The sequence below is a fragment of the Perna viridis genome, chromosome 2, assembly GCF_037379345.1.
Source record: "Perna viridis isolate PV_CMFRI_1.1 ecotype Kerala chromosome 2, ASM3737934v1, whole genome shotgun sequence".
NCBI classification, from domain to species: Eukaryota; Metazoa; Mollusca; class Bivalvia; order Mytilida; family Mytilidae; genus Perna; species Perna viridis.
In genome coordinates this window covers 45242578-45346512 of record NC_142446.1, presented here as the reverse complement: position 1 = coordinate 45346512, position 103935 = coordinate 45242578, and the positions used below count along the sequence as shown (strand labels likewise).

General features: G+C 32.2%; 3 protein-coding genes across 10 annotated transcripts; 2 read left to right on the top strand and 1 right to left on the bottom strand.

The window, feature by feature from the left end:
- Window positions 1-593: 593 nt before the first annotated feature.
- Window positions 594-68619, top strand: LOC148625339 (filamin-C-like). 8 transcript variants are annotated; one of them, XM_088568774.1, is made up of 39 exons: window positions 594-1185; window positions 8459-8648; window positions 10014-10079; window positions 10493-10706; window positions 13372-13471; window positions 13897-14084; window positions 20136-20291; window positions 20780-20908; window positions 22230-22359; window positions 22954-23091; window positions 23646-23819; window positions 25725-25868; window positions 28802-28885; window positions 33644-33784; window positions 36288-36464; window positions 37198-37347; window positions 37804-37884; window positions 38659-38796; window positions 39298-39465; window positions 39672-39821; window positions 42290-42376; window positions 42848-42985; window positions 43675-43848; window positions 44440-44589; window positions 45175-45396; window positions 45945-46118; window positions 46472-46675; window positions 47436-47657; window positions 48525-48704; window positions 57531-57674; window positions 58253-58375; window positions 58951-59097; window positions 59475-59579; window positions 60207-60383; window positions 60973-60987; window positions 63192-63473; window positions 63673-63822; window positions 64213-64380; window positions 66168-68619. In XM_088568774.1, exons 1-39 carry the CDS (start codon window positions 867-869, stop codon window positions 66413-66415), a joined length of 6147 nt encoding a protein of 2048 aa, XP_088424900.1. In that variant the 5' UTR covers window positions 594-866; the 3' UTR covers window positions 66416-68619. The 8 variants fall into 8 exon arrangements, with proteins under 8 accessions (XP_088424900.1, XP_088424901.1, XP_088424905.1 ...); XM_088568777.1 differs by lacking the exon at window positions 594-1185 and adding an exon at window positions 2077-2163; XM_088568776.1 differs by lacking the exon at window positions 594-1185 and adding an exon at window positions 2079-2178.
- A 1902-nt stretch (window positions 68620-70521) lies between these two features.
- On the bottom strand, window positions 70522-81014 carry LOC148625338 (DCN1-like protein 1). The gene is made up of 7 exons (XM_088568773.1): window positions 80986-81014; window positions 80684-80900; window positions 79152-79320; window positions 78432-78562; window positions 77004-77086; window positions 75007-75103; window positions 70522-73970 (listed from the first exon to the last, which is right to left on the bottom strand). Exons 1-7 carry the CDS (start codon window positions 80986-80988, stop codon window positions 73891-73893), a joined length of 780 nt encoding a protein of 259 aa, XP_088424899.1. The 5' UTR covers window positions 80989-81014; the 3' UTR covers window positions 70522-73890.
- Window positions 81015-83998: 2984 nt separating this feature from the next.
- On the top strand, window positions 83999-97799 carry LOC148625337 (DNA replication licensing factor mcm7-like). Its single transcript, XM_088568772.1, has 15 exons — window positions 83999-84132; window positions 86108-86187; window positions 86883-87047; window positions 87366-87496; window positions 87819-87999; window positions 89244-89381; window positions 90373-90477; window positions 91864-91941; window positions 92371-92584; window positions 92950-93033; window positions 94243-94454; window positions 94899-95164; window positions 95509-95677; window positions 96043-96152; window positions 96841-97799. The coding sequence occupies exons 1-15, from the start codon at window positions 84102-84104 to the stop codon at window positions 97046-97048; spliced, it is 2172 nt and encodes a 723-aa protein (XP_088424898.1). The 5' UTR covers window positions 83999-84101; the 3' UTR covers window positions 97049-97799.
- Window positions 97800-103935: the final 6136 nt, after the last annotated feature.

Genomic DNA, 103935 nt, shown 5'->3' with positions numbered 1-103935 from the left:
GTGACTTTGGTGAGTTCCCATGACGCAATTCTCTTGGAGTGCATGGAAGTAAGACGTTGATGTTTTAAGACACTCGTCGTGATAAAATAGGAATAAGAGAATTAGCTCTAAGAATGCATGTAAAATTGAGATACAAGAGTAAAAGAGAAATCTAATATTAAGAATTACACATTGTATTCATTTTTACTGGGACTAATAATACATTATTAGTAATATTTAATCCCAGAGTTTCATTATTACTTAACTCTTCTTCTTCAATGCTTTATTTTCAGCATTGCCTTACCCGTATGTTACCGGAACATTTTTACATTTTGAATGAAAGGCTATCCAGTGGCATATAAAATAACCTTCAATAGGAATGATCATGGTCTGATTGGTCCAACTTCGTCTAATCAATGCTCAAATAGGTAATTAATTAATAATTCAATGATCCGTAGCAACCAATTCCTAACATGGCAATTGCTTCTAGAAACGACAATTAATAATTGATTGTTTTATCAGTATTTTCTTGTTACACCTGTCCATTTGTTGATATTAAAAATCACTCATGTGTTGAAATTATGAATGAAAAGATCTATTTAAAGTTTACCTGCCCACTAGAGGGCGAATTTTAAAAGGTGTATTCTCTCCTTTCCTGCAAACCGGTTTGTGGGCCGGAATATCTGTCGTATTGGAACCAGAATTCCCAGCAAAAACAACACACTGGGAAAAGGACAAGCTGACAGGTGAAACAAACAATTTTCCTTTGAAGTCGTAAGAATTTATTTACTACATTACCTGTCGCTGCAGGTAAAAAACGTAACTATTGTACCGTAGGATAGGTGTGGTTGTTTCATCTTTGTGTATTATTTTGTAAAAGATATAAAATGTCATCTCGAGCCTTAAGCAGAGAAGGCTATGCAGCTATGAGTACCAGAGGAGAGACAGATCGATGGATTTTAATTCAACAAAACACCTTTACAAATTGGGTAAATGAGCAACTGAGGATATACAATAATGAACTTCTTGAGGATCTTCAGACGGATTTTAGTGATGGAGTTAGATTATGCTATTTGGTCGAAGCTCTCCAAGGAAGAAAGATTGGAAGAATCATAAAGAAGCCACACAATCCCCACCAGAATCTGGAAAATGTTACTAAGGCACTGAACGCGATTGCAAACGACAACGTAAGATTAGTGAACATAGGTAAGTTGTTTGGGTTTTTATAATTTATTTCCTTTCACTGTCTATCTTCAAAATATCCCTTACTCGGCAACGTATGAAATTATTTTAACCAGGTTGATTCCTGATGGATGAAATATTGATAAAGGGTCATGTTTTGGATTTTTAGAAGTGGAGGCGTAATGAGAACTCTATGGTTCAATGCATGACTACCTTTCTGTGACTTGTATCTTTGTTCCTCATGGGGGCAACAGTTCAAAGGAGTCATTGAAACATATACCAGACTATATCCCTTATTTGTACCAAAGATATGGATGTTATTATATTACTTTTGTTGATATATCAAGCGATGTTCAGGTGGTTGCGTTACTCAGTTTTGTCAGTCTTATCACAGTGCTTGGCACAGGACTTGCTCCCACTATCAAATATGCAGCCTGACTAGTATATAACACTTGAATATAATTCGTTTTATATACTTGTCGGACTGCTTATTTGATAATGGGAGCAAGCTCCTAGGGTCAGGGAGTATACATTAGATTTGTAATATAAAGCCCCTGGTCTTATTGATCTTAAAAAAAAAACATTAAAAATAAATAAAAAAAAACTTGTTGTTGTCCACCAGAGAGACCCAATCTCATTAAAAAGCAACCAGAACAAACAAAACAAAACAAAACAAAACAAAGGACAAAATGAAATGAAATAATATATATTACAACAAAACAGGTTCTTTACCTGTACTTTATGATAGTAATATAAAGTCCCGGCAACACATAAACATTTTTTTCAAATCCCTCTGTTGGTTCCGGAACACTTCTGAAACCCCCATTTTCCAAAAAAAATATTCAGCCTATAATTAACTCTAACACCGATATCAAGTTATTTTGTATGTTACTTTCCCCAGTCCTTGAATCTCTCCATGGGCCTCTGAGCTTTGAATAGTTTCGGTCCCCAGCAGTGTTTTCTCCCTCAATGGCTGACTGCGATGGGGGATTTAAAATGACAGTTAGTGTTCCCGGTGTACGTCTCTTTAGTAAAACATTTTATTGCTTGGAAAAAATCCCCATTAGCATTTCTAAAGTTCATTTAGTGCATTTTCACTTCTAGTTTGTTGGGCACAGGCACTTTTTTCTGTCAATGACAATGGCCAGTTACTATCAAATAAAGCCAAGGTAACTGTCATCATCATCATCATATCCTCTTTGTGTTATGCACATAAGGCGTCGGCTAGGGTTCTCCATTCAGCTCTGTTTTTTTGCTATCCTTTCCATTTCACTCCTACTGATTCCATTTGCTTTCACTTCCCCCTTTTAACATCCTTCTCCATGTACCCTTTGGTCGTTCCGATTACCTTCTGCCAGCTGCTGTCCGCCCTGTATATTTCCCACTCCTTTTCTTTATTTCTATGTTGGTGTTGCTAATATTTGAGTTTGGTCTGCGAGTTCAATGTTAGATATTCTATCTGTCCATTTAAATATGAATAGACTGGCCACTATATTCTTATTCTATAGTAACAAACCATCAATAGTAATAATTGCCTGTGGTACAGGGATGCAGTTGTCAAGGTCAGGTATTGACATGACATGTATACTGTAGTATAATGCATGTCCATGAGAATCTAACTTCATCCTGCAGTAATCCCAAGGGGTTACTCCACCACAAAATGGGTATTAATGTGCTGATTTGGTGGTCAAAGCAGAACCTGTTCATGACCCTGAAATTTGGAAAATCATACCCTGTCAGTGACATCCATTGTTCAAAAGTAACCCAGTGAATGACTTGATATACATAATTCTAATAGAAGTAACCCCCTGTGATAGTACCTGAAGGTAATAATAGATTATGCATTTTGCTGTTCAATAGGCATAATATCTTTGGCATTTGTGCATTTGGTCTCACTCTCTTCTGCATCGAAATATCAAAAAATGGGTTTCATTGGTTATTCAAAAAGGTGATTTGACTCAATAAATATGCTAGTGGTATATTCTAAACAAGATTTTATGCAAAATATTTTTCTCTCTCCCAATTTAAGAGGTATGCTGGGTCTACCTTCTATGAATCAATGCCCTTTGAAGTACCAGTAGAAATGCTAAGTGTTTTAGAAATTACATAGATGAAATTGAAATTTTAAGTGGTTTTCCTGTATATTTGAGGTTCAGTAAATATATTTCATTTCTTTTCTTTTTTGCCATTTTAACATTTTTAGGATACTTAAAATATAGGTGTTACCAAATAGAAATTTCTAACCAATTACATAATTTTCTGATTTTGATCTATTATAAAAAATGAGGGTGGTAGATAAAACATAGTAACAAATTTGTATATTGATGTTAGGGTGTGAATATGTTATGACTAATGGATGAAATTGAAAACACCTTTATGCAGACATATACCATTGATTTCACGTATACATCCTAAGTCAAACATTTTGTTGAACCTGCCGGCAAATAGTAATGTATATCAATTCTATTGGAGTTGTAGGGTTTCTTTTTTTGAATAACACTGATGTGGGTTTTGAAAGTTACATTGTATTTATAAAATTGTAACTGTTTAGGGTGTTTTAATTTAATACATTTTTGAAAAGCTTTGAAATCACATATAGGCATGCAAATCAAATTATTTTTTAAATTACTAGAATTTAAAATCCTCAAATATCAAGCAACTTTCATTACTCCAAATTGCACATAAAATGGCAATTAAATAGTCAATTTAAACTTTATTGGTTGATATCTGAACCCTTGACATACAAACCCAGTTTAACCTACCATCTGCTGAAAAAACAATTAATAATCAGGTACTAAAATCCCTTCATTATACCACAGACAGCATTATTGGGATCAGTCTCTCTATTTGTTGTATTAAGTGTGTGAAATCCTGTGGCAAAATTGACAATGGCAAATAAAAATTCTTTTTGGCTTTTGCAATATATTGAGCACTTGGATGGCAAGTGATAGTTTAATGACTAGCATTTTAATGATCCTGGACAAGACAGTTTCATTTATTTTTTTACCTACCAAAACATTTCTGCCAAACTGGTACTTTATGTTCACTATAAGGGTGGTACTAAAATTAAGGTGGCTAGTGACATTTTATTTTGGCAAGTTAAAGTGGAAAGTTACTTGCTGATTCAGTGAGAAAAAAAAGGTTTCACACACTGCTACATTGTATATAAAATCCAATTTTAGCCACTGCAAACAAAGTTAGGGTATACTTGTACATGTACAAGAATCTTCTGGTCTATCCATCTGTCCTGATGTTGTACCTTGTACATTCAACTCCCTTCAATGGAATGTAATAAAACTATCCAAAGGTTTGGCATCATATAAAGATGTATATTAAGAGGTGTAACTATTTCCAGATGCTTGTAAGGGAAGGATATCCAATTTAGAAGTTTTGTATGTTTGATATTGTTGTGATGTAGAGTTCTTGTTATAATCAAAACTGTCTTCAATTAATGGTTTCAATTTAAATTTATATCATGGCACACTATGTACAGTACTATCATTTTTCTCCTAAAAGATAAACAAAAAGTTTAAGTGTTTTAATGCATTTTTATTACCTAAGTTTGTAATGAAGTCTACTTGAAAATTTGTCAGTAACTTATTCCTGTCTAAACCAAACTCTTTTTTGGATCTGTTTAGACAGGTGTTAAGGTCATCAAAGTGTCTGATTTAGACGGGTATTCAGTTACCAAAGTGTCTGGTTTAGACAGGTGTTCAGTTTACCAAAGTGTCTGGTTTAGACAGGTGTTCAGTTACCAAAATGTCTGGTTTAGACAGGTGTTCAGTTTATCTAAGTGTGGTTTAGACAGGTGTTCAGTTTACCATAATGTCTGGTTTAGACAGGTGTTCAGTTTACTGAAGTGTCCAGTTTAGACAAGTATTCAGTTTACCAAAGTGTCTGGTTTAGACAGGTGCTCAGTTTACTAAATTGTCTGGTTTAGACAGATGTTCAGATTATTCAGTGTTCAGGTTTGACAAGTTTTCTTGTATTCAGGTTCACACTACATGTAAATTTGTGGAATAGTTTAGAACATGGGCTGTCACGATAAATCACGGCTTTAAACCGCCTTTTGATTAAAGATGAATGAGAGGTGATGATCAGTGAAGCTTTAGTTTAATTGTATTATATTCTTCTATTCAATCATGTGAACAATGTGAGAGTTAGATATTGTATTAAAGTGTCAGAGTTGGGTAAAAATTATAAATACATGTAATCCTTCCTGCATTAAGTAAAACATCGACGCATGGGAAGTGAGGATTGTAGTAAGAGAGACGAAGTAGGGGTTCAAATTTACTTTGAAAGGTCCTGGACCTTTCCAAGTTTTAAATTGATTGCCCATTTGAGGGAAAACCAAAAGTCCTCAATAAGTGTCAATGAAAATGATTGAAGATCCAAGACCTAGGTAAATGTAATGTCAAAAGTCCTAGGTTAGGCTTAAAGATGTAATATGTTTGTTTCCTGATACCCTACCCATGTTTTTGTATCTACCCTAAACATCTTATGGCCATTTTGGCTCAAGCACTGTTAAAATCTAAATTGTATCCCCACTAACTCATATGAAAATGTTTTTAAAAAATAAAACAATTATCCTACTTACCTACCCTATTTTTTTCTTATGGTAGCAGGAAATGAGACTTATTTTTTTTTGGCCTTAGAAATTGAGGATTATAGACCTTGGACCACCACTAATTTTGAATCCCTACTAAATTTTTATAATGTTCATGAGCTGGTATTTTTGACAGCCTGAGGGTAATTTTACAGTGAAATATAGGTGAATACCCGTAAGAGGTTTTGTTCAAAATTAAGTTTACACAAAACTGTTAATTTTTATAATTTGGGGCTCCCTCTTTTGCAACATCCCCTCCCATCAAAGAGTATACATATATAAAAGGAAAATGCATGAAGATGAAAAACTTTTAAGCATGGAACATTGGATATGTATTAGAATGCTAAAGGTGTTGCTCTCTATAAAAAAAATGACAATATAAAAAAACATAACTCCAAAAAGTTCTTTGCTGTGTTATTTTATGACCCCTATATGGGAAAAGTGAAGGTAGATTTTTTTGAAATCCTTTTTGTTAAAAAAATTCATGGACTAAAGAAAATAAAACAGCATTGTTTATTTATACCCCTACTTTGAATGGGGGTAATAGTGATAGGGGTATTGGTCTTTCCATCCATACTTCCTTTCTTCTTTCCTTCCTTTCTTCTGTTATGCAGAGGGGTACCATCTCTTATCCGTTACTCCTCTTACACCACTCCTCCTGCACTACTGAATTGAATTTAATGAAACTTTCACAGAATCTCTATTACATGTTCCAATTGTTCACCTCCTATTTTAGATTTTGAACCAATTCAATTTGGAGGTCAAAAGGTGCACGTTATTAAATGGGGAAGTGGGGGTATAAAGTTTTTCTAGCTTAGTGACTGTGTATAGGAGGGATAGTGGTGTTTATCTTACATGATCAAATGGGATCAATTGATTGCATTTTCAGATACATGTAGCATTATATAAGAACTAAGGACTTAAGCTAACAGTTTGATTGTGATGTTTTATTAATGTAAATGATAGTTTAAACTAAGTAACTATCCATCTGGTCTTTGCATGACTTAGTTAGTCATGGATGAGTCTTTCTATTTCCGATATGATGAGCATGAAGTTAGCAGAAATCCTTTAAAATCCTGAAAACCTTGTCAATTGTTGGGTTCCTACCCACAGTCATGTCAGACCTCATGACAAAAAGAAAGTGTTTAGAATACATTTATTTTAACAGTGTATTGTATAGATTATTGTACTATCATTGTAGTTCCTAGGTGAAAATCAAGAGGTTGGAAATGATTCATCATGAAATAAAAGATATACTATTTTGTTTGGATATTTATACATGTACTTTCATGTTCAGAATTAAGATGGGAGAATGCCTGCTGAAAACAAATTTATGTACTGAAAACTCAGGAATCTTATTGTATTAAGCTACTGTATAAATTACTGATGATAATCTTAAAAAAAGTCAGCTTCATACAACAGCAGACCTTCATTAGGACCAAACTGTTGCTTTTAAGTGCTTTTGAATTCTTCACAAAATTTAGATTTGACTTCAAATGGTAAATTCATGATACTTTTCACCTTTTCCTAAAATTTTAAGATTCTTGAAATTTATGGCAGGTTTATGCAGCATTTAGGATGGGTTTACTTAAGAGTTATTCATAGCCTGGTGAAATGGACATGAGATTGACATGTAGATGTTAACCTAAAAAGATTTAAGTGAGACATCTCCCTCTCTCAATTATTGGCAGATTTGCTGAGGTTATGGTTTCGTGTTCTGTATTATTTGGCAGATTTGCTGAGGTTATGGTTTCGTGTTATGTATTATTTGGCAGATTTGCTGAGGTTATGGTTTCGTGTTATGTATTATTTGGCAGATTTGCTGAGGTTATGGTTTCGTGTTACGTGTTATTGGCAGATTTGCTGAGGTTATGGTTTCGTGTTACGTGTTATTGGCAGATTTGCTGAGGTTATGGTTTCGTGTTACGTGTTATTGTTAGCATTAGACCTTTTTTGAAATTAAATTCAATTTCACTGTGATAATATTTTGTGACATCTCCTCCCTTGATATGACACACAATGTTTCCCTTTATTACAATGAAAGTTCATATCATAGGTTCAAAATCAATTTTTTTTTTTTAAAGAAGTTGTGATTGCAGCTAAAGCTCCTGATTTGTCACGGACATGTAATCGGAAGATTGTTGATTTTTCTATGAAATATTGGCAACCTCCTGCCAAAAGTAGGAGACTTGATACCAATAAATTGATATCTCAACTTGAAGAAAAATTGCCATAACAAATACACCAGGGTATGCATTGCATGTTACGTCTTAGAAACATACATGCAGAAAAATTTCACGGTGCTGCAGTCTCCTATTGGATGTTTAATTATCTTTAATTGCTGAATATATTACCTAAATTCATACACATCTATCCCTAGTCATGGTGGTTGTTGTATTTCTCCTTGTAATTTGTCTGTTTTGTAGATGGATTTTCATGTTCTGGTATGATTGCAGGTTAATTAACTTTTGCAATAGGGCCAAAAAACACCTTACCCTACATTCGTTCTCCACAGTGAAGGCTATAGAAATGAAGTGATTTCTTGTGTTTTTGACTAGCATTATACTGCTTTTGTTATCCCACTTTCCTCGTTTTTCTATTTTCCCCCATAAATGAGACCTTAATTATATAATAAAGATTTTCTAAGATAGTCTTTTGTTAACTCTAACAATGGAAACTTTTTTTTTGCAGGAAGTGATGATATTGTGACTGGTAACCTGAAACTAATCCTTGGTTTGGTATGGCATCTTATACTACGGTACCAGATAGGAAAGACCAAATTTCCTACAAAGAAATTAATGTTGGCTTGGATACAAGCTGTTATACCAGAGTGTGGCATCTCAAACTTTACAACAGATTGGAATGATGGGATAGCTTTACAGTAGGTTTTAGTATTGTAAACTTTGAAGTGTTTGCTGTTTTTTTTTTTATATTTTGGATGTTGCATACATTTTGTATGTTAACTCCTTTTTGTTCCTTGTTCCGTGAAGTAGATTACAAAAATTGAGTCTAGCACTTAACAGCTGAGTCGGTTCATTAGTGTTTCAATTCCCGTAAGTGTATTACGTCAATTTATTATACATGTTTTGATTGATTGTAATAAATGAAAGTATAGCCCAACCCAATTTTCTCCTATGTCATAGAGATGATATTTAAAGTTACAAGTTTGATTTGATTAAAGAGTATCTAGAGCAAAATATTTTTAGTAACACATTTATTTATTAATTTTTTTTTAAACAATGAATGTTCAAGCTTCATTGAAGAACAAGACATTCATTTTAAGAGGCCTGTTTGCATAAAATTTTCAGATTCAAAAGTGTGTGTCCACTGATTTGAATCGGTTCATATGACATGTTAGATCTTTAACATATTGAGCTGGTAAACTTATTGCTCTTTCCCAAGACATAGGTTGAACAGTTAGGAGATGCTTTTTCTGGCATACTGCAATACATGGCCTCTTGATATACTGTATGTAACTTCAATTAGGATTCCTATACTGTGCTTATCAGTTTCATGTATGTGGCATGTCTACATGTACTTCCTGTATACTATTATGACCTGAATTTTCAAATATTTCAGTAAATGCATCATTTTCGGGCAAAATTTTCTTTGCAGCTGCATTTCTTAGATACCCGATATTTGGTGTATCACAATTTGTTTTTTGAAAGAGCAAGATGCAGCTCAGTGTACGCGAAATTGGTTCAGAGTCTACTGGACTGAATGTAAAAGTTTGTACTTTTCTCCTAATTGACCAACTAAAAAAATCAAAAATTTCTGCCAGACCAAAGGCATTCTTACCAGACATTTATTCGGTCCAGCAGTATTTTGTTTTCATTGGCAGCTCAGTGAGCAGTTATATAAAGCTCACGCATCTTGTATGTTATGTTGGTAAAATTGTGTTGTCATGAACAAATATGTGAAAAACTGCTGAGTATTGGTCTAGTATGAGACAGGATCCACTTTTCTTGGCCTAACCTTAATCGTGCTTGTCTTCTTGCATGTAATTACCAGAGATGGATTTGTTTGGCATATGTACCCCCAAAATTGTGAAATGAATTATTTTGCTTGCATAATTTTTTTTCACAAATCTACCCCAAAAATGTTCTTGCATTGCTTTGCTTAACCTTTACTTCTATGTACGCCAATTGTTAACATGACATCATGGATTATCCCTTGATATCTTCCAATGGACATTATATTACAATCAATGTATATATTTATGTTTTATACTTGTCTTCTAATTCAGTGCCCTGATAGATTTCTGTAGACCAGGACTTAGCTCTGACTGGAGACACATGAGCAGGAGTAGTGCGTAAGTTTTGATTCGGAAGTACATTAAAAATTCAACTTATCAAATTTCATGGATTGAGAACTTGGAATATGATATTCATAATCTGTGAACAAAGACTAGACAAAAAAAAAACTGACAAAACACTGTAAATGATACAAATTAATTACAAGAGGACAAACAGTAATTAAAATATAAATGAGCAACCTGGACAACTAAAAACTGGGAGTATGGACCTGGTGCACTGGTAGGGTAAGTGTCATCTGCTTTTCTAGAAACACTAATGAGTTGCATGCTCATACACTTTCAAGAACTGTATGAATTTTGCAAGAAGTGTACTTTAAATGAACTTTCTGTCAGTTTGTTTTGCTTGTGTAATATAATCTCAAATCCTTCTGTTTGTAGAAATTAGACAAATTTCTCATGAATATTTTCAGATTGGATAACTGCCGTAGTGGAATGCAACTAGCTAAAGACAACTTTGACATTCCATTGGTAGTAAGACCAGAAGATTTGACCTCACCCGACCTTGATGAACTGTCAGGGATGACATACCTGTCATACTTTATGAAGATAGATTCACCAGGGTATCATGCAACTCTGAAAATAGTCCAGAACCTTCTACAGTATGGATCCTGTAATAATTTTACTGTGAGTACCTGAAAGATGAATTTGTTGTAGGGATAGTACTAAACCATAAAGTGATTTGGCCAATAACAAGTGACACAACACAAAGAAACTAAAGTACACACAGAACAGAGCAGGAAAAACCCAATTAATTAAACTAAAGAAACTAATAACAATTAACAGATTTCTTATTAAAACCTAGATATGTTTAAAAACAGTGTACGATAAAGTCCTGGTCTCATCACACTTTTCATCATGTTGTATGGCACAGAGTTTTCTTTTTTTCACACAAGTCAATACATTACATGTATTTTTTCTTCTGTTGGAAATGAAATGATAAAGTATTCTCTTTCTTTAGTCACAAGCCTAATCAAATATTTAATTAAAGTCATTTTTTATGCTTTATTGAATCATTGCTATCATGTAAGTGTCAAAGTATAGGTATACACTTGTTATTTGTTAATCACATATGTATCAAAACAAACAGGTCTCTGTCTTTTTTATTATGTGATCAGTGATTTGTTTTTGTTACTATACCTGTAATAAATTACATAATTCTGTGTTGATGTTGAAAAATTATTTGCTAGTTATGTGTATTTCAACAGTTATAGTTAGATTTGTTATGAATTTTTTTTGGTAAACAGCAAATGTGTTCTGTTTGGAGAGAGAAAGTTCCAAGGCAGGAGGTTTTATATCTCCTGGGAGACAAACATTAAAAAATGGTAGACTCTAGAATTTCTTATTGTAGTGGTGGATACAGGGGGGCAGAGGGTCCTTGGCCCCCCTTTAGAAAATTGCAATTTTTAAAAGTTGTTGACAAATTGTTCAGAATGCAGGATTTGAGCTTTAATATTTCAAAATTTTCCAGGAGGGGGATACCCCTAAACCCCCCTAGCAAATTTGGATCACTTTGTGATCCTCACCTGTGATCCTGTCAAAAAAAATTTTTGGGGGGCCCCCCCTTTACCTAAAACTCGGGATCCACCACTGTATGGTATATGAAACGTCTGGAGGCTCCATCTATATTTAACACATATGAGTAAAGGGATGTATGAAGATCTTTTGGTCCATGTGGAATTAATTCTTTTGTTATTAAGAGATGACAGCTGATGAGTACTGAATGTTGAAGATGAAGGCCAATGAGTACTGAATGTTGAAGATAATGGCTGATGAGTACTGAATGTTGTAGATGAAAGCTGATGAGTACTAAATGTTGAAGATGAGGGCTGATGAGTACCGAATGTTGTAGATGAAAGCCAAGGAATACTGAATGTTGTAGATGAAGGCTGATGAGTACCGAATGTTGTAGATGAAAGCTAATGAGTACTGAATGTTGAAGATAAATGCTGATGAGTACTGAATGTTGAAGATAAATGCTGATGAGTATTAAATGTTGAAGATGAAAGCTGATGAGAACTTAATGTTGAAGATAAGGGCTGATGAGTACTGAATGTTGTAGTTGGTTGCCAGGCAATGAGTACTGAATGTTGTTGATGAAGGCCATTGAGGACTGAATGTTGTAGATGAAGGCCAATGAGTACTGAATATTGTAGATGAAGGCCAGTTAGTACTGAATATTGTAGATGAAGGCTGATGAGTACTGAATGTTGTAAATGAAGGCTGATGAGTTCTGAATGTTGTAGATGAAGGCTGATGAGTTCTGAATGTTGTAGATGAAGGCTGAGTTATGAATGTTATAGGTGAGGACTGATGAGCACTGAGTGTTGTAGATGAAGGCTAATGAGTTCTGAATGTTGTAGATGATGGCTGATGAGTACTGTATGTTGTAGATGAAGGTAAATGAGTACTGAATGTTGTAGATGAAAGCAAGTGAGTACTGAATGTTGTAGATGAAGGCCAATGAGAACTGAATGTTGTAGATGAAGGCTGATGAGTACTGTATATTGTAGATGAAGGCAAATGAGTACTGAATGTTGTAGATGAAAGCAGGTGAGTACTGAATGTTGTAGATGAGGGCATATGAGAACTGAATGTTGGAGATGAAGGCCAATGAGTACTGAATGTTGTAGATGAAGGCTGATGAGTACTGTATATTGTAGATGATGGCAAATGAGTACTAAATGTTGTAGATGAAAGCAGGTGAGTACTGAATATTGTAGATGAGGGCATATGAGAACTGAATGTTGTAGATGAAGGCCAATGAGTACTGAATGTTGTAGATGAAGGCCAGTGAGTACTGAATGTTGTAGATGAAGGCTGATGGGTGTTCCAAGTAGGAACCAAATCATGACCAGGAATGAATAAGAATCAACAATTGGTGCCAGCTTAAATCTGTAAAAAAGGATACCAATATGAATACACACAGTTTTTAAACATATATAGGTTTTAATAAGGAAACTATTAATTGTTTTTGTTTCTTTAGTTTAATTAATTGGGGTTGTTCCTGTTTTGTTCTGTGTATTTTTGTTCCTTTGTGTTTTGTCACATGTTGTTTGTCTGTTGTCTTTCTGGTGTTTCAGGTTTTGTTCTGTGTGTATTTTAGTTCCTTTGTGTTGTGTCACTTGTCATTTGTCTGTTGTCTTTCTGGTCTTTCAGGCTTTGTTTTGTCCAAGGATGTCCCCTTGTTTGAACCTTCTACATTTCTTCTTTTTTTTCATAAAGAAGCTGTTGAAAACTATTATGAAATGATTTTAACTAACAGTAACAAAGTTATCTTTTTAATTTTCAGTCCGATTGGCAGGATGGACATCTCTTGTCAAATCTTGTAAAATCTCTGGGAGAAAGTACACCTCCACTTACTGGTTCCAACTCAGAAAATATACAAAAAGGTAAATATACAATTTTTTTTTAACGTTATTATTCCATCTGTTTTAGTTCCAAATTATTTTTACTTGTTTTACCGAAGGACAAATCCTTTCCACTTTAAGGGTTTCCATTTCACTTTACAAGTATTCTTAAAGTTATGTGATATTCCATAGTTTTTTTGGTCTGTCAAAATTTGGAGTGTCTTGAACAATAAATTTGTAGAGAGTATCTTAATAACTTTTTCCTTATATTTTAACGTTTTGCATTGTTTTCTGCTTAAGTTATTTTAAAACTGAATACAGGCTTTAATCTCCGATCTCTCAGAATTAGATAAATGCCCTTTTTGGCTTTTTCAATTTCAGAATTTTCATTTCAAAAGATTAGGGTGGTCTGGTAACTTTATCCGTAAGTACTATATTTATTGTTATTTCTATGTGTATGTTTCCAGGTTTAGAAGCAGCTCAGAGACTTGGAGTAAATCCAATACTCACAGCAAAGGAGATGTGTGATCCTGAAGTAGACCATATTGGTATCATGGCTTATGCTGCTTATTTCAAAAACTTCAAACCAACAAAAACACCTGCTGAACGAGTTGTTTTGTCTTCACCACCAAAGAATGTTTACATTGGGAAGGAGGTATGCATATATTTGTCAGCATATTAATCGCACAGCTAAAATTAAGAAATTTACTCAAGCAACAAAAAATTGAAAATTGATTTTTCTACAAGCAGAAAGATTTTGTTTAATTTGCTTTTAAATAATGATTTCTTAATTTTGGTTTTTAACCATGTAACTTAACTCAGAGCTGTGAAAATGGTTTTAAAAAATGGTGTCTTACAGCGGAAATCTATGGTCTACTATCTGATTGTGATTGACAGTTTACAAGGGGCTCCTAAGAAGGTAGACACAACTCCTATAAATCGTTGGAACATTTGTATTAAGCATTTTACATCAATCTCGTGTAAGCATTAAATTAACTTGGACTGATTTCATTCTGTGTCAAGTGAAAGCTTGAAAGGGTTTGGTGAAATATTGAATATGCTACAAACATATCACTGATTTCAAAAGTTATGTCCCTTACCCTAGGTCTACCTCCTTAAGGAAGACTGAAAAGGGATCATTTGATCATATATTTTCACAGTTCAAATAAATGGTAAATGTATAAAAAATGTCACATAATGTCTATTGCATCCCCCCTAAAAAAGACACATTTCCCATCTTGCACTGAATAATGTTGATATATAAGCACATGCACACTTCACAAGCTTTTATAATAAGTAACTTAGTTTTGAAAATCAACAGAAATGAATGACACAATATCATTAGTATGTACCTAGTATTGAGCATTTATGTGACATTTTATCATATACTCCAAAGATAGCACTTTCTGATTTATTTTTGAATTTAGATTATTTAAGATTATGTAACTGAAGTCAATTTAAAAAGGGAAAGACAGTGATTTATGAAAAAAATATGCATATTCAGGCAGTGGCTACTGGATTATGTATAGTTACACTACATTTCAGGTCAAACCTGTCAGTTCCTCTCCTCACAGTGGGCGACTCTTAGGGTGAAAGTTTGCCATAAATATTGAGTGGTCATGATTGTTCATTTATTCTTTCTTGTGATTGGGTAGTGTTATGTCAATGCAAATGTCAGAACTCTTAGACTTATTTAATGGCTGGATAGATGCTGTTAACTACAGAATTTATGCAGAATTCCCTTACAAAATTTACTTTAGAGATTTTAATTCCCCAATAATTTTATTTTCTTTCATTACAAAGGGAGGAGCACTAATATAGAATGTATGTTAAATGACTGTTGCATAAGAAAATAGTTTTGTCTCCTGCTTTGTACTAAAAATTACATATGCATTTGGCTTTATAGCCTTCCATCCTTCAAACCATACTTAGTTACTATGTAAATTTAGTTTGCCATTGTGCATAATGAAGCTTTAGAGATAAGAAAGACATTTATCAAATTTGAGGTCAGTAAATCTTAGGTTTAACAAAAATAGATTTTTTTCCAACACAGGGATCCTGAACAGGGATCTTTTTATTTTTATACTGACTAATTAGTTGTTATTATCAATAGGAAAAAACTAAAACAACTTGGATTGGTGAAAAAAATATCATACTAATATATATATAAAGTTTAAACCTTTGATTCCTGATATGTCAGCTTGAAGATGGAGCTTTATATTTTTGTTTTTTTATAAGCCCACTGTTGATGAGTGAATGACAAAAATAACCTGATCTGAAGTGTAATGAATCAGTGATAAAGTTTATATAAATTCTAAACTTCATACCAAACTCAAACAAAGATTTTTCTCAAATCCTTTTAACCAATCAGATTGCTTGAAATTGAAAATTTGAGATTTGAGATTTTTTATGAAATGCAACCCTTTGCTTTTTAATGCTATTTCTCAAAAAACTATATTTATTTCTTACACAAAAGAGCAAGTTAATCATTAATTGCAAACCATGTATTCATTTTTCTATCCATATATTTTTATTTGTACTTGGTATATGCTGAAAACAGGTTGTAAGTATCATGTTACGGTGTCTAACTTTTTAACATTGAATTAACATTTAATTGAAATAACATCTGTAGATTCTTGTGAAATTCATTGTTTTTCAAATAAATCCTGACAGAATATATTGATGTAATTTAGATGTAAACAGTTGAGATATTGGTATACTGTATACATTGGAGATATTGGAATACTGTAAACATTGGAAATATTGGTTTGTTTGTTTGTTGGGGTTTAACGTCTGAGCAGCAATATTTCAGCTATATTCAGATGATGAACATGAAATTGATGATAAAATGAACATGAAAGGAGATATTGGTATACTGTATACATTAGAGATATTGGTATACATTGGAGATAATGGTATACTGTAAGCATTGGAGATATTGGTATATGGTATACTGTAAGCATTGGAGATATTGGTATACTGTAAGCATCGGAGATATTGGTATACTGTAAGCATTTGAGATATTGGTATACTGTATACATTAGAGATTTTGGTATACATTGGAGATATTGGTATACTGTAAGCATTGGAGATATTGGTATATGGTATACTGTAAGCATTGGAGATATTGGTATATGGTATACTGTAAGCATTGGAGATATTGGTATACTGTAAGCATCGGAGATATTGGTATACTGTAAGCATTTGAGATATTGGTATACTGTATACATTAGAGATTTTGGTATACATTGGAGATATTGGTATACTGTAAGCATTGGAGATATTGGTATACTGTAAGCATCGGAGATATTGGTATACTGTAAGCATTTGAGATATCGGTATACTGTATACATTAGAGATTTTGGTATACATTGGAGATATTGGTATACTGTAAACATTGGAGATATTGGTATACTGTATACATTGGAGATAATGGTATACTGTATACATTTTTCTTTTAGTTAGTTTTTCTGCTTATTTGTCTAAGTTCAGTAATTAGAATACAGCTTTAAAAAAAATAAAAATTGGTTATAGTCATGTATATTAAATTTTCTAAAATTGAGTTTCTTTCATATATATTCTCTGTGGTTTATTTGAAAAACAGGATTAATACTGATATTAAATGGTAGATGTGTGTAGAAATATAAATTTTATAGAAATATGTACAAAAATTTATCAAGTAGATCAACATCTTGCTTGCTTCTTTTGTCTTTTGTCCCATATATAATAGTTTCTATAGTCTTTTGTTCTGTATAAACTAGCTTCTTTCGTCCAATATGAAGTGGTGTTTCTTCTGTCTGACCTTGAAAGTTAATTGGCTATATTTGCTTCTTTTTGAAAGGCCAAAATGCTTTTAAGTCAAATTGTTTTGCATATTCAGGAATGGTATGACATTATTTCATGACATATTCACAAACAGTGTCACACTATTTTATGGCATATTTATGAACAATATGACATTGTCATAAACAGTATGAATCTGTTTTGTGACATACTCATGAACAGTAGGATATTGTTGTGTTGCATATTCCTGATCAGTATGACACTGTTTCATGAGTAACAAGAAGTCAATCAGTAACAGCTAGAGTATTTTTAAAAATTCATAATAGAAATTCTAATTTCTGTTTTCTGTTTGTAGTTAAATTAGCTTCATTGTCTTGTTTTTTGTCCAAGCCAATACACAGCAAAAAATTTATATAGAACTGGAAATGCTTTTTTAAACACCATCTACTTAGCTGCCTGTATTGATATAGTCACCTCATGAAAGTTGATGATCTTTCCCAGAGCTTATTTTTAATTTGCTTCATTCCACAGTTGTTAGTTTATGTATTGATAGTTAAGGGTTCAATATTTCCAGGTATTATTATGTAGTGTCAGAAATGTAGCATGTTCTAATTAGCTTCATGCTAAGATAAGAACAGTCCCCATTACAACATATTCCAATAAATTTGTATTCATTTTTGCATGTGGTCTGTGAAAACTAATAAACTAGTAACTATTAAACACAGAGTATGGAGTTGAAGGTCAAATATGTACATAAACATGTATTGTATTTTTGCTCTTTTTTAAACTTTTTTCAAGTACACTATAATCTAGTTACACACACATTTCCTCTGTCATTGGGGGATTTACAGATATTTGGCAAGTATTTTTCATGTCTTAAATTGCCTAGCTTAAAATTGGGTACATTTTTCAAGTATTGTAGTTAGCAAAAATCTTGTTTTTCACAATTTGCCCAATTGGTTTAGGCTAAATCAAAAAAAAAAATCTATCTGGATTGTTATGTATGATAGTAGATCATGTAGAAACAAAGTATTATTTGAATTTGGAATTATTTTGGATGTAAGAAAAAAGTAAAAAAAAATATTTATAAAACTTACCCCTACTAAGGGGTTAGTCATGCTATCATGACCAAGTGGGGTTAGTAAGTTTCCATGCCTTTTGTTATCCAAAAAACCCTATCCCTTTGCCATGCTTGCATGACTAACCCTCTTAGTAAGGGTTAGTTTTACAAAAAAATTTTTGGTCATTTTGTAAATTCCCAAATAATTCCATATTCAAATAATATCTTGTTTAGATATTATACATGCAAAACAATAACATTGTGGAAAGACCAGTTAAAAAAAAATTTCATTGAAATGATTTTAATACTGATTAATTTTTTTAATTAAATAAGAGACCTTCTGTATAGAAACCAAGCAGATCCTATGATAAAGGCAGTAAATGGTATATTTTATCTCATTTGTTTTGCTGTTCCAGTGCTGTTTTAATCTCATTATGATGTCAAAGAGAACAGGGATTTTTCTGTATTAAAAGTGGAGACTAATAATTTATTTCTAAAGTTCCCTAACAAACCAGAACAAAGAGTTATTTCCCTTGATTTGAAAGTTTTTAGTGCTTTCTATGCAATTAGTTTCATTCTTGCCATTTCAGTAAATAACAAATCAAGGCATATTTTTTGAAAACCTGAGTATGTGATCTTCAAATGGATAAATATTTGTTTTATACAAAATTTGGCATGTTCCTGTCTGGGTCTTCCATTAACTTCTTAATCTTTCAATACTTGGTAATAAAAAAAATTAGAACCACCTGATTCTGGTAGAATTTATAATTTTCATAAATCATTTGTTTAAGTCATTGAATATGTTTCTTTAAAGACAAAGCAGAGTATTGTGTCTAATAGACTCTTTTGTCGTAAGTTGGTGACTGAGCATGCTCAATATACACTTCCACAAGGTAGGGCTTGGGTAGAACAAAAGAATTTTCCTCGCGGAAGTGTATATTGAGCATGCTCTACGCATGCTCATCGACTACCCCAACACTAGCACAAAAGGGTCTATCAGTATAGCAGAAATTTCAATTTGCTAACAAAAATTTCAATAAGTGATATATAAAGTTCGATTACACATAAACAATTTAAATGGGTATTGAGCCGGAAAAATATATATAAAATTCATCAAGTGAAAATAATAAAAAAAAACATATAAGGTTATTAAATTTAGTTGTATGTAAAGAAGATAAAATTATACAAATAGTATTTCTGTTATAATACAGTTTGCGTGTCACTGAAGATTAGATGGGTGAAATGATTTTGATTGTTTCGTAGAGTGTGTATCTTGTGACGTTTTCATTGACTATATTCAGTTCTTTGCATCATTCATAATTCATGTTTTCTTTGCCTATGTAATTTTGAAACAAATTAAACTTAAAAAAACCGTACCTACAGTGAATAATTTTTGATAACTTTTATGACTTTATTTTGGTTGTACATGATGCCCTATCATAAACTCATAAACATTTGTCTTTTTTTTTTCAGATTAACAATCAAAGCAATTTTTATACAAGCCAAAGGCAACTGAATTCTTATGTTGTAGTGAAAAATTATTCTGTCAATTGCCATAAGGCTGAGATAACAAGACATGGTTTACTTGTTGTTTCTACTCAGCTTAGCAGTTATTTAGTCATTTCAGTTTCATTTGGCTTTGTAAAAAAACTGGTTATATTCAGTATAAGCCTTATATTTTTCATCTTTGGATTAATGGCCTATTGGCGATCCGATCTTAACTTGTAAAACTGGATCTACTCATCAGTGGTCAATTACTCTTTCTTGATCAAGTTTACATTTTCTATTAAATATTCATTCTGTTAAGAATCTTATTGATACCCAATGTGCATGTATTATAGTTAATGTGGATTATGTTTTCAGTCTAACTTCTCAGTTAGAATTGACGACGACAGTGTTTCCCCATCAGATGTTAGAGCTGAGATCAAGGGACCTGATTCCTCCCCGTCAGTGAGATTTAATTGGACTGGCAGTGTTGGTGATGGTCTATTCACCCCAGAGGAGACTGGACTTCACAGGGTAAGAGGTTATCATTGGTTGTATATATAGATATATAACACCAACTATTCACTTATTGATGATAAAATGCCTAAGTATAAATAGTACATGTAGTACATGTAGTAGAATATGCAATGGAGATGAGTTTGATCATCTGTAGCTGAGAATTTTGCTAAATGATAAATGATGTGGTGTAATTGTTTTTCCATTGCTAGAACTCATTTCAGAACTAATATATATATATATACTAATATATTAAAAATGAGATGGTTTGTTACTGTGAAAAAGATATGTTTTTATAAATAATCCTGTAATAGAACAAGACTCCATTGTAAGCTTCAGTTTAGGCTTTATTGAGGCTGAGGTAAGAGTCTGTTTGGAAATATACCCAGTAAATCAGGCTTCAATTTTGATAACCTAAAACTGTTATTTTGTTTAAAAAACAAGTTTCAGTCTTTGCAATATATATTTATTTATTTTATTGATACCACTCTCATTGTTGTTTTCAGTTGAGTGTTTTTTGTAATGAGCAATTAATTCTTGGTTGCCCAGTGACGTTTAAAGCAATGGCAGACAGATCTAGAATCACTTTATCTCCAGTTGATTCATGTCCCGTTGGAGTCATCACAGAATTGAAGGTGAGTGTGACCTTGGATATGGAAGCATGAGAAGACAGATAACTAGTAGACTCTGGCCTCAAACAACTCTTAAAATAAGGAGACAGAAGTATTTAGGATTTTTCTTTGATTTGTATAACCAATACAAAGACTAATTATTCACTTTAATTTAATTCAGCCTAAGGTGTATAATAGTTCATGTGAAGTTAGTATCAGACTTGTTATCCTCCATTATTTTTACAAACCACGACCTTGGAAACTCAAAATTTGGAAGAATTGGGGTTGACTCTCATTCTTCTGGGGCAGACTTGCTAGAATCTGATGATTTACCTGGAATGGCTTACATGTTGTTCCAGGCTGAAAATATGCCGAGTAAGTTGATGAGTCTATGGAAAGAAGTAGAAATATATAAGTTTAATCATTAGTGGACAAAACAAGGCAGGAACACTAAAAAAGACAACAGACAAAGAACCAATCCTGCAATACAAAAAATACAAGTGCTGCATGAGCCTTGCAAAATAACGAGGTTTAAATCAAGTGCTCTGAAAGAATGAGGAGTTCTTGCTCCATGCAAGACAACCACAATGCTACTTTTTGAAGCTCATATTAGATAAAAAAAATGGAAGAACATCTATAGCAGACTGAGGTCTTTCATCATATTGAAAACAGACATTTCATATCTGTAAATGATATCATGGTGTCAACTACATAAATTTCAGTTAAGGATTTAGAATAATTCTAATAATATTTGCTGTATGAAAAATACTCATATCACTTATTATTTTGTTCATTGCTAGTTTAAGATTTTGTTGGATTGAGATTAAAACAACCTATTTTAAAGTATAGTGAAAAAGTTTTTGGTTTTTCCACTTCAACATTTGCATATTGATGTTTAGCCTGAAGTTGTGAATTATTTTTTTCTCTTTGAATAAAATACGGTAGTTAAAAGGTTTAGATTAATAGTCCTGAACTTAAATTTATTACATTAAAAAGTGGTGTTTGTACTTCTGAAAGAATAGTGTAGTTAAATCCTGCATACAGTTTGGAATTTCCACTTATTTTTAGCTCACCTGACCGAAGGCCAAGTGAGCTTATGCCATCACTTTGCGTCCGTTGTCGTCGTCGTCATGAACAAATTTTTAAAAATCTTCTCCTCTGAAACTACTGGACTGACAGGTTTTAAACTTGGCATGATTGTTTCTTAGGGTGTTCTGCACAAAATAACAGATTTTAAACTTATTAAAAAAATCGTTTTCCAATGCTTTTTTGAAATTGTACATCCAGGAAAGAATGCATCATATTAACTTTCTACACTGACACTTACAAAAGATAATGTTATTAGGTGGACTCTACTGGAGCAGGACAAGGTGATGTTAGAGTGGAGGCCCAGTCCCCAGGGGGTAGGGTGCAAAACCTTACAGCTGTTTATAGGCATGGGCAGTATGTCATCAACTTCTCACCTACTGAAGTTGGTAAGTTTAATCATAGCATAGAGCTTTAAAGCTGTTTACAGATGGGTATGGGGAGAGGATATCATAAACGTCTAATCTACTGATGTTGGTAATTATGTCCCCTGCCAACAAAGATGGGGAAACTAATTATTTTCATCCAGCCCCTCAGTCTGGCCTTTAAATTTTGTTAGCACAACTTCTCAAAAACTACTGTACAGAATGTCGTGACACTTTGTAGGTAGTGAGAACACAATATGTAGTTGTTCATATGACCAGGAACTTTTGAATCTGTTGAATTTTGTTTGAGTAATGCTCCTTTAAACCCCAAAAATTTTACAAAATATACCACTCAATCAGATTGTAAGTACAACTCTTTGGAAACTACTAAAAGTTCATGAAACTTTGTAGGTAGTTAGGACACTATAAGAAGTGGTCATACAAACTGGCTTTTTTGATCCACTGAATTTTGTTGGAATAACAATAATGCCCTTATGTTCAAACAAGTTTCAGTAAATTTTCATTTCCCCCTCCCCCTCCATCAATATATTTTAGGAATCCCCAAAGTAACAGCAGATAAATGTATGTAACCTATGATATGCTTTACTTCTGTTTTAGGCGTATGGAACTTATCAGTGTTATATGATGGAGAACACATTAGTGGAAGTCCTTATGATGTTGTAGTTTATGATCCAGCATCTGTCAGAGTATATGGACTGGAAGGGGGATCAGTTGGATCAGATTTGTCATTCCATGGTGAGTATTCTGATTTATTTAGTGGTGAGTTCTGGTACTCCTATTTATTCCTGGAGAGTATTGTCAAATAATCTCATTTTTTCGATGGTTAGTATTCTAATTTCATCTTATTTTAATGTAAGAGACGTATCCTGTGAAATTTTAGCCCCTTCCCCCTTTTTAAAGGAATTTCTGGATCCACAACTAGATTCTATTATATGATTCATTTTACAGGAAGAAGTTTATAATAATAGTAATTGTTATTCACTGAATGATAAGTATTATTCTGTTTTGTACTATTTATACCCTTACACACTTAGTGGCAAGGTTTTATGTCCCTTTGTTTTCATTGGAGGGAAACACAAGACCCAATATCACTTTTTATACCAGAATGTATGGAAACCTCTGTTGTTCAACGTGTTGTTTTAGGTACATAAATTTATTACCCTCTAAAGTCAGAGGGTATAATTATTTATGTCATTTTAGGAAATGTTGAAAAAGAGGACAAAATGAAAAATCAAAAGTTTACAGTATTACGTTCATTTTATTTTAAATATTTTTTATTTCTGTTTTAGCTGATGCGTCAAGTGCAGGAGATGGTGATCTTAAAGTAGCAATATTCCACGAAGGTTCAGCAGTCCCGTCATTTGTCAGTGAAGATAGACCTGGTGTTAATAGGATTAACTTTACCCCACAGGAACCTGGCATCTACAAAGTTCATGTCAGCTATAATGATAATGAGGTCAAAGGTAAGATGTTATTTCACGTCAAAGGTCCTATTTTTGTTTTTTTTTTTACCAATTTACAGTGAGGTGTGAAATATAAATACTATCAACTATGAGTGTTTTTTCTGGTTCCGTAAATTATCTCTAAATTTGAACTTTTAGATGAAAACAAATTCTAAATCAGTCCAACCAAAGAATGATAACAAACTACGAATATTTATACCTACATATAAATGTACTTTCATTGTCAATTAGTAAGAGTTGTGACGTGTAGCCCCAAAAATCCAAACAATGTCGTTATGTTTATAAGTCCCATACCTGCGACTTTCATGTAAAGGGACTTTAGGTTTGCACTCTTTCTATATGTCAGGCAAATCAGTTTTCCACATTTTTTTTCGTCATGCTTGCAGATGTTCAGTTGATTTTTGGTACATTACTTAACCATGACAAGTTACAGATGAAGTTTGAATTTTGTTCTGGTCCGTTGATTTTTTGTTGAGTTATGATCTTTGGAAAATTCATGCAATAATTCAGTTTTTGACACTTTTTTTCGTCATGCTTGCAGTTTTGCAGTAAATAGTCTGTATATTGCTTAACTATGTCAAGTTATAGATGTAGTTTCAAATTGTTTTTTGGTCTGTTTTTTTCTGTTTTGGTCTGTTTTTTTTTGGTTCAGTTAAGGCTCTTGGACTTTTTTCATCACTTGGCGTCCGTTTTTGTTGTCTGTTGTCCGTCATTAACTTATCTTTAGAAATCTTTTACTCTTAAAACCACCGAACCGAATTTGATTAAACTTGGTGACAATCATCCTTGGTATGTCTACTCCCAAAACTGTGGACATTATGGTCCCTTGCCAAAAAAATATAGCTGCTGGGTATCACCATAATTTTTTGATTATATCTCAAAAAACCATAACTGATAGAAGAAATCTGAGACATCATTGTCTCTTTGGTTTGAAAAGATCTATCCTCCCTGAAAATTTTAAGAGAATCAGTTTTACTGATTTTGGAGTTAATACCCTTTTTTATCTTTTTTGGCAGTTTTTGCCTATTATTTAGAAAATGAAAGCAGATTGAGTTTAATGTAAATTGATAAAATGTTCAGTATTTCAATATCTATTTTTGTTGCCGATTTCCGAAAAATCTGTTGACCCTGCTTTGAATTATGACCCTCGACAGTGGCATTTTTTTATGTTTTTATCAGTTTTTGACATTATTTAGAAAATAAAAGCAGATTGATGACTAATGTAAAAAAATATATATGTATGTAAAAGTATGTAAAGATTTATGATTGGTGCAAATTTGGGAAAAATCAGTTGATTGCTTTTAAAAAGATTTTTTTGCACTGTTAGCATGTTATTCAGTTAACATAAGTAGAATGATGATTAATGTTTAAATGTTGAGCATCATGACAAATATCATCTGTGCAAATTTGGTGAAAGGTGTTTGACCATTTTTAGGTTTTGCATGTATTCAACATTTTAAAGCTGTTAAACAAGGTGAGCGATTCAGGCTCTTGGGAGCCTATTGTTTTGTCATGCTAGTAAATGTATGTTTGATATATGGTACATTGTTTACATTGACAAGTTGCAGATGAATTTAGAATTTTGTTTTTTGCAATTTTTTAAAATGATTTGACCCACAGTCAGTGGTAGAGAAAAATATGTGGAGAAACATACATTGTGCATGCAGCTACAATTGTTTCCTTTTGATCAAAATCTATTCATTATGATTTAAAGGTATTTTTATTTCTATTTTTTAATGTTAACATATGATATAAATGTGATAGATTTAGCCTTTAGAGCCTCTTGTTTTGAAAATGATCTTGATCTTGAAACAAATCTAACTTATACTTCCAACTGACAGAACTGTTTCATCCCCATTTCATGAACATTCTTGTACTAATACTTTTATTATATGATGACCGCAGGTTCTCCATACACCATAGAGATATATGGAAGTGGTCGGGCTACAGCCACTGGTGACGGTCTTAGTCTCGTACCTCTCAACAAGACAGCAATATTTAATGTTGATACTCAAGGCTCACAAGGAAAGGTTGATGTTGAAATAACGGGTATGTATATTGATCAAAATATTCTCATATGCTTTTATTACAACATGTTCAAGATAATATCTACAAGAAAAACAGGACAACTGTATCTAATGATCAATGGAAGCTTGGCTGAAAAGCTTGGATCTGAAGAATGAACAGATGTCAATCATTTATATGGAAGATAGATAAGATTTTCTTTATGACTTAAATCAATTTTCAAAAATAAGAGAAAGAAATTTATTTTGCATTTTGAAATTAAGAATGATTTTCTTGAATAGATTCTATTTTATTTTAAAAATTTTGAATATTGATAGCTTAATTTACATGAAAATTATCTTCTTTGGTCACAATTTTATTTATTAAAAAAGAAGACAGATTTTTTTTGTTGAAAAAAATGATTTTTATAAATACATTCTATTTAATTTCAAATTTTATTGTTCTGTATGCATAAAAATGATTACGACTTTATTTGGTTATTAAAAAGAAGAGAGATCATAATTTTTTTTTCTTTTTGAAATTAGAAATGATTTCCATTAAATTATTCAGTTTCATTTCAACATGTTGAGATTTGTAGTTCAGTACGAATGTCTTTGAGAATTTTTAATGCAGCCATGAAAAATTGGATTAATTCTTGAGGAAAGCCATTCTTAATTTAGTTGAACAAAGAAATTCCTATTAAAATGCTGTTTCATATGATTAGATAAATAATTTAATTATTGATCATGTTAAAAATGTCTTATTTCTCATACTGGTATATTGTTATAATATATGGGGTGTAATGACTACTGCCAGAACTTTGGTTGAGCAGCCAAAAGTGTCCCACATGAGAATCATATGAAGGGCAACATATGACTGACATGTGTTTCAGTTTACAAATGATTATTCCATGATAATCCTGTTTAAAAAAAAAATAAAATCATAAGCATATGTTAGCAAACCAATAATTACATTTGAAAAACATATGATAAGCATATGATAGCAAGTCAATAATTACATATGAGAATCATATTATAATCATATGACTGTTATGATAATGATTGTATAATCATTATCGTATAATTATAATATGAATTGAGCAACATACGATTATCATATGTGGCACATTTGGCTGTGTAGAGGTTATTCCCCTGTGTTATGCTGCTGTCATTAACATGTGAATGTATGATGTATATTGTATGTAAATTGCAGATGTGTGTTGCTGGTCAATGGGCATTTTACCATTATTGGGGCATTGGATTCCAACTTGTATATTGTCCGTTGCATTCCCCATTGCTCAAAGTTCCCTAGCATGGCTGTGAAATGGTGTTTAATGCATTATAATACATTGTATTTTTGTAAAAAAATGGTCATTAAAACTTGTTCATGCAATTTTCATTTGTTCACAGTCCAACTTTTAATGATTATTATCATTACATGTATTAGCTCATGATATAGATTTTCTGACTACAGGACACAATATGATACAAAATTTATCTAGCCTATGTTACTTTTTACATGTTAAGGCATCTGACTGCTAAAATGTGCCAAATTTCATTAAAATTGCCTATCTTGTATAAAGTAGGACTTGCTTGATTGATCAAATGTTGATGTCCTGAAATGCATAAAATATTTACCATAACACATTTAGCTACAATCAATCAGTTGAAATTGCAGTGGCCTAATATAGATACATGTATCATAAAATAATGTAAAACGCAAAAGCACAAATAAGACTTAAACAATCTCTACACAATGGGGGACATATTTTGGTAGATGTGTGTTCTTATGCAGACAAACTTAGAATAGTCCATCTTTAGTTTTTTTTTAGAATTTTTGTTGACTTTTTATGGTTTTTTTCTCAAAACTCCAGTCTTCTTTAAGTTAATTAACTCTTTGTTTTCAATTGACTACTTGGCAGGCTCTGATAAAATATTTGAGGAAATTTTCCACTTGGCAATAAAATTTAGGTATTATAGAATAAAATGGTAGTTTTTGGAGAGGGGGTGAAAGTTCATACATATGGTTAATAAATGTTACTGTAGCGCTTAACATAAAACATTTCAAATGCCTCACATCGTCTTTGCTCAATTTAACAATTGCATGTTGAAACGTTAATCCAGCATGAATGAATATCATAACCAAAATTTCCAGAGTATAATCACTTGCGATTCGCATGGAGGAACATCATTAGCGCATATCCCCTGCGGAAAGCATGGATAAATATGTACCTCGGTGATATTTTACGCATGGATGATTATCTTTTGCTCGATCTGTTCTGCACCTATGTGTATTCACTGTAAAGATCTATTTAATGAATTGAGGTAAGTTTTATGCATGGAGGTCTATTTGTTCCATGATAATGTTGCATCATTGGAAAGTTTATATGGAAGACAATAACTCACTTAATCACCTTTTTTTCTTTGGAGTATACCAGTACAATGAATTGCATATATGTGTTTGGAATAAAATAAAACACGAATTTAAATACACAAAAATACCTTGCTTCAGTGGAAAAAGTTGGTGTTGTTTTTATATTACTTTCAGACAGAATTTTCATTTTAAATAGTAAATGAACCAACTTGTACCAACAATTCAAATCAATTTTGAAAAAAATTGTTATGAGAGGTGAGGTTTCTTGAAATTTTCAGTAAATTTTTTAACACAATCACCCTTGTCAAATTTCCCATGATGCAATAGCCATTGCTATATAACTGAAAATTAAAAATAAATAAGTTCAAGTATATCTTCAGCTCTTACTTTTTACAAATATGAATACTTCTCACTAATTAACTTCTTAGTTGTTTGTTTTCGTTATCTGCTCTTTTTAGTTAAATCACTTTTTTGCACTCAGTTAAATTTTCAGCAAAATAAATGTAGTAATCAGTAATGGTCTTTCGTTACCTTGTGGAACATTTTTTCTCTCATTTAAATAAATTTTAGCCTAAGTTTCTTAGAGCCAATTTTCATTTTTTCAGGTCCATCAGGTCAAAGGGTCAATAAGGTAGTGAGGAGAAAGAGTACTGGTATTTATCAAGTGGAATATATACCAACTGAAGTTGGTGAGTGCAATTAATTCTCTATCTAACACAGATCAAAGTGGGCCTATACCATCACTTTGCATCCAACACCATATGTATTTTTCCATTAAGCTTTTACCGATTTTCTTAACTACATGTGTAAAAAAAAATTGACTGATTTGATCAAACAAGAGAATGGTTTTTGTGAGGAAGCTGCGGGTGCTAATAGCTGCTCAAAGTTGCCATTGGGCACATTTCAGTCTATTTTCTACTAAAGATCATTGTTCTAGCTGTGGGGTGGTCAATGAGCATTTGTGGACACTTCCGTGAGGAAAATTTTTTTTCTACCCTAGCCCTACCTCATGGAAATGTTTATTGGGCATGCTTGCAATCATACCACAGGGTCTATTATAGCAATTTGAATGAACTGGTACCACAAATTGCTTGAAATAAATATCTAAGCTTTGTGGCTACCAGAAATATAGTTGACCAAGAATAAGTTCCTCTAGAACTGCATGAGTCAAAAAGCATAAACTTAATAAGATTTGTTTGACAACAGTTACACCAACAAATAATTCAGCATCTGAAATGTTGGCTGCCAGACAAAATTCATTCATGGGAGGAATTAAGCTTCAAGGAAATTAAAGAAGTGTCAGACTTAAAGCATTATGACAAATAGGGAGAAACTTTAATCATTTGATATAGGCTGAAATGTAAACCAGACCAAAAAAAAAACATTTTGCATTGCCCATTTTGCATTGTCTTTGGAGAATACACAAAGGAAGTTTTAATTGGATAGTCAAATGCAAGTCTTCTTGGAACAAAAATAATTGAATTCCATTTCTACCTTTTAAGATTTCAAGTTATTGCCCTTGATCAAACTGTAATGTACTGTGATTAGATAATTTTGCTTAATATGTGTGCATAGATCTAGCAATTGAATTTATTGTCCTTGTGAACACATTTAGAATCAACATTCTGCTGTAGATTTTTTATCAAACTTGATAAAGACCCTTTCCAGTTGAGCCCTACCTCATGGAAGTATATGTTACTCAAGCTCACCAACAGTTTATTCTTAATCATTTCTACAGTTTTTATAGGTCATAGACCAATTGCCAAGGTCACAGGGTCAAATTCTTACATGTGAAGGGATGTTATGATATGTGTTGTCCTTTGTTCAGTTGACAGAATTCACATTAATCAGTAATTGTAGAAACTGACATCTTTACAATAATAGATATATTCAGACAGAAAAAAATTAGGCAGTTTTATCAAGATTTATTTACATTTAATTTTTTGATTATTTTTCTGTTGACAGTAGATGAAACATTGCCTTTGGTGTTTTATATAATAGTATGAATAATAAAGAAAGATTTGTAACCAGATTGATAACAAATTTTATATTGCTTTTATCCTGATTAGTTTTCACCCTCAATAAACTGAACAATGATCACCCGTGAAGCATGAAATTTGGAGGCATAAAAATCTTGGGTAAATAAAACTCATCCAAATAGGTAGATGTTTCCTTAACTGATCACAACTTATATGAACTGTATTACTGTGATCATCTTTATTTATGACCTTTGCCCTGTGTAGCTCATTTCAAGGTGCCCTGTGTTGTGTATGTGTCCTTATTCATTTTAACCCTTCAGTATTATTCAGTTGTATATGATAATGGAGAAGGAGTATATCCCTGTATTTTCTAGTGTTAATGATGATATTTATACCAGTATTGGAAAGAAGTTTTATCAGGAATATCCACGTAAACATTCACAAACTTTGGAAGTTTTACAGCTTTTGGATAGTGTTACTAATGAAACTTATTCAGGTACTTCTGGAGTAATTATAAATGACCTTTACTTAGAAATTATTTAATGTTTTCATTTGAATTGTTGGTCCGTCCGTCTATATGTCTGTCTCAGATGAGTTGTTTTTGTGTATCAAACTGTCATGATGATTTTTTTTCCAGTTCAAACATCACATCATGTCACATATTTTTTTTTCTATTTCTCCTCTGATGTTAAAAGGAAGACCATGATTTAGCAGCATATTTTGAAGGTCTTTAGGTTTAGAATAAGCATGATTTTTTTCTTTTTTCTATAACATTAAATAGTGTTCACCTGAACTAATACTCAGAACTTAGTGTTTGTGATTCTAAATTTAACCCAAGGGTTACCTGAGGATAGTGATAAGTTCTAGATATGGAGAAAGGACCACTGCTTGTTCATTCAAGTGATCCAATTTATGCTTCTGTAAACAAAAAGGTCTACAAGAAACCTCCAGGAAAATTGGGAAAAAGATATGAAGTAATTCAGTTGTTAAATTGGTTTGATGATGAACCTTATTTTGGTAATTATCATAAAGTCTATCCTTTGGTTAAGAGTTAATATTTGGGCCCATTTGTGTTAAATATCACGATTTGTACATCAGACTATCCTCCAAATCAACCTTTTTCCCAATAATTTAAAGGCTTCAGTGCATGAGATAAAAATGTCTTTCAAATGCTCTCTTCTCCTATGATTTTCCACCAAGGTTTGTTGTATGTGGAACCTAAATCTGTGATTAATACATTCATTTGTTACACTTTTCTGTAACAGATTTCTTAGTTTCTGTTTGAGGAAATGCTTAGATATTTGGTATATTTCTTTTACCGTGGGTTCCCTTTCCATGTACCGTACTTATAAACTTCCTGTTTACCGTAAAGTTTGAGTGTGGGTATTCTTGGCATCAAGTAGCCTACAGCATTTTGTTGCTTTGTTTAAAAGCCAAAGTTAATCATGTACTTACATGTATGTTTTTAATTATTTTTTTTTACTACATTGTATTCTTACAGTGTCAGTGGTCTATTTTGAACAAGCTTTCCTCAAGTATCCGGTTTGACCTTTTTCCAAGTTGTTACAAATTATTCAATTGTTTATTGATGCTTTATTATGGTATGCTAAGCATGCTAAGCATAAGAAAAAGTAGTGACAACAAGTAAGTTGGATGAATGGTGTAGTTGATTGGTTCCCTGAGCTAACACATTAAAAAGTTGGCTTAGTCTGTCCAGCTACTTGAAAGCAGGATTATATGGATTCCATTAGATGTTCTTATCCTGAAATGTATAAAACATCTGCAAGTTGACCTTAAACTACAATCAGTCAAACCAGGTTTTTACCCCTGTCTGTTTGTCTGTGTGTAGTTATGCCTGCATGAATACGAATTCGACTTCGAAAACTTTATTTAGATCTGGTACATATAATAACAGACAACATAAGCTCTGGTGAACTTTTAACCAAATGAAAAAGAATGCCTGTCTGCCCATTCTTCTGTTCACATATCTTGTAAGCAAAAATCTTCCTAACCCACTTGATAGATTTTGATGAAATTTTATGAAAAGGCATCCAAATAGCCTATGTAGATTGGTATGCAAGAATTTGAATTGCCTAATGCTTGCAAAGTTAGGTACTGTGAAAGTACATTTATTTGTGGGTACCAATTTTTGTGGATCAGGGAAAAAACACAAGTTTGTGGATTCTTGAATTTCATGGTTTTTGAATTTTCGGTATACACACCAAAGGGAATCTCCTAATCGTTAGGAACCAAATTTCATGGTTTGGTCTACCCACGAAAACCTCGAAAATTGGTACCCCACAAACAATACTACTTTCACAGTAAATAAACTTGATATACAATTATGGCAGCTCAGTGCATGTGATATCATGTTTTATTGAACACTTAAAAGAGATGTGGAAAGAGGCCCATGGCTGAGGTTGATATCTCTTTTAAGTGTTCCATAAAACATGATATTGCATGCACCAAGCTGACATAATTGTTTTATTACATTTCTCTGTCGAAATTTAAGAAATTTCCAACTGAGTCTGATATCTTCATCATGATTTTTAAAACCAATATTTTGGTATGTATTTAATGTAATCAAGTCAAGTATAACCATTTTTTGTTTGTTTTTGTTTTTGGGTGTGCTTTTTTTTAATTGAGCAAAAGGCAAATACTTATTACATATTAATGTCTCCCCCACTTTGGTGGAGAGACATTGTTTTTGGCTTGTCTGTCTGTCCTTGTGTCTGTTTGGCCATCACAAAGGTTGTCAGTGCAACTCCTCTCAAACTACTGAACCAAATTTTACGAAACGTGGTATGTAACAAGAACATCATATGTAGTTGTGCATATTACCAAGAAATTTTGGTCCCCTGATTTTTGTATGAGTTACGCCTCTTTGAACTTAGAAATTTGCCAAAAATCCTCATGAATTACCTTGTCAGTTCAACTCCTCTAAAACTTTTGAACTGAATTTTATGAAAAGTGGTATGTAGCAAGAACTTCATATGTAGTTGTGCGCATTACCAGGAAATTTTGATCTCCAAATTTTTGTAGGAGTTATGCCCCTTTGCACTTAGAAATTTGCTAAAAATCCTCATAAATTATTTCCCCAGCGCAACTCCATTGAAAAAATTATTCAGGTATTGTATAATAATTGTTAAGAGACCTTTGCAATATCCAACAACTATATTATGATATAACTTACCGAAAGAAATTCATACTGAAAATAATCTAAAATTGGGAAACCATTTGTTTACCTGCTTAGCTGTCATTTCTGCTTAGAACAGTGCGGGACAGGGAGAGACATATGATTTTGCATACAACTACAAACTTTTATTGACCAACTGATATTCACCGTGATAATATTGCTATCTAAAACACTTGTATGTGAACGTTAGCCATGCAATATCACTTATGCAGTATTCAAAACGTCAAGTGTGCAAGACAATAACGTCATTCTTGTTTTGTTGATATTTCCAGGTGAACATAAAATAGATGTATACCATGGTGGCGAACCATTACCTAGTGGACCATTTAAAGCCAAAGTATACAGTTCTAATGGTGTTATAGTAACTAACATGCCCCCAGTGTGTATGTATGGAAATCCTGTCAGATTTAATAGTAAGTTATCTCCCCTTGTATCATTTTTTATCCAAAATAGTGTTTGGGCAATTTATTTGAAAACAATATAAGATTGATATTTTTAGGAGATACTGTCGGTTGTTGGAAACTTATTACCAGTACTGATTGTAGTTAATTAGTGCCATTGATTCTTTCTTTTATTTTGGAAAGGCAATGCATCAAAACAAGTTTTATCATCAAGAACTAGTGGTAGTACATGTACATGTATTGACAATCCAATATTATTGATGTGGTAATTCATTAAATAACAGTTCAGCCATTCAGAATAAATATCATTTTGATTCTGACTCAAAAAACTATTAATTAATTATTCTTTAGATTTAGGTTTTATTTTATTTTAGAAAATGAATAAAAAGAATACGTTCCAAAAACTAAAAAAGTCATGCTGTCTTTGCTAAGATAATAAAAGGCAAGAAACAAATTACAAATTCCTTAGTTGTGACTTCAAAATTATGGCTTTACCAATTGCAAATATGATTTTACTCATTTTTAGCTCACCTAGCCATAGACCATGTGAGCTATTGCCATCACTTGGCCCAGGTGGTGGAATGGGGTACCCCTGGTGTGTTACATGCTGGGGTTGTCAGGCTATAATACGGAAAACCTGACCGCAAACCATAGTGGTGCACCGTGTTGGGAAAGATGCCGCGTTCCTCGCACCTTAAAGAACCCTGCTGTGGTATTCGATAGGAGTAGGAACCTTTGCGCTCCGCCACAGGAGGCTAAATTGCCCTACCTTACCCATCCCCCCTTTTTCCAGTGGCAATCAAAATTTGTCGACCCTATTGTCCTTGTGACCCATCCTTTTTTTTTCTTCATTTCATGTTCATTTTATCACCCATTTCATGTTCATTGTCTGAATATAGCTGAAATATAGCTGCTCGGACGTTAAACCCCAACAAACAAACAAACAAGCCATCACTTGGCGTCCATCGTTGTCGTCGTTAACAATTTCTTCACACATCTTCTCCTCTGAAACTACTGAATGGATTTGGATGAAACTTAAGATGGATGCTCCTTTGAGTATCCTGCACAAAATGAATGTTTGCATTTTTGATCTGTTAAAAAACATGGCCATCGTTACTAAAAATAGAACAAAGGGGTCAGACAGCAGATTTCTGCATATATCTCAAAACCGTTATGTTTAACCAAATTCTGACATCGGGTAAAAGTATTTAGCATGATGAGATCTGTCTGTAGTCAAAATTTGGTGAAAATCTGTTGACTCATGTTGGAGTTATTGCTCTTTTTTGATGTTTTTTGCTGTTTTTGATGTTATTACGTTAAAAAATCTTCTCCTCAGAAACTACTCTACAGAATTCAATGACAGTTGGCATTTTTGTTTTATAGGGTGATTGTTTGGATTTTTTATCTGTTAAAAAACATGGCTGCTGTTACTAAAAATAGAACAAAGGGGTCAGACAGCAGATTTCTTCATATATTCCCAAAACGGTTAGGTTTAACCAAACTCTGACAGGGGTAAAAGTATTCAGCATGATGAGATCTATCTGTGGTTAAATTTTGGTGAAAATCTGTTGAGGTCTCACTAACCACTTCTAACGTTTCCATTACTTTACATGTTAAAAAAGTAATTTTCAAAGTTTCACTGTGAATTCCCAGGACAAATGACATTTTAAAGTTGCATACCTTTGCGAAGCTTTGAAAATAAGGCTTTCAAAATCAATATGCTAATGGTACAATGATTGTAGAAATTCTTCACAAAATTTACTTGAATAAATTATACTGAAAATCAACATTTTTACCTTTTTTGCTAACTGACAGCATGGAGGCAAATTACTCACACATGTAAACAAAATTCATACACTTTTGTAATAAATTACGTACATGGTTTTAAAGTACACATTCTCAGCTTTATTTTGACTACTTTTAATCAGAATACACACAAATAATGCACTTACAATGCATAGGTCTAGGTTCAGTGTGTTTTTGGTACTACATAGGGGGGTGGCCATTTGACCCGTAAGTGGTTAGTGAGACCTGACCCATGTTGGAGTTATTGCCCTTTTTGGATGTTTTTTGCTGTTTTTGATGTTATTACTTTAAAAAATCTTATCCTCAGAAACTATTCTGATATTTTTGTTTTATAGGGTAGCCTTAACAAAATGACCGTTTGGATTTTTGATCATGGCTGCTGTTTCTAAAAATAGAACAATGGAGTCAGACAGCAGATTTTTGCATACATCTCCAAATTCGTTAGGTTTAGCTAATAGCTTTCAAATGCTGAAATGATCCTTATTATAAGGCTTACAAAAATCTCTAATGAATCAAATGGAGTCAAAATTGTCCGACAAACTCCTTGTTAGAGTTATTACTTGAAAGGCAAAAATTTAACCAGCTTAATGATTCAGGCTCCTGGGAGCCGCTTGATTAAAATCTATAATATTTCCAAATCCAGATAATACATTCTTTTTTGTCCATTACATAAGTATATTTTAACAAAGACAACTATTTAACTTTCCAGTCAATGCCTCAGAAGCTGGACCTGGCAATATAGAGATTATGGTGAATAGTGGGACCATACCCTGTAATGTACAGAATATTAGTGAAAAGGGAGACCATTACTTTGAAGCATCTTTCATTCCCGAGGGTCCAAAGCAACATGTGGTTGTGATGCAGTTTAATGACAAGGAGGTTATAGGTAAATAGTTTAATTTCAGAAGTAACATGGTTTCTGATTGGATAAAAAAATTTGTTTATGATCTGATAGACCAAATTTTGTAATGAATATGAGGTCATCAAACTTTTTAATTTTTTACTCGTTGAAATTAGGTACTTAAATTGAATTACAAGAAATGACAGATATATTTTTTCTGTCTGTTTGAAATAACCTCAATGTCCGTGGTGCACACTTTAAAGTAATCTGCTGTGTTGTTGTTTTAGTGTGCACCACGTGATTGTCATAGACCTAAAAATACAACAGTCATTCCTTATTGTGAAGCCTTGCACTATTTACCTGTCGAAACTGTGTATGATGTCAAAGTAATGATAATTGCATATTTAAAGATGTAATCATGACTTTGTTATTATTTGAATCATTGATCAGTTTCTGAAATTATAATGAAGAATTCAAGCCAATTTAGGTATTTCTACAAAGTAAAACAAGTTCAGTAGTATAGCCTTTAACGGTGATTATTCAGCTGGGTATCTTCAAAATAGACACACTTTTTGGTTTTAATTGCAAATATGTAAGGTAGTGAGGCTTCCCATATTCAACGTAATTCATGAGCTAAAATATTAGAAATCTTTGGAAATACTTAAATTTAGGAAACTGGTCAAAAACTAATAGGAAATCCCCATTTGTAATGTTTATGCAACATTTGCACACTAGTGTGATGAATCATGTTAAAATGAGCATATTTTTTATATTTCAGGGAGCCCTTGGACTGTAGCTGTAATAGACCCAAATGCTTTTCAGCTCTCAGGAGATGGCCTATATCTTTGTCAAGCAAATCATAAAGCTTCATTTAACATCAGTAATAAAGGGGACATAAATCCATCTCATATGCATATTAAAATTACAGGTATAATGGAGAAAAATGCAATGATACTTGTGACAGAGTTGATGTTAATGGTTTGCATTTTGATGGTAATATGAAAACACACCTGATCCCATACAGAAATATAGATATTTCTTCTTTGTTTATTATTCAGAGATTGCTTTTTTTCAAGGGTTCATCACTGTAGTTTTTTTTCTAGCTGTATGGTTATTGTAAATAAATATTAAAAAATACTTATGTTTGCTTTACTAAAAATAAAAGCAAGTTACCTCCCCTTGTTTGGTTGATTAGTTTGTCTGTTTTGTAGTATTCCTTTGTATTGAATGTTTTTCCCAATTGTTATAAATATGTTATTCTGTTGTTCCAATAAAAGAAGAGGAGGAATCCATAGCCCTTTTGCCCTTAACCAGCAGTCACAATTCATTGTGCAAAAATATGTAATGTTTTGTTCCATGTTTCAACTTACTGTATCATTGACAGCACCTAGTAAGAGGACCGTACCATATAACATAAGGAAGATATCTGGTGGACATACAGTGGAATACATTCCTACAGAAGTTGGTAAGTTACCTGAAAAATTACAAAAAATTTTATAAGATTGAGAAAATGAAATGGAAAAGGATGTTTTGGACCATACACAAAACTGAAAACTAAGGATTTACTTACATTTTCTGTAGTAATGTATGAAAAATACTTAAAAAATCTTAACAAAGTTGGTATTTAAAAAAAACTAAGGAAGTGGTTTGAGATGTATGGTTATCGTTAATGTTTATCCCTTGAAGGGTCTCACAGTTAAGAATAAAATTGGAATTGTAATGTACTAGACAAAAAAAAAAAATATATGAAAAATGAGGAAATGTTGATTTCACTAATTAATGTCTGAACAGTATTTTAAAAATGATTTCTCTAACTATAGATGATGAAATATTGAATTTATGCTCATACCAGTACCATTATACAATATTTGATTAATATTATATTGTAATAAATGTTATTTCAGTTTTATTTAATACAGTTTTCTATCGTATATTATCTCCCTTGTTTTGCCTCAATTTGTAGTATGTAACTTAATTTTGCAGTTACTGACTTCAGTTTTTTTCTTCTTAGATCCATATCAATTAAAAATTTTTAGATGATTTTTTTATGTGTATGCCATTTATTTTCTGTGACATCTTTGATGTATCACTTTTAAAAGCTATATTCTGTTGAAATAGTAAAAGCTGTAGAAGATTGCTCATTAAAAATTGTAACTTGACCAAGACAAGATACAGTGAACCATCCAGCATATAGGTGTACCAAATTACGGCAATAGTTACACAAAGCTTTTTGTTTTAGGTGATCACAAGATTGAGGTTAGGTATGCTGACAGTGAGATTGACGGAAGTCCTTTTACTGCTAAGGCCTATGACACCAGGGCAATTAAAGTATCTAAGTTTGGTGATACAATGGTGGGCCAGTCTGTTCGTTTTACAAGTATGTTACAGATGAATACATTGGTTCTGTGTGTTGGACTAGTACAAAGCTAGGTCTGTTCATTTGATCAGATGTCCTCGTCCTGAAATGCATGAAATATATGTCATAGGACAAATTACCATAATCAATCAAGTTTAGCTTGCAGTATGTGTAATGTATTAAGGACTGAGCATTACTGACATCCTGTATATGTAAAGCAATGAACAATGAATAGCTCAAAATCGTTCTGTCTGAAGAGATGTGTTTCAGAAATGTTCGAACTTGTAACCAGACACACAGCATATGTTATAAGAAGTCTTGTAGTGTGTTATCAAAGTCAAATGATGTACAAGTGCAAATAGGTCCATTCTTCATAACAAATTCTAAAATCATATTTTAGAATAGTTTGTCTCTATTTGGGACCATGCTATTATCTCTTTAGAACACAACAAGAAAATCATCTTGGAAAATTTTTGAAGTTACAATCAGCTTACATTGACACGTTTCTTTTTTCTGTGACAGTTGATGTAACGAATGCTGGAGAAGGTCAGTTAGAAATTATGGTTAACAATGGTAACCTTCCCAACACTGTAGAGATGGAGACTGCTGGGGTATATAAAATAGCTTTTGTACCAGAACAAGCAGGGAAACAGTATGTTGACATCAATTTCAACAGGGAACCATTACCAGGTATCTATAATTTCTTAAGGAATATCAAATTTATAAATTATGAAATTTGAACTTAAAAAAAACTCTACTGTTTAAATGGTTGAATGTAGTTTAATTGCATTTCTAACTTCTTCAATGCCATAATAACAAATTATACAAAAAGATCTCACTTTTCAAGAGTGACAGCAGGTGAACTCTATAACATGTTTTTTTATATTTGTTAACAGATTCTCCTTTCACCTGTATGGCAATGGATGTATCGGGAGCTCTCGTCAGAGGTCTGAAGAGTGAACTTCCTACAGACAAGGCTACTTCCTTCTTCATACAGGCCGATAATGTTGGAACTTTGGAAGATACGGCTAAAGTTGAAATCTTCAGTAAGTTAGCTTGCCTGGTATTACGAATGAGCAAGAAATACTAGAAATTTTCTGTATAGGTGCAGGGAGAAACATATGTCATATTCATGCAAGGATTCATGGTTTGTATACAGGATAGGTTGTTTTATTGAATAAATTAACATTTTTGTCTTCAAAATGTAACTGGGTCTTGATAAGTATCAATGTCCATTCATTTTTTCCTGCTATTATGCAATGCAAGTCTGCATTTCATTCTTTGAATTTCGTTAAATGTAATGGAATTTTAGCCCTTACAATAACCACCCTCATTCAATATTTTGCTCTGCCTAACTTTCTATAGTTCTAATCAATAAATGTAGTTATTTTTTACTAGTTGATTGAATAAATTTATAAAATGTGCAATGCATTTGTTGTAACAAGCAGTGGCAGATCCAGAAATGTCCCTAAAAAGGAGGGGGCACTAACAGGCCTAAGAGGGGTCCACACCACTGATTTTCTATATAATCAACCAAAATGTTCAAGCATAAGACCCCCCTCCCCAACTCTGGGATCTGCCTTTGATAAGGTATTAAGTATAAGTAGTGTTTGTTGCATAGATATTTCAAAATATTTAATTTATATTTGACTAATCCATTTTATAAAGCTGCTTGTTCCAGGTACTGGATATTAACATTCTATTTTTAGAATTTCAGATTGGCTGCATGGGTGTATAGAGTTAATGCATGTCATTCCCCAGAAATCCTGATGGTTTGACAAACCAATTATCTTATAGCTACATGTATCATTATCTCTTAGGAGCCTATATTTGTGATTGTCCTTTTCTTATTGTCAGTCTAAAGGTGGACGGAATAGGACTAGCCTCATATATTTAACACCTTTTTTCTAAGATGTAAAAAATTACTTCTGATTGACTGAAGCTTTTGGCACAACACTGAATAAAAATGATAATGGTGATATAATCTGATTAATCAGGATTCAATCTAACTTAAAAAGAGTGAAAGTCCCAGCCCTAGTGCCACAAAAGTGAAAACAAATTTAAGTCTGAGAATATTCTTAACTCCCATGGTAACGCTGAACAAAGTCTTGGAAATTGATGACGTCACAAACAGTTAAGAATTTTCTAAGGCTTAAGAATTTTTTTAGCTTTTTTTGGCGCTGGGGCCTGGACTTTTTTGCATCCCAATTAAAAGGTTCTCAATAAGAGTAAATGTAACATATGTTAGTATCAGGACCCAGGTAAATGAAATTTCTAATGGTCCTGCATCAGAAATTTAGGCTCCTGAATCTCAGACCAGAGCTAATTTGAACCCCTGTTAGTTATATAATTCAATTCTTATTGCAATCACAACTATATCACCTTAGAGAAAATGATTCCTTAGTTGAACCTTTCATTGCTTGCCAGTCCAAGTTTTTTTTATAGATTTTTATGTGTGGGATTTGTGTGATGACTTGTCTGTCTTGCAATATTGTAGACCAATTTGATTTAATTTGTAGGTTTTCATCCTATTCAACCACTAGACATTTATATAGTTTCAGCCTTTTAAGTCTGTAAAACAATTCCAATAACTTATTTTACATTTGGACCTGTTTTTATGAAAATTGCTCTGTGATTTTTTAGTACCTTTGCATTAACTGGTAAAGAAAACGAGATAAACTTGTTATTAAATTGCTTATGAAAAAAAAATTCTACCAACCACACATCTTTTTGGCAAATCAGGATGATAACCTTATAGTTAAATTTAATTGGCCTTACTCAATCAGCTACTGTACACTTGACCTGACTAGTATAAAAAATATCTAAATTTTTAGGTGGAAGTTCTGCCTTCCAAATCAGACTGTTTGCTAGTTTTAAATTCTTTTTTTTTTAGAAGGCTTTAAACTGAAAGTTTGACCATTATCGTAACTTTTCAGAAAGAAAAATCTTAAAATACAATGTAATATTTATATATTAGTAGTACAATGTATAGAGAATCTGACATATGTTTAACGTCAAGATCCAATACACAATGTCAGGTGACATTTTCAGTAAATAACATGTTTGCATGATTAAAAAAAATATAAAAGGTATGAAATATAAAATTTGCTTGCTTAGTCTGGAGCTCGGCCATTTTAAATGGATTTGCTAGTCTAATGTTTTGCATGAAAGTAGCTCTGGAAGACCTGCATGTGATGGTACCATGAGGAAGCTTGTGTATACCTTACCCAACTGGTGAGTGATTTGTTCCTAAGTAGTTCAGTAGATAGCCTTAAAATGTCAGTTCCCTTGCTTTGCTGTAAAACAATATTTTCAATGTTAAATGAGGAATCTCATTGATTTGGTGATTTATTTCACAGATATTTTAAGAAAGAAACAAACAAAAACCAAAAATAACCAAAGTTTTCTTCATTAAATTGCTCTTGAATGATTAAAAATGTTAAATTCATTATGAGGGCTGAACACCGATTCATTTTGTGCAATTTGAAGTGAAATTACCAAGTATTTTATACAGGTCCCTCAGGGAAGAAGGTACCAGTCCATATGTCACATGACAATGCAGAGAAGGAGCTGTCTGTTGAATTCACTCCTAAGGAAGTAGGTAAGTGTTGTACTTGTAAATTATATGAGATGATCTAAGAAGCAGGCAGGGGAAAATTTTTTTTTAAATCAAAAATAGTGAATTTGTGATTTATGTATGTTCATTAAATGGACTAGCTTAAAAATTGTTTATTAAGTTAATAATTAAAATTCTTTGCATTTTTTGACACCACAAAAACTATTAGGAATTCTTTCAGAATTATAATTCAGATAATATTTTGTTTAAAAAAAATACAAATGCTATATTAACTATCACAAGGCATCATACAAATGTTGGTAGATTTTCTTAGGATCCAAATATTTTGCTGATTTTTCTGAAAGTCACATTACATTAGAGCAGTATTGTTGTTGTTGTAGTTGCATCTCCTGGAAAAACTGGTATAAGAAAGTGCAATCACAGATGAGCATTATACATTATATTATGATAAATTGATCCACCCCAAAACATGACTTATTTACCTAAATTTTTCAGGTATCCATCAAGTCAATTTAACAATAGGTGACCACCATTTCATTGACAGCCCCTATACATTCAAGACATTTGGACCATCAGAGATTGAAGTCACACTGGTTGATAGATGTTTTACAAAGCAGGAATGTACTCTTTATGGTAAGTAACCAAAGTATTAATATTCTCTATATGAAATCCTTCTCCCATTAAAATTGTTGGGAGGTGAAATTACTGTTGGGTTGACAGGAACACCTTTCCCCATTTTTTGAGAACTAAAATCGGCTAGAAATTTTCAGATACCTTGGATAAAGAAGAAAGTATTGGTATCTTTAATATATACTAGGAACATACCCATGGAAATATTGTTACATAAACAGTAAACTTTAACCCCTGCATACCAATACATCATGTAATTTTTTCTAAGATTTGTATTTCCAGGTGCTTTTTAACCTATCCAGGTGCTTCAAGGCACGTTTTTGTAGGACATGATTAAAAGAAAATCACATTTGAGTTTTCTGGAACTTATTAATTATCTAATTGCTTATTATTTCTAACATAAATCGATTTAAAAGGGTCAAATTTTCAGTGTACCCTATCAAGTATACAGACCCTTATAAAAGTTTTATTTGTAGCTTAACAAAAAAAAGTCTAAAGATTTAGTATAGATGCATCTTAAGTAATAGAGTCTATTAAATAGATGGTCCTTGCAAGAAGTTTTCATTGATTTCATTTTTCTAACTAGTACCAATAATTATCAAACTTCGATCAGTTAAAGAATTACTTCTTATTAAGAAAGTTCTACATTTATATCTGAATTAATGACACATTTATTTTTCATTGTACTGTAGTTGATGCTAGTAGAGCGGGTGTAGGGATGCTTCAGGTTGTCATCCTGGCAGATGGCACCACTGTAGAACATGAACTGGTTACCAAGGACAATGGAATGTATGAAATAAAATTTACACCTGAGTTGTCTGCCAGACACAGAGTGCATCTTACTTTCAATGAGGAATATGTACCAGGTACCAAGATCTTATAAGTTGTAGATAATAAGTCCTAAAAATTTCCTTCATATAGGACAATTTACTTGTAAAAATTCCATTGAAAATCATTATACAATTATGGTTGATATATATTTCCTTTGTTTCATGCTTATCAGTGGAAATGCTTATTTATTGCAATCAAAATTCAAAGAGTAATCAAGGGAAGCAAAGTTATAGCGGTAATCAAAAGAATGTAATCCAGGGACAAAGACCAGACATGGAAAACAGACATATACAACAAAGAACATAAAGTAACTAAAATCATACATACAAAGTAACAAAAGTAAATGAGCAACTCGGACTCCACTAAAAACTGGGAGCATGGACCAAGTGCATTGGTAGGGTAAGTGTCCTCTGCTTTTCTAGAAACACCCGCCGAGTTGCTCATAAAAAGTAGGGTTTAAGATTAAAGACTTAGTCAATTAAAAGTTAATATATTTATAGGTACCATTATCTTTCTTTGTAGTAAAGAAAATAACTTGATCGTAATAAAGAAAAGTTGTATTCTTTTCACAAGGTTTAACCCTTTAGTTTTACATTCGTGTAACTGTCTTAAGTTTTTCCCAACAGGAAGTCCATTTTGGATTGAGTGTATCGATGAGACAGAGTATGTATTGGGACAATTTACACAGTATCAGTTTGTATCATGTTACAAAGATTGTGGGTTCACTTTGAAAGGTACCAGTGGTATGGTACAGGAATTCTCGGCTGATATCAGAGGTTAGCAATTAGAGATGCCTATAAAGGTCATGTGTATTTTCTTTTTTTTATATTTGAAGATGGTTGCTATTACAATAAGTCAGTTTAGTGTTAATCAAAATTGTTATACCCCCACTCAACAAGTGGTTGGAACATTGGAATCACCTTGTCTAGTCTGTCCGAAATTTGTCACATTTATCTCAGCTCATAATTTATCAATTGATTTCAATTTTGGGGTGTGTCTTAATAAAGATGGGGCATACATCATAAGTGATTATGTGTGCTGTCAGATATCAACTTCCTGTATCAATGGGACTTTGCCATTTTCCATTATATGGAATAATGGGGTATGCCTAGCATTACAATGCATGCAACTTTATTTTTTTTGACAGCTTTGGTAGACTCATGGTAGTATCTTGCAATTTGTGTGGGAGGTCAAATGATACATAAGACTAAATTATTTGAAGTCACCGCTTTACTGCCAGTGACATGGCACATAAGATATAAAGTGACACTGGTTTTACTCAGTTATCTTTGCACATGGGGTGACATGCCTACTTGTGGGCAGCTGTTTCTCTGAACTAACACATTAAAAATTCATTTCAGGACCATCGGGTAAAGAATATGATGCTAGAGTTAGAGAGAACAATCCTGGCATGTACAGTATTGAGTGGCGCCCTACAGAAGTCGGGGACCATCTAGCTACTATATATCTAGGAGGCCGTGTAGCTCAGGGATTCCCTCAAATCATTAAAGTGTATGATGCAGACAAGGTAGTGGCTACTATACAGAGCTATGGATTTGTTGGAGAGCTTTATGAAGTAGAATGTGAGTGGCATATTTATAGTCTCTTTATTTAAGTAGCTGTCTTTGTAAGAATCATGCAAAATCTGAAAATTTTTTATCTCCTAAGAACACAGGTTATATGAAAACCGAATGTTAATTTCTATTTACTATGACAATTAAAATAAAATATCAAAAATACTTAGGCTTTTCATCCATGAATCACTTTTTGTGTGATTCTTAGCAGGATTACTACTAAAAAGTATTTAAAATAAATACCTCATGAAATAGTTTTTTGTTCTTTCTGTATATATGAATGATGCATACCAAATGAAACTCTTTGAAAATGACAAATAGTCATTGTTCGGTTGGAAAATAAATATCATATGGGCAATTTTTGATATTTGATAATGTAGTGCAAGATCATCATTTCTTTTTTCCTCTAGATAATAAGTGTGAATAATGCCTTTTTTAAAATCATATATAGAAATACTATTTTTGCTGGTAAGGTTCAAAAAATGATATTGGCTGATATGCTAACTGTATTTCCCATCGAAAGCATGTTCAAAATTAAGTAATGACTTTAATTTTAGTTGACCTAAGTGAAGCTGGTGAAGGACAGTTAGAGGTCATAGTTGAATGTGAAGGGGAGACAATTCCAGTATCTATTGAGCAAAAGGAAATAGGAAAATTAACAGCCAGATTTAAACCAGAAATTGGAAACTTTCACTTGATTAAAGCTAGTTTTAATGGAGATGCAGTCCCAGGTAAAGGTTTAGATAATGTTCAAATAATAATATGACTATGTAGTATCATTAATTGCATTATGGGATATTGTAAAGCTTTTAAAGTTTGTATAGTTACCATTAGTCAATTCATATTTCATTTTTTTTAATTTCATAAAATCCTTTTGTGATTCTTTATTGGAAGGACCATATATTCTGAAAATATTTCATTACATCAGCTTTATTTTTATGAAGTATGTGTCTAACTGATTAATAGTAATTTAGAGCTGTCCTAACATTGCAAGTTTTTAATTAAAAATTTTAATTAAAAAAAGTCTTTGTATAAAAATGAACTTACATTAATTAAAATTTTATTCGATTTCTATGATTTTTAGGATCCCCATTTTCAGTAGAAGTGATTGACAGATATGGGTCAAGTCTTGTGAAGCAGACCACTGCACTACAGAGTTCCCAGAATTCCAAGCATGTTACCATGGAGATGGAGCAACACTTGATGATGATTCACCAACCTCAGCTGTTTATGCTTCAGTCCATGCTAATGTACATGGACCCAGCACAGATTGATGTTGTTATAATAGGTTCAAATGGAATCATTTCTATCAGATTAAAAAACTGTACTCAAATTATTTGATATGGAGTGCTATCAATTTAATAAACTGGCTATCAATTTTATATGGAAAAACTTAATTTTTGATTAAATATAATGCCTCATTGTAAAGACTGGTACACAAATATGTCATTATGCATTTATTACCCACAAATATGTATAAAGTTTGTGGTAATACCAGGTTGCATTTTTATGTAGGACAAACCATTTTGATGAAAGGTCTGCTGTTACAGCTAATCTTGTTTGAATTGATTTGGCCTTGGTTACCAAAATTGTGTTAAAAGACAACAGTCAATCTGTTAATTGAACATGCTAAAACCAAAGTCTTGAGTAAATCAGAATTTGTGTTATGAAAGTCCCTTAATATTTGTTTCTCATAATTTTGATTATCTAAAAATTTGCTTTAAAAATTCTTCACTCTAAGAGGAGTTCGGTTTTAACCTGTATTATTTCTATGGTTTCAGGTAGGGCAGATCATCCAAGTTCATAGTGTTATTATGGAAGCATTAAAGATACTTTATCTTGCTTTGATATTTATATACAATCACATTTTTTTGGGTTTATTTCAGCATAATTATGTTTTTAAATTTTCAGTCAAGCTCATCACACCATGACAAAGCTTAATAATATGTATCTGCATACTAAACTGATAAATAAATGAGTGTACTGTACATGTACTTTTGTATATGATTTTAAAGATAATCTGAAATGCTGTTATTTCTTCTCTCTAGCTGAAAATGGAGACAGAATGCCGTCTAGGCTCAATACACAACCAGATGGAACCATGAAGGTAGAATGGACACCCGTTGTAGCTGGCCGTCACCGTGTAGAGATATACTTTGGGGGACAACCTATCCAAGGAAGTCCGTTTTACGTTGATGTATTTGACATTGCCAGTATAAGGGTGTCCAGATTCAGCCAGAGAGGTGTAGGTGAACCTGCCAGTTTTGATGGTAGGTTGTTTGTAACTGCCTATCATAGAGTAGTTACTGTAATTAAATTTTATTTTCACAAATTTAATGATCAGTAATTATTTGCAAAATGTGTATCCTCAAATATGACTCTTAAGCATTTACATATGGTAACTTTCAATATAATGCAAACTTAAATACTCATTAAGTGGTTTGAAAACATTAATTTGCCAAAATACAAATGTAGGTTACCCACAGAAATAAGTACAACTACAAAACCAACATTATACATTTGTCTTTTTTTTGCCAAATTTAGAACAAAGAGTGCATCTTAAAGTTAAATATATTTTGTCTATTGTCTGTGCAAGGACTAAATATGACATACTGTAAATGGGTATAAATTGGCATATTAAGGACCGATAACTCCAAAACAATCTTTCCAGTTAAAAAAAGTTTTGTTCATGTATCTTCTAGAGTTTGTTTATATATTTTAATGGTTTCAAAGTTTTTATTAACATTGTTGTATTCATTTATAAAGGATAGAGGCAATGATCAATAATATTCGAATTCAATTGCAGGTATGACTGTTTGAGTAACGGCTTTTGATTCAATGAGTGCAGTTTACCAAAAATTTTGAATTAAAGCAATCAAAAGTGAACTAAACAAATCTAATGAAATGCATTGTAGATGAACGTTTTTTTCTTGAAAAATCCTTATATAAGTCGAAGTGGATGATAAGTTGAGGATGACACTTTACTGCAAAAAAAATATAGTCTGGAAAATACGGTAATTATCATAGACCAGAAAGCAAAACGTAAATTCATATCGATATCTGCTTTAATCTTTTTTTGTTAATTGTTTTGGTGCTTTTCTCTTGTGTTTTAACAATTTCTCCCATATTATTTATAGTTGACTTGTCCAAGGCTGGTAGACATGATTATGAGATCACAATAAAGGGTCCCTCAGGCAGAAATGTAGACTTCAGCATTACAACAGAGGATAACGATTGGACAAAGAATGTTGCTTACATCCCCAACGAGGGTGGTCCACACCAAATATACATCAGTTATGCTGGTCATGAGTTACCTGGTAAGTAAATATAATTGAACGCTTAAAGAATGGGATCTTTTAGATTTCAGTCCATCTACATTCAAGTAAAGATGTAGAAATACATGCAAAATTTAATGTGTCTGTGAACACTCAAACTTTGACTGTGTTCTATGGATTTGTTCAAACTTGTTGATACTTAGTCTATGGAAATCAATCCTATCCTTAATGCCATAGGTCACTGTTAGTGTGACACATTATGTCTTTTCCCTCACTACCTGTGGGGATTCATTGTTTTTGTACTGTCTCCACTCGTCTGTCTGTCTGTTTGTTTGTCTTTCGTCTTTATATCATAGTTTATTAGTGCAACTCTATGAAAGTACTGAACAGAATTCATGAAACTTGATAGCTAGCAAGGACACCATATGTAGTTGTATATTTTACAGGAAAATTTTGACTCCTGAAAGTCATACCCCATCAATCTTTAAGGAATTGAAAATAGTGAATATTATTAAAGCTCTTAATCTACTTAAAATATTTTTATGTAATTTGGCAGGTAGTTTGGACACTATCTTAGTTTCACTTATATTGAATGGCTAGGGTTATAGATATTTTTCTTATGATAGTAGTTAGTACTACATACATGATTATCAAGGAGTTAATTTTGTGAGTCAAGGCCTGTTTTCTTTTGTTTATCATTGAAATTTAATTACAATAATTACTTAAAATGTTTTTAAACATTTTACTTCAGTCTGAGGGACTAGGTAGACAAAAATGTTTCTGCTAACTTTAACTCTTTAAACAACCTTTTGAAAACATCCTTAAGTATATTTGAGCAAATGATGTACTTACTTACCATATCCCTAAGGATAAATCAAGAATTTTAAGTATATTCAAGGTCAGAGGTCATGTTCACACCTTGCATATGGCATTAACAAAAATATGTTCTAGGTAAAGAATTTTTAACCCTCCTTCAGACTGAAGTGTTTATCTTGCAGAAACATAGCTGCAAAACTTTCACAAGAATAAATTACTGATATATATGGTTCATAAAAAACTGTGCTGTATGGTTGAATTTCATATGATAGATGTGTAGTTGTCTTGTGGGCATTTTGTGTCAAAAATAGTACATTTGTGGTTATAACTGCATTCGAAAAATTTTGTCTGTCTGTCCATCTGTCCAAATTTTGTAGCAATTATCTCAACTCCCAATGCATGGATTGATTTCTTTGGTATGTGGCTTTATGTAAATTGGACATTCGGTGTAAATGATTTTTTTGTCATTTTTCACTGTATGGAACAAGTGGGGTTATATCTAGCATGACAGCATGTGCAGCTTCATATTTTCACAATAATTATTCAGGAACATTTTTATGTGAATCAATGAACCAAATGTCTATAGAATCATTAATCTCATTGTACCATTGATGTGTCAGCCTATCCTTCTAGGGTTTATCTAACATAGCAGTGTAAACACAGAGGTCAACAATTTTCTCAACAATCTACCATGATTACCATTCTATTATAGGCACCTTGTCAAAGTGTAGTACTGGTCTATAAGATGTGAATAAATTTCTCTAAGTTTGAGACCCCAATCTTTGTACATATTTACTCATCTTGATAATCTTTTGAAAATACATGAAAGAATTATTATCCTAATTTGTAAAGTAAATATGGCCATTATCAGGGACTTTTATATTAATCCCTGTAAAGGGTAAATTATTTGATTTGTTATCTTTAAAGTATAAGTTTGACTAAAAATTATTCAGGTATCCATACTCAGTTGTGATTAAAGGAAAATATTGTTGATGTTTCAAGTTATTTACATCCTACAGTTCTGTGTTTTGCCAAAAGTAGTGAAGATGAAACTTAGGTATTGGTTTTTTTTTTATGTAAGTGTTAGCATAAAGATATTATTTTAAAATTGTTTTTAAGTGCACCACTTTTCTGTATCATAATTAAATATTTGTAACAGGGAGCTTAGTTATAATGTTTTGAAATTGTAGTCTCCCTGTTTGTAACATTTTTCTGTTTTGTTTTCTGTTATTGTTAGGGATAATGAAAGCTAAGTTTTGGCAAAATAAACATATAATTAATTGTTTGCAGCTGATTTCCTAATCTGTGTTTTTTTTCTCTTTTTGCTTAATATCTCAGTCATAAAATCATTATTAGGTAAGTTAGGGGCTTTTTATGGATCATTGGTTTGATTAAGAAACCTTTTTCATTTATTTAACATTCTTCATTTTCTCACTGTTGTGAGAGATTTCTTAGACAATTTTCATAAAACAGTTTGAAAAGGTGAAAAAGAAGCAAATTTTTCTCTTCAGGTATATTGGAATTTTTTTAATGAGCCCTTTAAATACTGTACTAAATATCTTACTTGTAGTTTATGAAGTTTGAAAATCTACTTTTAATATTAATCCTGCATGATTTTTGCATGAACTGATAGTTTGTTCAGAATTCATTCAAGCAGACAAAAGTTTGATCAAGTGTTATTTTGTTTGTAAACTTTCAGTACATATTGTACCAAGTCTTGTTATCAATAACATGTAAATATAAATGTTTTGAAAGGGGAAGATAGATTCAAGGTTTGGATATTTTCCATCTTCCAGACATGAAACTTGAACTGTCCATAAAATTCCACCTTAGTATTTGAACTCATGGGTAGAAAAAAAAGAGGTGGCCCTAGTCTCTTTAATTTTCAGGAGGATTCCTTTGTTTTATATAAATATTTTTGCCCTTTGACTCCTGCCTTCTGTGAATCAAGCCTTAGGATCCATTATTTATAGCAAGGTTAGGTACTTCATGGCAAGTGAATATGCAAAATTATATGAAAAGAACTATTGGAAGAGGAAGCCAAATCCATCACTGGGAGGTTCTAATATATGCAATGCAAGGAATGAAGCCTCAGTGTTTTACATATTTTGAAATTGGGAGGACTGCAAAATTTAAATAGGGTAGATAAAATATGATGTAATTCAAGGTCAGACAAATCTGACTACTCGGAAAATAGCATTAATATAAATGTCATTGACATAATGAAGATTGGGAAATTTGTTTGATTTAGTAATGTTTTCTGTGGTGTAATATTTCAAGGCTTAGGTTAATTTTGGTCATAGGTTTTACTCACAGCTTTGTCAACAAAAAGCCTTTCTAATGGACTTGCCTCTTGACTCAAAGCATATTGCAAAAGGGAGTAAAGGGGTGACTTAGTGGGAATGAGCCATATTATTATTGCTTCAATGAGACACAAAACAGGGTCTTAAAACTTATTGATATTCTTATTGTCTTAAACATGAAGTCAGGGTTTGATTCTAACTGTTCTTGCAAGGTAGCTGACAGGACTATTTGATAAAATCATTAGGTAGTCCTCTTATTTTGTGGCCCTGTCCTTAGAAGTAGTATAATTTTCAGGATTTATTTACCAGTAGGTAGGCCAAAAGTCTACTAATTAACATTTCAAGATAGTTCTTTCTCAACTTAGGTAGGCACAAGACAACTGGTCAAATCGAACACTTGAAATACATGGTAGTGAACAGTTAACTACTATTAATCAATTGATTAATCAATCTTCTCCTTGTAAGGACAAAGACTTTATAATTACCATACAAGATAGAGATGTTTAGATTGATTATGTTTAACTAGGGACATACATCTGTCGTGTCTATTGTGTTATTTAGGTGTTTATTCAGTTTAAACCTGAATTAGAAAGCTGTTAAAAACAAATTCAATTAATTCTTTTAAATTGTGTGGAAATCGTAATTGGTCAGCAATAAAGTTAAATACTCTCAGAGGGTATTATGAAATGACCTTTGTCAGGGATCATGCCCTGGGCTGTATACCGATACTCATTAAAATTTTAAACTAGAAGTTAAATCTCGGGATATGAATGTGGGTGTTTTCATATGCAAATTACTTATGCTTCCTCCGACAGGAAGCTTTTAGACCAGTTGTGTCAACTTCTATCAATTTAAAAAAATGTCCATGTATGTGCTTTTAATTTCGAAAGGACAGAAAGGAATTTTTTATTTTTTTAAATAAGATTTGGAGCATTATTCAAGCAATTTGTCATTTCCTGTTACGAATATTTTCTATGAATAATATTACATTTATTCAACACTGAAAATTGATCAACTGTCATTAAACTTTATTAACTCTCCATTGATCCCTGCCACTTGTAAAAGCATCTTTGCATTACATAGCTTTTAAAGGAAATATTGCAACGAGAAGTTTTAAAATAAGTGGCTAGTTGATAGCATATGATTTAAATTGTTCAGCAAATTGACATGGTATAAAGATCAATATACCGATATGTGAGAAATACCAGTATTAGTAGTTTAAATTTACATTGCCGTGGATGTCAATATCACTTTGAGGCTGTGGAACTATTCTTTGGTTTATGAATTATTCAAGTTTAAAAAAAGTGAATGGAGTCAATGAAATGTGGTATTTCTATACACAGATCTGGAATTATATTGCAAAGATGGAGTTAATAAAATGACCTTTCTGAAGTTAATGAAGATTATATTATTTAATGAATTAATTAAGTAAATTATTGTATGATACAATTAGTGTGATAAAACAGGGAGAGTGGTTTGTATATGACTTCTGTGATAGTTGTCTCGTGGAAATTTTTCCTACATCTTTTCTTCACTGTATGCTTTACACTGACTTTGATGGAGATATTTTTTAATGAATGAGAGACATGGAAAATCAACTGGATATGAAAAATAGAAATTTTGAAACTGAATCACAGACAATTGACAATGCCTTTGAAGATATAAATTATAATGGCAGTGAAACATCTTCTACTGTTACGTTAGATACAAGTGACAATCAGACGGTCACTGCAAATGCATCTGAAACTGATGTCACTGAAAAATCCACAAATTTCACAGTTTCTGACATTGGGCCAGTTTCAACTGACATATTGAATGACAATTACAAGTCTGCAAGTAAAAGTTTAGGTTTGCTTGATGAATTGAGATTCGCTATCAAGGATAAGTATATAAATATAGATTCTGATGTGGAATCTCTTATAGAAAATAGTGAGTGTGCAAATGTACCTGTATCAAATGCCAATTCAGAGGAAATTAATGTTCAGGTGGATAAAAGTGAGACTTTACGGAGAGTGGCAGCTGTAGGTGTGGCCATTGTTCCTAAACCAATCTTTTTTAAGACTTCAATCAAACGTGACCCAGGTTCTAAACTTCAAGATGAATTAGTGAAGGAATTGAATTCAGTGTTGAAAAATAGGGATAATGAAAATATAAATGACACACAGGTAGAGGTGAAAAAGACAACATCTTATGAAAAGCCAAAATTAAAGAAACCTAATTCTGTTCAGAAACTTTTTGATAGTGATGTTTTAGCAAACCTTGAGAATCACTTTCTAAATCGAACTTTACAACGAAAAGGTGGAAAGGAACGCTCTAGTGTGAAGGATTTGATAGCTCTTCCTGAAAACCAACATGATGCCTTAAATGACAGTAATTCAACGAGTTGTGCTTCCTCAGTAGTTGACTTGTCATTTGATAATGTAAAACAAAAATGGGTTAAAAAGACAGAATCACAAGAGCCAGTACTAAAAAATACTGATATTGTTCTTGAACTTAAAGCTGAGACTGCTAAAAAAGTTTCAAATTTTGATGTTAATAGCCACAACAGTTTTAGAAGGACAGTTGGTAAAAGGTCTGGCAATCAAAATAATGTATCTAAGAGTTCTAGTGACCAAGTGTATCAATACGGGCTTCGGAATGGTGTCATGTACACAGCTACGGTCAAATCTATAAAAGAGGAGGATAATTTTCAATTTACAGTTATAAGCATCAGTGGTAAGAGAATGGTGTCCCTTGTTCTGTTTTTTTGGGTAAAATTCTTGAAAATTTGTATGCTGTGCAGAACATTGGGTCTGTTAAAGATGACCATATGGTTTTAGATTCTTGCATGATGCATCTTTTCTCAACTAAAACTTTACATTTGTTGAGGTCTTTTGTGAAGCATCGACGTACTGAAAGTTCAGGGTCAAACTTATTTAAATCTAAACTTTTGATAATCTTTAATTCTTTGATATAAAAGATTTAAATATTTAAATATAGAGTTAAAGATTTCTCAAATAACTTCAAGCATATTTTTTAGATTGTAAATGAAAGCTCCAAATATATAATTCATCTTCTTTTGTAGTCCTAGTAAATGATAGTCAGTTATAGTTACCTAGTATCTGGGTTCCTAACTTTCAATGTTACTTGCTTTGGAAATGTTTTGAAATAAGAACTGATTGTTTAAAGAAAAATAAATGTGCAGACTTCAAGGTTTAGTATAAGAATGTCAGACTTATAGAAATAAGACAACCTTCTTCTTGAATAAAATAATAAACCGGCATATATTGACTCCTGAATTTTTTTTTTTACACAGTGCTTGGTTTTAGGGGATACAAATATGTCCTCAATAATTATATATTAAAGAAGTCTAGACTTCATATATAAAGTAAAATGTGAAATGACTTTTTTCCATGGTGGATATCAGTTTTCCCAATTTGATTGATTTGAAATCATATCTTAATTGTTCATTGTGTTGTTTATTGTGTACTAATCTTAATTGAAATCAGTATTTTATTGATTTTGAATTGATTTTTATTATACAAAACTTTACAATAATGGGCATTTGGTTAGGAATGTATTTGTGGTAAACATTTCCCAATATCTGTAGTTTGTAATCGTATTTACATTAAAATGCTTTCAGTTGATATGTGTTTGTGGTAGCATATAGAAGCAGATATGACTTAAACCTGAGTACAAGTTGATTTGAAAATAACCCCCAGACCTTATTGAATGTAGTTATTTTCATCATCAATTCAAATGATATTTCTTTAATACCAGTGGCACATTCTTTTTTTGAGTGGGCTTCCTTTTATTCACTGCTAAGGCTTTTCATGAATATTTTATTTTGAGTTATCTAAGTTTTTTTTTACATGTTGATTTGTTCAGCAATCAGTTATTAACATGCCTTGGTCTGAATTATCCTTGCAAACCGGTTTTCAATAAGTTGAAGTTAGTTGAACTTAATAGTTTTCTGTTGTTGGGAAATTTTTAAAGTTTATGTGTAGGAAGCCTCTCTTTCCTACTTTTTCATTTTACTTTGAACACTGTTTTTTACCATTGGTGCATTTTAAATGCATGCACTTATTGTAAGCCTACAATTAAATTGTCTCTGCAGTTTCATTTTCCAATAGTAAAATTTATCACTTAAATCTCACTGTATGAAGGGTATCACATTTCACTTGAGGTCTTTCAAGTAATGTTGTGGAGTTTCTGATCAATAAGTGACAAGTCTGTTAATGAAACAACTTGATGTGGGTTTTTTTTAAATTTTTTTAATTTTTGATTTTTTTGATTTTGAACTTTTGATGTCTCACTATTCTACTTAAATAAGTTATCTTTGAAGATCAAGAGAGATTTTTTCAAGGTTCATATAACACATAGTTTCAATTTAAAGAATTGAGTTATTGTCATAGTCATAAAAATTTAAAAATAGGTTAGTTCCACACCCATTTATGAATTAAACAGGAAATATTTGTAGCTAAAAAAGTAATTACCAGTAACAGAAAGTGAAAAAATAAGAATGGAGATTAAGTTGCTTGAATGAGGATTCATACTGTCTTTTTTGTCTACTTTTCTAAGGCATTATCAATACAGAAAACCTTCACTATATCTACTAGTAGGTTTTCTGTTTTGTGAGGCATATTCCTCTTCTTTTTTTTTTAATTGAAAATCAATATAGGATTTCATTTCTGAAGGAATTTTTGTAACTTTATCACATCAAAGTCCAAGCCTTTCCTGTGTCTTCTCTTTCTTCAGTTATTAATTATGTCTAGGACATATTGTTTTTGCCCTCTTAATTTCTTTTTGTCTGTCTGTGTGTCATACTTTTATGAAACTTTGTAGGTAGTTAGATCATAGTTGTACTCATTACCAGGAATTTATTATTCACTGAATTTTGTAGCAGTACATGTAATACCCATTTGAATTTTGGAACAGAAGGAGACATTTTTTTTGAAACCAAAAACTAACTTTAATTTAACTTCATATTACCTTTTGCCATTTTTTTTTCTGCCACACCTTAAGCCATACAATTATGATCACTGTTTAATGGGCTGCTATGTGTCATTGAGTTTGGTTATTTATTCTATTCTATTAGCAATTAAAGAGGGTACAACAGAAGTTTTATTCTCCCATCTCCTTCATTAAAATATCTGTTGATTGGTCATCTTACTGACTTGACCTGCCCCAGGACAAAGGAGATGCAGATCTAGATAATTTACAACTTTATTGCCCTATTCTGAACACCTGAAAGAACAGGTAATAGGGGACATCCATATCTGATTTATGTATTCATTTTTGTAAGAATTGAACCAGGTATTTAGTGTGGAAAGTTGGCTTCATCATGATCAGAAAGGGTTTGTTAATTTTTTTTTTATCAAATTTTTAACTAAAAAGAATCTTAAGTTAACATTATGAACCATTTTATACTGGGCTACTGGGTCTCAACAGGATGATTAATCAAGTTTGATTCTCCAAATAGTATCATTTGCTATGCTCAATGTTTTACGTATTTAAAAATATGTAAATTACCGAGGCTTCATTCCTTGCTTTGCATATGGTAGAACCTCTGGGTGATGGATTTAACTTCCTCTTTCGATAGTTTTGGTTATGAGTACTTCTTGTATGCAACTAATATTTTGATTATGATCTTCCTACATATTTAATTTTAATGCTGCTGAAGAGAGGTTACTCCTTGCAACGGGTGTACAGCATATCGATATTTCTTAAAGTTTCAAAATGTTCACATTAAATTTATTTATTTTTCCAGGCTGTCCATACATACAAAACATTGATGATGGAGGATCACCTACAGCTAGTGGTGATGGGCTATTTGCGGGAGAGGAAAATAAAACTGCATCATTTGTTGTGGATGTTGGCAGCAGGAATGGTGACCTAGGAGTTAAAGTTGAAGGTATGGCAAAGATTTTCTTTCTTGAGAGTTATGGTCCAAACTAACTTTTGAGCATATAGAATATATGTCTGTTCATCTGTTTGTTGGTCTGTCCAATACTGCCTGTACGCTGTTATTTGTATTGCAGCCTTTTAATTCAGTGAAAGTGGTGTCTCATCATAAAAAATACCAAAAATTAACATGTACAAATAAAACTTAAGATGTATCAAATAAACTTATTGGTGTACATGTATGATCATTTAGTTTCTAGAAAAAAGACAAAGGTGTTGAAAAAAAATATGTAATGAAGACTTGGATAAAAAATATAGATCCAATAGATTTCAAAATAATCTAGAAAAATAATTGTTCCATGATGAAGGGTAATAACAAAATTACGGAACTGATCAATTCTAGGCAATAGTCAAAAAGAATAGTCAGAAGTCTATATAACAAATGGCAATATCAGGTAAAAAACCCAAAAGTTGGAAACCACCACAATGGTCCTGACCTGGTACAGGCATTTCTAAAATGAATAAAGTAAAACTCTTTAAATGACATCTTGCATTTTCATAAATTTGTGGATGTTTTTTTTTTTCTAGGTCCAAATTCAATTGCCAAAACAACTTTAGAACAACGAGATGGACAATACATTGTATCCTACGTTCCTGTTGAAGTTGGAATCTTTTTTTTGGTTGTAACATGGAATGGCAAAGATATTCCAGGTTTGTACTGCAATATTCTAGAAATTAATAAAAAAATAAATACAAATGATATTGAAATTTGAATTGACATTTCAGAATCAATACAACATTCAAATGCTCATTTAATATTTTTATATGTAGAAAAAAGAACATGGTGAAACACAACAAATGCACCATCATATAACCTTTATAAAAATAGTATATATAGAAATCAGCTTTAATCAGCTTTTCCATTTAGTATGCCTAGATTCAAGATTCTGTTAAGAAAGTTGCAATGTACATAAGAGTATTGCAAGTCTGGATGTAATTTTTTTTTAAGAATTGACCTGATGTGTTACTCAACCCAGTTTTACCATTTATGAGAGGAAAACTGATGGGCATGAAAATTTGAGTTATCTCCCATTTTTTGATACATTGTAATTGAAATGTTACACTATTTTTAGACCTCATTTTCAGCTGTAGATTTTCGTAAAGCTTGAGCAAGAATTGTCTTCTTGAAACATTCAGACTCTCTATAGTATTATATTACAAATTTCTATCTTCAGTTATTTTCAAAATTTTACTGCAAATATAACACAACACTCTTCCCTTTACAGGGAGTCCATTCCACCCTAAGGTGGTTGATCCTAACAAAGTAGTAGTTGTTGGTGGCTGGCAACAGGTTCTGGATTCTAAAGATAGAGTTCATCTTGTAGTAGGTGAACCCAAACAGATTCTCTTTGATGTGTCACAAGCTGGACCAGGTAAATCTATGAACTACCATATTGTGTTTTAATTGAGCTAAGGGAGGTAAAAATACAATTAAATTGAGAATGAGTATGACCACTTTATATTAATTTAATTTTTTATACCAATTCTGCATTGCTTATTACATATTACATAGAACAGATCAGATTAATTAAAGGCTGAGAAAGTAAACCACCTCTATTTACCTTTGCACAGATGTGTACATGATTTTTCCAGATATTAATTTTTTTTTTAATAAAGTCCTTTTGTAAATAACTGGGTTCACATCATATATTACATGTATATCCATAGTTAGTATGGTCATTGTCTTGCTGTATAAACCTTCAGCTATGAGTGGATTGGAGGGTAACACCTACATCTAACTTTATTTCAGGTCACATGTCGGCTGAAGTAACAGGTCCAACATCAAGCCTTCACACCACCATTGACTCTACAGGCAAGGGGAAGATGGCATTGACATTCACTCCAGAACAAGAAGGTATAATTGACTTTTAAGTTGCTTACACTGAAGTCATGGCGGCAGTCGTCAATGATTAGGTTATAAGAGTCCCTTTATATTGACTAATTCATAATACAATTCTACTTAGAAAATGTCTTACATAGAATTGACAATTACAATGATGTAAATTACACCCAGTGAAATAAATTATGATTTTTCATAAGTACAGCAATAAATAACTTTTTTTGTTATTGTTTTTTTTTGGAGGGGGGGAGGGGCAAAATGTCACTATTTTAACTTCATGTCAGTTGATATTCAAGAAATTTTTAATATGCAAAAATCAAAACTTGATTTTTATGTATTAAAAACATTCCATGTAATTTAGTTTTGTACCAATTCCTGTCCAAATAGTAAGAAATTGTTCATAATCAAAATGTTGTTCTGTTTTGAATTATTTAAGTCATGAAGAGCATACCATTCAACATTAATGAGGTCACACTACCAAACCAGGCTATACAAAATAACTTGGTTAACCCCCCCTGGAAATACTGTATTAAAAAATAAAATAATCTTCTATACTAAAAACTGTAGACAAGTTCAGTGCCTAGTAGTGCTCTGAAAACTGCAGCATTTAAATATTGACTCTAAATATATCTTTTTTTTCAGGAAACCATTACATTCATTTACATTGGAGTAAGCTAGCCTTACCAAAATCTCCTCTGCTTGGATATGCCATTGCTTCTCAACAGGACAATAAGGTCATTTTGACTGGGCGGGGACTGAAGGAGGCCACTGTTCGAGAGGAGGCAGAGTTTAATATTGACGGTACACAGGCTGGCCCAGGTTAGAATCCATGTACTATTTAATTACTACTAAAATGTAAAACAATCAGGTGCTATTTAGGGAAAATTTTAAAACAGCTTAATATTTCAATTTCCTACTGAACCATGTAATACTATCAACTCAAAACAATTGCTATCAATACAGATTAGCATACAGTGTTTTTTCATAAAGATAAACAAGCTTCTACACTTGAACTACCAATGTTATTACCAATTTATTGTTGAATTGGGTCTGAGAGACTATAGGATCTCAGTCTCTTTGAGACTGGGGTCTTGTTATTGTAGAATTTGGATTTTTTTTAATAGAGAACTGGGCAATTTGTTGGGTTGGGTTTGGAAGACATAGGTATCTTTAAGGCTCACTTTATGATGGTATAAAAGAAATGTGTGATTCTATAAATCAGACTTATTAATTGTAAAAAAAATTAATCTGACGATCCAAGGAAAACTATAGTATAGAAAAGTGGCATCTCAATGATCATTTTTCCGTATAATTACACCCAGTTGTCACTTACACTTTCTTAGGTTTAACTGAAATAGAAATTGATAATTATGTAAATAAAAACAGTAAAATTCAACCTTTTTTGCAGATGAGTCACAGAATGGTAAATTTAAATAAAATTAATTTGTGATTTGATATCATTTATAGCTCACCTGGCCAAGGACCATATGAGCTATTGCCATCACTAGGCGTCTGTGGTGGTCGTTGTCCTTGGTTGTTGTCCGTCGTTGTTTTTCAAAACTCTTTGCCTTTGACACTAATTGACCAATTAGAACCAAACTCGGTCAAACAATATGGCTGCCATTACTGAATATAGAATGTAGGGATGAGACTGAAGGTTTTGCATATATCTCCAAAACTGTTAAGTTTAGTCAATTCTGACGATGGTAAAATTGTTCATCCTGATGAGATCTATCTATGATACAGTTTTCATTTTCATCTGTTAAGCCATAGTAGAAAAATTGCCCTTTTTTGATGTTTTTTTCCCTATTCTTAATGTTATTTCTTTAGAAAAATCTTCTCCTTTGAAACTGCTTGACCAATTAGAACTAAACTTGGTGTGAATATTCCTTATGGTATTCTGCATAGATGTATTGTGGAGATCTTTGATCTGTGGAAAAACATGGTTGCTGTTACTAAAAATTGAAAATAGAGGTCATTAAGAAGTTTTTCTCATAAATCTCCAAAACCATTAAGTTTCACCAAATTCTTTCAAGTTGGGAAATGATTATTCTATAAGGCCTATAAAATTCTGCATTGGATGAAACTTGTTGGACAATTCCTTGTTAGAGTTATTGCCCTTGAATGGTAAAAAATGATGCTTTTTGACAGTTTCAGTCAATATCTTGAAAACTATAATAGATAGAAAGAAACTTTAAATTGATCAAAATGATCCATATGTTAAGTCCTACCAAAGTCTTCTTTGAGTCAAAATTGCCGGACAACTCCTTGATAGAGTTATTACCCTTGAAAGGCAAAAATTTAATGAGGTGAGTGGTTCAGGCACCTGGGAGCCTCTTGTTTTATTAAACCTTAGGCAAACAAAGTTTGGGAGCTTAAATAATTTTCCCTGCCTGTCAGTCTGTCCATTCATCTGTCTTTCTTACAAGCCCCACTCAAAAACTAACCAACAGATTTTGATGAAATTTAAGAAGGTTAGGTATCGTATGTAAATGCCTTAAAGGAAGATAATCTGTTTAGGGTTTACACATTAAGAACTGGTAAGCACAACACCCTTTTAACTGCTTAATGGATTTTAAGAAAGATTTGGTATCATATGTAGATGTGGGTGAAGAAAAACCAGTAACGTCGGGTCACTACAAGAGAGAATTAGGGATAGACATCATGTAAATCCTCTTGTAGAAGGGGAATTCTCTCATAAATTGCTCATTGTACTGCTAGTTTGAATTTGTCTTTTTAAAATATTGGCCATTTTGATATGGAAAGGAAATGGAGTACCAGCAAACTAAGATACTGTAAACCAATTAATTTCATGGATACTTACAGTGATTTAAGATGTCTATCTGATTTTGTTGTTATTAAATTTTACAATTACCATTACATTTTTATAAAAAAATTTATCAAAACAGACTAAGTAGTTTTGATTTTGTTCACAGTTTTCTTCCTTGCGAAAAAAAATTGGTATTACAGTATTTAGTTTGCTGCTTTTTTCTTCTACAAAGCTAAATTTTACATTATTTGTTTGGCGTGGGTTATAATTTTGGTTTATTCATGGGAGTTTGTAGTTAATTTTTTTCAGATGTAAGATTTGAAGAATTATTAAACATACCTCTGAAGTTTATATCATAATTAAGCGATTTCTTGGGCAAGCAAAATTGAAAAAAACAATAAGGTTGTCAACACAAAATTGTACTGTCTTCAGTAATATGCAACCCATTTAAAAACAAGGACTTAGATTGGCCATTTACCTGTTAATCTTGTTTGTCTTCCCAATGATATAGTTATAACAAAGAGATACACATTTTCCCTTAAGTATATGTTTTGACACGGATAACAAATAGTAACTAACAGTCTACATAATCCTCATTTAAAAGGTTAGTTTAGGGTTTGAAATCAACTGGATGTACTAGCAAGATGCTATTTAAATACATTTTTCTTTAAATGAAGCTTAATAGCTAAATCTTTAATTGTAAGCTAAAGTATCTTTCCCTTCATACATTAGAACCTGCCATTTTGTAAATGTTAATTATTCTGTGAGGGGAATATTTCAGTGAAAATGTTATACCTCTATGTACATATTCTTTTCTCTCCAGAACTATTTTTGATGAAAATGTGATTTTTTTCCAGGTTCACCTGAGGTCACACTCACAGGGGTCAAGGCAGAAATCCCAGTTAAGGTCATTCCAGTTGCACAAGGCAAATATCGCTGTCAGTACATGCCAGTCATTCCTGGAGCATATCTTCTGAACATTACATGGAATAATCGTCAACTCCGTGGATCCCCATACAAAGTAAATGTGATTGGTGCATTCTATCCAAACAAGGTCACTGTTACAGGGGAGGGGCTTACTGGAGGTATTGCTGGAAGGTCATTGAATGTAACCATAGATACCAGAAAGGCAGGTCCTGGTAAGTAAATGCAAAATGTATTATTGTTACAAGTTTGATGATACAATATCATAAGTTCTCTCAAATGATGACTAAATTGCCTACTCAGTTAGATGTTAGTATTTAAAAATATGAGACATAAACTAATATTGTTAAACTGTTATTACTAATAAAAATCTTTTAAATGAAAATGTTAACACTCTTTTTGTTTTTGTTTCAGGGGAGTTAACTGCTTCTTGTATGGGTCCTAACAAAGCAGCGTACTGTGAACTGGAAGATAGCAGAGATGGAACATTTGAGTTAAGAATGAAACCTCAGGAAACTGGTAGACATGTTCTACAGGTTAAATATGGTGGAGAACATGTTCAAGGTAATATGTTGATTGTAATTTCAGCTTTGTATACCCCTGCATGATGAGTCGGTGGTCCTTCTCACAAAAAATCGTAAGTGTAAAATTAGTCATAAGTTATGATGTCATAATAGAGTTAACTATTGTAACGTCACAATTTATGACTAATTTTACTCGTATGACTTTTTGTGAAAAGAGCTGCTGGGGTTGAAAGTGGTCTCAATATCAGCCTGTGTATCTGTTCTTTGTTTATCATAATCTTGATTTATGGCTTCATAGAACGAAAAACTCTTGACCAGATCCTTTCAAACCAGATTTAATACAATTTCCATATCACACTACCTAATATATTGACACTTTCTTCTGAATGTACATGTATCATATCTATAATCTAATGACTATGTCTTACAGGTAGCCCATTTGTTATTAAAGTATCTGCCCCACCAGATGCCAGTAAGGTCAGAGTGACAGGGCCAGGAGTAGAACATGGAATACTTGCCAAGTTCCAGAGTAAATTTATCGTAGAAACCAAAGGTGCTGGAGCTGGACAGCTCACTGTTAGAGTCAGAGGACCAAAAGGTTTGTTGAAATAATTATTAGTTTTAGGTTCTGTATTCTGTCAGTCTGGAAAATAAGTGTTCTGCATTTTTTTGGACATACTTCCAGGTATAAATTTGATAATTTCTTTACCATGATAAGTTACAGATCAAATTCTGATTTTTATCTATAGTTGGTAACAGCATTTGATTGTAAAATTTAATTTACTGTGAAATATTAAGTAGACTTTATAGGGTTTGACTCTCTTAAATAATAAAATAAAATCTGTAAAGCATAGCCTTACCTGTACTTGAATCTATTACCATTAGGCCACAGTTTTTTAATTTGTTGGTTTACGGATCTGCTGACCTGATTTTTCCAGCTAGGAGCAAAAATAATATCGGAATTTCAGTTTTCAAATTATTATTTTTACTGCCACGGACTACAAAAAAAAATTGGCAAGTGCAAAATTGTAACATCTATATTTTAAAATAAAGTTACGAACAATGCCTGCTTCTAGTTCTGTTCATTCAACTTTACATAGTTAAGTCAGTGAGAAGATCAAACAAAAATGGCTGCATAAATTTCACCACTTTAATAAAATCATAAAATCATGTTTAACGGTTTTGGTAGCTTGGGAAACAAGTTTACACTGGTTAGAGATGATAAAATCAAAATTCCTTTAATTGAAAAGAATGGAAACAGTTCCTGTAAATGATTTAAGAGTTTAAAAACCTCATGGGTTTGTTTTCATTCTCAACAGGAAGTAGGTATATAATGGGGAGATAATTGGCAAGAAAATCAAAGCTATGAAGGTGTGTGTGGAAATATGCAAGAGATCTTATAAAACAATTGAGAAAATTCAATTTTAACATAATTTATTGTCTTCTTTTTCTTCCAAAGACCATTTCACCCTCCATTAAATCACAGGATAATTTTAAAGGGAAATTAGCAAAAAAGACAAGTTTCATTGTATTCCAATTAATGACAAATTACTAGTTTTTAATGTGTTTTTTGAAACTGAAAAAAAAAAAACATAAGTAAAATTAATTTGTTTGAAAGTTTAATGTACTCTCTCAGTGTAATTGTTATATGAATGTAGAAGACAAATGTAAAAAAAAGGTTTTTTTTTCTTTCATTTTAATGAAATCTGTCTGCATACTCAATTTTCTGTCCCTGAATTCTTCCTGTACTTTGTAGGTTTGTTTTTCAATACAAAATGTATTGACTCGTCACGAAGTCCTTTTGTAACACAATTTGTTTACATCAAAACATTGCTCAATGATAAACTAAACAGTAAATGTTTTTAAAACCTGGATTTTCACTTTGATTTTAACTTAACTTTTTAGTCACTTTTTACCACCTATATTTTAACCTACTATATCTTACAGTAAGGAAGGCTAAAGATACAAAAAATAGGGAAAATCAGCACTAAAATATTGCACATTGAATTTATTTGACACTTGAAAAATTGGAATGAGAATTTGTGTTTATAAATGATGTGTTGGTACATGTGTATAGTAGATTAGAATCCCACTTCTAAACGGTGTCAGGTAAGATAATGGAATCTTTGAAAATTAAAAAAATTATATAGGGTATATATAGTAGAAATGTATTTCTGGTTCCCATTTTTTTTTCTGACCGACCAACTCGATTCCATCCAGTCAAAACCCTGTAAACCAACAAATTAAAAAATTGTGGCCTTAGTACTGTTTAGTACTGTTGGTATGAACTCATTATCAGACCTACCTCATTTGAATTTTTTTACTTAAAAGATGTAAATCCTTCCGGTACCTGATGTAAATGACGTTCTTACTTTTGTATTACAGGTAGCTTTAGAGTTGAAATGAAACGTGATAGCCAAAGAGACAGGACAATTTTGTGTCAGTACTTTCCCACGGAAGTTGGAGACTATCATATCAGTGTAAAATGGTCCGGTGTTGACGTCCCAGGAAGTCCCTTTGCAGTTCATATTGTTGACACTATGTCAGAGTTAGATGAACTTTTACGTAACTCTTTTTCAGCTGGACGACAACCTACAGCAAGATCATATGAAGAATGGAGAGAACATCTTTAGTGCTGTTTATAGAAATTCTGTAGTTTAATTAATTATTAATCAATGGAGTTAGATCTTTGGAAAGCCTAGTGACTGAAATGAGTTTTATATCTTTTTTTCTTTCATTTTAATTTGTGGTCTTGACATATAAGTCTAATTTGTCTCTGTTAGATAACAAATTGCTCATTAATGTCCAAAAAATAAAAATGCCTTATTTATTTTATTTTGGATTAAACACAAAAGGAAATTGGGGATATAATGTGAGGAATAATTTTGTTATATATTGCAAACACGTTTGAGTACAAGATTTGATATGGTATTCATTGTAACCTTGGCAACATGTTGATCATATTTATTTTCAATTATAACTTGATAATACTCAGAAAAATCCTTTGACAACCAATTGTTAACTAATTCTGCATGTCACATGACAAAATACTTTTTAATACTGTATTTTTTGTAGATTTAGAAAGGGTACTTTACTTCTGTGAAATTTATTGTTACAATTATGTAAATTCAGTGTTAACTCCATATGACATCAATAAATGTAACTGAATCCATATTTTATTTCCATAATAGAACAATTATTTTTTTTTGCACAGGGTATCCTCAGGGAGAAGCAAATGATAAAAATTGTTTGTGCATTGAACAGGGTTAATAGCAGGGTATAGAGTTTGTTTCTGGAATTATGTACTTGGAATCTCAGAAATGTTTCCTATACTAGATGTACACGAAACACATTTTTATTTCCAACATCATTATTATGCACTTTCAATGAACAGTCATTGAATTGGTCGTTTCATCATTTATCAAGTGTACAGTGTACCACAATGTAAATTATTTACTATAAATGCTGTTATTATAACACTTGAGCAAGCTTATAGTAATTGCACCAATAAGAAACTGAAAGGATTTCCAAATGAAAATAATATTTTTTTCCTTTGGGTCTTTGTTATTTCTCCATGAATACATGTTACATCATATGGCTGTACTGCCTTTTTTTTTAACTGACCACAAACACAACACTTTCAGAAGATAAAATTAGGTAACTTAGAAGTTAGTCCACAAAGACAAGAATTGATTATAGAAATTATTCAGTTACAGTTAGTAGCTTAGTTTCAAAGAGTAGAGAAGGTCTACCTTGATGAACTTCCTTGTATTGTTAACTGGACAATTGACCGGAAGATTAAACTTTCTTTAATCAGACCAATATCTATTGAATGATGGAAAGTTTAAATAAGGAAGTTCATCAGGTTATGGTCATTAAATCAAGGTAAGACCAACACTATTTCCTGAAGGTAAATTTGTTAAGATTTATGTTACTGTGAAAGTACTTTAATTCGTGGATACCATTTTTCGTTGATTAGGGAAGAAACATAATTTGGTGGATTCTTGAATTCATGGTTTTTGAGGTTTTCAGTATACACATCAATGGAAATCTAATTGGCAACCAAATTCCTTGGTTTGGCCAACCCACAAAAACCATGAAAATTGATACTCCGGGAACAATAGTACTTTCACAGTAAGTCCTCTTCTACAAATTAAATTGTTTTGAGACACAAACAAGTTCCTTTGAACTATTACTGTAAATATACAGTGTTTTTGTGGTTTTTTTTTTTCAAATATGATTGTCTTGTTATATTTGTACTAATAATTAAGTGTGACAAAAATTGTATTAAGTATTGAAAAATATTTAGAATATAGGCTCTTTATGTGATGAAATAATATATAGCTTATACTAAAAAGATATAGATCTGAAAATATGTATGATGTACTAATTTAATCCTTGTGCCATAAACAAAGATAGTTGGTATAAGAGCTATTTAAGATTTATTACAAATTATATAAAGTATAACTTCAATAGGTTCCTGATTTTCGTGATCACTTTAAGTATGAGTTGGTCCTGAACTTTGTGAATATCAATGTTATTGTTTCATTTCATATAAATTGTCTTCACTTTCTCTCTCTCTCTTGGTTTCATGGCACTGGGATTTGATTATAACTGTATTTTGAATAAGTGCTGTTTGTTATAAAGGTGTGAATGTTTGTCTGAAAGTGTTCTTGTGTTATTTTGTTTTATGTTCTTGTTCCAACGAAATCTATGCATTCCTGTTTAGAAATATGTATACGTGTTGAAATATTATATACAAAAGCAATATTACATTTATGCTATAATATATGATTTAAATATTATAGTCATTAATAAAATAATGACAAAGGTTTAATGTTTTCTTTTTGTTTTAATTTCTGTCTTTGTCCCTGGATTACATTCTTTTGATTACAGCTATAACCTTTGTTCCCTTCATTGCTCTTTAGCATCCCTTAAAATAGGATTTAAAAAATATACAAGTCTAGCAGTGAAAATTCTTGCAATATTTAAAACTGATATAATGAAGTTCCTGATCTTATTTAAAAGCATATGCATATTTCATATTTGCTAAATTAATGGATGAGAGGTCGGAAAAGTGAAGGCCTATTATGATTACATGCTGAACACTTTGCTAAATTTAATAAAGTTGTAGCTGATAGACTTCTTGAGTGGCATCAAAATGTTCATTTGTGAATCTCATTACTGTCGTCAGTCTTGTTCAGTTTAAAAAAATTTGCAAATGTAGCTTCAGAAGTTTCTGATAATTTGTAAGAAGGTTGTATGGCCTCTGGTTTGTTTGTAGAAGTCAATCCATACAGCATTTCTTCCAAGTTTGACTACCAGTACATTTGACTAGATATTTCTAGAGATGAAGGCTTAAGTAGCAGTCTGTGTAAGAATCATGCAAATTTTGTCAAATGTGTTACATCCTAATAAAGGCTAGGCATTTTTATTTTTGTTATTAAGTTGTTTTATGGGTCTTTATGATGATAGAAACAATTATTCATTTTAATCTGTCTGGTCTAATAGTTTCTATTTAATTTAAGTGTCCTTTACAGTTATCTCCCTTAATTTTGAATTCTACAATACATTCCATATAATTTATATCTCCTAAGACCAAGACTTATATGAAAAACCACGTTAGTTTCTGTTTACTAATAACATTTTAAACAAAATATCAAAAATAAAAATAAGTCAGCTTTCCAGCAATGTATCACATTTTGCATGATTCTTAGCTGGAGTGCTACTTATGTTTTCCATATGAGTTTCCAATGGAGTGTCACCACAGTCCAACAAAACACCTCCTGAGAGGCATAGAAAGCAGATTATTTGTGAGGTCACTACTGTTCAAGCCATTTGTTGAGGCCTATCTACTAAGTATATTTCCTGCCAATATTACTTACAATTAGTTGTGATTTTCAAGTAATGTTAAAAAATATTTCAAAATGTTAAAAAAATGAAAATTATCAAAGTACAACAGAATCTGCAATGAGGCCAAGTAAACTTAAATGTTAGATTCTCATCCATCGGTCACAAAAAATATGGGGCAGGTGGAAGGATATATTTTTTATTTCTTACCAAATAATTGCTAGCCAAATTTTATCTATTTGAAGTACAGATATGTTCTAAATCCATAGCCACATCAGTTTCAGAGAACAAACATAATTATAGTCGTCAAGAAATAAAAGATTTGTGTGTTATATTATCTCAATACTAAAAACTGACGCAAAAAAAAGCTGATTTTGAAATTCCTGCCCCTATTTTTTTTTTTATTTCAGTCATTTTTTTTAATGGTGGGAGGGGATGAGAATCTACTATTTATTTTTTATTTGGCCTAAGACTGAAGAAGAGCAATTCATAAGCTGAAGAAAATGTTTTTCCTGACACTATTTTGGCCTCTTACTACTTAATAGCCATAACTCTTTCAGAATAAACAATTTCATAAGGAAACATAAACTAGTACACAAACAATTGTCCTGGAACCAGTAAAATGTTTGTTATTGGCCTGTAATTCCTCCATGATCATGGTCATAACACTAAATCAATTCCAACCTCAACTTAGATGGTATATGGATATATGGTATATATATATATGATATATATGGTATATACATGATATATGGTATATGACACAATTCCATATAGACTACATATTAGTAGTTGAATTTGAAATAAAAATGCTTGCTTCTGGTCAAAAAAAAAAAAACCAATCAAATCCTCCTCTTGTGGTATGGAAATGTATGACAATAAGACATAATAACTAACAAAATTTTCTTTTATTTGCATTAGTCATACTCATAAGGTATGTACCAGTATACATATGTTGGACAAATAAAATAGCAGAAATCTATAACATTCATGAGGATACATACGATATTTAAATAATTTAGGTGGCATCAGATTTATATAGTGAATAAATAAATAAATGCTTCAAATGATGTTGCACTGACAATTATTCACAAAGCATGTGACTATGATCCTTTCATAAAATAAAGTTCCAGTCTTAAAAAAAATAATTGGATACCGTATATCTACTAAATTAAGAAATTCTGAAAATATAAGACAAATTATGACTGATACATGTATCAATTTTGTGACTTAGGTGATATTTATCATAAATCAGACTTTCATCAGTGATTTTCCTTCCATTACAAAATGCATCTTTCCATATTTTGAAAATATCATGATTGAGAATTAAACTATATTGGGGGATTTTCATGTGAACTTGAAAAAAATCCTATAAGTGGATAAAGGCCTGTGCTCAAAGTTAAATGACAAATATCCCATAGTTCTCTTAGATGGGCAGCTAATAACAGTACTGCCTCATTATTTGGATATGTTAAACACTATACTCTGAAAAAAAAATAACTACAGACAGACAGTTGCATAATGTAAATAAATATTTGTGAAATTTTAACAAATAGCAAGTAAATGTAATAACCAACAATCCTAAATAGACTTGCTGACAACTTATGAAATGATCTTGACAGGTAACTTTAACAGAGAAAACAATCGGAATTAAAACAACATTCTATAAAAACTTTCCGCATTCATATAACAGCCTTCTGTTGAAGTTCTTGGCATGGACAAAATTATTGTAGCTACTACAAAATATCACTATCTATAAACCAGCTTTAAATTTAAGGAGTAAGGAACACAACTCATGAAATCAGTAATATGTTTGTATCACATTCAATTTCACCAAAGCCTCTCAAGCTTTCGTTTGAAGCAGAATAAAATGAATCAAAGTTAATTAGATGCTTACATAAACTGAAGTAAAATGCTGAATACAAACATTCCAATGATTTTAAGAGTTGTGTCCCTTACTCTAGGTCTACCTCCTTAAGTACCAATTCATATTAAGTTCAGATACTGCCCATGGTAGAGGTGATTCATGGTATATAAAAATCTACTGAACAACAATCTACATTTGCTATAGTTTCATGTAACCATGGTCATTTTTACAAATAGATTTGTATTTGCAATATGTACCACTAAAACCAACCATATCAAACCAAATAAGGAACAATAACTCTTGTAAAGTGCCAATTTCATACACAATTTATATTTTTTATATCAAGAGTACAAGAACTGAATGATCAACTAAGATTGGTTATGTGAGTAAATGTTTCTGAATAAGATATTGAAGTAATTTTGGTAGGTTTTTGACATGCATGAATCACCTCTTGTCTGTTTTTTTTATAAAGACTGCTACAATAAAACTGAGATCAGTAGAGGCATTTGCTTTGCTTTTTAATTTCATAAACTCATGCTTATCTAACACAAAAATTAAACTAAAGCAATGCTGTCTATTATTGAAAATAATAAATACATGATGTTGATATTTATTACCACTAATAATTAACAGTACATTTGTACTTGTATTGTACAAAGTGTAGAAGAGATAATGTAATAAAGAAAAGGGTACAATTTTTTTCAAATATTTACGAGTTGCTTTATTAAAATGTTTACTATTATGAAGTTAACAATGAAAAATCAAGCCCTGACATTACTTCTGCTTTATAATATTGGACTTTTAAAACAACTAGCTGTTTTGTCCAATAAAACACAGATGGTTAAATTATGATTGGCAGAGTTCTGACTTGCAGTGTTATTTCCCTTGCAAGAGAAGAATTTGTTTAAAAAATCTTGGGTAGTTAAGAAGTATAAAGAAGACTTTTTGCAAAAGTTCTAAGTTAAAAGAAGATTTTTTTTTTACAAACAGGTAATGGGAGATAAATCTTTAGTTAAGATAACTGGAAGTACAATATATGTAAGAAATTGTTCATAAATATTTTATATTACGGTGTAAGTTCTGCCAATATTTGCACATCAAAAAAAAAGTCCCTTCAGTCTACATCAAGGATATTTTAGTTATTAAAGCTAAAAAAGCAATTCTAATGGCATTCTATCTATCTTGAACATTTCTAACTCTGAAATTGTGTCAATAAGGCTTTCAATGTTCAGTTGAAATAGTCTGTACCCAAACAATAAGGGACTATAAACCTGACTGCATTTTATACAAATGCTAAACATACATGTTAATGATGAAGACTTGTTCTTTGGAGTTTATCATCCCATCATTTCATGACAAACACTGCCATAGAGAGAGTAAAAAAATTTCCAAGTGCCAAATTTTTGTTGAGCCCTATGGTCAAGAGTTGCCAAATAGTTCCTAGTTTAAACCATTGATTGGTGTAAAGATTTCTTTTATAACCTGTTTTCAACCCTTAGTTGCTTATTTACTTTTGTTACTTACAGTAAATGTATTAATATTCGCGCCTTCTGTCAAGTGAATATATTCATAGGTATCAATTTTTGTGGCTTCAAAAAATGATTAATGTTCTAACATGCTAAAAATCAATTTCACACGTACTATTTTTCACGGTTTTCTGTCCTCTGCAAAAATAGCAAAAAATAGTACGTTTACATTATTTTGGTTATTTTATGTTCTTTGTTGTGTGTGTCTGTTTTCCATGTCTGGTCTTTGACCCTACATTACTTTCTTTTGGTTTCCACTAGAACCTTGGTTGCCTTGATTACTCTTTTGGACTGAAAAAGCATAGATATACACAGAGAAGATGTTGGTAAGAAAGGTTAGCCTTGGAAAGTAATTTGAAAATAGGAAACTCTTCAGCAAGCAAGGCCGTGTAAACATTCCTGAAAGAATTTTTGCAGAACTATTTTATAGAGCTTGTAGCTACATTACACATTGAAAATTACAAAAGTTATATGGTAGTACTTAAGACATGCATAGCGTCATGAAGACCTAAAAAAAAACGCTGCTTGTTAACATGCTAAGGATCATTTCCCTAACTATAGGTTTTTAAAACCATATGTATTAGTAAATAGAATGCATGTAATTAGATGTAAATACAGAATGTCTTGAATTTTAGTAACATAACTTCTTTGTTGGAAATTAATACTATTAATTAAATAAAATAGGTAGTAAGACTGTTCACCAATGAATGTAAACTCTGAAGAACAAGCCCTCAACAGTAAGCTGAGTTTTCAACAGTCCAAGAACATAAATATTGGTAGCAATAAGATCTTGATCAGAAGCCTGTATAAAAATGTTTTCTCTGAGATGAACAAGGCCTCACAATAATTATTAAGATAACAATTATCAAACAGTTGTGCTCTTAGGTCCTTTGATCAGAGGTCGTGCGTATTCTACAAATTCATCTATTAACACTGGCCAAGCACCTGAAAAATAATATATTAACAAATGACCACATTTTGACACAATAAATTAAATTGAATTTCCAATTAAAAAAGATGACATCTTCAAACATGATTATTTTTCACTGTGAAAGTATGAAAATAAAGAACAGACAAGCAATATTGCCTAGTATAACTCCATATATTGAATGGCAGTTCACTGAATAGGCCCTTTCATGCTAATTTTCTGGGCAGGCTCAGATGGTACTTCCATGAGGTAAATGCTTCACTTTCCCTTAAGTCTTACAGTTGTTGACACCTATTGATTTTAAATAACTTTTTTATTTGGTTGTTTACTCCATACAAGAAATCATTTAACTGACTGTTCACTTGGGGAACCAGTCAATAGCTGGGTAGGAAACTCACTCAAATTCTAGCCAGTCCTGAATACAATTTTTCAATATATTTTCTATATGACTTTATAACTTTTTGCTAAAATTAGCCAGTTCTTCCAAAAAATAGCCAGTCATGGGTTTGTTGGCAGGCTACTGTTTCTAACTCTGTCAATAGGTACCTCTAATACAGAATAATAATTTTCTGAATTTATAGTTCTCTTAAAAAGTAAAAAAACAAAAAAAACAAAAAAAAAAAGAATTTTAGACCATTCTTTTAAAGCTACCTCATTTTGATTTCTTAATACTAATCACAGGAGCTTGCTCTCACTATCAAATTTGTAGCCCCATAAATTTTCGAGCGCTTTCTATTGTCTGTCTAGCGATGTCAAGGTCGCACTAGTTTCACTTTTGGTCCAAGCGATTGTAGAAATATGTAGTTCGAATGTTCAAATCATTGTGTTGATTTAATTAGAAGTATTTGATGGTGATACCTGTGTTTATTCATTAGATTCATCATTTGTCAAGTGATTGCTGGGCAGTAATTGTGATATATTTGATATTATTTGAAAAAAAATTGAGTTGAAGCAAGCCAACCCCAAATCTGGGATCACCGATGTATAGGTTTATACTAGTGGGGCTGCATATTTGATGGTTGGAGCAAGTTCCTGTGACTAATCTAGCCTTACCTTCTTCATCATAATTAGTCATATCTTCATTGATCATATTACAAAAGTCTAATAATAAATTCCAAGTATCTTTAGGTATTGATCTTTTGTGATGTTCCTGGAAGATGAAATATATAGTAAGGAGTTGACTTGCACTTAATTCATTTTTAAAGATTGAAAGATTGATTGGTGTTCGATGCCCAATGGTGGTATGCTACTTTAAGCAGGGATGATATTACAGAAACTGGCTAAATTGGAAGTATATAAACATTAAAAAAAATACTGTGAGGGTACTTTAATCCATGGATACCAATTTTCATGGATAAGGGAAGAAACACAAGTTCATGGATTCATGAATTTGTGATTTTGAAGTTTTTAGTATACACATCAATGGAAATCTTTTTTTGTGGGAACCAAATTTCATGCTTTGGCCTACCCACGAAAACCATGAAAATTGGTACCCAACGAACAATAGTACGTTCACAGTAATCATAAGGGTAAAATCTGGAATTGAAATAAAGGAATTCCTCTAAAAAGCAGAAAAAATAAATCATCCCTATTAAAGACCAACCAAACTTTTAGTTCTAATTCATGAAGATGATTTGTAAAAATCTTGAACTTTATATCATTTTAACATGAATATTAAGGAGAGATTCACAATCCATTGAGCTAATTTGCAGTCAAAGTTACCTGATGAAAGAATGTTTTCTATTCACATAACAATGTTTATTTCCATCAGGCAGTGTCCATTAAACTTTGAAGTGCTATAATGGACAAAACAAAATGGCTGCTTTTTCATGCTATGTGACTTTTTTGGTGGGAATATCAATAGATAAATCGAAAGGAAAATTCCCCAAATCTAAAAAAGCACACATGGTAATGAAATAGACATGGTGTAGAAATATTATAGGACGAGTAGACTCACTAAAAAAAAATTAGTCTGTATATTCTGTAATCAAGCAGGGAGTAAATACTATAATAAAATAGCAACAGAAATAGTAAAGACTTTTATTTTCAAGTCAAGGACCCTCACAGGTTGCAGTTTTCAACATTGCAATTTTATTAATTATATGAAAATAATAGAGAGAATTGGAACAAGATGCTACATGGTTCATGTAGTTTGCTAGAATTTAAATTTCATTTTTAAAAACCTTGAATGCAGATTTAAAATCTTTTTTTTCCAGCAAATATAAATGGGTCCACTATGAACATTTGCAGTAGGTCAAAATGTATTAATATCTTCCTCATCTGAAGTAGTACTGTTATTATAGGGGTTGAGTTTTGGCATATGCAAAAGTGACAAATGGTTTTAAAATCCTCCCTAAACCCTGAAATGTGCTACTGTGACAGTACTAATGTTCATGAGGTACCAATTATTGTGGTTTTCATGTGTAGGCCAAACCATGAAATTTGGTTCCCAACGAAAAGGAGATTCTCATTGATGTGTATACTGAAAACCTCAAAACCAAGAATTCAAGAATCCACAAACTTGTGTTCCTTCCCTAATCCACGAAAAGTGGTATTCATGAATTAAATATGTCACACAAGCAACAGCTGCATAAATGCAACCCAAGTAATAGACAAATTATTTTGATTCAGAGCCAACCAGTCATCACTATATCTCCTTATGCATGGAGAAGAAGCAATGACTTTTCTATGTCTCTATTAATTGAACACGGATGGACCCACAACCTTCCACATCGAACAGGATCAAATCATTGACTGTCCCAATCTGCAAGTTATTTCTGTGTTTTATGGTGCATTAGTGCATATGCATTGTATGACCAGTACCCCCTAGCATGGCAACTAAAATCTTTATCTTGAGATTTCATAGCTTTCAACAAATAATTTAAATTCATCTTAATTAAAAAAAAGCATCAACTCATAAGTTTAGTTTTCAATAATTAATGTAACTCTTGAATACTAACAAGTTCAGTCCAAAGCATGCGTTTGCTCAAGCTCAGTCAAATGTTAACTATTCAGATTAAAGCTATTATAACAAAATTAAAATAACTCACTTGTAAAAATTCACTCCATATATCTAAAAATTTAAATCTTCCAGATAAAACTATATTCCAATATGCGATTGCCATTTCTAAATCTGAAAAGAGAATGTTTGTAACAACCATAACAAATAGAGAAACCTATAGCAACATGTACAGGTCGTCATCGTAAATCAAAGAAAAAGTTTTTTTTTCCATAAAAGGAATGACTTGCCATCAAATCAGTATCCCCTCTTTAGAGAGAAGAAATTCTACTTCAAAACCCATTGATTCAGGAAATACAGTAGACTTTTTAACTCTGCGAAAGATTTGAACTGGAAAGCAAACAACTTTAAAAAAAAATTAATCAGATCCCCCAAAATACTGAAATTTTAAACCTTTCCTTGATACTTATCCATTTGTTTCTGGATATTTATTGTTGTTTGAAGCATAGTGACATGTATTAAGGGTAAGGACCAAATAGTCAAGACTGTACTTTAAAAAAATAATGGTGATGTTATGTAAACATATTAATTTTCGCGGCAGCTAATTTTCACGGTTTCTAAATTGCCAACATGTTCGTGTATATTCACTTTTAAGGTTGGAGAAATGAGATTTTTCAATAGCATTGGCAGTGTTTTATTCCTCTTTTGATCAAATATTTTACCGTTAATATTTCAAAGTAATTAAAGACGGCCATTATTACGACATTAACGAATGGACAAGTCTGTATATATATAGTTTCCTATGTCCATTTTAATCTAACAGCGTATTCTTACATAAATCTAAAAAGAACTCACTTAATTGCCCAAGCCGTAGCTTATTGTAGGGATTAACTTTTGACTCTTAAATTGCATGTCATGTTTACAGATAAATTTTTTATTCACAGTTCTCAGCGTGTGTATTCAAAGGTAATCTTTTATTGGTGATTACCTGTAGTGTGTGTTTGACACTTACATTTGTTCTTTTTGTGAAAAAAATGCTTGCACAATATTGATTTCTATTCTTTGATGTGCCAGATCCTCTATGGCCACTGACACAAATCATTATAGAAACAAGATCATAAATTTAGAAATTATAACCCACATGCTTTTACCATATACATTACTATAAACGACTAAGTACAAATTCATACTTGATAGCATAGAATGATATGACCCTTACACAAAACGAAGTCTCCATTCAAAATTGTGGAAACCATGATTATAATGGTCAAAAGACTTGGTAATGTGAATATAATTTCGCGGGTACTAATTTTCGTGTTCTTGAGGCAACCACAAATATTAATACATTTACAGTATTTGAAAATGTGAGTAAATGGTATACTCCATTGTTCACGAATTGCAATGACTTTTTCTAGAACTGAATTTTGATTGTGAGACTTTCTAAGCACTTGAAAATGTTAAAGAAAGCTTAACTTCCTCATACATAAATTTTCATGGACATTAAATTCTATCGACTTACCTAAACCTTTCTGTCCAGGGTTTTTGGCATAGTTAAATGTAAATTGATAAAAGTCTTTAAATTTTGTTGGGTCTCGTATATCTGACTCAAAGGTATTACATTTACTTTTTAACTTTTCTACAGTATCACAGCTGAAATAAAGAAAGTACTACACTTGTATCTACAAAACAATGAGTATAGCTAAAAATCTATGGGTGACCATGAAAAGAATATAATCTTTGCCAGCAAAGGCTTTTGATTTAATACATTTATGCCGACAAAAGATATCTGTATATATACTAGTATGAAGCTGAAACCTTGATATTGTATAAAAATTAACTTTGATATTGTATAAAAATTAACTAACACATGTATAATAGAATATAGTATTTTTATACTCACTACTGAACTGAGCTGAGCATACTGTTTTCTAGCTAGATTTTTTTTCTAATTTCATTATAGGGCCACAATTATGGAAAAGAGACGACCTTTAGAATTTTACTTCCCCAGAATTAGGAGGTAAAGTAATGACATAACATAACTATATCTTGGTTTGAAAAAAAAAAACTAAACATAGCAATGAAAGTAGAATACAAGTACACAGGTTTATAGACAGTTATGACTGAATTAGACTTGAATATTCTGAAGGCCAAAGGGATAAACTATTTTAAGGATGGATAATGTGCCTTCTATTTTAAGTAAGCTCCAAGCTGCTTGGTAGGCTGGTGCACTAACAGTTACCCTAAATCAGTCATTCCAGTAAGGAATTCATCTTTTGAGAATTCACATTGAGTGGCAGCTTTGAATCTCCAAGCTAATAACAGAACAGTCCTGGATTCTGGATTCAATGACAAATCTTCTAGAAACTTCATCACACCATCTGCTGTCATTTTATCATCTTCATTAGGGTCTAAAAATAGATTAAAAAATCAATCAAATCACAATGATAAAATTGGATCCTATGTCATCACTGGAAACAAAACTACAACTTTATCAATTCTTGGTAAATTGGCATACTTTTCTCTTTCTTGGAAAATCTGTATTGGGCACAATGATTTGCTCCGTCAAACTTACATATAAGTGATGGGGTTATTTTTGCGAAATATTCAATTTGATTAATATAAAATACTTTTTTTTTTATTTTGACTTATCCCTAACAACTGAAATGAAAAAATATTTCTTGACTGTACAAAAAAAACTTTATATCATATTGACTACCCCATTGGCATTTCATGTTTTATAAAATCATCACAGAAATTCAATATAATTCCAAATAGTGAAGTTAGCTAGAAAAAGAAACTTTGAATGGTTACAGACTCAGATCAAATCAGCAGAAATTATGCAAAATGACACAGGAGAGATGGAGTAGTAGGGGAAAGATGTAAACAAGGATATATTTCTAATTATGATCCTATCTACAAAATATAGGTTTGTTCACTAAATGTACAAAATATATTAAATGGATACTTATCATTGTATTCACTTTTATGTTTTTCTAGGTTTGTTAAAGAAAGCTACATTATTTATTAATCTTTGATGATTTATTGCAAGATAAATCACCTTCCAGTGGACAATTACAATGTATCATAATTATAGCATAATATTTTAATATTTGTGAAATTCTGAATACTCAGTAGTACAGAGTTACTGAGGAACACTGTCCATTTCGTATAACCTAACTTGGTATTATATCCATCCCCCAAAATACAAACTACTTCAATGGGGTATCCCAATACACTAAAACATGTATGCATGTACAAATTAAAAATGACCCAATCGATTGATAGTTGACAGTATTGATTGATGTTTAAAAAAAATGATGATTTCTTATAATAAAACAGTATGTACGATGTATTGTTACTTTATTTTTGTTTTCTGGTGCTTTTTAATTAAAATATAAGAACTGTTTCCAATTGTTGGTTATATAACGGAATTTGAACAACTTAGGGTTGGTTTACACTGCAACATAATCCGCTTTGTGATTTATTTGGCATAAACCGACCCAAAGTTATTTATATTCTAGTATAATCTAACCAATAATTAAAAAAACATCCTTAAATTAATCATTTATTCAGCGTCAAAGAATAGCTCAATCCAATCCATAGAGATTTTTCATGATAAGTGAAAATGGATCAAAACATAAAGACAAATATTAAGTAACTTTATACATGGATTAACTAGGGGAGAGATGGGTCGATAATGGGGCTGACTGACCAGGGGTTGGGCTGAAAATGAAATGGATCTTCTAGAATTCCTTTCACAATAAACATCACCTTTGTATCTTTGCCAAAGGGCTTCAAGTTTCTTTCTATCTACCGCAGATCTGCTAGGCTCACTGTTGTATCTCTCTGGGGCTTGGAAAAAGTTGTCAACAGCAAGATCAAGCTTCCAGTCATGAGCACTCAGACAGGCGATCGCTGCCTTTTCACTCGTCTGTGTGAAAGCGATGAACTGTCGAACCTTTTCTTTCTGTGAGCTTTTCAATTTGTGCTACAAAAATCAAACGACAGTTGGGTTAAATAAGGTTTTATTATGGGTGTTTTGTTGAAATATTTTGTTACATTGTAATTCCTACCATTTTGATCGTCTTCCATGAAATAGGTCAAGGGGTCAAATATGTGCATTTGGAAAGTGTTGATTTCATAATAGACCTAAAATATGGTGTTTAAAGCCGACTGAGAGCTTTAAACCAAACGGATGATCATCGTGTATTTTAAGCACTTGGCAGTTGTTGAAGTCTCGCTTTCTATACTCTAGCATACCGTATTACAAAGTATATTTATTACATGATTATTCTTATACATGTTTCTTTTATAAACTCTGTCTTTCAACATACTCATCGAATGAACAAAAATACATTTGTGTTATCAACACGGACCATGACAGCACACCACTATAGGAAAATGATAATCTTTCAAAATACTGTTTTTCAATGGTATGTGACAAAATATCTAAAAGGCGGATCTAAACCATTTTTAACGATATAGTATTACAGCAGCTTGAAATGGAGTGATTCCAATTTCAATACAAATCTAGGTATGCGACTGAGTATAACTCAAACAGCTCTCTAAATAGAAATCTACACTATGATGCCCTAAGATTGACAGCCGTATTCAAACTTAAAAGGCAGAGTCCAAAAGATCACAAAAGTGTTCAGTGATGATTAAGAATATAAGACACATTGGTATATCACATGACAAAATTCTACCTAGACAGCTAATTAAATTATTTAATTGGAATCACTCTATTTCAAGCTGCTGTAAACTCCCCGCCGTCACACCGTCAAGCCAGAGAAATGATCGTGAACAGATCATTAATTGGTACCGAGTACTGAAACTTTATCGTTAACGGAGAATGTTAAGAATCGTGACCACAGTGATCATGTCCAATAACATTGCCCTTTTCCGAAAATTTCTCTTACAAAAATGATTACCATTTGCAACGGATTTGGAAGTTTTTTCTACTTCAGAAAATGCAAAAGACAACATCATGATTAATTTGCATTTTTACTTAAATGTTTAGCTATTTAAAGACTCGCTATTTCACACACACACACACACACTCTCTCTCTCTCTCTCTCTCTCTCTCTCTCTCTCTCTCTCTCTCTCTCTCTCTCTCTGACTTTTTCTTGCATCTATCACTTTGTTTAATACTCTTCCATCTGCGCCATGAAAACTGATTAATTCGACGTATCATAGTTTTCCTTTCCTCTTTCGTCTACCCCTGACTTGACTTTTTATGAGCAACTCGGCGGGTGTTTCTAGAACAGCAGAGGACGCTTACCCTATACCGGTGCATCTGGTCCATACTCCCAATTTAGTGAAGTCCGAGTTGCTCATTTGCTTTTGTTACTTTGTAGGTATGATTTTAGTTACATCATGTTCTTTATTGTGTGTGTCTGTTTTCCATGTCTGGTCTTTGTCCCTGGGTTACATTCTTTTGAATTCCGCTAAAACCTTGGTTCCCTTGATTATCCCTTCATTATTATTGGAGGAAATAAAGAATATATATTTGCAAATGGTAATAATTTTGTCAGACAACCTTGATTTGATTAGAAAAAAAGTTTCAATTTTGCTTAATTGTTGAAAAAGTAACAATAGTGATGTTCACGATCTTTAATTTACGTCATTATATTGCAATACGACATTTGTGGTCGATCTGTCCACGATCCTTGTTCTTGGTTTGCAGTGTGACGGGAACGTGTTTTTTTTAGTATAGATATGCAGATTATAAGTTGCAAAATTAAATTATACAGCTTAAAATTTTATAGCTACTGTCCAAAACTAGCCGATGAATTCTCGTTAGTGGAATATAATGCACCGAATAACTTTTATACTTGATATATTCATATCGTTAACTAGTATATCATGTTTTGAAAATGTGATGAAGGAATTCAATGTCAGATCGAAGAAAGCAAGGACAAAACTAATATATACGCAGTTTACATTTTGAGTGGTCAACTTTCATATACCTGTACACATCTTCACTATTTTCAGATTTATTGTTGCCGTAACAAGTAATCTAGATAAGATAACAAATTCCTTTTGTCCCACTTTTCACTTGCATTTGTCATCATTGTCCAAACTATTTGTTTTTTATATGTTCGAATTAAGCGAGGTTTATTTAAGTGGACTCAGCCCACCGTGGCTTAACAGTGCACAGAACTTTAACTATTTGAGCTTTCACTCAATCAAGTTTGAGTTAGACATATTAGCCACGTTTATAGGTTTTTAACTTTTTTGCTGTGTTTCTTAAATCCAAGGTTTAGTTGTGTTACAGCAAGTTGAAATGGACCAGTTCCAATTTCAATACAGATCTAGCAAGGCTAGCAAGTAATGTAAATAGCTCTCTAGGTAAAAATCAGCCCTGCATTATACCAATGTGTTTTATTTAACTACCACAGAACAACTGTGTGATTTTTTTGGACACTATCTTTTAAGTTTGAATAGCTGTCTAATATGATGGTGGATGGCAAATTTAAAGGTCAAGGTCATCATAATTGATAGCTATTCAAAGGTCATCATAATTGATAGATATTCAAATTTAATAGACAGTGTCCGAAAGATCACACAGGTGTTCTGTGGTAGTTAAGTAGGACATATTGGTATAATGTAAGGCAGATTACTACCTAGATAGCTATATGAATTACTCACTAGCCTACCTAAATTTGTATTGAAATTGGAACTGGCCTATTTCAACTAGCTGTAATATTGACATTCGAGTGTTTCCTTATTACTTCTATCTACAGCATGAGGGCTCCCGACGTGAATCATCTTGATTTGCATTTTTATACAAATACATCATTTATTACTGTATTTTAACAGGAATAATATATTTTAGATAATCTCTGATCTTTATAGTAGCCAATATTCATTTTGATAGATTTTTGTAAGTTGTGTTTCTTCGCATGCGGGTATTTTTAAAACAGTTTACTTTTTTCCTTTTTAAATAATGTGTACCTGTGATTGTTTTTTTTTATTTTCATGTTTCATTCTGTATAAAACTTACATAAGCTATATACATTACAATATGTCGTTTAAATGAACACTTCACTCTTGTTCCACAAAACGAAAGTACGATCGGAATCACCGAATGTTACCGGAACCTAACGATATTATTCACTTCCTGTAATTTCCCGCCGTTTCATTTTGAGCATTGTGTACAAGTAGTCGCATTGTAAACAGAAGAAAAATGCCTCCCAAGGACTACCAAGCAGAACTTGGTTTGTTTACTTCTGTCCAATATCTAATTAACTCAAATGTGACAATTTTCATTTGTTGTTGATATTGCCCATTTATGTATACTTTCATATATCGTGCATTCATCTGTTCTCGAGAAGAGATAGTCATGAGTTCTCGATAACGATGCACATTGGCAATATAACATAAAACACGAAATCGCACGTGTCGTCTATTCACAAAGAATTACCCTAGTTGGATTTTTTCACAATGAAATGTGATAGTTACACACACCCAGGTTGGACATCGTATATCCAGTTGTTAATTGTGTATGGAGAACCACCGATCTGGGTGGAAAAATCACACAACTCAGTGAAGTTAATCTCATTGATCGTGGCCTACAATATGGGTGTTAGTACCTGAGCTCCCAGGTCACTGACCTCCAAATTTCATTTGGGACCTCAGAAAATCACAAGTGAGTACGCAGGACATGAGAAAATTCTTAATCCAATCACCGAAATCGATACTAATTGATTTGTCCAGCTTTAATCCAAGCTGTTGGCACAATAACACAGTGGTTGAGACGATTAGCATGTGGTATTAAAGATTGACAAATATAAAGTGAAAAGAGTATAAAAAGACATTTATCATTGATACATACTTCATGACTGCCCTGTATTGAATAATTATAATTAATTGCTGTCCATGTGACAACCATGCACACATCAGAGACATTGTACGCAATGTGTTCATTTAAATTTCTAAAAATAGACAACTATGTATGTGCAAAGTTCGTCAAGGGATGATTTTCATATGGTAGTAAACATTGGTTGGTATCAATGAAAGTTCGAAACTGTTTAACAAAACTTATAATTAAAATAGAGATATATGAAGGTTGTATTTGAAATGTACTTTAAATAACAAATTTCTCAGAGTATAACAAAGCATTTTAGTGGTTGAAAACGATCGGCTGAGAACGCTGTCTTGTCCTCGTTCAGACAATGTATTGTAACTTCTATAATTATTACTGACAATGTTCCCAGTCCTGACTTAGGGCTTCTACAAGTCTACATGTTCTATAAATGTTGCTGAGTGTAGTGTACCCAAAGCCCAGTTTCGATCTATTTTTCAAATCTTAACTTTTTATTTTGTTTAAGGCTAGTTGTTTGTACTAAGTACGATACAACAGTATGAATGTACAGGAATAAAAAATATGTTTCTGGTAACCCGACTGACCCTAGTTTGTGCCCCCCTACCCTAACTTTTTTATGGCATTGGCCAAAAAAAAAAATCCGGAATTTTGGCATTTTCCGTTGCCGATTTGCTTTTTGTTGTATTTAAATCGCTCTCTTTGGTGTGGAGATCCATTATCACAGTAAGAATGCTATGGCGAACGCCAGTGCGAGTTCAGTATTTGGAATCAAAATAGCGAAATGTCAGCACTTGGAGGCTAAAAACCTACTGATCATAGTTCCTTGATTAGCCTTGATTAACTTATGACCACTAGGGCTTATCTGTATTGACTACCCCCCCCCAAAAAAAAAAACAAAACAAAAACCTACATACCCTAATTTTGAAAAGGGTGTAACCGGAAATGCATATTTCTTTTTTTTAGGCCACATGTATTATAACTGTTCAACACAATGCTTTGATACAAGTAAAAATGTACTTATAACTAATTATAGTCAAAGAGAATGATGCTTAAAAACAGACTAATGTCATGATCTGCAAGAGATACTGAGCTGAGTGAGAGCTGTCTAATTTTCATTAAGTCGGAGGATATATGCCAAATATTCCAAACAGTCTAGGAGCTAATCAAGCATATAAATGGTATTCAGCCAATTGACTGGACTGCTCTTTTTAAATAGAGGGAGACCTGATTGTAGTTTGCTACTGCAACATGTCTTGATTTTGCAGTTAGAATTCACTTTTATGTAAAATTTATTTAAGTGTATTAGCATTGTAATTTTAGGTCTACAAAGAACTGTATTTGTTTATCATAAATTGTCTCTATTGTAGACAAGATCAAAACATTCTTGAGAGAATTCTACAAAGACGGGAAGGATGGTGGCAAAGACTTTGTATATGGACAACAATTGGTAATGCCCATTGTTCTGTCTGTGAATGAGTCCTGACACAGCACAGCTCTGTAACCTTTTCCCCCTGTAAATTGTTCCACACTGGGGTCTATAATTATTTTCAAGAGTATAAGGTCCAAAACTTCTTCAAGTGAATACAGTTGAATGTCCTGGACCTTGAATAGTGACATTTCAAGGTTATGTAGAAAAAAAAAAAAGTTATGTAATTCCTCATTGAACTTCGAAACAAAAAGAGATGTGCATTTCATACGCAGCTAAAATATTGTTTGTGATATAATCAGTAAATGCAAGTGTTACACATGAATAATGATGTTGAGGAGGCCTATAAACGTTTCTGGTGACACCTCCCATATAAAACAGGAATTGATTGATTTAATTTCGGAATCACATCCAGTGTAATGATTTCCATTTCCTGGTATTGCTGTATTAGAAGTTATCAGTCAGATATGTTTCTGCTATATAGCAATAATCTAGTAGTTGGATAAACCAGGAAGATTACTGTTGATGATATAATTTGCAGAATTTTTTGTAAAACATTGTTTCAGTCAGTCAAGTTATCAAAGTCTTTCTTTTTTAATGCATTACAGCAAAATATGAAATTCTGAAACACATGCGTTTTTACACTAGTGAAAAATATATTGCGTTTAGTACTACAAGCTTCAAAGGTGTAAACAATTATATATTTTTTCTCAAAGGTCAAAATTGCTCACAGAGAACAAGTTGCTCTAACCATTGATATAGAAGATGTACAAGAGTATGATCCAGATTTGGCACAAGCCATGACCGAAAACACAAGGCGTTACATCAATTTATTTGCCGATGCTGTTCAAGAAATTCTACCTGATTACAAAGAAAGAGAGGTAACATAAGAATGTTATGTTGTTTATTTTTAAAAAAGGCTAGCAAGGGCTATTAAGATATTAAGTGTATTGAACTATCATGGGACAAACCACATTCTCAGTTCAGATGCTTTGTTTTTGTACATGTTTCTATCAATTAAACTATATTGAAGTAATAAACCAACTGGTATAATCAGTAATGAAAATGTTTATTTATTTCTATGTTTTAACTTTTTCTCTAAAAATGAAAAGCTTGAAATTGGAAGGAAAGAAAAGCATCTAATGTTTAAAAAAAATGTGACTATGTTTCTTTTGTTAGCAAATTGATGGTATTTTTAGGTCACAAACAAAGATGCCTTGGATGTTTACATTGAACACAGACTTTTGATGGAACAAAGGAACCACCCTGATGGACAGGAAGTAACCAGAGATCCAAGGAATAAATACCCTGCTGAACTCATGAGAAGATAGTAATAGAATTATTATTAAACTTGTTTAAATTGAATTAACATTGAAGGTCAAGTAAAATTTGAACCAGACCCCCAACACACACATGTACTCTAGGTATATTTTTTTCAAAAAGATTTAAGTTCTTTCAATTAAATTCTGTCTCACTGGCATTAGCTTATGCCTGGGCATACTGTCATCTTTGTATAAACTTAAAAAAAATAGAACTTTTTTTATTTGGTGATTATGATAAAAAAAAACTCTGTTTAATCAGTGTGGCATCAAATACACCTTTGTTCTGTTTTAATTTTAATTTTTCCATCATTTACTCTTTCCATTTTACAGTGAAGTTTACTTTAAGTTGCCATCTCAGGAGAAGCATGTTGCCATCAGAGAAGTTAAAGCTGATTGTATTGGGAAGTTAGTCTGTGTGAAAGGTATTGTTACTCGAGCTACAGAGGTCAAACCCATGTTGATGGTTGCTACATACACCTGTGATACCTGTGGTAACGAGACCTACCAACCTGTAAGTAGTAGGACATGGGATATAGTGATTCTTGTCTACTTGAAACCCTTTTGTGACATGATTTTGTTTGAGACAATATGTTGTGTACACATATTAGAAATGTTATGACCAGACTTTTATCTGTAAAGTTGTTAAAATAAGTTTCTTGTTTACTTTTGAGCTTAATTGAATGACTGAAAATATTAGATCAGTTAATTTGTATCTGTATTACTGTTGTCTGAAAATGCAAAATGAGTAAATTTGAGTGCATGTAATCACAGTGAAAATGAAATACTGCAGGAACAACGTACATGTCCGGTAAAAATGTCTTTGGTCCTGTAAAAATATTGGGGTTTTTCTTGTTGCATAAATAATAGAAAAGTTCAAAATACTAGATTCAGTCTGATAATCTCTAAACCAATTTCACAAGTTGCAAAGGGTATAATGTTTTTGACCCGTCCATCCGCCAGTCCATCTTTAGTTTTCTGGACTTTTTTAAATGCTTGCAGATATTGACATGATATTTGGTATAAAAGTTCACCACGATAAGTTACAGGTCAAGTTTAACTTTCATTCCACTTTAATGATTTTTACATAAATTACGGGCCTTGAACTTAGCAAAATTCACAGAAAAAAACGTTTTCCAGACTTTTTTTCTAAACGCTTGTGGATATTGACATGATTTTTGGTATATAAATTCACCATGATAAGTAACAGGTCAACTGTATGTTTCATTCCGGTCTGGTGATTTTTACTGAAATTACAGGCCGTGAACTTAGCTAAATTCACAGAAATAACCGTTTTTTTTACTTTTTTTTCCTATACACTTGCAGATTATGACATGATTTTTGGTATATAAGTTCACCATGATAAGTTGCAGGTCAAGTGTATGTTTTGTTCCGCTACGATATTTACTTTGGATTAACTAAAACTAAAAGAAATCACAGTCTGGAGTTTGAAACTACCATTCTGAGTAATAGAATTTAGTTAGAAGATCAAGGACTAAAGCCTAAAAAACATTCTTAATCCTCTTTTTATCGGGGTCCTTCTACATGTATTTCTTTTACAAATTTACTTGAGTATCCAACATGGGGATGCATGGGGTATGTGAGCGCGCTCACTTATGTTCTTTAATGGATCCTGAAAAGAACCGACAAAACGTGTAGATTTACGACTCATGTTGTAAAGTCAGTTTATGTAGTAGTATACATGATAGAAACTTGAATTAGAATATACATGTATGTTCATTCAGTTTTGATTTTTAGATTAATTCTCCATCATTCATGCCACTAATAATGTGCCCAAGTCAGGAATGTACAACCAATAGATCAGGTGGAAGGCTGTATCTACAGACCAGAGGCTCTAAATTTGTCAAGTTCCAAGAGGTCAAAATACAGGAACATGTATGTATCCAGTGTATATAACTAACTATTTGCAATGTGTTGCAGTTTGTAAAAATCAAAGTTTTCATAATAAATTTTCTTTGAATAAGGTTATTACTAATACTTATCTTTCTATGAAATGTAAATTATAATCTTTAAAATGCACTCAAAAAGTGTGAAAACAAAATAATCCTGGAAATGTTTATTAACTGAAACCTAACCAAAGTTGTAACAATAGTGGAACTGTACTTAAGTAGCACTCCAGGTAAGAATCATGTAAAATGTGATTCATGGTTGGAAAGCCTACATATTTTTTTTTATATTTTATTTAAAATGTTATAGTCAACAGAAATTAACAAGTGGCTTCTCCTATAACCCATGCTCTTAGGAGATAAAAATTATATAGACTATTGTAGAATTCAAATGTAAGGGAGGTAACTCTCTAAATAACACTAAAATACAATAGAAACTTAAATGTGGATTATCTCCTAAGAGCAGATAGATTAGGATGAATAATTATACATTTCATCATATGGACCTGTAAAGCAACTTGATGTCAAAAATAAAAATGTGGAGCCTTTTTGGGGTGTGTCACATATTACAGAATTTGCATGATTCTTACAAAGACTACTACTTAATAGAATAAATACTAAATTTGAAATTTTAGAACTACACTTAATAAATAACACACTGAAAGCTCTTTTATTCATGGGTATTAATTTTCATGGTTTTGGGGAAAAACTGAAGTTCATGGATTCTTGAATTTATGGTTTTGATGATCCTGTCATACAGTATAAAGTGAATAATCCCTTTTGTTGGGAATCAAATTTTGTGGTTTGCCTTACACATGAAATCCACAAAAATTGGTACAAAAAGAGTACTGTCTCAGTAAACATCATCCTTTTTATGAATGTCAAGTGTTTTGAAATTATAGATTGAAAACTCTGGTATGCATACATCTTTTTTATTTTTATTATGTATGATAAAAGCTTGCAACAAATTTACTATTCAGAGTGACCAAGTACCAGTTGGAAACATCCCTAGGTCTATGACAGTTTATTGTCGTGGAGAAACAACAAGAAATGCTCAGCCCGGTGACCATGTCAGCATCACTGGAGTATCCTTATAACAAATATCTTGTATGGGGAATGCAGTGGTAGTTAGGGTAAAAAAACATTGAAGAGTGTTTATACGAGTCAAATATTTTGGATGTTGTTCATGATAATGCAATATATTTCTACTGTAATAGATAATTGTACACAGTAGAACTTGCCTATGTGGACTGTAAAACACAATAACCAGTTGTTTGGAAGAAAGCAAATTTTGTTTATTTCTTTCCAAAACAGCTGATATTTTATGTCTTCAATTTTGTATGCATATTTCTATGGTTTTGATCAACCTACCAATACCCTTAAACAAAACAAAACTATTAAGATCAAACATAAGGGTATAATTCTAATCATGAAATTCTTCATGCTTATAGCCGTATTTGATTGGTCGAGAACGTCGTTGCCAGGAAGTTCATACATGCATGAATGCCAGTCGACTTGAAACCAATATGGCGGCTGCGTAGTTGGAAAGAGTATGGCAGCGAACTGAATGGCATAATATAGTCGTAAGAATAGTTTATTTCGTGCTTATTGATTTAACTATGAAGTTCGTTTTCAGAGAGTAATTTTCAGCTCGGTGAAAGAAACTTATAACTGAGTCTGACTGAACCCTTGAAAACACCTTGAAATTTTCCTTCTTCCTTGTTGTATTTTCTTAATAATTATATTCCTGTTGAATTGTTTACATCTTGTATTTTTCAATGCCAACTATCACTTCATTCATGCCGCCTTCACTGTTGTTGTGCAGCCGATTATGTGTAGATATTTGTCCACACTCCAAGACGTGTGCAAAAGAATGTGTGTGTATTGAAGAGTAAGCATAAGCACTGTGTATCAAGATAACCGACTAAGGCTCTCAGTGGTTAACTTTGACTGTCGGATAGAATTATAAAGATTGAACAGCTAATTTCGGTCGTTCATGCATGTGTGAATGGATCTCTCTACTCCCAAACATTGCATGAACGGCCTTTGGCCGTTCATTGATTTTGGGTGCTCCGAGATCCATTCATACATGCATAAATGACCGAAAATAGCTGATCAATCCTATAATGAACTTCTCTCTACCAAAATTAAAAACAACTAAAATATTAAATAGAAATGTGAGTACATGTACACATATGATAAACTACCATGGTTATCAAAGTGGAATATGTTTATGGAATCCAGATGGAGAAATATAGAAATGGGTTCATGACTCTTTATGATTTAAATAAATGTAAGGCACAATTCATATCTTGTTAATGTGGGTTTTTGTTGCCTCATGCTTTCAATTCTCTATCAATTTCGATAAAACTTACACACCATCTTACAAAAATGAATCTCTCAGACAAGTTTAGGGGATAGACTTGGTACACTGTTCATTTGTTAATAGTATTCCTTGACCATGTATCTAGATATTTTTGCCCCTAATGAAGGCAGGGTATACACAGATACAGGCTGGTCTTTTAGCAGAGACGTACCTAGAAGCTCATGTAAGTTTATGTTATGTAAATGAAACCATGCTGATAGATTGTAGTTAATGACAAAACTGATTGCATGTCCAATAAAGATATCGCACACTTATTTGACTATGTCTTTTTCAAATGAAGTAAATCTTGACTTAAGTTTAAAATTTAGATACTTAATGAAAAATGATGTGTTTGCTTTTAAATGCTTATAAATTTCAATGTATTTTAAAGCACAGTTAGTTTTAATGAATTTGAGGTTTTGTTAAGCCCAGTATATGTTTAAATTGGGCTCAGCCTCACTGGGCAATAATTTTTATATAGACTGCCCATTAAGAAGAAAATGTTTCAAGTGTTATGGCTTATGTATTTTGCATGTTTCGGCAAGCAAACATTCTACTTAATCTAGCTTTGGTATTAAATCAGTATTTGAAATAAACCTGTTTTACTTCACAGAGATTGGTAAAAATGAACAAAACTGAAGATGATGAACTTTCTGCAGAAGAATTATCAGAAGACGAGATCAGACAAGTTGCGCAGGATGATTTCTATGACAAATTAGCCAGCAGTATAGCACCAGAAATCTATGGTCATGAAGATGTGAAGAAGGCATTGTTACTATTACTAGTTGGAGGAGTTGATAAGTCTCCCCGGGGCATGAAAATTAGAGGTATTTAACCAACACTCCAGATATCAGAGTATGGAGTTCAATTATGTACCATGGCCATTATAAACTTTCAGTTTTATGACATTTTTAGTGGTTTTTAATATTTCTTAATCATAATAAGAATTTATTACATGTAAAAGAATACAAAGTTCTTTGTGCATTTTTTTTTTTTTTTTTTTTTCATTTGAAAAATGTTTTTTATGGAAAAAATTCCTTAAATTATCAATGAATATTCAACTTATTTAGTTAGAAAAGTTTAGTTAAAAAAACCAGTTCAACATACTATCTCTTGAATACAAGGGACCTAAAACAGTTTTAACTTCATGTAAAATGTTGACATTACAAAATTCATTATTTAATCATTGCAGGAAACATTAACATCTGTTTAATGGGAGATCCTGGTGTGGCCAAGTCTCAGTTGTTGTCTTTCATCGATAGATTGGCTCCACGAAGTAAGTTTATCACAGTATCAATCTTTTTCTGTAAAATTTTGCTCTAACATCATTTCAGAATATTGCAAATAAATTTTCAAAAACATTGCAAATTGTAAGTTATACTTGCTCAGGTCTGAAAATGGTTAAATTTTAAACTTCTTGTTTTTCTTTTTGAACAGTTAGCATATTCTGCTAATGTTATAATGTAAATTAGAAAATTTAATTTGTAATCATAAAGGTAAAACAATTAGTAAACAAATTAAGAATAGATCTAGAATTTCTGAAATTTTAGTTAATTTTTGGTCTTTTATACCATCCAGAAACAAATTTTTGCTCTGTTATTTTTTGCACACAATCTTCCTAAACTGCATGACCAATTTTGATGAATCTTTTTAGGAAGGTTTGGCATCATAATTTAATGTGCAAGATGGAAAATGACAATTTTTACATCTGTACAAGAAGGTGCAGTTCAACTTACGGGATTAACATTTTCACAAGTTTAGTAAGCAGAGCTCCCAAAAAGTGAAACTTCATAAGAATGTTTGGTTTCTACATAAATATGCATGAAGAAATGAATTGCTGCAAAGGGAAATAATCCTACTTAAGTATGTCACATTAGTCAATGCTGAATGGGGATATTTTTTTAAGTGTGCATCTGTTTATCTTTTACACAACTCCCCGTGCAGGTCCGGGTGTTAAAAGAATAGGCCTGCAGCAGCGCTAAGCTTGTCATAAAAGACAACTAAATAGTGCTCAGAACCCTAGCCAGGGGCTAGGGCGCTCTGCCTACAGAGCAACTGGGATGTGTGCCCCAGGTGGTGGAATGGGGTACTCCTGGGCTGTTTCATGCTGGGGTTGTCAGGCTATAATACGGAAAACCTGACCGCAAACCATAGTGGTGCACCATGTTGGGAAAGATGCCATGTTCCTCGCACGTTAAAGAACCCTACTGTGGTATTCTCCCGGAGTAGGAACCATAGGGCTCCGCCACAGAAGGCTAAATTGCCCGACCCTACCCACCTCTCCCTATTTCCAGTGGCAATCTAAATTTGTCGACCCCATTGTCCTTGTGTCCCATCCCTTTTTCATTTCGTCATCATTTCATGTTCATCGTCTGAATATAGCTGAAATATTGCTGCTCGGATGTTAAACCCCAACAAACAAAAATTTTTTGCACAACAAAGAACAAAAATTTCTGAAGTTTTACTCTTACCTACCATATTTCAGGTCAGTATACCACTGGAAGAGGTTCTTCAGGTGTTGGTTTAACTGCATCGGTGACGAAAGACCCCATCACAGGGGAGATGACTCTTGAAGGAGGTGCTCTTGTTTTGGCAGATCAAGGTGTATGTTGTATAGATGAGTTTGATAAGATGATGGAGGGAGATAGAACAGCCATTCATGAAGTTATGGAACAACAAACTATTTCTATTGCAAAGGTATGAGATGGGTTGCTTTATAAATTTGCATTAGGAGAGAACTGTCGAATCTCAAAAACAATGAATAAAATTCTTAACTGATCAATACCTTATGTCTATGTTTAGTCAGTTTACTCATTATTTTATATGTCATTTTGTTTTAACAAATACTATGCATGTGTGTAAACTGTATGTAAAAGTTAGAGTGAAAAAACACAAAAAATACTACATGTACTAGCTTTAGTGTAGTATTTAGAAAAGACTCAATAAATATGTAATTAAATTGTGTCCTCCATTTTGCTTCTTGCAAATATATTATATTGGAAAGTAAAAGTGTAGTATATAAGTTTTAAGGAATTTTTTGATTGGAACTGTATGATTAAGCCTTGAGCATGACAAAAATATATCAAAATTTTGTAGAGATAATATTTCACTACTGTAATGTGATTTTACATTTGATTGTAGGCAGGAATCATGACCAGTCTGAATGCCAGAGTGTCCATCCTAGCTGCAGCTAATCCTGCTTATGGTCGCTACAATCCTAAAAAGTCAGTAGAACAAAACATTCAGCTCCCTGCTGCCCTCCTGTCTAGGTTTGATGTTCTGTGGTTGATACAGGACAAAGCAGACAGAGAAAATGATCTACGATTGGCTCAACACATCACCTACGTACACCAGCATAATATACAGCCACCAACTCAGTTCACACCACTAGATATGAAGCTGATGAGGTATAGAAAAAGCTATTCCAAAAACATAATATCATTTTAATCAAATTTGTATTGTATAGGTTTCTATGTATTTTGTTCTGGATTTATAGTTCTCTGTGCAATACTGTGTATTAATCTTCAAAAAAATTAAACTTGTTTGTTTCATCATCATGAGATTCCATATATATATGCATAGTATGGTCAGGAACATCCCTAGTGATACAGCAGTTAAGTGTTAAACATTTTTCCCTGTGTAAATACCTGAAGTCTGAACATGGTCATATCCCTTACTTAATGTCTTCCTTTAATGGATTCATGTAGACTACATAAAGTATAATGGATTTTTGAAAACTTTATAATTCTAGGAGATACATAGCTTTATGTAAGAAGAAGCAGCCTGTTGTCCCAGAAGCCCTAGCTGATTACATCACTGGAGCTTATGTAGAGATGAGAAAGGAGGCAAGGAATAACAAGGATACAACATTTACTTCAGCAAGAACTTTGTTGGCTGTTCTCAGATTGTCTACAGCTTTGGTATGGCTCTTAATTTGCTGAAAACATATTTATTTTCACAGTTGCTAATTTTCATGGATTGTGATTAATAGACATGTTTGCTAGAATGAATTATGATTTTTTTTTTTTTTTTTTAAAGATATAGAATGTATCATATTTTAAACATAAACATGGAGGTACTATTTTTCCTGGAAAATGTAGACTTAACACTTAAATAACTATACATTAATGTTTGATTTGCTGACAAAAATTACCCATCTATTTTTTAGACATGTAAACTAACACTAAAACCACTACATACTAATGTTTTGTTTGCTGAAAAGAAATTTCAATCTTTTTTTTTTTAGACACATTTAGAAAGAAGCTTGTTATTTCTAATTTTTCAGGCACGTTTGAGATTAGCAGATGTAGTAGAGAAAGAGGATGTCAATGAAGCCATGAGATTAATGGAAATGTCTAAAGATTCTCTCAATACATCACACAGTATGCATAGCAGGTAAAAAAAATTCCTAAAGGTTGTTCAAGAAGTAATTCAAGAAATACAGTGTGTGGTTGGCACGTACTCTTTAACACACTATAAATACCTATGAAAATTTATGCATGTTGCCTTGAAACTCTCCCATGTAACCTTACCTTGATCAGCCTTATTTTTTTTTAGATGTCCAAGGATCAATGGAAGGGATAAAAAAAATGTTTATATTCAAATTTTGTTACAGTACATGTATTCAATTTTAATGGTTCAACACAATTATGTTTGTTGTGGAAATTTATTTAGAGCATTTAAGTTTTCAAGGAAAATTTTGCATTTTGTTTGGAATTGATAGAACCTTGAAAAACTTCAAAATTAGTATACAATTAGTATTGCCTCTTCCACAATGAACAATCCAACTTTCCTTATACCAAGTTAGACATCTTGTACTCTCCTATTCAGTTCGACTGTTGTCAGAATTTATTTACTGAGATGAAAATGAAATTAATATGTAAATCTTTGTGTATTATTTGTCAGTATAGATCTATTTGTGATATTGACACTGTTGCTCTTTTCTCTTTTTCCAAATAAAATGATCATACAAGCGTCCTTCCTGATAGAAGTTAAAATTAATTTCTTTGACATTTTATTTTCCAGAACACAGAACGTGTCACATACAAATTTTACTTAATTTCCTTGCCATTATATTTTACAGAACACAGAATGTGGTTGACCAAATATTTGGCTTGATTAGAGAAATGTTGCCAGTGAAAGGTGCTAGGACTGTTAAAATCACTGATGTTATGGAGCAGTGTACTTCTAAAGGATTTAAACCTGATCAAGTTGATGCTTGTATTGAGGAATATGAAGAATTGAATGTATGGCAGGTCAATCAGGCTAGATCTAAAATCACCTTTGTGTAGAATTATGAGGAATGGTACAGTTCACTGATAATCATGTAGCATTACTGAGGAATGTGGATACATCACTTGTGCCGAGTATACTTGTGAAGTATTATGATGGGACAATTTAAAGAGAACAAACTTAGACCTTAGAAAAAGAAGACAGGTGTTTTTAAACCTAGTACTTTTAGGATTAACACTATTTACATTAGATATTACACTTGTATAGATAATTTTAGGGTTATTTTCATATGCTAAAAGTAATATAAATGAAATATTTTTAATCAACGATTTCATTTTTTGTGAAAATGTTTGTATAGAACTTTACCTACCCAGATCTCACTTTCTTCATTTTGAGGCAAAATTCTACTTTCAAAGTTCTACTTCTTTTTTCTCTTTGGGATTTGCTCATTACTACTTAAATTGGTAGCCTGGTAAAATTATTGACCAAATAATTCATTAGTTACATGTATGTAGTGGAAATAATTTTATGTATAGGATTCAACAACTTTCTGTAATACCAATGTGTTCATATGTGAGGATAGTGTTCAATATTTATTTACATGTGTCTACTAATTTGTGCTGTACTTTTTAATATTCATAGTTGTCTTATTTTCTGGGTTTGTCAATGAGAAGCTTAATCATGCTATCTTTATTAATGTTTTGATATAAATTCTGATATGTACATTCTATTTTTATTACTGTGCTTTAATGCACATTGTTTATTCACAACCAAATTTTGAAGAAATCACGAATAAAAACTAAAACAGGATGCACATGTTTTTTATGTATTTATAAAAATGTTAAATAAACTAGGTTTTTGGAAGATTTCTAAAATGGTCTATCCAATCTTACAGGTTTCAGCATACATTTATACCCCCAAACTTCGTTTTTTTTTTTAGGGGGGGGATGGTATATAGATTTTACCCTGTCTGTCTGTGTCCAAACTATTTTATAAGCAGCTTACAGCATTGTTATGAAACTTTGTGCGATGTATTTTAATATAACCATATATAGATGAGCATTCTGTCAGAAATTTATTTTGGGACAAAAATTGTAGAGAATATGCTGTTGAACTTCGGCATTTTTTTACAAAACTTGGTCTGATGCATTGTCTAAAACTTCTCCTCAACATCTTGCAGGATTGTTATGAAATTCTATGGGGTGTTAAATTACGATATAAGGGTGTGCATAATGTCAGGAATTTATTTTTGGACAAAAATTGTAGAAAAGATAATTATTGGTCTTGTAGCTCCAAGTTTTACGATGTCAGCATTCATTGCAGAAAGTTTGATTATATTTTGTTGAAATTATGTAGAGTGGTTGGATACATCAGAAATGTCGTAGATCCCATCTGCCACCACCATTTCAAATGTACAAATTATGCATGTTATTGGAACACAAGACCCATTGAATTTGATGATTTGTAACAAGCTTTCTGATTGGTTGGTTCCCTATGAGCAAACCAGCTTATTTTGTATAACTTGGCTTGGTACTATAATTAATGTTGATCAGTCCAAACTCAGTGACTCAAAAAATACAAAATAAAATAACATTTTGTTTTTGTGTCAATTTTGAACTACCTCATTTAAAAAATTATAAGGAGTGTTTCTTAAACTTTTGAACATTAGTAATATTCCTTAATTATTGAGCACACAGAGACTGGTTATTAGACTTTGTCTTGCATGCAATTAAAATTACATAAAGTGAGACAAAGATATTGATTTCTGGCATTAACTTAACACAAAAGTTGTGGCCATCTTGTTTTTTCCTCCCAATTTTTTTTTTATGGATTGGAGTTACCTTTCTTAGAATATAAAAGATTTTCATCCATTTTTTTTTTTAATTCTTTGAATAAGGATAAGTGTCCACTCAAGGTTTTTTGATTATATCAATTTACTATAAACTACTTGTACTAGATCAATCATATTGTTATGCATCTCTATGTCACAGTTCAAAATACATGTATGTTTCATGCATCTGCCACAGCAGTAATGCTGTAGGACATTCTATGTAAAAATTTTAATATTAAGTTTTTTTATTAGGACAGTTTAACATTAAAAAAATCATGCTAGGACAGTAGTATAAAGTGTATCACAACAATATCACCATCAAATTTCATGCAACAGTAACCAGGTGAGACATATCCCTGTGATAATACTTATTGATTATTTGTTTTCCCCCACGATGCGTCATGGAATCTGTCTGTCCATCCATGTTTTCCACACTTTTTTTGGTATGTGGCCTTATTATGGAGAGTAACAGATTAAGTTCGAATTTTGTAAGGGTTGAATGATTTTTACGGATGTTACGGGCCTTGGACTTACAAAATTTCGCGTTGCGAAGGGACATGGAAATGCTGGGCGTTTGTCCGTTCATCTGCTTTTTCCACACTTTTTAGCTGACCTGGCCAAAGGCCAGGTCAGCTATTGCCATCACTTGGCCTCTGTCGTCATCATCAGCAATTATACAAAACTGTTCTCCTCTAAAACTACTTGACCAATTGAAACCAAACTTGGTGTGACTGTTCCTTGGGGTATCCTGCATAGTACTGACGTGGGGTTTTTGTTTCGTCGACAAACATGGCAGCCATTACTAAAAATAGAACTTGAGGGTCAGACGGTGGTTTTTCACATATATCTCCTAACCGTTAGTTTTAGCTAAATTCTGATTGGGAAAAAGTGTTCAGCATGATGAGATCTATCTGGTCAAATTTTGGTTTTAATCCATTAGGCTATGTTGGAGCTGTTGGCCTTTTTCAACGATTTTTGCTATTTTTAATGTTATTTCTTTCAAAAATCTTCTCCTCTGACATTACTTGACCAATTGAATCCAAACTTGGTAGGAATGTTCCTTGGGGTATCCTGCATAGAAAGGATGTGGGGATTTTTGATCCGTCAAAAAACAAGGCAGCCGTTACTAAAAATAGAACATAGGGGTCAGACAATAGTTTTTCGCATATATACTAAAGCATTAGCTTTATCCAATTCCTTTCAATAGCTGAAATGATCCATATAATTAGGACGACAAAAGTCTTCAGGGATAAAAGTAGTCAGATGACTCCTTGTAAGAGTTATTGCCCTTGGAAGGGGAAAAATGATCTTTTTTAGCTCACCTGGCCAAAGGCCAAGTGAGCTTATGGCACCACTTGGCGTCCGTCGTCATTGTCATGGACAAATTTTTAAAAGATCTTCTCTATAAGTACTGGACTGACAGGTTTTAAACTTAGCATGATTGTTTCTTAGGGTGTTCTGCACAAAATGACTGTTGGGATTTTTGATCCATGAAAAAACATGGCTGCTGTTACTAAATATAGGGGTCAGATTGCAGTTTTTTGCAAATAACTCAAAAAGCCATTGCCTTTAGCAAATTTCTGGCATGGGATAAAATTGTTCAGCATAATGAGATGGACCAATGTCAAAATTTTCAAAATGATTGGTCAACTGATGTAGGAGTTACGACGCTTGAAACAGTTTTTTTGGCATTTTTCGCATGTGCAACTTTGAAAATCTTCTTCTCAAAATCCATTGCACAGAATTCAATGAAAGTTGGCGGTTATGTTCCTTAGGGTATCCCACATAAAATGACCGTTGGGATTTTTGATACATGACAAAACATGGCTGCTGTTACTAAAAATAGAACATCGGCGTCAGATGGCAGTTTTTTGCAAATAAATCAAAAACAGTTGCCTTTAGCAAATTTCTGGCTGGGTAATATTGTTCAACATAATGAGACAGATCTTTGCCAAAATTTTCAAAACGATTGGTCAACTGATGTAGGAGTTACCACCCCGAAACAGTTTTTTTGTATTTTTGCATGTGCAACTTTTAAAATCTTTTCAAAATCCATTGCACAGAATTCAATGAAAGTTGGCATACATGTTCCTTAGGGTATCCCTCACAAATTGACCGTTGGGATTGTTGATTCATGATAAAACATGGCTGCCATTACTAAAAATAGAACATAGGAGTCAGATGGCATATTTTTGCAAATAACTCAAAAACTGTTGCCTTTACCAAATTTCTTGCTTGGGTAAAATTGTTAAGCATCATGAGGAGGACATATGCTGAAATTTTCAAAACCATTCATTGACTAATGTAGGAGTTACAACCCCTGAAACAGTTTTTTTTTTTTTTTTTCACATGTACAACTTTGAAAATCTTCTCTAAAATCATTGAAGATCATTGAATGAAAATAAGCATAATAATTCTTTATTGTATTGTGCTGAAAATGACTGTTGTGATTTTTAATCTGTGAATAGATATGGCTGCCTATACTAAAAATGGAACTTAAGGGTCATAAGACAGTCCTTCGAAAGAAATTCAAAAATTGTTGCCTTTAGCAAAATTCTGGTTCAGGTCATGAAAATGCTATGAAAAGCATTACCTGCATTTGACAATTTAGTTGATTTTAACTTAGCCTGTCTCATTCCTCAAGTTTTTCAAATAAGCAAATGGTTAACAAGGTGAGGTATTCAGGCTCTCTTGAGCCTCTAGTTTTTAACAGTTTTCAGTCAATATCTTGAAAACTATGATATATTAAAAGAAACTTTCAATTGTTGAGAAGATCTTATGATAAGTCCTACCAAAGACTTCTTGAGTCAAAATTGTTGGATAACTTCTTGTCAAATTTAGTGCCTTTAAAGTCAAAATTCAACATGGTGAGCGATTCAGGCTCCTGGGAGCCTCTTGTTTTGTTATGCTTTTACCAAATAAGTTTGTGGTGTGTATGTGGCCCTATTATGATTTGAGTTACTGATTAAGTTCGACTGGTTACGGTTGAATGATTTTTACGGAAGTTATGGCCCTTGGACTTAGAAAATTTCAATGAATTTACAGTTTTCAGCACTTTTTTTGTAATGCTGTTACCAATTGATTTTATATTTTGTATGTAGTCTTACTATGAGAAATTAAGATTAAGTTCAACTATAGTTATGGTTGAATGATTTTTACAGAAGTTATGGCCCTTGGAAAATTTCAGTGAATTTAAGTTTTCTGCATTTTTTTTTTTATACAGAGGACATTGGAACGCTGTTCTTTTATTGAACTTAAAATGTTACCTTCAGGCTGTCTTTGTTTTTATACCAAAAACATATAAAGTGGGGAGGTATTTTGTGATGCCCTCAGAAATAATTGATATTTTGTGATACCCTCAGAAATAATTGAAGTTGAGTGTCTCCTTTAATCATAGGTATCAAAGAATCTTTTTCAGAACTTTATACAGTTAATTAGTATCATAAAATATGATCAGTGTAAAGATTATCAAATGACTGAAAATCACCCAAGTCATCTAAATCGCCTTTAAAGTCATCATATAAGTATTTGTATTAATTTGTATCTTCTAGTTGCATTCAAATTGCCCAATCCATGCATTTTTTTTTTTCGAAGAAGTGCATAAGTATTTCTTTACCTTTAAATTTTTTTTCTAGCATGAGACAAAACTGATGCTTGAAATCTTAGAAGTGTACTTCAGTTAGCATGTCCGTACACAGATTTCATTATGATTTCAGTTTTTTGCCTATTTTAATGCACAATCAAATTTTTGTGGAATATGTTGTGTTGTTCAATTTATTCCACTGTAGTTCACATTTTGTTTCTTGTTCACAGAAGAATGATTTCCAGTTTTTTTAACACTTTTTGACATATATTTTCTATTTTCTATCTTCTGGAATCTTTTAGACTTGACAGTCCATTTACTTTTTGATTTCTGGCCAAGTCATACCCAAAAATTAGCAGGGACTGCTTCTTTGCCTAACATACACCACATCAGATTTGTAATATAACTGATTGGCCCAAAAAGTCTGGCCATTACAGAGCTAGGTCTTGTATGATCAAAATGTTTTGTCATGCATAGAAAGAAATATCTACCATAGGATATTAAGTGGAAATGTTTGCAAGAATCAGGCAAAGTGGGAAAAATCAGAAACATGCATGTCAAAACCCCATCAATCTGACAATGTAATATCACTCAAGGATGCTTTCTTTATTTGAAAAGACCATTTGATCTCTGCATCACTGGCTTTGTGCAGAAATTTTTCTATAGAATCTTAGAAAATTGAGGTTTTTGACTGAGTTACCTGCTCACGAAATGTTCGTTTTTAATGCACATTAATGAAATTGCAACTCAATGGTCCAGTATGATGTGGACAATCTGGTCTGTTTTCCTTGATTCTGTTGGTGCAAATAGTCAAATTACACTATCAAAATGATGGTTTTTTTATACCATGTTTCACGGACTGCCTGACTCTTACACTTAAACCACTATCAATAATGCGATCCAGGTTTATTATGATAACATTAATGATATCAATATTTAAATGAAAATAGGCTCTTGAGCCTTTTATATTTAAACACGTATGAGAAGGTATAACCATTTTTAATGCAGGTTGTAATGAATTATATCTGAAGTATAAATTGACGTCTGAACTGACAGTTTATCTATAGATTATTCAGATATTTTTAGCAGAATGTGTGATTATTACACCGATAACAATGTCAATATATGTTGGTTAAAGTCAAATTTTTATCTTGTTTAGTGAATGTTTTGAATTCCAAAAATTAACACATCATATCTGATGATTTTTTTTCAATTCCAAAGCTTAGTTTATCATTTCATAAAAAAATGGCATTGTATTTCCCAAAAAGTAATGCATTTCTGAAGTCTGAATATTTCAGTATTAAATGTACCGGTGAATGTTAATATTACTGAACCTGTTACCCTCTGCTATTCACTTGCAGGTTGAAGTTAGATTATGAGTGGGATGTATTTTTATTGTATCAACCAAGCATTTTTTTCATTCCTTTCGTGCTTGTCTAAGTTTACCTTTTGTACTTTATGCCTTTGGTCTTATACACATTTTGATCATTATTGGTTTTTTTTGCTACCAAGCATTTTTTTTCTGTTTTTGT

Bases quoted from the DNA above. Each gene is read 5' to 3' on its own strand.
- LOC148625337 (XM_088568772.1), top strand. From the start codon at position 84,102: ATGCCTCCCAAGGACTACCAAGCAGAACTTG. The intron at 84,133-86,107 runs GTTTGTTTACTT...TCTCTATTGTAG, and splicing joins GGACTACCAAGCAGAACTTG to ACAAGATCAAAACATTCTTG. The intron at 95,165-95,508 runs GTATAGAAAAAG...TTATAATTCTAG, and splicing joins CTAGATATGAAGCTGATGAG to GAGATACATAGCTTTATGTA.
- LOC148625338 (XM_088568773.1), bottom strand. The intron at 78,563-79,151 runs GTAACTGTTAGT...TCTTTATTTCAG, and splicing joins ACTGGAATGACTGATTTAGG to CTGTGATACTGTAGAAAAGT. The intron at 75,104-77,003 runs GTGAGTTATTTT...TTCATCTTCCAG, and splicing joins TATGGAGTGAATTTTTACAA to GAACATCACAAAAGATCAAT.
- LOC148625339 (XM_088568774.1), top strand. From the start codon at position 867: ATGTCATCTCGAGCCTTAAGCAGAGAAGGCTATGCAGCTATGAGTACC. The intron at 10,080-10,492 runs GTAAGTTTTGAT...GAATATTTTCAG, and splicing joins CACATGAGCAGGAGTAGTGC to ATTGGATAACTGCCGTAGTG. The intron at 14,085-20,135 runs GTATGCATATAT...TTATGTTTTCAG, and splicing joins ATGTTTACATTGGGAAGGAG to TCTAACTTCTCAGTTAGAAT.